Below are 116,592 nucleotides of genomic sequence, written 5' to 3'. Positions count from 1 at the left end.
TAATTATGTGTTTCGATCAGGTGGCATTTGTCAGTGCATGAGCTCATCAGATTACTTTGACCCAGAAAGCTGGACATGGTCTATGTAACGGAGTACAGACTTTTTTAAAAAATCGAGAGCTGCTCTAATATGGTAGTTGGTAACCACGTGAGGCTATTGGGGATTTAATGTGGCTGCCTGGTCTGAATTGAGATGTGCTAGAAGTATAAAACATACATTAGATTCTGAAGACTTCATATGAAAAATAATGTAAAAGATCTCAATAATTTTTATATTGATTATATGTTGAAATACTAATACATTGGAAATCTGTATCAAATAAGTTATTAAAATCAATTCCACCATTTTCTTTTTACTTATTCAAACATGGCTACTAGAAAATTTGAAATTACATGCAGGGTTTCATTTGTGGCTTGCATTATGGTTCATGTTATTCACGAAGAAAAGGCCCTTATGAGCAGAACTTTTTTGTCCTTTGGTTTTGGATAGGTCCTCATATCGTTGCCTTTGTAACACTACAGTTAGACCATAGTGTGTCATTAGGCACATTTTGATATTCTGTTGGGGCTTAGCAAAACCTGCCTTTCCTCTTGGTGTGTAGTCCTCTGGGGAGAGGTTAGGCTTATTTGCTTAAAGAGTTCAGAGACTCCCCACTCACCCAACCTGCCCCCTAAAATTTAAAATTAAGAGGAGACTGTGGATGAACCAGGGTCAGGGTAGGGCAAGAAGGTGACTGAAATAAAACGATTTTGAGGACAGTGGTGATCTGTATTGGTCACCCATTCTTAAGAGAGAATCTAGGAGTTCAGAGAGAGAAAGCTGGTGTTTAGCACAGAGCATGGCTAGTGCTAAGTCCTCTAGGCTCACCTACAGTGGTGCAGTGATTCTGTTGTGGGATGTAACGTCTGAGTGTAGGAGTTACTGTTACAAATAAAATGAGGTGCTGGCACTTGGTGTCAGGCACAAGGCAGCCTGTAGTGGTGCCTGGGCCAGCGCAGGTACTTAGGGGCGGTGGGTAAGTTCATGAAGCCTGAGACAGACCCTTCATATCCTCTTCAGGTAATCATGCCAGTCCCCAGGGAGGTCGTATTTGCATTAAAGTAAGTCAGGGTGCCTGGGTGGCTCAGTTGGTGGGCATCTGTCTTTGGCTCAGGTCATGATCCCAGGATGCTGGGATCCAGTGCCACGTCTGGCTCCTTGCTCAGCGGGGAGTCTGCTTCTCCCTCTGCCCCTCCCTCCCTGCTCATGCTCACTCTCTCTCTTGCAAAAATAAATAAATAAATAAATAACCTCAGACCTGATATATACTTAGTGTAGTTAAGATATTGAAAAATAGGTGTAACTACCTTCCTAAAAGCAGCAGAGAAACAGCTGCAAAAATTGCCAAAGCCATTTTTACAAAAGGTGGTTTTCTACTCCTTTTCTACAGGATCACTGTTATTACCACCACCAGCAGCAGCAGGCAGTAGCTAGCTGTAATTTACCTGTGCTTGTCAGGGAGGAGTAATTTATCTATTCTCTAAAGCATAGCAGTTCTGATCCTAGATAAAGTTAAAAGGTAGGCACAAAAATGGTTTGTTTTGGGTGCCTGGGGGGCTCAGTTGGTTAAGCCTGCCTTAGGCTCAGGTATGATCCCTGGGTCCTGGGACTGAGCCCATCAGAGTCATCTGGCTCCCTGCTCAGTGTGGAGTCTGCTTCTCCCTCTGCTGCCTCCCACCGCTAGTGATCTCTCTCATTCTCTCTCTCTCAAATAAACAAATAACATCTTAAAACAACAACAAAAAGATGGTTTGTTTTATTCCGAGGCTCTCTCACCTTCCCTTCTTAGTCCGGGTATGTTCTGCTCCTAGCCAACATTGCCTTCTTCTTCCCTTCTCCCTAGAAAATTTGTTCATTTATTCCTTCATCCATCAGACAACTATAGAGCACCTTCTATGCCATGCATCAGGAATAGAAAAATGAATAAGATATAGTTCTTGCTGTCCAGGATGGTCTAGCAAAATGGGAAGATTAGGAGAATAAGGGCAAAAATCACAAGAGAGAAATCTTTGCCAAAGGCATTCCATCTTTGAGTGGTTATAATACCAATATTCTGGATAACAGCTGAAGGTGGTAATTAATTTCCCTAGAGAGGCAATCAATTTCCGGATCATAAGAACTTAGGATGTTACTCAACTTTATAGTACTTACACCACTAGATTTTGAAAAGAAAGTAAGGAAATAATATATACTGAGTTCCTATTATCTCACTGCTTTCACGGACATTATTACCATTTAAAGAATGTGGAATTAAGGGTTCACAAAACAAGTGACTTGCTGAAGGTCCAAAGTACGCAGAAGAGCTGAGACTTGAACTCAGGTCTGCCTGACATACAAGTCCAAGCTCTGTCTACTTTCTCACACTGTCTACATAGGAAGAATTCTCCAACTATAGAAACTCAGATTCTGTAACAAGCTAGGGGCCTGTATTTTTGGATAGGGAGCTCTCTGATATCCATTTTGTCATCTAAGCAGGTCAATGTATGTAAGGCTGGCCTTGGGTAGTTGACAGCTGAAGTACATTCATGTCCTTCTTTGCTAGGAAAGCAAACCAGAGGATCAGCAGATGCAGTGGACAGGTTCAGGAGGTCTGGCTTCTGATAGACTTTGTCATTCCATGGGGGCTGAAAAGAGTGAGTTAGATCCAGTGCCTTTCCTTATGGTTCTCTGCCCAATCGCCACACCACCATTCTCAGATCCCACACTTACCAGAGGATCATCCAAAAGCTCTTTCAGGGCAGTAGGCATGCATTGTACTAATTTTGTACCCCCTTCAGTACCTGACACACTGCATTTGTATAATAGGTACAACAGATTAACAAGTGGCTTTGTTTTGATAAAGCGAATCGTTGGAATATCAAAATTTAAATTCTTCAAAAATCTTTTGGTCAACTCTGTACATGGTAATCTCCCAGAATGCTGCTTGACTGCATTAAAGAGTTGAAAACTGGTATTTCATGACTAAAACAGGTTTTCTCACGAACTCCACCCTGAATGCACTCTTGAGTCGACAGGAAGTGCTGTTGTGATCATGGAGAAACACATGACTCACGGGAAAGCCTGCCTTGATCCCTGCTCTGCTTCTGTGTGTTTTGAGATGCTTGAACATTTAGGGGAGTTTCCAGTCTTGTTTTGATTCCTCTTCCGTGAATCTCCCTCCTAGCTCAGGCTCTCCTCCCTGAAAATGTCACGTTTTCCACGTAGTTAAAAAACAAAACCAAAAAATGACAACAAGACAACCCATCACAAAACCAGAAACTCTTCGGTAGCCCACAGTGATCTTTGTGTCCGTGTGTATGTGTTCAATTCAGATTTTACTCTTAAACTGAGAACACATTAAATCTTCTTAGCCTATGCTTTCCAACTCGAGTTCCTGCACCCAGCCCGCCGCCTGCACGCCGCCCGCCCCGCATGGCCCTGTCTCCTTGATGGCCGCGTCCCCACGGCTCCCGGGCACAGCAAGAAGGTGCCACACAGCCAGTGCGATCTCCCGCACCACCGGCCTCGACTTCTCGGTCCACAAGTTCATTCTGCAGCTCTGGAGCCCCGAAGCCCACATTGCCCCTTTGCGGCACGATGATGTCACGGTCCGTGAGCTTCTCCTTGTTCCTGGGGTCCAGCATGTCCTTCCAAGTCAGCTTCTGCATGCCCTAGAGCGTGACTCCGGCTCCAGACGGCCGCAGCACAAAGCGGGACGCGTCGGGGCGCATGCTCCGGTGGCTCGCCGCGCCGCTCTCGCTGTGCCGGAAGTGCCGCGTGGTCCCGGAGCCCGGCGGAGGCGTGAGGCGCTTGCGCGTAGGCTCCGACATGCGCAGTGGCTTCCCCGACGGGCAGCAGGTCAGCGCACGCGATGGCTTCTCCAGTTTGGGGACCTCAGCCTCGAGGGACGGGCACTGGATCCAGGAGCGGGGCAGCGCCTTGTCCTTGTCCTAGTCCTTGCTTGCGGAGCCTGCAGTGATCCTGGGTCGGGCATCCTCTGGGCGGTTGGGCGAGAAGGGCTGGAGGGGGCTGGCTCACGGGGACTACCTCCTTCTCCAGGAAGCCCGGCCCCGGCTGCTGCCCCGCGGGTGCCGCAGCTCTTCCTGCTGCTCACACCCAGGGAACCATCCTGCTTCTCAGCTGCCTTCGTCTGTGGGGCCATCTCCTTCTCCTGGCACGAGGAGTATCCAGGATTGCTTCACGCTCATACAGTAGCCATGTGTGGAGACTACGGGGCTGCAGCCGGGCTGCAGACAGAGGCAGCAGCCGTCGGAGCCCTTGACATCATCCCCGGCTCAGCTGGATGTCCTGGGTCCTGTGGCCTGAGGCCTTGCTGTATCTTCTTGCAGTAAGTATAGACGCCTCGCCTTGCAATTCTTGCGGAAATGTGTCATCCTCGCAAACGCCTCCTCATTTCTTCGTTGCCTCTGCAGCTGTGCTCCAGCAGGGATCCTTTAACAAACACATGTGCGCACCTGCCCCCGGGTTGCATTCCTTCATTGCCTTGGACAGGTTGAAGCTCAAGGCTACCAACATGAATTTCAAAAAGTTACTTTTGGTAGGCAGACGTTAAACCTATATTTTCCAGTCCTTATAGAAAAAACAAACTTTTTTTTTTTTTTTTTTTTTGCTGAGAGTTATTGGGGTTATTTTTTTCGTTTTCACCAGTAATTGCTGCAGAAATTTTTCTCAGCCCTGGTTCCCGGACAGGTTCTGTCTTTGGTCCAAAGTTACGGGCTGTGAAGGCAGTAGTTTGCAGAATGTCATTCAAGTTTGCTTGCTTTTCCCAAAATATCGTTCTCCCTTTTTATCTGTTAAAAAGCCTGTACTCACCAGAATTCTGGTTAGTAATGTCGGAGACAGAAAGCCACCACGACGGCGGCAGTATAAGCCTTTAATTCGTGCCTACGTGTGATTGACTGGCAAGTTGGCTAATACAAAAAGCTATATCCTAAGGTGTAAAGATAACGGACAGTAGTGGAAGAAACAACAAATTTCAGGTGACTGCAGGTGCCTGAAATTGAGTCAAAGAAAAGGAAGGCATCCAGAGGAAGAGGATGAGTGGAAGAAGCTTACAACTTTGTTTTGGCTTTTCCTATTTTGTGGCGTGAACTTGAGTCTCTGGTTCTATAAATGGAGATGAGAAAAATTAGAAAGAGGAAATAAAAAACAGAAACCATAGAGCAATGTCAAAAATAATTTATCTAAAAATGTTATGAGAAGGCAGTAAATCAGTGTTGATTTGTAAATATCCATAAACAGATTTTCCTTCCAATAATGGAACTCAGCTGTTGAATTGTTTTTAGATGTCATGTTTCTTTAGAACTGACAAGCCTCAGAGAGGCAAGGCCGCTATTATTCTCATTTTGCAGGTGAAGAAATAGGCTGACAGAGGTTAGCTACTTGCACAGTAATATGGCTGGTTGGTGACAGAGGTGTTACTTGAACATGGAGGGTTTTTTTTGTTTGTTTTTTTAAAGATTTTATTTATTTGTTTGACAGACAGATCACAAGTAGGCAGAGAGGCAGGCAGAGAGAGAGAGGAGGAAGCAGGCTCCCCGCTGAGCAAGGAGCCCGATGTGGGACTCAATCCCAGGACCCAGGGATCATGACCTGAGCTGAAGACAGAGGCCCTAACCCACTGAGCCACCCAGGCACCCTGAACACAGAGGTTTTAAGTTCAGTTCTCATGCACTGAATCAACTGCCTTCTGTGCCTGAGAGAGGCTTTTGGGAATAGCTCAGAGTAGATCTTTTGTTTTCTACTGGGGTGAAAATATCATAGTCACTTGGGAGGAAAGTAAAACAGAATGAGAACATATTTGAACACTATTCCCTTATGAAATATAGATGGGTTTGGGAAGAATTGATTATATCAGAATAATTCTCCATTGACTTAAAGTGAAATTAAAGAAAAATTGGAAGAATAACTGGTTTGGCCAGTCTCACCAGCTATCACCTTGAGAGGTGAGTTCTCAAGGTGGAAAATTCCAAGTCAAGGTAGAAGAGAACTGTTTTCTGTTTTTTGCCCCTTGAACAGACCAACATGGCACCTAATTGCAAAGTCTCCTTTTTGAAATTTCAAAGGCTGAAATTCCCTTTTCAAACTACAGGAATAGGTAGGACCAACTTGTCTTTTGAGGGGAATTTATTAATAGAGAACTTGCTGTAGTTTTTTTATTCAGGTTGGATTTCCTGTGATATACAAAAACTTATTAGCCAAAACTTTGAGTTATGACTTGTTGGGTTGTGAGTGGAATTTCGGTTATTCCTCAAAATGTCATTTGGAACAAACCAGATCATGATCGGGTAGCAACCAACCCCCAAATCTCAGTGGTTTAAAACAACAAAGATCTATTTCTTTGTCATGCACTGTATCCTAGCAGGTTGGCAGAGGGACTTTGGTCTTAGTGGTTATTCAGATAATCAGGTTGACTGGGAACCTCTCTGGCTAGAGAAGGAAAAAGAAGAACCCTGGAAGATCTCACACTAAATCAAATGCTCCAGAAAAGAAGTCACATTGCCCCAAATCCACTGGCTGGGTTAGTCATATGCCCGCCCCCCCCTTACTAGGAAGTATAGTTCTACCTTATGCCCAGAAGACAGAGAACTGGAAGTATTTGGTAAATTACACTAAAGGCTACCAAAATTCATATATACAGAGGAGACACTGGTAAATAAAATCCTGTAAATCAAATCTTTTTTCCTAGTAATGTTGATGATATAATTTAAAGGATGAAGTATTCCAAAATGCCTATTCACAGGAATAGTCACAAAATGAGAAGTATGGTTCAAGGTTGAGAGAAAAACAGAATTCTAATGTAGTCATTATTATATTGGTCATGAATATAGGGATAAAGAAGCTCTTCTTTTTTACCAGGAGTATAGTAAATCAAGTATTTTTTGTCTATTGTTTTTCTGTTTTGAGTGGAAGATGCAGTATATTAGAGAAATTCTAGAATAGTGATAGCAATCAGATTTTATCTCCTATAACAATTCCAATTTTTTGTAAAATAGTGGACTCTAACCTTCTTTGATTTCTTCTATTGATAAAACATACAATTTTTTTGCTTTAATCTCCATTTATATATATTTATTTGATTATCAATTACTATCATAATTTATTGCATATACTGGAAAACTTTTACAAACATAGAAATTAGAACTGCAAATAAGCAGTCTGTACTTTCTTCCCACCCCACAAAGAACTGTATTATTTGTTCGTTTGGAGATAAATATCCTTGAGCACTTGTTGAACTGGATTTTCAGGCCAGGTCAAGGCTCTGTTCTTAGTGAGTAGCTATGTCGTCCAAGCAAAGAGAGAAGGATGTCCTATGTCCTAGATGGTTAAAGTCTCTGATTCAAGTTGGCAAGGGTTGGATACTCTACATCCACTCTTGCTTCTTTTCTATTGCTACAAGACATCCTGTCCGAGGTTTCCTTTTTTAGATCATGGGACGTTATAGCCCTGACAAGTCTTCCAGTAACTCTTTCAAATGAGTCCTTCCTAAGCTAAATTAAGTGGATAATTGAACAGAGGAAACTATAGTGCATCTGAAAGTTCACAACCGGAAGTAGTTAGCAGTGGTTGGCAAGCTGGATCCAGAAACTGCATAGCAGTTCAGGAGGCTTTCATATGGTATGCTCCGTTAATATGAAAGATGCCAACTTCTTTGTGGTGTATGAACTTTGACTCTCCTACAAGATTTTTTTTTTCAAAACTAATTATAAATTTAGTACTCATAAATTCGAAAGACAGGAGTTACTAGTTTTGAAAGTGCTACATGCTAGACATATTTTAAAAAATACCTTGTTTTGAATGGTAGATGCTATCTTCCAAGGAAGGACTGGAGAACTTTCTGTGCCCATAAAAACGCATGTTTTATCTGTGTTAGCACAGAAAATGATTTTCGATGCATTGAGTTTTTAGGAAACTTGAAAGGTTGAGGAAGAATACATTATACCTATTGAACTTTAGTAGGAGTACCAGATATTCTAATACTTTGGTGTTTATGCATTGTAATAGGGTAAGAATTTTATTCAGAACACAAAATAAATATAACATCTTTTCCAAGGATTGGTATTACAATGGGGTTGTCTACTTATTTATGTTTTATTTGTTTTGGATAGGGGATTTTAATATACAAAATCTATAGACAGTTCTTTCAAACCTGGTAATGGTCTGTTGGAGGATAATAATTACCAGGATCAGAAACTTCCAGGAAGTCATAAGAACAGATTTCTGTGCGGCTATGTGTCGTTTCAGAGGTTAAAGTAGTGGCAGGGAGTAAAGGTGGTGACATTTGAACGGTATCTATAGGGCTGCAAACATTAACGCAGATTTTTGTATTTTGTATTTAACGTATATCTATGAAATCATATAAATTTCTTGTGTGTGTGTATAACAGCCCAACCCCCAAAAAACCTGTGGAGATAACGATGAATAAACATAATTTGGTACTTGTTCCAGTGAACTTGCAGCTTCTAATTCTAACAAGATTCCTTATCAAGCACTTTGGAAAGACGTAAACATTTTTTTCTTGTATCAAAAATGTTTTATTGGTGATTGACATTTCTTCTTTCCAACAGATGGTGCTGTCTTACGGCCAACTATCCCATGACAGACCCTCCAGATAGGTCCCTTTCTCCAGTTATCAGCTACTGGTTTTGGTACATCCTTCCTGTGAGCCAGCTGGGTATCATAATATTGTAAAAACGAAATCCTAAAAATTTTAATAATAAAAGTGTTTAATTTCTCAGTAATTTTTCTTCCTTAACCACTTTTTATTAAAAGCTAGACATATAATTAATGCATAACTTATTTCTGGCTTTTTAATATTCTTTGTTTGACTTGGCCATCAACGTATTGAGGGAAGATGTTCATTAAAACAGATTGTGTTGACCTAAAATACCAAAGGGATTTTGATTTTGATTCTCCTGTGTACATCTGTAAATATTTGAAAAGGAAAAGATAGCTTTATTGAGTGAGACACTTTCAGAAGCAGAGGTCATCTGGTGACCTAAGTTTCTTTTAGCTATATGACTTCTTGAAACCATGATTTTTGAGTTGTTAGGCCTATTAAAGTTGTTGGACGTAACATGTAAATACACGTAAATACAGATCTAGATAAAATGGCTGTCATTTGCATCTTCTTGGCCAGTTTCTGTTGAATACTGCCACATTTAATGTAATGGCTTAAAAATTAAATGTAGATATAATAATTGAGTTATATCAAAGATTTAGTAGAGTGTGGCTTCATAAAACTATTTTAATCTCTCATTACCTTATTAAAACTTTTTATTGTTAAAAATTTCAAACATACATAAAAGTAGAAGAAATGGTGTAATGAAATTCCATTATCCATCATCCACCTTCAATAATTATCAGTATATTGTCAAACTTGTATCTGTATATCCCCAACTGATCCCATGTTGGGGTATTTTTAAAAAAGTTTTATTGAGGTATAATTTTTAAAGCCACCCTTGTAATTGAATGCACTCTTCTACTGATTTGTAATTTAGTGATATTAAGTTAATTTATAGAGTTGTGAAACTATCATGGTCTACTTTTAGAATATTTCTCTCATCTCAGGTTTCCCTGTGCCTGTTTGCAGTCAGTTCTCACTCTCACACTTGTCCCCAGGTAATTGCTATTCTACAAATCTATATATTTCTACTTTCTGGACATTTCATATAATTGGACTCGTATAATGTATAATCTTTTGCATCTCACTTTCTTTCTTAGTGTTTTTGATACAATGTTCACCAATACAATATCGTGTTGTTGTATTTCATTCCTTTTTTTGCTGAATTGTATTTCACTGTATGGACCTATTACAATTTTCATTACCATTCATCAGTTGATCAACATTAAGATTGTTTCTAGTTTTGGGCTATTATGTATAATGCTGTTATGAACGTTCATGTGACAGTCATATGAACATGTGTTTTGATCTCTCCTGGGTAGGATTCTAGTTGTGGAATTGCTGGGTTGATTAATATTTATCTTTTTAAGAAATTGCCAAGCTGTTCCCCAAATGGCTGTACCATTTGATGTTCCCAGCAGCAATGTGAGGGCTCCCTGATTCTCCACATCCTCACCAACACTTGGTATTATCTTTTTTTTTTTTTTTTTAAAGATTTTATTTATTTGACAGACAAAGATCACAAGTAGGCAGAGAGGCAGGCAGAGAGAGAGGAGGAAGCAGGCTCCCCGCCGAGCAGAGAGCCCGATGTGGAGCTCGATCCCAGGACCCTGAGATCATGACCTGAGGCGAAGGCAGAGGCTTTTTTTTTTTTTTTTTTAAAGATTTTATTTATTTATCTGACAGAGAGAGATCACAAGCAGGCAGAGAGGCAGGCAGAGAGAGGAGGAAGCAGGCTCCCTGCTGAGCAGAGAGCCCGATTCGGGGCTCGATCCCAGGATCCTGAGATCATGACCTGAGCCGAAGGCAGCGGCTTAACCCACTGAGCCACCCAGGCGCCCCTTATCTGTCTTATTTAATGATAGCCTTTAAAATGGGTGCATAGTGGTATCTCATTGTCCTTTTTTTTTTTTTTAAGATTTTATTTATTTTTTTGAGAGAGTGTGATTGCATGAGTGCATAAAGGGGGTGGGGTGAGGCAGGGGGAGGGACAGAAGAAGAGAGAGAGAGAGAGAATGAATCCTCAAGCAGGTTCTATCCTAGGATCCTGAGATCATGACCTGAGCCGAAACCATGAGTCGCCCAGGTGCCCCTCATTGTCCTTTTAAATTATCTTTTAAATCTGTTATGTTGATTGAATGAGATGAGTTCTTTCTCTGCCTCAGATGACTTTTCCAGTTGCTCTTAGGTATTATAAAGAATCTTGATTTAGTCAAAATATCTAACTGATTTCAAGGTGAGGCACCTAGTTCCCATCCTGCCCTAAAGCCCAAGGTGAGGAGATGGTAGGGGGAAGCAATAGTTGGCTTTCCTCTTTTGCCTTCTTACTCTTTGAGCTTTCCCCCTTATTTTGCTGCCAAGGAACAGGATGGGGGAGAGATGGGAAGCAGAGAAGTCTTTTCTGGTGCCATAGTGAGGGAGCCTAACATTTTCTTGGCCTGCAGGTGTTTGAGGCTGCCTTTTGACTTTCTGGGTGAGCACTTGATACCCCCACCTTACTGGCTCCCTCACATGCAGTGAATACCTTTTCAATATAGCTGGTTGCTTCCCTGAACATCTAGAACTTGAATGATTAACTTCTACTTTTCTTTGCTCTGAGGTCTTTTTACCCCTATACGTTGCTGCTTTTCTAAGGACCTAAAATAACCTCTTCTTACAAGGCCCTTGTCTGGTCCTTAGGCAACATTAATTCATCTCTGTCCCCATAAATTTTGCAATTGCTTATAGCCTAACCCTGCCATCACTCTTCTGGTTCATCTGTTGATAACTAGCCATCCCTTCTCTTTCATTTGAGGTTTCCCTACTTAGAACCAGAGAACAGAGAGTTCACTGCCACCCCAAACTGAGAGATTCCATTGGGCCCCTTTTGGTAGACTTGAAGAGAGGGTCAGGCATCTCCAAGGCCTCCATGTGGCAGAGGAGATACAGAACACTAACATCTAAAAATCTTCCTTTCTGCTCTCTTCCTACCCTTTCATGTCCTCAGTGAGGTGAGGGATTCAAGAGTTATATGCCTGTTTATTTGTGAGATCCTTTGAAAATTTGCATCTTGTTTGATACTCCACTCTGGGATATTGAGACAGTTCTGGGTGATAGGTCTGGATCAGAGATAGGCCTCCATGATATATTTATATATTCCTCTACTGAGAAAAAAAAAATTTTTTTTCAGTTAAGTAAAGGGCAAGTGACTGAAGGTATAATAATTGTTTTACAACTCTAGGAAGGCAGAAGAACGAAGCAGCAGGGTTCATGATGTCTAGTTCTATATGACATATGTCTATCCTCCCTTCCCTCCCTTCCTCCCTCCCTCCCTAGTTTCCTTCCTTCCATCCTTCCTTCTTTTCTTTTCTTTTTCTTTTTCTTCTCTTCCCTTTTGGTTTCTTGCCTTGTCTTACAGATGGCCATCTTCTTTCTGTGTCTTCACATAATTTTCCCTCTGTGTGACCTTGTGTCCTAATCTTCTTTTCTCATAAATAGTCATACTAGATTAGGGTCCACCCTAATGACCTCATTACCTTTGTTTTTGTTTTTTGAATTTCACTTAGTTACCTTTGTTTTTGTTTTTTGAAGATTTTATTCATTTATTTGACATGGGGAGAGATAGAGTACAGAGAGAGCAGCAGGCAAAGAGAGAGGGAGGAACAGACTCCCCGCTGAGCAGGAAGCCCAATGAGGGACTCAATCCCAGGACCCTGGGATTATGACCTGAGCCGAAGGCAGATGCTTAACCAACTGAGCCACCCAGGCACCCACTTAATTACCTTTTTAAAGGCTCAGTTTGCAAATATGGTCACATTCTGAGGTTGAGGTTAGGACTTTAAGATATGAATTTTGGAAGGACACAACTCAGCTCATAACAATGACTTAAAAGGAAGAAACAAAACTCTTGCTTTTATGGTTGATGTGCTTGCTTATATAACAGATCAAAAGACTCTATGGCTGAACTATTGGAATTAATAAATGAATTTATTAAGTTGCTAGATCTAAGGTCAATACACAAAAATGTTTCTGTAGAATGGTAAAAAACAATTAGAAAATAAAAATGAAAAATAAGACTTACATTTAGTATGAAAACCACCAAATGCCTGGTAACAAATCTAATATGTGATGTACAAGACCTTCTCACCAAAAGAAAAAAAAGGTTACAAAATGTTGTTTAGAAAATTGAAAGAAATGAAAGAAGACCAAGTATACCATGTGAATGGATTAGAGGGCTAAATATCGTAGAAACATCAGTTTTCTCGAATGGATTTATAGACCAAATAAAATACCAGTCGAATTCAACTGCAGATCGAGTTTTGTGAACATTGAGTAAATCTTAAGACTATGAAAGTTTAAGCGGTAAAGAATAGGATAATCTTAAGGAATAACAAATTTGGGAAACTTCTGTTACCAGATAGCATGACTATAATGTTAGAGTAATTAAGACAGTTGGTATTGGTGCTATATTAAGGGTCCCCAAGACTATCCTTAGGCTTGATGAGGACTTAGGACCTTAGGACTCCCAGGACTCAGGGTATAGTCATATTCATGGATATTATTTATTACAGTGAAATGATACAAAGCAAAATGAGAGAACAGAAGAGACACATGAGGTGAACTCTGGAGGAAATCAAGTGCAAACCTCCAAAAGTCTCCCAATGGAGACACATTTAATTTCCCCAGCAAGTTATAACAATACATGATGTGAAATGTTGTCTGTCAGAGAAGCTCATTAGAGACTCAGGGCCCAGTGTTTTTATTGGGAGCTTGTCATGTACACATACTCTGTCAAGTACACCCCCAACTTCCAAACTCTAGAAGGAAAACAAGTGTCCAGCGTAATGGCCATTGTTTGTACAAAAAGTTTAGGCACAGTGAGAAATTCCTGTCAGTTCTGGGAATGGCAGAAACCCTCCACAGATCTAGGTTTCTGCATTCCAGCCAAGGGCTAATCTTATATGCAAGTCTGTCAAAGGATAACATTCTCAGGCCTGTTTTATTAACTCTTTTCTGAACAGGGGCAAAGATGGATAAATAGAGCAATAGAATAGAAACAAGTCCAGAAGTAAATCTACACATATATAGTTACCTGATATATGACAAAAATGTCATTCCAATATAATGGGGGGAAGGATGGCATTTTTTTTTTTAAGACTTTACCTATTTATTTGACAGAGAGAAAGATCACAAGTAGGCAGAGAGGCAGGCAGAGAGAGAGGGGGGAAGCAGGCTCCCTGTCAAGCAGAGAGCCCGATCGAGCAGGGCTCAATCCCAGGACCCTGAGATCATGACCCGAGCCGAAGACAGAGGCTTAACCCACTGAGCCACCCAGGTGCCCCGAAAGATGGCATTTTTAATAAATGATGCTGGATCACTTGGTTATCTAAGTGGGAGAAAGTAGACCTTGATGCCTACTTTGCACAATAGCCAAATACCAATTCCATGATCTTCTAGGCAAGGCGTCCTCAAAAGCTCACAAAAAGCACCAACTGGAAAGGCAAAGATAGATACATTGGACAAGATTAAAGTTGGGAACTTTGTCAAAAGGTGGCTCCGTCAGTTAAGCGTCTGCCTTCGGCTCAGGTCATGATCCCAGGGTCCTGGGAATGGAGCCCAGCATCTGCTCAGGATGGAGTCTGCTTCTCCCTCTCTCTCTGCCCCTCCCCCCACTTGTATGTATGCTAGCTCTCTTTTCTCAAATAAATAAAGCTTTTAAAAAAGGGATAACACTGAGTAAAATAAATTAAGCCATGGAGTGGGAGAATGCATGCTAAATATTATCTACAAAGGACTTGAGTACAGAGGATATAAGGAAATCCACTCCCAGCCCTGAAGACAATGTAATATTAAAAGTGTGCAAAAGACTTAACCAGACAGGCACTTCATGAAAAAGGATATCCATATGACCAATAAACATATGAAAAGGGGAAAGGGTGATTATATGAGTTTCCTATTGCTGCTATAACAAGTTGCCACAGACTTAGTGACCTATGACTGACTCCTTGGAAGATACTCAGCAGAAACATGTACCAGTACTCATCAAGAGGCATATTATTAGAATTCACAGTCACACTTTTCATAATAGTTCCAAGCTGGCAACTACTGCCGTTTCCAATAGCAGTAAAATGAATAAGTAAGTTGTGGCGTATTCATGCAGTGGAATACTGAATGAAGAAACCACCACTATTACTGTGTGTAACAGCATGGGTGAAACTCCCAAATGTCAGCAGAGCAAAAGCATCCAGGCACACAGAAGTACGTACGGTGTGATTGTACTTATGTAAAGCTCAGAGCCAGTGCATGGTGTTAGAAGCCAGAATAGTGATCCCTTTGGGGATGATAACGCAGAGGAGGGGGCAATGGGAAGTTTTGTCAGTGTTGGCGATGTTCTATATCCTGATTTGGGTTGGCTATGCAGATGTGTTCATTCTAAAATGATTCATCAAGGCCTTACTCACGATGCACTTTCCTACACGTTTGCTAAATTTAGTAAAAAGTTAACTTATAAAATAAGTAAATAATGTGCATGAAGTCTTTTTGAGAAATATTTGAAAAATTATCTTGTAAACCTTTCCCTTTCTCACCCCACCCTGAAGTCTTTTACTTCAAAACATTTGTTTCCTTTTTGGGATCCTCACACTCTCCAGTTGAAGGCTGGTTCCAATTTTAAGTTAGCAGAGTCTCTGGAAAGTTGAGAATATCTTTTCAGGAAATGGGTCCTTAATTGTGTGGATGTGTTTCACAGGTTACAAAAACAGGCTTGGTGGGAATTTTAGCTTCAGCATTTCATCCAGTGCCAACTACACTTGACATAGAAACTCCAGTGACTCATCATCTCAGGTTGTGACAATGAGATTAGGAGGAGTTTGGAAGAGATCAGTTACTAGTAAGCCAGTTTGTGTTTTGTCTTTTCAATAATGTACATATTCTTAGTGGGTTTCAACCCTGTGTGTGACTGGAGATGTTCTCCAAGTGTGAGATTTCATACAGTCCTTTAAAAGTTCCTTTTATCTCACTGAACTTATTTGGTTGCTTGTTATTTATTTATAAACTTGCTTTACGAAATCCTGTAGTGATATTATGCCTCCATCAGAAAGGATAAATACCCAACTTTTGTATCACCGTGGACTGGGCTGGAGGAGATTATGCTGAGTGAATAAGTCAAGCAGAGAGAGAGCCAATTATCATATGGTTTCACTTACTTGTGGAGCATAAGGAATAACATGGAGGACATTGGGAGATGGAGAGGAGAAGTGAGTTGGGGGAAATCAGAGGGGGAGATGGACCATCAGAGACCGTGGACTCTGAGAAACAAACTGAGGGTTTTGGAGGGGAGGGGAGTGGGGGGTTGGGTGAGTCTGATGGTGGGTATTAAGGAAGGCAGGTATTGCATGGAGCACTGGGTGTGGTGCATAGTCAATGAATCTTGGAACACTGAAAAAATAAATATAAAAAATTAAAAAAAACCCAAAACCCTGTAGTAAAAGGTACAGAAGAAATGGAAGACGGAACTCCTTTTCTGGAATTACAGAATCTGGATTTATGGAATCCTTAAGGATATTCAGTCAACCGTGTATCCGGAGTGTTGGGGGAGACCATTTTTCTGAATCCTCATGTTTGCGTGAAAGGAGCCTTCCACTCAATTTCCTTAGGGGAGAATTTCCACCCTTTTCTCATCTCCCTCTGCTTGGTGACTTATCTACTTGGTGAGATTAGTAGAGAACACCTGAGCATTCAGTGGCTTGATTCCCTATCTTTCTTAAAGCGGTGGGTCCTGAAGCTGTAGGCCTTTATCTGTCGAATAGTTTTTGAAGAGGCTGCTGTCTCTGCAGTGATTGGGTTTTTGGATCTGTAAGCTGAACTCATGGTCATAGGTAATAGAAGGTTGAGTGTACCTACAGATCTAAGCTGCCTTCTTCAGTATGCCTTTATCAGTAATCAGGCTTTTATTTTTATTTCTTATCTGTGTGTGTCTCTTTCTCTTTTTTAAGATTTTATTATTTTATTTGAGAGAGAGCGAGAGAGCATGAGCAAAGGAAGGAGCAGAAGCAGACTCCCTGCTGAGCAGGGAGCCCCACAAAGTGCTTGATCTCAGGACCCGGGGATCATGACCTGAGCCGAAGGCAGACACAGCGTACTGAGCCACTGAGGTGCCCCTTTGTGTCTCTTTCTTGATGGGCTCATTCCACTTTGATTTCAGTTGGCCACATGTCTTAGTCTGTTCAGGCTGCTGTAATATACCACAGACTGGGTGACTTATAAACAACAAAAATTTATTTCTCACAATTCTGGAAATCCAAGGTCAAGTTTTGGGCAGATTCAGTGTCTGGTTAGGGCTGTCTTTTCATGTGGGAGAAAGGGCATGGTGACTTTCTAGGGTCTCTGTTATGAGGGCACTAATTTCATTCATGAAGGTTCTGCCCTCATGACCTAAATACCTCCCAAAGTCCCCACCTCCAAATGCTGTTATGTTGGGCGTTAGAATTTAACAGACGAATTTTGGAGGACACGGTCTGTAGCACCACACATGCCTGGGAGTATGCCGTACTTCCTATGAGGCTCAGAAAACATGGACATACAACCGTCTTGCACAGTTGGACAGATTAAACTGTTAGAAGGAAAAGAAAGCTTTGCTAAGTTTTAAGGAGAAAAAAAAGGAAAGCAAGAAATATACAAAGAAAACCAAGATCAATAAGAAATATTGAAAGCTACCTAAATGCCCAAATCAGGAGTTTGGGTACCTCCAGTTCGTTTCCTTGAGATCAGCTCATTAGCACCTCTGCTGCTCAACAGGTCAACAAGGAAAATGACATTCTTATTTTTCTGACTGTATAAGGAAAACTAATGTAGAAAATCTAGCAACAAAATGGTAAGAAGAATCACTTAAAATCTCTCCAGTAGGCTACCCAGTGAATATTTTAGAAACGATTCTTCACAGAATGTGCGTGTGAGAACCTTTGGAGTCCTGGAACTGTCTTATATATTTATGTGGTTGGTAGTCACATGGATGTATACAAAGTAAAAATTCAAGTTGTACAAGATTTCTGCATCCTACTGTATGTATATTATGTATCAGTTTAAAAATCTAGATGTTTCTTTCTCTCTACAGTTTCACAGAAGCAATCTTATTATCCATGTGGTTTTGATACATCTTTCCTCCAGGGGTCATATATTATAAACTTTTTCCGTAACAATACACTTACCTATATATCTCTGTCTTAGGGCACATTGTGGCAAGATTTAGAATCTTATGGAAGCTGGTTTAGGGAAAACAGAAGTTATAGGCATTCTCACGGCATCTTAGACCAATTATATTTCTTTTTTTTTTTTAAGATTTTATTTATTTATTTGACAGAGATTACAAGTAGGTAGAGAGGCAGGCAGAGAGAGAGAGAGAGAGGAGGAAGCAGGCTCCCTGCGAGTAGAGAGCCTGGTGTGGGGTTCGATCCCAGGATCCTGAGATCATGACCTGAGCCGAAGGCAGAGGTTTTAACCCACTGAGCCACCCAGGTGCCCCAGACCAATTATATTTCTTGTTTTTTAATTTATTTGTTATCTTTGAGCCAATCTTCTGATCCTTCTCTAATTTATCTTACTTTCTGTATATTTGGTCATCTTAAAATTTTATCACAGTCTTAGGGAGTAGCTTCGTAGTTTCCATCAGACAGTTTTCTCACATAAAGGGCCATTTCATTAGGTCTATGTCTTAGGACATAGATGATCCATGGAGTTCACTATGTGAGTATTCTGTCTACCCGATGTAGCTATGCCTGCAAAGCAGGGAAGTAAGTATCAGAGAAGCTAGTCTGCATCTTGTCAACAAATCAAAATCGTTGTTTAACTGTGTGGAAAGATGGGCAGAAATAGCTTTCATTACCATTTTAGGAATTCATTCAGTAGACATTTGTCATTCAAAACTTTAATGTGTGTGACATTGCATTGGATGCTGGGGATACAGCAGTGGATATGACATACGTACTGGACTTCAGTGAACACAGACCAGTGGAAAGTGGAGCCTGGAGGGTCCCTGTTGAAGCAAGTTTCTGAGACAGACGTTTCCTGACTCTGTGCTTGCCCAAGGGTGAAAGCTGCACTGGGGCATTCTCCTCGGGCACAGTGGTGGACGCTAAAAATGAAGAATTTGTATTGTTAGAGTGAAAAAAGAATCAGAGGTCTGAAAACCTGGAGAAATATTTGTAGGTTCATAAAAGGTAAAGAAAGCCAGTAGGAGATATTGAAGCCAAGGTTTGAAGCCAGAAATCTGAGGCCTGGTTTGCAAAAAGAAGAGAATCTGGAGTTGAAGGTGATGGGTGAATTAAAATCATGAAAGAGTAAAGAGGGTTAAGTGAAGCACAGGTGACCACAGGCCTTGAGGTGAGTGCATTGGGCTAAGTGGCCAGCTGGAGAAAACAGAGAGCAGACGCTCAGGATGAGAAGAACGCACACAATAAATGTGACGTAACTTTGGAACCCACAAGAACCTGTGATTAGGTCTAGATTTGTTGTGATAGCAGACTGAAAGTCTGTTTTAAGTGCCAGATTTATTGATATGATTATAAAAGGTTTGCCTGCTCTGGATGCATAAACAAACTTAGTGATCTTTTCCAAAGAGCATACATCTATCTTCTGGTATTTTCTTGGGTTCCCAGCCCTGTCTACTTGGGCTATGTAGTGAATAGAAACAGCTACAAGAATCTTTTCATTAACATCATCTTCTGAAGATGGATTGAGAACACAACATAAAATACAACAGAATATGCCATTTGGCAGCTGGTGGGTGGTCTGGTTTGTTAGTTGTTCTAGAATAAGCCTCTTACTGTCAAACTGGAAAAATGTGAAAACCAAACAACAGGCATGGTCCAAGATAGGATACTTAATATGATAATTAAGAAGGAGAAAGGACATTCGAAGGAGTAAAACACAAGTTAATGACTCTTTGGTGAATGTTCCTGCTTAATATAATGGCTAATGGAGTCCCCTCTCCTTACCCAAACCTGACATCTGAGCCAAATATTTAGCATGAAAGAAATGCTAATCAGCTGCGTTGAATTTGATCCCAGTGGAAATTTCATTTCTATTGTTTCTTAGAATCAGTGGATTTATTTTGGCTTCCATTGTTTAAGGAAATGCTTTGATTCCTTCGTACTTTCCAGCCAAAGGCACATGGAAGACGTCCAGAGTAGGAAGCAAGCTGTGTGTGTGTGTCTCTGTTGCAAACTTGGGCAATTATTAGAATTTTCAAATCAGAACTGATGTGGGAAAATGGAGGAAACTTTGTGATGAAAGAAACAAGGAAAACCCAGAAGTTTCCTGCTGTAATCTGCTGAAATTTTAGTTCTGTTACTTTCACTGTTCCATATATAAAGTACATGCATTTTTAGTTAAATTTCTTGTTTATAATAGCTTATCAGAGAGAGATAAAGATAGATAGAAAGCTCTTATTACATTTCTATGGCATGGAAGTAATTTTGGTATTATTAAATATTGACATTTCCTTATATTTGCTTTGTAATCAACTTGTTATTATCATATATGTGTGTGTGTATATATATATATACACATATGTGTATATGTATGTGTTTACACACACACACACACAGAGTAGTTGGCCATATCCAGTGCTTTAGGTCTATAAGGAGGATATCATGCTCATTGGATAAATACTTGACCAAAACAAAGGAAAAGGGTACATTCTATACCTGGGAATGTACTGGCAAGATCACTGGAAGTTGGTGTCAATGCCTGTCATTAAAGTGCTTAAAAGATCCATGGTCATGAAATGTCCGTGGTTAAGATCCCCATTTTCAAATAGAAGGAGAAGGAAGAAGAAGGGGGAAGAGAAAGCAGCAGTAGCAGCAGCAGCAGAAGGGAAAAAATAGGGGTTTGTGTGTGGAGAGGGAAAGAGAGAGAGAGAAAGAAAGAAAGAAAGAAAGAAAGAAAGAAAGAAAAGGAAGGAAGGAAGGAAGGAAGAGGAAAAAAGAAAAACAGTTGACTCCTACTAATCCGATTCCTGGCACAGGCAGGCTGGCCCCCACACCTTTGTACTCTCACTTCTGGGTGGAATACTGGCTCACCAAGCCAGCTCAGAAGTGTTTCTGTTCTGTCTCCAAAAGTTTCACTCTACTTGTGTTGTTCCCCATTTACCCAATTCCCCTCTTTATCTTTATTTTATTTTTTAAAAGGATTTATTTATTTATTTGAGAGAGAGAGAGAGAGAGCTTGTGTGTGCAGATGTGCCCTTGAGTAAGTGGGATTAGGGAAGGGCAGAGAGAGAGAATCTCATGCAGATTCCCCACTGAACGCAGAGACCTACGTGGGGCGATCTTATGACCCTAAGATCATGACCTGAGCAGATACCAAGAATAGGATGCTCAACTGACTGAGCCGTCCACGCGCACCCCAGTTATTACCCTCTTTAGAGGGTAGTTTCTTGATGTCTTTCCTTAATGTCCTACCAGTTTCTTGATTGTCTTTCCAGGGATAATCTCTGCATATTCAAGTGATTACGTGTATGGTTCCCCTGTCCCCAGTTTTACCCAAATGATGTTCTGCATTTTGCTTTTTTTTTTTTTTTAAAGATTTTATTTATTTATTTGTCAGAGAGAGAGAGGGAGAGAGAGCAAGCACAGGCAGACAGAATGGCAGGCAGAGGCAGAGGGAGAAGCAGGCTCCCTGATGAGCAAGGAGCCCGATGTGGGACTCGATCCCAGGACGCTGGGATCATGACCTGAGCCGAAGGCAGCTGCTTAACCAACTGAGCCACCCAGGCGTCCCTTGCTTTTTTTTAACTTGAAAACATATCTTGATTTTTGTTGCACAGCAGAACACAAGGAACTTCCTCATCCTCTCTTTAGAAAGCTTTTTAGCATTCTATTCCAATGTATAGAGTGTCCTAATTTTTTAAATCCGCTAACTCTTGATGACTTTTAAGCTGCTCTTGTTATTTTGCTGCTTTGAATTTTAACATAGTTAATCAATAGACTTAAGAATATGTCATTTAAAAAAAAAAGAATATGTCATTTCACAGAGTTGTGAGTATGTATATAGGAAGTGTTTGTGTGTGTGTGTGTATGTGTGTGTGTAATTGGCTAGGTTAGAGATATGCCTATTTTAAATGTTCGTAGTTATTACCAAATTCCCTTCCTAGAGGCATCAACTATATTCCAATCAGTAATGTATGAGAATGCACAAACATGTCACCTCATTAAATTTTTCATTTTTACAAATCTGACCTTTGAAAAAAAGTATCTTGGTAAAATTTGAACTAGCATTTCCTTTATTTCAAGTGGAGTAGAATATCTTTTCATATCTTAAAAAGCTATTTGTATTTTCCTTTCTCTGGTCTGTCTGGTAATATCCTTTACCCATTTTTTTCTACTTCTTTTATTCCTTTTGTTATTGATTCTAGGAGATTTTTATATATGAAGGAAATGAGCCCTTTGTCAGTGTTCAGAATTGCAAGTATTTCCCAATTTAATATTGCTTTTATGTGACTGAGTCCAGAAATTCTTTATTTCATTATTTCTATATTTTGAGTTGTACTTTCAAAGTATTTCTTTACTGTGAGGGTTTTTTTTTTTTTTTAAGGCTTTCTCTGTTCCTTCTCTTCATTGACTTTTAACTCTCTTCCACCTAGAATTTATTTTGGTATAATATGCGAGATCCTTTAATATAAATATGTTGCAGTATTAGATGACTGCTGTGCATTGTCATAAAAAGTTATTTACCCTATAAATGATGTGTATAGAAGCAACAATGTCTGTTAAAAGGAACGAAACTTATATCTAATAACAAAAATAAATCAGGGTGCCTAAGTAGGGCATTAAACCCTTAAAGTACTACCTAAGAGATTATTAACTGTATAAACATTGTTTTACATAGTGTAAGATCTCCATTATATCATTAAAAGAAATCTTAATATTGCCACTTGAAATACTCGTTTTCCATAATTTGAGTCTGAATTTAATTACACCTCTTCAGAAAAACACTTTTTTTTTTCTTTTTCTTTTTTTTTTTTTTTTTTGGCAAAAGAATCTGTGTTTGATATATTGGGTGAAGTAATTCTTATTGATATATTTCTGGATTTTTTTTCCATGTGAAAGAGGTCATTTTGTAAGTTCAGACCATACAGGAGCTTTCTGTAAATTTTACCTTCGCCAGCATGAGAACACTGAAAGAATGCCACAGAGGCAAGATAGGGAGCCTCAACATGCTGATTTTGGGGCCAAAGGCAGAAGGAAAACTAACTTTACCCTTTTGGCAACTTTTACTGAACCTAATTAAGGAATTTGAAGTAAAAACAGATAATTCAACTGAGTAAAACATTTTGGACTTATGTCCACTTACAAGTGAGCACAATGTTGACTGTGTTTCTGTGGAATCATTGAGCAAGACTGAAGTGGAGACCATACCGGGACATTTCACCCAAGGTTCAGCTTAATTGCAGGAAGTTATTTTAGAGATCATCTCTATCCAGTCTTCTCATTTTGCTGATTAAGTAATAAGGATCGATAAGACCTGATAGCATGTCTGCAGATTTAATATTCATAGCGAATATCTTTAAAATGAAGATTAGTCTTCCCTTGAATAACATGGCTTTGAAGTGCACAGGTCCCCTTAGATGTGGCTTTCTTATAATACAGTACTGTGAATGTATTTTTTCTTATGATTTTCTTTAACAAAATCTTTTCTGTAGTTTATCTTACTGTAGGAATACAGTATATAATATATCTATCATACAAAATATATGTTAATCGACTGTTTATATTTTTCACAATGTTTCCAGTCAATAGTAGGCTATTGGTAGTTATGTTTTTGGGGAGTTAAAATTATATGTGAGTTTTCAGCTGGAGGGGGTGTTGGCATCCCTAACCCCCATGTTGTTCAAGGTCCCACTGTATTTGATAGGAGTACATAAAAATAGAGAAAGTAGGGAGAGAACATAAAAATCATTTAATCCATTGTTCTTCCTAACAGAAGGTAAAAGGTGTTCCTTATAAAGAAAATATTTGAAATAAATTTTCAAATATCAGAGATTTAGAAGCAGCCTTGAATGCTCAAGAAACTTATTTTGGAACAAACAAGAATGACTTTACTAAGTGAGGAGTAAGTACATATTTCCTTGGAAAGTTCCCTCTGTTAAACTACGAAGAGATTAAGTTTATGGTTGATTATAATTATTAAGAAAAACTAAGGTTTTTATTTTTTCTTTTGAACTATTTTTTTTAAAGATTTTATTTATTTATTTGACAGAGAGATTGAGATTGAGAGAGAGCACAAGTAGGAAGAATGACAGGCAGAGGGAGAGGCTGAGAAGAGAGGCCGATGCCAGACTCAATCCCAGGACCCTGAGATCATGACCTAAGCCAAAGGCAGCCACTTAACTGACTGAGCTACCCAGGCTCCCAAAGCTAAGGTTTTTCTGAGTACATACTTGACATTTTGAGTTTAACTTCATGGAAAGTGATCATGGCTTTCCAGAATACATCCCTGTCAGGGACAGAATAATAGGCTGATTTAATTTAGTACGAAGTTTTCTTAATGAAAGTCAGTTTAAATAGGAATAACATTGTGTCTCTTCCAGTCACCAAAAACTTCCTTTCAGAGTATTTATCCTTACAAATGAAAAACAAGTTTTAGGAACAGTCAGAGATGAATGAGATTCCTTTGCCCTAAGTGCCCATGTTATTAGAAAAACAATAATGTCAGTTGCCCATTTTGGCTATTGGAAAGCTGTCAAGAAGCAAATTCAGGAATTATAAAAGAAATGGTATTTTGAGAGTCAGAGTCCCATAGTGAAAACCAAAACCAGTAGAAATGTTTAAATGCAGAAAGGTTTATGTTTAGAATTAGCTGCAAATTCTTATCATTCATATGGTTGTATGAAGAAAGGAAACAGGAACTTCTCGATGTCATTGTCTTTAGGCTTTAAATCCAAATGGCCTTTAGAGCTAACTGTGGGGTTTAAAAACAAATCAAATGAAGATTGTTGGCCACTGACTTCATGTCTTGAGCTTTCTTTATCATTTGTTTATTAAATGGAAAGTGATGACATTTCAGGAAATTGAGGATAGATTGTGTGCAAAATATGAAAAAGGAAATACGAGAGCAGAATTTGTCTATGAGATGTTTTATTCTCTTGTTCCTGACTTAGCTGAGCCAGCTCCTGCGGCACGTGTCCTTTAAAATTCACATTCTGAATTCTTCCAGGCCAGAGTTTTCTTCTGAAGCAAAAATATTTATATACTTCAGATCCTTGGTTACATACTTCTGTCAAAGAAGATCTTAGAGTTTCCCTCAAAATTTTGTTCTTAGGATTTAAAGTCGACAGTGAATAGAATAGGGCTCTGTTTCTAAGGAGTTTAAAATTTCGCTTTAACCCGCTTTTGTTTCCTTCCCTGCAAAATACATCAGCCTTGTATATATTGTAGTGGTTATTGGATATTGGTTACACAAATCCAAGAGGTAATTTGGCAGTAGCACAATTTCTTTTTCTCTGTATTTGGGAGCAAAATAATAAATTCTAGTCACTCTTCCCTAGAGTGGATCATCATGAACATTGACAATAGGGTTTTCTCTGTACTACTTTTGGAGTATAAGCTGAGATAAGACCATACATTCAGTGCAGAGTGCTAAGAAGAGATACAAAGATGGGTCTGGGCACAACTACTTATTTATATCCCTTAGAAAGAAAGATGTCCTCAACTTGGCTAGTTTAATTTTGCATCCTTAAAATGGTCATATTTTTCCTTCCACTCCATATCCAGACTTCTTTTGTTTTGGTTTGATTTGGTTTTCCTTTTTTTGTGTTTAATAAAACCCTCTCTGAGTTCAGGCTTGAGTATATGATTTCTGGGAAATTACGTAGATATTGAGAAGTAGGATGAAATAAGGACATTTTTATCTCCACTGATCTGAGGACTGACATTAGGCAAGCTGTCTTTTATCAGAGCAGTCTTGGCATAATTTAAAGAGAGCAAAAGGGAAAATACAAATGCTTGACCTTAATTTGTCTTCCCATAAACTATAACAAAATACTGAGTTTTTCCTAAGCTGAAACAAACATTCAGAATATGGCTGAATATAGGAAGTTATACCCTGAGCATAATTAGAATGTTTCTTCCCACGTTTTGATCTTACACTTGTTTTATTTCTTTCCTGTCTTTCTTTGTAGTCTTTGAAGTGGAATTTGTAAATTTTTCCTTGCCAGGTCTGAACTCTCTTCCCATGTTAGAGAATTGCCATGTGAGAGTTTGGGAAGCCAAAAAGGTCATATATATATGCTTTTCCTGATGGTTGGGATCTAGGCCATTGGCTCAGGAACTCAGAGGCTTCTACCTAGACTTTGAGAGGCAGATAATGTGGTAGAGCTGGGTTGCTCCAGTGTGAGTGCCAGTCCCTTATGTACCAGCTCTATAACCTTAGGCCCACCACTCAGTCTCTGTGAGCCTCAATACTTTTACCTGTGAAGTGGGATAATTACTTTCTTTAGGGTGTTATCCTGAGGATTAAATGAGATAGAGTTAACTTGCTTAGAACGGGGCCTCACAGGTAGTGAACTCACGGTAGATGTGAGCAAGGGGCCAGCAGTACAATAAAATGACAATTCGGAACTCATCTGGCAGGAACTGTGTCTTATACCTGGAGTGTGGAGGTGGCTTCACAGTCAAGAAATTCCTTTTATGTGACCCTGGTTGTGGATTCCTTTGATTTTCCCAGTTTCCAATCTTAGGCCTCCAGCCTTTGAGTCAGTTTTGTGAGCCATTAAATAACTGTTGAGAAAATTCTTTTTCAGTTTTGGCTTTGCCCGTAAGAGTTTACACCCAGGTAGATATAGTCTGTGACAATCAAGTGACTGCCTGACTGTTGTGGTCAGACTGTTTTACTTTGATTTCATTTATATAGGTCTTTTCTCAATAAAGAGGGAGTTCGTGTCCTAACTACAAAGACCTTCCCTTGTGTTCTGTTTGTATCAGCCGTAGAGCCTTGCATGGTAGTGGGCCCAGGACCAGCATGTGCCACTCTCTCCAGCATATGTGCTGGCACAGAGGAGGCCAATGGAACATTTCAAGGCACGTTGGAGAGAAGAGTTAACGGATGGAGGACTCAGCAGATGTTATTGACTCAGAGTTCTGACATGGTTGAGCTGTGCCATCAGTGCATTAACAGGCTTCTGGTTTAAGCGAAATATATTTTTTTTAATATGTTATTTCTGATTTTTGATCTGGTATTCTGTAATTGTAACCAAATACATCCTAACATTAAGATTGAATTTTTTCTTCCCCTAGATGCTACCTTTTTTTGTTGTTATCCATCTGCTACCAAAGAATTACTTCTTGCCACTTTTCTGGAGAAGTACTAAGGAGGCTGTACAGAGTTCTGCTGGAAACAAATTTTACTTTGGAAAGATCCTGTATGGCTCATCAAACCAACACTGTTTCCTTCTCTAAATCAGGAGACTGTCTTTGGTAGAACATCAGAACAGATGGGATGCGAGGAGACAAAATTCAAGATGGAGGCAAATGCTGTTATTTCAAAATGAAGTTTTTAATAAGGTTTTTGCATTACGTTTGGTAGAGTTCACATTATTTGTCATTAAGGCATAATGAAGTTATTTGGATTATACATGTTCAGAAAATGAAAAACAAATGAAATGATTATTTTTCTACTTAGTTCTGAACTGCCTCAATGGCGTGTCTTTACAGAGGTATTTTATAAAACAGCTTGAGTCAACATAGAACAAAGAATTTGAGCATGCACAACAAATCCTTGGAAAGAGTTCTGTTAGAGCTTTCATCTGACCACCAACCTGAAATGCTGATGACCAGCCAGAAAATCTCTCCACATTGTCTGTCTTCAAGAGGTGTTAAATTGCAGTGCAGTCAGGATGAAAAAAAAAAAAAAAAAGTCAGATTTTTAATAATATCCAGTCTTAGATGTCATCAGCAAGAAGACATTTCCTGGAAAGAACTATGTTATTACAGTATTATTATTTGTAATGATTTGCTTGATATGATCAACAAAGAAAAAGTAAATGATCCAAATGGGACTTCTGGCAGGGAACTGCATTCTCATTAAAAGAAGTATTAGTGGGCCAAACACATTTGAGTGAACACTGAAGATGAACTTGATTTAGAAAGGAGGAGCTGTCTGTGGAGACCACAAGAATTTGTAAGGCCAAGGAATTCCAGTTTCACCCACCAACAGAGAATGAAACCAGGCTGACCTTTGCCAAACCTCTGGGCAGCCTTAGCCACGATTTATATTTAAGGAAAACTTAAAAGTCAAAATAACATAGTTTACATGATGTCATGTGCTTTATCATTCCCATCTTTTGGATACTCAGACAATGGCATAAACCTTGGAGCTCTAGCATCTCAGAAAAATACCAGGAAGAGTGGGGGTGGTGGAGAAGACTTCAGATTCATTGCTACAAGGTCACCAGCTTGAAAGATAATCCATCTATCAGGCGACTGGCTGTGAAAGTGTTGCCAGCTCAGTTCGCCAGTGAGAAAAATGCAACACAAAAATGTGAACAATGATGTTGATGGTGTAGTTATGAAAGAGACTAGAGATAATTCAACCAAACATATTCATTTCTGCATTTTGGACATTTGCTTTTTTAAGAATATGAACTGGAAGCTCCTAGGTGGCTCAGTTGATTGGGCATCTGACTCTTGATTTTTGGCTCAGGTCATGATCTCATGGTTGTGTGACCAAGCCCCATGTTGGGCTCCATGCTCAGTGGGGAGTCTGCTTGAGATTCTCTCTCTCCCTCTGCCCCTCCCCACCTTGTGTGATCTCACTCTCGCTCTCAAATAAATAATTAAGTCTTCAAAAATATATATATATAAGGGACGCCTGGGTGGCTCAGTTTGTTAAGTGGCTGTCTTCGGCTCGGGTCATGATCCCAGCGTCCTGGGATTAAGTCCCACATTGGGCTCCTTGCTTGGCAGGGAGCCTGCTTCTCCCTCTGCCTCTGCTGCCACTCTGCCTGCCTGTGCTCGCTCACTCGCTCTCTCTCTCTCTGGCAAATAAATAAATAAAATCTTAAAAATATATATATATATATAAGATGAAAAACAAAGAAAATTTGAGTTGGGTAAATGATATCTGGAGATAGTCTGATAGGTCCCTTCCAATTCCTGCAGTAACATATACCAATCTTAGTTTCTAAAGATCCTTGTATAAATATAACATTTTCAGTTTTCTGATGTTCAGCAATCTCATTCAAATCATAAATGGAAGACATTAAACAATTTAGAATTATGTGTAATAGGGTATGAGCAATATTATTATTAAATAACTATGAAAGTACTGAAATATAAGTTGGCTGTTAATTGTTCTATTAAGAAATTATTTTTTTAATGGATAAAAATAGGATGTGTTCTTTCCTGCCCTAATTTTAAATATAAGGATAAATTCTGCTGTAGGAGATGAGTCAGACTTCAGTGGTACTCTGTTCATCTGCAGAAAAGCAGTAGGTTCACTCAGAGGCTTGCACCAATGGTTGAACTTTATGCAACAATGCTTCCAAATCAGTTGAGGAGATGGATTCAAAAGTCATATTCTTATATAGGGGATATGGTATGGATTCCCAAATTAGATCCATAGGCTGGTGGGGTAGAGAGGGTATGAGATGCAAAAAAACTTAGGACCACTTTTTTAGTGTCTTTAAAGTTTATGATTGATGGATTACAGTGGATTACCAGAAGGTGGGCTTATCTACACTTCTGTGCAAATTTCTTTTTAGGGAAGTCCAAGACACTCAGAAAATTAGACTGTTTTACAGATGTAAACCTCCTTCCTCTCTCTCTCTCTCACCCCTCCCTCCCAGTTCATATTCCCTTCATGCCGTGCACAGAATGGAGTGGATGCCAAATTTGAGTATCTTTCTCATCCTTGAGAGCAAAACACAATGCACCTGGTCCCATTTTAAACAATACCTTGCACCTAGTCCAGATCCTTTGACTAATATTTGCTGAATTGGAATATAAATTACAAAGGGGATCTCGGCCTTGGAGGCCTACTGACCCATTTTTATTTATTAGTACTATTTGCAGAGTATTTTGGCTCTGGTACTGTTAGAGGAAGACCAGCTGGCCCAGGTGAGGGTAATTATGGTTGCAGTCCAAACCTGGAGCTACCAGAAACCCATAAGGCAACTTGGAAAGAGAAGTTTGGGAGTTCATCCCTCTTGGGTGGTTGTTTCATTTTTGACAGGAACAGTGTACTCTTTCCACAGATGGAAAAATACTTCTGAATTTCAGAATTCACTTGGATAGTTTTTAACACCTGCATTAGGAACTCAAAACTTTCCACATTCTTCTGCATTTTCTTCACCTCATATAAAACATGGTCTTCCCTCAGGGGCTTTCCCCTTCTCACTATGCCAAACTCAAAGCTCATTTGTCACCTTTGTCACACAGCATCTTGGGAAGGTTTCCCTTTTCAGTGTTGGGACTCCACCCAGAAGAGGACAGCTAGATGTCCCCTTAGAAACTTCTGTTACCATATTTCATTGATTCTTAGGCACACATTTTTTTCAATTAGTATCTCTGAAACAGATGCATGTTTCAATCTGTGGTATTTTATATTCAACAAAATACAAACATAACAGCCAACACTTTCTGGTAATAGCAATAACACTATGTCTTCGGAGGTTCCTAGAATTACTTTGGGATCTATCGTTATGGTACTCTAAAAATGCCTCCCAAGGATTATCTGTGTCCTGTGTATTCAGAGTCCTGTCAGTCACTGCATGGCTCTTGATCCTTTTAAGAGTCTTTGATTTAGATTAGGAGAGTATAGTGGCTGAATCAGTAAAGGGCTATTTTTTTTTTAAGGCTAGCTCCTTATTATTTGCCTATTATAGCTACCACACAAAATAATTGTACCTAATATTTATTTAGTGTTGACGGTGCAGCAGGTGCTGTTCTAAGAACTGGAAATGTGATATTTAATCTGTACAACCAAATGAGGAAGGTACAGTTAGTCTATTTAGCAGATGATGATGTTGAAGCCCAGAGAGATTATTAACTAGCCTTAATATGAAGTATTGAAACAGGGACTTGAACTCAAGCAGCCTGACTCCGAGGTCTGTGCTCTTATCATTCATCACTGCCACAGAAATATTTATGGTAATGTAACTGATGAGCAGATAGGCTACAAGGAGTCCATCTTCAAGCCAATGCCACTGAGAGATTACTGCTGAGAATATTGTTATTATATGATTCAACTTGTGTCCTGAGATCTGAACTTCAGGATTATAAGAAAAGCTCCACAGATTTTGGTGTCCACCTGAAAAACACACTGTGGTGACTGCCATCCAGAGATAGACACCCAGGGCAGGATGTAAAAGACCAGAATATAGCAGCCGCCTTCATTTTAACTTCTTTTATGCTTCAGTGTTCTTGTCAACTACCACACATCTGTAATTGCCTTAACAGTCCAACCTTATTATTCAGTTTTCCTTAGCTTGTCTGAAAATAGGTGCTGGCTGTTTTTGAAGGTCAAATCCAACTTCAAAGGGCAAAGATTTTCACCACTGAAAATTTTCGAAAGAATATGCTATATTCTGTGAAGGTAATTCTAAAAGAAGCTCCCCTGAATTGTTTAAACAACAACAACCTTGCTAGAAAAAATACGTATTCTCTTGGACTGATCATTTAAATATAGACATGCTCTTCAGATGTTCAGGTCATGGATAATTATTTTAAAATACGATTTGCTTTATGGTTGGAGCTCCTGGAGCACTGAAAGTAGGATTAACTTCTTTATATATTATAGACATGATTAAACTACATTTCTATCATTTGCTTGAGTTCTTCACAGAAAGTGATGTAGTATAGTTTCCTTTTGGTCTTCAGCATTATGACTGAAGCCACCATTGTTAAGGATATAACTTGTTTTTATATCTTAAAATTCTGTTTGCATGTAATTATTCTGGATCAAGATCATACTATAAAACAGATTCTTCTGAACAAAGGGAAATTCCAACTTACCCTATGAATTACAGATAGATTCTATTTGAATAATCGACCAGTATGCCAGTTTTTTCTATTTATTTCTTGTTTCACTTTATTAATCTATTAACCTATCAGCTAAGATTTCAAAAAGCTCCATTAAGACATTAATACATTAATACATTTCTTGGTGTATTTTTATTATTATTTCATAGAGCTGTTAGTCCTACTTTCCAGGTGCATTCAGAGGTACAAAGGATTCTTTTGGGACCCACAGGCTCCACCCTTTCCCCTGGGCCACGGGACAGGGTAATAGAGTCAAGATCACATTGGAATTTGCAACAGCTGCTTGAACATTGGAGCGTGGCCCAAACTCCGTTTTTCTATTCCCCCAAATCTGTATAGTTACCCCTATATGTTAAGCGGGTCTTCTGGGACCCCCCCAAAATAACATAAAAGTCTTAAGAACATTTTTATAAACGTGCTGTTGTCAAAATCATTCTTGAATTGGGCATTATTTCCAATCAAGTAAATATTGGCAAAAAATTATTCAGTTGTCAACTGTGTATTAAGCACTCACCACAGACTTTGCACTGGGATGAGGAACCTGCTCAAGATTCTCTTTCTCCCTCCCCTGCCCTCCAGCCCTCCCTTGCAGGTGTACTCTCTCTCTCCAAAACAACAACAGCAAAACCCCACCGCATATGCCACACATAATAAGTGCATTTTATTGTGATTTCTGTGCTTCAGAGATTTGGATCTTGCTGTTAATCTGAATGTCAGTTTGGATTTCATCCTACCTGAATATGGGGAGTGGTGAGCTGGTTGTTTCTTTGTATTAATTTATAAGTTTTAAAAAATGTAGGTCTCACTCTACTAGAAACTATATGAAATTTATATGAAGGCGTTATATAAGTTGTATAAATTTATATATTAGCTATAAATGTATTTATAATTATATAAATATTCCTTATTAGAGTCTACCAAAACACTGTTTTGGGCCTGAAACGGGAATGATTTTCTTATCCAGTGCAAATAGCTTACTAAGAGGAACTAAAAAAATGGCAAGAAAATCTGGCAAAGACATGGCTTTCAGTGGAGCCTAAGGGTAACTCTGGAGTGTGAATGGTACTCCAAGATTATCTCACCTTGCAGCAAGAGAACTAGGCTTTTTCAGCTCAGCTAGTGGCTGTGTGCCTTGCCCCTTGAGGAGTGGGAGGAGAAACTGAACCCTTAGGCAATTCTTGGTGAGGACAGTTCTCCAGAGAAGGGAGCAGCTGTGAGCCACCAACAGCCAACATTCACTCACTGGGGGCACCTGCCTTGTAAAGGGATGAGATGGGTACCAACACTGTCCACTACAGGCATCCAGGAAAGCTCTATAGGGAGCAATCAACAGTAATCTCAGAAAGATGAGAAACTTTGATTTGGCTGCCCTTTGAGATGTGGAATTATTTTTCAGCTTACTCAGTCATTAATTGCCTATTAATCAGAGAAAGTGAATCTGCACATAGTTATAGCTATAAATCAAAAGAAAAGAAGGAACTGAATAGTCTTACCATCAAACTTTTGAGAATTTGAAGTTTTTTGCTAATTTAGTAAATCCGAGCTCAAACTGTCCCCACATTTCCTAAACTGTTTTTGGTTTTTGGGAAGTAAAGGCTATTTGGGAATGAAAATAACAACAACCGACACTCATTTTATTAAAAACTAAAAGGCATACATTTAAGAAAAGGAATTATTTTCTTTATTTTATAAAATGGAGAAACAACTACTTACTCATTGGTACAATTGGAAATAGGAGAGGTATTTAGAGAATGAGACAGTCATTTCACCTCTGCCCATTGCTGAACCCAGCCTTCTGAGATTCCTGTTTTGGAAGGCTTAGTATTATTCCACTCATTTAACTGTGTGAATATAAACACAAAAAACATGGAGCATACTTAGGGCTTCCTTTCCTGTTTTATAATAAAAGGGAGTCCTTTTTCTAAAAAATAGATATATGACATATTCTGGCTCTGGTTCAGTGAGCAGGCTCTGTGCTTAGCTTAGCTTTGGAACGATAAAAAGTTGAATTCCATGCATAAGGGCCCAGAGGTAAGGGTTATAGGGTATCATATCTGGTCAAGAAGGAAGTGTGGCCTTTGGACGGGGTAAGAGGACAAAAATAGCTGCATTGGGAGGTTGATGCCCTTGACCGTAAGGTCAGGCTTTAGAGTTTTGAACTCTTCAAGAGTATTTTGAAGTCATTTTGGCAGAGAGCTAAAGTTTTTAATTTTTATGTTTTGGACTAGCTCTTTGGAAAGCTATCTGTTGTTTTTCCTTCGGACTCCATGCAGAGGCAGCATAAATGTTTCCCTTCTTGAAAACCAGCTGGTGTTCTACTTTAGTAGACATCACCCCAGATCCCAGAAGGAAGGAATTGTTTAGAACTGAGAGCGGGCCATACAGATACAGCGTATCCTCTCTAGGCCATGCAGCATAGGGTGATTATCCTTATCCACACAGCAGGCTGTGGTGGGGGTTGATTTTCTCAATGGCTGGTCCAACCTTCTGGCACTCCTCTGGGCCCCACTTACGTTTAGTCCTATTTTACTGATGAGGAAATTGAGCCTCAGAGAGTTCTATAAATCGCCCAAGGTCAAACAGAGTGTGATAGAACCCTATGAGTCGAGTTTAGCTCCACATGCCATGTTTTCCATTGTGTCACACCGACTCTCATAACCCTGTGCCAGGACTTTACCAGCTGGTGGGAATTTTAAGTCTTTATCCCACATGAAGAAAACTCTAACCAGATATAGAGTGACTCAGAACAGAATAAGGTGAGTAAATATTGAAGTGGGAATGGTGTAAAGGGGTAGGATTACAAGTCCAAGCAGCTCAGATTCTGGGGTGGCTGTTTGGTCTTCGATAAGTCACCTAACCTAATTAGCCTCAGTAACCCCCCACCCCACTTGTTAATTAAAGCTGTGATTAATAGTAATAGAATATACTAACATTTTCTGATTCTTACCAAGAAAATTTGGAGGGAATAATCACATGAACTTGAAGGAGGAAGTGATAGAATGGGGGAAGAACATTTCAGATTAGCGGAATAACTTAAGCTCAGAGATGAGTTCAGATAAGCTGCATTTTGGGGGCAGTAATAGACCACCACACAGTCACTCATAAAGCGAGGCACAGTGCTTGGACAGCAAGTGAGAGAAATGCTGATGTAAAAAGTATTTGGAGACCACACTTAGCCCGCTCACTGTTCTAGGTCACTGTTTTGTTTTGTTTTGTTTTGTTTTGTTTTTTTAAGATGTCAATAGTAAGGGGCGCCTGGGTGGCTCAGTGGGTTGGGCCGCTGCCTTCGGCTCAGGTCATGATCCCAGGTCCTGGGTTCGAGCCCCGCATCGGGCTTTCTGCTCAGCGGGGAGCCTGCTTCCTCCTCTCTCTCTGCCTGCCTCTGTGCCTACTTGTGATTTCTCTCTGTCAAATAAATAAATAAAATCTTAAAAAAAAAAAAAGATGTCAATAGTAAGTCTGTATCTATCAGTAATTAATATAGATGTAAATAGATTACATTTTCCAATCAAGAGGCACAAAGTGGGTTTCTGGATAAACAAGGCCTACAAGAGACTCACTTCAGCTTCAAAGACACACACAGGTTCAAAATAAAGGGATGGGGAAAATATTCAACACAAATTAAAACTAATAAGAACAGGGAAAGAGAAAGAAAAGGAAGGAAGGAAGGAAGAAAGAAAAAGAAAGAAAGAAAAAAAGAATAAATGCTCTCTGGCTTCAGCTTCTCAGATATTAGCCAGTCTCCATCAGTTGACCAGAATCCACTGGCTGTGAACAGAGGGCCAGCCCTCCTTCAGAATAATTCTCTTTTCTTTCTCTGCCAAACCAGCTCCACCAAAATCTCTGCCATTTTCCTGAGCTCCTTGGCCTTCTCTTCGGCCTTTTCAGACCTTTAGGTCAGTCTGTCCTTGAATCCATCATCTGGATTCTGATCATGATTCAGGGTCCTCTTCTCCTCTTTTTGTCCAGTTAAAAGCTTCCTTATTATCAGTTTGAGAAGGTGAAGTGGAAGTTTAGTAATTCTTTTTTTTTTTTTTTAAAGATTTTATTTATTTATTTGACAGAGATCACAAGTAGGCAGAGAGGCAGGCAGAGAGAGACGGGAGGAAGCAGGCTCCCTGCTGAGCAGAGAGCCCGATGCGGGGCTCGATCCCAGGACCCTGGGATCATGACCTGAGCCGAAGGCAGAGGCCTTAACCCACTGAGCCACCCAGGCGCCCCGGAAGTTTAGTAAATCTTAAGGTATAATGACATAGTTGGGAATACATGCTAAATGCTACAGAGAAGGCTTTTCTTACTGACAAGAGATCAAATGTGTGCTAGGAATTTGGGGAAACTCCTGCACATGAGCTGGGTTATGAGGTTTGAGGTTCTCTCTCCTAGTATCTTTGTTGCTCATTCAGTTCTATTCAAGCACAATTATGAAGGGCTGATTATACATCTGATATTATGGATAAAAGCAGCCCACAACCTCATGACTAATGAAGTAAAGGATACGCAACTCCTAGAGAAGCAGTATGGATAGAGAAACATGTGTAGAGAAACATGGACGGGCCTATGGGATGTGAGTGATTATAGAAGGCTGGAGGGACTGGGGAAGACTTCCTACCAGATGGGATAGTTGAACTCTACCTTGAAAGAAAAGAAGAGGAGGGAGGGAAGACAGCAAGCCAGATGAAGCGAATAGAATGAGGAAAATCATACAAGCATGACATACACAAGGTGATCTGGGAATGACAAGACCCAGTGGACAAGGCAGAGCAGTCCATGGAGAGTTGCAGAAGAACAGAGCTGAACATGAAATAAGGTCTCATAATGGCTCTGCATGTTCTGAGAAAAAAAGTTTCTGAATTTAAAAAACATGTTAATTACTATACCATCTCCTGAGACTTAGTGTGGGGTTCTGGGAATGTGTCTGGGTTTGTTGGAACAGTTACACGTCAGAAAAAATGGAATGAAGTGACTGATTGAAATCAAATGGATAACTGAATTCATTTATTGAAGTGAATTCATTTACTGAAAACTTTGAAATAAAATTATATTTAAAAAAATGAGTTCAGGTTTAGTCAGAATGATCAGAGACTGATTTGGTAGTTCAGGAAATAAGAAGTTGGCTTTTATCTTGTTCTGTGTTGAAATCTTGTTAATTAGACTTAAATTAAAACTAATTAAATGGACATGCCCTACTTAAAGAAAGACACACTTAAGTGATGGGTGTTTCTTAGAATGAAGTTGGGTTAGTACTATTGTTCTTGGACTTGCAAGGTTGAAGTCTGTCCCCTTAGAAAAATAACTCAATAAACATCTAAAAGGTGATTCATTGTTTAAGAGTTGACATGTGCATTTTTTTTAATTTTTTTATTTTTTTCAGCATAACAATATTCATTATTTTTGCACCACACCCAGTGCTCCATGCAATCCGTGCCCTCTACAATACCCACCACCTGGTGCCCCCAACCTCCCACCCCCCACCCCTTCAAAATTCTCAGATCGTTTTTCAGAGTCCATAGTCTCTCATGGTTCACCTCCCCTTCCAATTTCCCTCAACTCCCTTCTCCTCTCCATCTCCCCTTGTCCTCCATGCTATTTGTTATGCTCCGACATGTGCATTTTTATGTTTATCTGAGGGCTCAAAAATTATTTACTTGACTTGGTTAATTCACTCAATGACTATTCATTCATCAAGCATTTATACCGAGTCCTTAGTAGGTACTGTTGGTAAGAGGAAGAAATTCATAGACTCTCTATAGTTAGGATATCATGAATTTGCTTAGAAATCTCAACAGAAAGATAAAAAAAATTAAGGGACACTTGGAAAGAGTTACTCATAGTATAGTTGACATACAATATTACATTAGTGTCAGGTATACAATATAGTGATTCAACATTCATATATGTCACAAAATAACATGGTAACTGTAGTTAACCATCTGTCACTGTATAGATTTCCTAGGCTGTTCTTTTTAATCCCTGTGACTTATTTTATAACTGGAAGTTTATACCTCTTAATCCAAAATTAAGGGACACTTAAATATATGTGAGTGTATACAAATTTTATTTTATCAACCACATATATAAATGTGAGAGGGACTGGGAGAAAGAATCACCATCCCACATCATATTCCAAGATAAAAATCTGAATCATTCTTAGTTTTTTTTTCTCCTTCATTTGTCTCCAAAACACCATATTCAACCCAGCATTCATTCAGTCTGTCACCAAGATATCCTTAGTCTACTGCTGAAGTATAATCTGTGTGTGTGTGTGTGTGTGTCCGCGTGTGCATGTGTGTGTGTTTCTTTCCTGTCATCTCTGCCTTTGGCTTCTTACCCAGATCAGTGGTTCTCAAAGTATGTTCTTGAGATCCCTGGGGTCCCTGAAACCATTTTGGGGGGGTGGTCTGTGAGATCAAAATATTTTCATTGTAATAGTGAAACTTTATTTTCTTCATACACTCTTTTTCTTTCTTAATGTTTTCTTAACACTTCTTTCTTTCTTTTTTTTTTTTTTTGGATTTTATTTATTTGTTTGTCAGAGAGAGAGCACAAGCAGGGGGAGCAGCAGGGCAGAGGGAGAAGCAGGCTCTTTGCTGAGCAAGGAGCCAGATGTGAGACTCAATCCCAGGACCCTGGGATCATGACCTGAGCTAAAGGCAGATGCTTAACTGTCTGAGCCACCCAGGCATTCCCATGCACTCTTATTCTTTAAGGAGTACAAAGTAGTGTTTTTCAGAAGCTACAGAAACTATGATGATGCCACATTTTTGATGGCTAGTGGAATATATGCTTATGTGTTCTTGTGTTTTAGAATTTCTCAGTTTTAATTTGCACCACAGTAAAAATAGATACATATAACCCACGTAAATGAAAGCTCCTTACTGTCCTCAGTAATTTTTAAGAGGGTCATGGGGTCTTGAGACCAGTAATGTGAGAATCGCTGGCTTGATGAATGCCTCACCTAAGAGATCTTCCCACTTCTCATGCTTCTCTAGTCTCATCCCTTCCCCTGAGCATCTCACTGTATCCTCCATGCAGGCCATGGAGTCACCTTTCTGAAACATAGGTCTTATACTTGCCTTGAACTCAGAAATTTCCAAAGGCTTCACATCTGACACCACAGACTAGTAGTAGAAGGCTGTCACAATCTGGGCTAAATCTTCCTTGCCACGTTATACAATACCACCATTCCTTCCCACCATATACCATACTGCACCCTCACCATTTAGCACTAAAGATGGCTAAAGACAACAATTCAATGAGAATGCCTTTTTAATTTTTTGTTTATTTATTTTTTAAGCAGGCTCCACACCCAGCATGGGGCCCAATGCGGGGCTCAGTCTCAAAACCCTGAGATCATGACCTGAGCCAAGATCAAGAGTCAGATACTTAACTGCGCGAACCATCCAGGCACCCTGAGAATGCTTTTTTAATACCTTCTTAAACAAAATGAGCCATTTCCTTGTTTATTACAGCTCTACTCATAATAGCCAAGATGTGGCAACAACCTAAACGTCCATTGACAGATGAATGGATAAAGAAAATTTGGTATAAATACAATGTTATATTATTCAGCCTTAAAAAAGAAAAAAACTTCAATATGTGATAATATGGAAGAACTTTTTGTAAATGAAATACTCTATTAAGATTTTATTTTTAAGTAATTTCTATACTCAGCATGGGGTTTGAATTTACAATCATGAGATCAAGAGTTGCACACTCTACTGACTGAGCCTGCCAGGCACCCCAACATGATTGAACTTTGAGGACATTGTGCTAAATGAAAGAAGCCAATCAGAGAAGGGTAAATACTGCATGATTTCACTTATATGAGTTATCTGAAATCAAATGTATGGAATCAAAGAGTGGAAGGGGACTTGTCATAGGCTGGAGGAAGAGGGAAATGGGGAGTTACTAATCGACAGGCATACGTTTCAGTTAAGCAAGATGAGTAAGTCCTAGAGATCTTCGGTACAACTTTAAACCTGTAGCCAACAATACAGCACTGTACACTGAAAAAATGTGTTAAGAGGTTTTAGATCTCATGTTAAGTATTCTTACCACAACAAAATAAAATAATAAGGGACACCTGGGTGGCTCAGTTGGTTAAGCAGCTGCCTTCGGCTCAGGTCATGATCCCAGCGTCCTGGGATCGAGTCCCACATCGGGCTCCTTGTTCTGTGGGGAGCCTGCTTCTCCCTCTGCCTCTGCCTGCCACTCTGTCTGCCTGTGCTCGCTCACTCTCTCTCTCTCTGACAAATAAATAAATAAAATCTTTAAAAATAAAATAAAATAAAATAAAATAATAAAATCTTAAGTTATTGCCAAATAAAAAAAGACCAGCTTCAGAATCTATATTCCCAAAGTATAGTGATTACACTTTTGTCATTTATCATAGTTTGACTTGTCTAGTGACAGGGTAGACATGTCCTCACAGATGCTTAGTACATTTTCTTGAAAGTACTTTGTTGAATAATGAAGGGATAAATCCTTGCAATAACTAGATTCTGTTATCTGCTTATGAAAGCATTTTGTAGTAGGCACAGATTCTGTGATAAGGTTATTAAGACTGATTATTGAACCTATTTACCTTATGAGACATAGAAGGACATTAATCTCATTATTTATAAACATGTCTTTGTTTAAAACAGCATTACTCAGTCTGATTACTCACTTTGTTTATCAAATTAGGTCCTAAATGTCTTTGATCTTTTTTCAGTACATTCATCCTGAAAGCATTAAGATTTGCCACCACTAAGGTTGTTAAAAGGAATTGTGTCATATGGCTCTGGACTTAATTACAGCTCTGTTCCGTTCCATTCAGTAGGTGCTTATTGAGTTAGCAGCTCTGTAGGTAGCTGCAATGGAGACAAGTGAAACAAGGCTCCTGTCTGTGAGAAGCTCACAGGATAATATGGAAAACATAGATAAACACATAAATACCACTCATCATGATAAGGGCAATAATAAGGGAAAGCCGTAGGACACCCCCCAAAATGAAATAATTCTCTCTTGGGTTGCTAGTGACGAGATGATAAGGAAAAGTTTTTCAGGGAATGTGTTCCTCAAGCTAGGCTCTTGGGGATTTGGAACTTTTTCAATGGATGGGTGAAGGTTTCAGGGAGAAGGACACTTGTCTTAAGGGAAGTGGTTTAGAAGAAATTGTTGGAAGGGAATGAATAGCAATGAGTGTTGAGAGCTTGGCAGGGCCTGGATGGTGAAGGTCTCATTATTCATGTTTGGACTTGATTCTGTGAGTGCTAAAGGATTCCGAGTGAAGAATTCTAAAATTATTTGGAATAATAACAGCAGGATTGAATTAAGTGTGTGCCTGCCAAGGGTACTACTTTGGAGGGCCCACAGTCATTTGAGTATTTAAGTTTTGGTATATTTATTTTGGAAAATCAACTACAGCACTTTAGATCTTATTTCATATAATACATGTTTTTAAATAGGGTAATTTCTTACCCTAAGGCTTTCATTCATTTTGCAAATATTTGTTGACCTCTTACCATGTATCAGACACTCTTCCATGAACTTGGGAAACATCAGTGAACAAAACAGATAAAGATGTCTGTCCTCATGCATTGCCTATTCTAGTTTTCTCAATCCATGGTCTGTCTTGAGGATTTGTGTGAACACACTATGCAAATATTTGGATGGGAAGGGGATGGTGTCCCTTTTTCCTAAGGAACTCCTTCCTGAGAGTATGCTTTCAGGTGGGTGGTGGGTGAAAAAGACAGTGTGGCAAGCCAGGAGGTCAATGGGCTACAACAGGCATTTGCTTTTTCTCCTAATCCCTTCACCAGTGATTTCAAATATAAAAAATAGTTCTTGTTGTTGTTAGAACAGTTTGAGATTTGCAGAATAATTGAGAAGATAGTATAGAGAATTCTCATGTAACCTTACCCAGCTTCCCTTATTATTAACATCTTACTTTATGAGTGTGGTGTATTTTACAATTAATGAACCAATATCAATACTATTACTATTCATTTAAGTTCTTTATTCAGATCTCATTAGTTTTTATGTAATGTCTTTTTTCCTATTCTAGGATTCCACCCAGAGTGCCTCATTAAATTTAGGGGGGCGCCTGGGGGGGCTTAGTTGGTTAAGCATCTGCCTTCGGCCCAGGTCATGATCCCAGGGTCCTGGAATGGAGACCTGAATCTAGGCTCCCTGATCGGGGGGAATCTGCTTGTCCCCCTCTCTCTGCTGCTCCCATTGCTTTGCTCTCTCTCTAAGTAAAGAAATAAAATCTTAAAAGAAAAAAAATGAATGCCTCCTTTCATTTAGTAGCCATCTCTTAGGCTCCCCCTAGCTGGACAGTTTTTCAGCTTTCCTAGTTTTGGAGAGTTTTGAGTAGTACTAGTGAGGTGTTTTGTAGAATGTCCTTCCGTTGGGATTTGCTTTATGTTTATCTCATTATTAGATTGGGTTATATTTTTTTGGAAGGAAGACCACAGATGTGAAGTACTGTTCTTACGAGATCATATTGAGGGTACATGCTGCCATCATGACTTAACCACCGTTGGTGTTGACCTTGGTCATCTTGCTGAGCTAGTGTTTGTCAGAGTCTTCGCAGTGGAGTTACTCTTTCTCCTCCACCTGTCCACACTGTCCCCTTTGTAAGGGAGGTCAGTATGAGCAGCCCACACTGAAGGAGTAGAGAGTTATGCTTCACTTTCTTGAGGGTAGGGTATGTACATAAATTACTTGGAATTCCTCACAGGAGATTTGTCTCTTCTCCCGCATTTATTTATTTATCATCAGTGATTTTTTTACAATTATCATAAATCACATACTCCGCAAACAGATACTTACTGGATGCCTGCTCTATGCAAGGCATTAATGAGACATTTAAAAAAAAGATTTATTTAAGAGAGAAAGAGCATGGCCATGTGTGTGTATGAGTGGTGGGGAGAGGCAGAGAGAAGGGGGGAAGGAAAGAATCTTAAGGACTCCCTGCTGAGCACAGAGCCCCTCTAGGAGATCCCACAACCCTGAGATCACTGCCATGACCATGATCATGCTCTTGGTCAAAATCAAGAGTTAGTCACTTGGGCACCTGGGTGGCTCAGTTGGCTAAGTGCCTGACTTTGGCTCAGGTCATGATCCCACGGTCTTGGGATTGAGCCCCATATCAGGCTCCCTACAGGGAGCCTGCTTCTCCCTCTCCCTCTGCCTGCCACTCTCCCTGCTTATACTCTTTCAAATGAATAAAAAAAAAAAAGTTTTGGTCACTTAACCAACTGGGCCATCCAGGCGCCCATAATAACATATTTTTACTGAACAATATTTATTTTGGTTTTCTCAGAAATAACTCCTTAGACATGGAGAAATCTGATTTCCTGCTTTGCCTCTGACGTTCCCTTCCTAGGAGGCTTCATGCAAGTCATTTCACATCCAAGCCTCCGTGTCTTCTTTTGGAAAATTAGATGGTTGAAAAGGATGAATTTGAACATTTTTTTTCCAGGTTAAAAAAAAATCATAGGATTATATAATATAATCATAGAAACAGGCTTCAAATTGTATACAAAAGGGAATTATTAATATCTGTAGTGGGCTGGCCCACCTCAAATGAAGTCTCTGTGTAAAATCTTCCTTGTCTCTTGCCTCAGGGAATGTATCTTTTGTCTGGTATCTTATTTTCTTATGACTCAGAGTTAAAATATATTTACACAATGAAAATATCAAATGGATGAAGTTAACTTTGTTACTAGTATATTGTATGACCAAAAAAAAAAAAAAAGACCATTAGCAAATGACTGATTTATGGATTTAATAGAAACCACTGCCTATGGAAAAAGTAACATGGAATAAAAACAAAGCAAAGGAGTTTGGAATTTATTCTAATCCCAGATTGAGGTTGTACAGTCAAGGAAAGGCTCATGTGGACTCTTCCTTGCTATAATCTCTGTTGGGAATAAGATACACAGGAAAAAAAAAGGTGAGAAAAGCTGATGAAACTTGAGGATGGGAAGCACTGTTTAGGTTTGAGAGAAAAATATAAACATGCATTACTTGCTTCTTACAATGTTCCTCTTTGGCTGAAAGAAAGGAAGCTCTAGGGGCTTCGTTTTAGAGAAAAGGGGAAGTCACTTTTTTTCTACTCCTGCCCTTTGCAAACTTAATCAGGCATTTCTGGGCAGCTGGAGCCTTTCTTTTCACTGATTAATGTCTTTTAATGCATTTCTTGCAAATGCTATTATGGATGTTCTTTCCAGCATTTTCTGGGAGGATTTATTCTTGTAAATTCAATAGTTGTCAAGGTAAATTGTAGTTTAATGTAATTTGAAGGCCCAAGAACTCCAGGCCAGGCCTTACCCCATGCTCCCCTCCTATTGCTGGAACACAAGGAACATTGTACCTGCCTATTCCTGAATGACAGAGATGTCCTCTTGAGGACTCTTCCAAGCCTGCATTTCCTGCGGTGGCAGATCCAAAGCTCTTAAGGTCAGCACTGAGGTGACGCAATCAGTGTCAAGTTTTCCGAGTGCGTAGGACATGCAGAGTGCTATACTGAGCATTACGGAGGAGAGCTGAGTAAACTAGAGTCCCCAGGAACTTAACAGTTTTGTACAGGAAGCAGACATTTAGAACAAGTTTAATTCAAAGCAGCCTAGGTGGAGGCTCAGTGAGAGCCTACTACAGCTTCCCTGCAGACTCAGGGGCCCTCCTGTGCCTGGAAGCAGCCATCGAAAGAGGTGGGGAAGGGAGAGGAGGAGATACTGAAAGGAGCGCTGACTGATGCATGTTTTTCCATTTGGCAATAGTTGTGGGGACACAGAAAGGTGACTCCAACCCCTTAACACCAGCACAGGCCCTTTTCAGCTTTGTTTTTCTGTCCTGTAGCCTCCAGGCTCAGAACCAGCAGCTGCTGGAGGAGGACTGAAGATAAGGGGCTGCCACCGTCAGACCAGGGAAAGTCCCTGGCATGTCTGTGTGTGAGGAGCACGTCAGTGTCTTTCAGACAGAGTCGGCAACTGGGTGGTGCCCCCGTTTTGGCCTGTGAAGAAGAGGCCGTCTGTGCTGAAGAGCAGTAAATTGGCCCCTGACTTTGCATGGGAGGGGTGGGTGTGAATGATTGGGAGAAGCAGGCTGTCAGCTAAGGGCTCCTGAGGCGGGGCACCTGTTTTTTTTTTTTTTTAGGGAGCCTGGGTGAGAGGAAGGGGCTGGCATCAGGCTCAGGGCTAGGTGATTTGCATGACAGCTAATGTATTGAGATTGGTGTTAATATTCCCATTGTACTGATGTAAAAACAGGAGGTTCTGAGGCCTTAAATAAGTTACCTTAGTTCCCAGAGTTAAGGACAAAGACAGGATTAAAAGCAGAACCTGTCTAAAGCCATAACCCCGTGCTTTTTCTGTTGCCTGCATTGCTTTCAGTGCTGACTATTCTGTATTATTCAAGTGTTGCTTAAACAGCCCTCTCAGTCCTGGAACGGGAAGGCCAGTGGGGGAGTTTCTTCCATTTATCTACCTGATGTGCAGTAGCAGTTTGTTTATGGGACATTCATTTTTTTAAGGTTAATAGGAATGATCTCTCTTCAGCCTGTCCCCTAAAGGAGTGCCATGTCAATATGATCACTCACTTCATTTGAATATCAGCATGTCCTCCCACCCTGCCATTAACTAGTCAAGAGCTGTGATGATCTGAAGTTCATCCTCCTTCCAAGTTAATGTTAGCCTGTTAGGGTTTTGTGGCTAATGGTAGAAGACATGAAGCCCCATTACAATTCGTGCAAGGGAGTTTAGACTGACCTACTGACCTTTAGTATCATTGACAATAGCTGCAGATGGCAACAGATGGGCTAAGAAGCAAGCCATATTCTCAGTGAAGGGGTATCCTGTGATGTCAGGCCCCGTAGAATAGTTCAGGAACAGCCATGTCCACATGAGTCTTTCTGTTTCTATAGCCCATGGATGGGTGGAAGTCAAGGTCTGACATAGTCAATTTGCCAAGAGCAGAGGACGGTAATACCAATACAGTATGGCTTCTTTTACTATAAGACAAATGGACCACTTTTGGCAGGAGTTACAAATCACAGTGTTAGCTTCCGCATTATTTTTTTTGTTGTTGCATGGATGGTGCATTTTGTTGTACGAATGTGGATGCATGGCCATGGCCATTGTAGTGATAGATCCAAGTGGCCATGGTGGCAATCTGAAGGGTGTAGCCTTGATCAGCAGCTTGATTCTATTTGGTCTCATCAGAAAATGGGCCCCTGTGGCTATTGTAAATAATGCTGCAATAAATATAGGGGTCCATATATCTTTTCAAATTAGTGTTTTCATTTTCTTTGGATAAATACCCAATAGATTTACCCAATAGATCCACAGTTGCACCAATCTGCATTCTCACCAGTAATGCACAAGGTTCCTTTTTCTGCACAGCCTCACCAGCATTTGTTGTGTCTTATCTTTTTGATTTTAGCTATTCTGGCAGGTGTAAAATTATATCTAATTGTGATTTGCATTTCCCTGATTATTAGTGTATGTTGTGATGTTGGGCATCTCTTGCCATCTGTATGTCTTCTTCTTTTTTTTTTTTTTTTTTAAAGATTTTATTTATTTATTTGACAGAGAGAGATCACAAGCAGGCAGAGAGGCAGGTAGAGAGAGAGGAGGAAGCAGGCTCCCTGCCGAGCAGAGAGCCCGATGTGGGGCTCGATCCCAGGACCCTGAGATCATGACCTGAGCCGAAGGCAGCGGCTTAACCCACTGAGCCACCCAGGCGCCCCATCTGTATGTCTTCTTAAGAAAAATGCCTATTCAAAAAAAAAAAAAAAAAAAAGAAAAGAAAAATGCCTATTCAGATCCTCTGCACATTTTTAATCAGTTTTTTTTTTTTTTCTTTTTTGGTGTTGAGTTGAAAGTTCTTTATGCATTTTGGGTATTAACCCATTATTGGATGAATGATTTGCAAATATTTTCTCCCATTCAGTAGGTTGCCTTTTTGTTTTGGTGATGGTTTCCTTTGCTGTGAAAAAGCTTTTATATGTTGATATAGTCTCAATAGTTTATTTTTGCTTTTTTCCCCCCTTACCTTGGGAAGCACCTAGAAGAATGTTGCTATGCCAATGTTAGAGAAATTACTGCCTGTGTTCTTTTCCAGATTTTTATGGTTTCAGGTCTCACATTTAGTTCTTTAGCCCATTTTGTGTTTATTTTGTGTTAGGAAGTGGCCCAGTTTCATTCTGCATGTGGCTGTCCAGTTTTCCTAACACTATTTACTGAAGACTGTCTTTCCCCCATTGGATAGTTTAGCCTCCTTTGTCATAGATTAATTGACCATGTAATCATGGCTTATTTTGGGTTTTCTGTTCTGTTCTGTTGATCTATGTGTCTCTTTTTTATGGCAGTACCATACTGTTTTGACTACTATAGCTTTTTAGTATATTCTTGAAATCTGAAATTATAATACCTTCAGCTTTGTTCTTCTTTCTCAAGACTACTTTGGGTATTCACTCTTTTGTGATTTTATACTTATTTTAGTATTCTCTGTTCTGGTTCTGCGAAACATACTGCTGTTATTTTGATGGGAATTGTACTGAATCTGTAGATTGCTTTGGGTAGTATGGACATTATAACAATGTTGATTATTCTAAACCATGAACACAGAATATTTTTCCATTTGTTGGTGTCATCTTTAATATCTTTCATCAGTGTTTTATAGTTTTCAGATGGCTTTTCTTTTTTAGAGTTATACCAGCTGGCTGCCCAGTACAGATGGTGATGATGCACTTGGGAAATGGCATGACTAAGCCCTAACTTCCTTTTCCCCTTGTAGAATTTTATAGTGTTTTTACTGGACCACCCAAAAAGCAGGTTGTTGTGGCGGGGCGGGGGGATGATGTTTCAATAGCACCTTTCTGTGTTCCCCACCCCTTGAATAGGAGAATCGCTCTTATACTTAAGGAGCAGGGGAATGCAAATGTGTAACACACCATCTCCAAACACATTCAGATGTGCAAGCTATAACAATACATTGAATCAGTCCAGAGGTTGTCACCCACAAAATCCTCTAATTTCACTTCCCCAGTGTCCAAAATCCATAAGTTGAAATTGGGACTGTTTCCCATTCTGGGAATGTGGACAAAAGAGTCTAAGGTGTGTGTGAGTTAGGGGCTCTGGCAACAGCAGCCCGGAGATCACTGCCATCCCCCTGAGAATAAAAGGATTAGAGAATGGATAGGAGGCCAGCCTGTGGGCAAAGTGGGGTGGCTTTTTCCTCCCATGACTCTTGCTCCAACTCCAGTGCATGGGTTCTGGTGCTGCCTCCTTCCTCAAGTACCTCCCGGCAGTGGGTGGGTGTCTGGGTCCACACGCCCCATTTTTTCTGTGCCCGTGCCTGTGCATGTTGCCATGGTCTGTGGTACCTTTGGCTACCATCACACCGGGTACTCCATCCTTGCCGAGGGCCACCTGGGGCTGCAGCAGGGTCTGGGCATCTGAGCCTGGCTAGCTTTGCTCTGTGGGGCCAAGATCTGTATCCACTTCTAGTTTTGAGCAGCTGCTTGCTTCTGGCTCAGAAAGGACAAACTTCTGATGTTTTGATTCACCCAAAACTATATGATGAATGGCAAGGTCCTCATTGCTACCATCATTTTTTATAGTTTGGGAATTTCTTCACTCAGAAGCTACAACCATATATCGTCTCAGCCATGGGTTTGCTGCCTCGTCATCGTATATCTCTTCCTCGATTTGCTTGAGGAGAGTGAGTGAACAACAACCAAGGGGGGCGTTTGGGTGGCTTGGGTCAATTCTGCTTCTCACTGCTTAGCCTCGTTAGCATGTAGGATATTTGGGAAACCTTACTTCCTTGCTTGCCTGTGCTTGGGAGCATTGACTATTTTGCAGAGTGTTCTCATATCCCAAACCCAGCCCACAGGGCCTTTGTCCTCTTCTTCCAGCACGTCCTGTTCTGTTAGCATCCCATCCTCCTCACCAACCGGCTGTCACTGGGCCAGTGGGTCCATGCAGAGTGCTGACGGGGAAACTAAAGAGAAGAAAGCCCCTCAGGAAGGTCAGGTACTTTAGAGGTGGTATGACGGTCAGCCCTGCTTTGAGCTGTGCAAAGACACTGATATAAGGGCGTAGGACTGACACATTGCACAGGGAGGTGAGAATCAGGACTAGTCATGTATTATAATTTTGTCCTGGCACCATTCTCTTTCATCCTTCCTTGATCAAAACTGACCTTTTCCCTGGCAGAGGCCACCCTAAATTATTCTGTTGGGTTCCTTACGTGTGTTAATAACTGGTAACTTTTTGGCAAACACAGCAGGTGGTAGAAAAACTATTTGGGGATGATTTTTTGGGAGTCATTTATTTAACAAAAAGTGTCAGTATCCTAGTAGGTACTCAGTACTATGGCAGATGTTGGGGATACAGGGGTGAGTAAGGGGTGGACCTTGCCCTCAAAGAGCTTAGAGCCCATGAGGAGAGATTCTGGTGAAGATGGAGAGTTGACTCAGGCTGTCAGAGGCTCTACCCGTACCCACTCTGTGCTCCCCAAAATAGCCAGAGACAGACCAGTCCCTGGGATGGAATTGGAGTGTCAGGCACATCGTCATTCTCTCAGTCACATCTTACTTCATGGAGATGTATTGGACAGTGTTTACAACAACCTCAAAAATGTCGTCCATTATGATGAAATGGGTAAGAGTCATTACTATTTATCTTCTTATTCGGGAAGTCCAGGAAGTCAAAGGAAGTGTTTACTGTTTGAATGGAAAAACAGGGAGGTATCCTCAACGACAGCCAAGACAAGAAGCAATTATAGAAGTCCTGCGCCCGTGAAATAAAAACATTCCACCACTGCCTTGTTTCTCTTCCACACTGAGAAATTAAGTTTGAAAACTGACGTAAATATTGGTAATGCCGCTTTGATGAACCTGAATTCCTCACAGTGAGGTTAATGAGGCAGTGATGAAAAACAAACATTCTCTAGGCTGCCAGCAAAGGGAGGGTGATGGGATTCCTTCATCTGGCAGTGTTCCCATGTTCGCAGACTCGGACTGGTCACGGAGGAGGTGGTATATTCGGTCCAGAATGAAAACTTCCAGAAGAAACCAGGAAGTGATCCAGATGACACGCAGTCTTTTACCTTATCCTTTGTCCAGCTGCACTGGCCTACTTACTGGTCCTTCCGCATCTTCCTCCGAGAAGTCTCCATATACGCTGTTCCTACTGCTCCGGATGCCCTCTTACCCACACTCTAGTTCTGCCTGGTAAAGGTCTTTTCATCTTTCAATAGTTGAGGAAAGTTTCATCTCTTCACTGAAGCCATGCCCTAATACCCCAGGTAACAGACTCGTGAGTCAGAGGCAACTCGATTAAAATCCTGCTTCTGCTGCTTGCTAGCATGAAAGCAGAACAGGTCACAGTGGGAACAAATACTTAAATTCCTCAAGTTTCTTTTTTAAAACTTGGAAAGCAGATAGAACACCTCCTGCAGAGGGCTGTTGTAAGAATTAGTGAGATGCCTTCTGAAAAGCTCCTCACACAGAGCAGGCGCTCAGTAAAAGCAAGCTCCTGGCCTCGTGTGACGTGAGATCGTAGCAGCTCCCTGACTTCTCTGTGTTAGCATAGGTCTCATTCCACAGTGATGCTGACTGTCTCTTTTCCCCAACTGAGGGCAGTATCCTTGAAGATACGCAATGTGTCTTATTTTTGTCTTTGAATTTTCTGCAATATGTAGGAAAATATTTGCAGGAGTAGGGACTCAGTAAATGTTTAACGAATGAAGAAAGAGTAAGTTAATAATTTAATAAATGAGTAATTAACCAATATTCCTTAATTCGGTAATCTTTAAGCTGTTGTTTTCCAGGGAAGTATTAAACTCTTGCCCTTAGGAGCCACATGGTGGTGTGTGTATGTGTGTGTGCGTGTGTGTGTACACATGTGTGTGTGTACATAAGTACACATGCACATATATGGGTGCTAAGGATTGCACCTTTAGAAAATGAGGATAAAGGCTGTTGGTGGATTGGACAGTTAACATTTATTAGGGATACAGATGTAAGGAAAGGCACATGTGTTTTTATGGTTGGGCTGGCGTTGCTTGAAGGTGATGGTTTTCAATCCGATTCTTACGACATGTATTTATTATTAGGAGAGGTGTTTGGTTCTCACAGATATTGGGGGAGTGAGCCATGACAATGAGCCCAGGCTTTCCATGACTAAAATTTAATTGCCTTGTATATCGAGTAGGAATACTTTAGACTGTTGATGTCTACAATGGGTTGGCGACTCGTGGTCTCTTATTTATTTACTACACTAGATCAAGATTAGCTGGGGCATGTAGTCTAGGATGATTTTTTTTTTTTTTTTTTTTTTTTTTTTTTTTTTTTTAAAGATTTTATTTATTTATTTGACAGACAGAGATTACAAGTAGACAGAGAGGCAGGCAGAGAGAGAGAGGGAAGCAGGCTCCCCGCTGAGCAGAGAGCCCGATGTGGGACTCGATCCCAGGACCCTGAGATCATGACCTGAGCCGAAGGCAGCGGCTTAACCCACTGAGCCACCCAGGCGCCCTAGTCTAGGATGATTTAATGGTTATTTCATACTCACCTTTAATGAAGTATCCCCATCCTTCCCATACTCACTTGACAGTGAATAAAATATATCACAATAATTTAATTCCTTTAACCTACTAGAGGGAAAACTCAGGTTCTCCAACACCTAGAGAGGGTCTGGCACATTGGCAAGCATCCGTTCACTAGTTCATTCATTCCCATTAATTTAGTAAGCATTGATCGAGTCTACTGTGTGTCAGTCACTTTTTAAGGTAGTAAGCATATAACTGAACAAAGCAGCTAAGTTTAGAGTTAAATATATTTTACTGAGAACATACTGGGTTCCAAGCATTATGCTACACTCTGGAGATCTACCAAGAGAAAATGAGAAAGTCCTGGCTGCACAGAGTATACATGACTGAAGAAATATATCCACAGGCGGATGGAATGTGAGTTTTGTAGAAGAGGGTGTTCTAGTTCCTAAGTGTTATACTTAAGAATCATTGCCCAGCCTTGTATGGTTGCTTTAAGTTTCCACTTTCATCCCTAAGTCATGCACTAGGTGCCACATAAAAGAGTTTTCCATCTGCTTACAACTTTAATTTTCAAACAGTTGCCTTGAACTCTTCCATACATTGCATTCTTTTGTCCCTTTGGATTGCCATTTTTTAGATTACCTTGGAATTTTGAACTTGGTGTTCTGGCTGTGGGTTCTTCTGGACCACAGTCAGAGTTTTTCTCTCATCTGCTTTTGTCCAGACTGTCCCTGTTCAGCCAGACCCAAGACTGGGATGCCCCAGTTGACAGCCATTTTATGGGGTCACCCCAAATCCAAGAGTAGGATTCAAACGACCCACTTTATTTCAAACCTTGTTTCTCAAAATCTTTCTCAAATATATGTATCCATTTCAGCCTTATGTATATGCAATATATTGAGTTGAATCTTTCTTTAATACTAAAGGTCTCATATTGCTTTGGAGCTTATCAGTGGGATGATGATAGATATCAGAGCTTCAGGGAGACTAAATAGAATGCGAAAGCTGACTTCATAGGAAATGAGCAACATCACGTAATACATGACAGATGCCAAAGTAGTGACTTGGGTAGTAGGTACTGTCAGAATTCAGAGCTGTGAGAAAGATCACTGCCCAATGGGGAGGAATTTGAGCTGGGCCTTGAAGAAAAGTTGGGATTTCAGTGGGAAGCCAGGAGGGGCAAAGCCACAGGGCAGGGTTGACGGTATGAACAAAGACCCAGTGATGAGAGGCACTTGCATCTGGATAAGATCAAAGAGCTTCACTTGTATCAGGTGGTCCTTGTGTTACAGTAAAATTTGAGTTCCCAGATAAGAATAACCGGCACCTTTCTGAAGACCTAAGTTGAAAAGCAGAAAAAGAAATAATGGTTCTTGCAGGCAGTTTGTTGAACTCTGTAAAGCTTGAATCAGTTTTTGTACTGCTAAGGAGAGGCGTGCCCTTCGTTAGAGATTGGATATTTTATGGTTAGCTTCTCTTCCAGGAAAAAGAATTCTCTTTGATTGCTTTACTCAGGTCCTGTGAGGCCTCCTCTGGAGAATGCGTCTTTGTGGATAATTTCACTCACTGCCCGGTCAGATTAAGACCTTCTACTGTACATAATGACATTTTCCCTGGACTGTTGCTTCTGTGAACTCCGTTGTGACAGCTTATATTTAAAAGGTGAATTTATGTAAACTGTGTGTCTGATGGGATTTTGAAGTTTGGTGCGAAACGGGTTCAGTCCAGCTGTGACTCACAGGGTTTTGATTCTCTACAGTTTTGCAGTAATTAATTTATTATATTAATGCCAAATGATTTCCAGTTATGTGCCTATGAAGTGTGAAGTCTGGTGGTTGGTACCTGTTTTCTGGTCTGCAGGGTACACTTCTACCACGGAGGGACAGGAAAGGATCACTACTGAGATGGGGGTTTGCCTGGGGTGTTCAGAGGAGAGTAGGTGATGCGAACCCCAATTATGGGTATTGAGAGGCCAAGGATGTGTCCAGGAGGATAGTGCTTGGTGTTTAAGTGCTGAAACAGGGCATACATCAAAAGGATAGGAGTTTGCAGGGGGAGGAATGGTTGTTATGGGCAGTTCTTCTATAAGTGGCTAGTGCCATGGTGCTTGATGCCTGGTATATGAGGTAGCGAGGCCCAAAGGAACCACACTAGGACTGGACTCCATTCTCTCTTAGGGTGGTCTGGTATGGGTACGAGGGGGGGGCTCTGTGTAAGAAACTTAGTTTAGAGGTGTAGAAGACGTTTCAGGGAAAGTCAGGGTTGGAAGGTAGGTGACTCAGCCATCCTCTGAGCAAGGAGCATGGGGCCAGAGGTTCTCAGGGGAATATGCGGTTCGTGATCCCGCATGGTTGTGGAACCTGGGTGACAGATGTCAGGCATATTTATTTGTGTGAATGGGGTGTTAAAGAGTGATCTTGAACTGCAAGATCTTGAACTTCACTCAAGTTTCTTTTGGCTTCATGCTAGACACAGGCAAGTGGGCTCAAGTGACATCAGGTGTTTTTACTTGTTTTTGTTTTTGTCTTCATAGTGTGTTTAAGGTAACAGAAGTCCCATTGGCCCCTTGTGCAGGAAGAAAATTTAATTTCAGTGAAAGTTATTGCCACCACATTGAAGCCCGGAGAGCCACCAGGAACCCGAAACCGCTCCCTCAGTCTCTCAGGGGATGCCCTGTCTCTTGCTTCTATTTCTATGTATCAGATGCATTCTCCTCGTCAGTGGACTTTCTCTGCTTTTTCATCTTGTAACCAGCCAACTTGGCTGCCAGCCCTGATGCTGTATCAGGTCATCGCTGGCTGAGGCTGCCTGTTAGTTCACATTTTTCCAAGGGAGAAATCACTTGGCTGCTGGGAAGCCATTGAATTGGCTGGCTTGGGATCAAGTGCCCAGCCTCAATCCAGTCATACACGGGGTGACATAGATGTAGCACTGTACCTCCCAGAGGCTAGAATCAATGGTGAAACTGTGTAGTCACAGAGCTCTGCGTCTGGTATGCTGTGGAGGGTTAGGCTTGGATTCTGATTGTCCCCCTGGGAAACAGAGTGACAGAGGCTGGTGCTAGCATGGTAGGTCTGACTGAGAAAAATACAGTGTCTTAGCTGTAGGATGAGGAAGGGACTCATGTGGAAATCTGTGGCTTCAGGATCGCTGGCAGGAGCAACACTGCTGCCCCCTCATGTTGTCCCACCCTGTCTTTGGTCCTGGTGAGTGCCCTTCCCATTTCCTTATACTCTGAGGTAACTCTCGTGTTGTGGATGGCACTCCCAGAGCCTGACAGGAGATAGAATTGGTCTTATGGAATCAGAAGGCTTGAACCCTATCCCAGTTAGCAGAGGCGTGGGGTGGCTCAGTCTCTGTGGTTTTTCAGTTCTGAGTGGGGCTAATGGTCTCTAGGTTCTGTGTCGAGGAAGCTCTGAAAGGCCATGTGATATAGATAATGACATAGATGATCTTGCTTTGAGAGCGGGTGATGGCCTGGCTGTCTTGACTTTTGAGTAGGTGAAGAAGACAGACAGGGACAAGAACACAGATAGCGTCCCTCTACCACCACTCTTCTCTTCCCACCCTGATTCTCTCCTTCCCTGTAGGGGCCTCACAAATCAGTGCACATCTTCCAGCCGCCATGTTCCAGTCACATATGTGCTCCTCTCAACGAGTCACCCACTGGCCATCCTTCAGTGCTGAGCATGTGCACCCAATGGTGCAGTGTTTCCTCCCTTAGCAAAAAACTTGCATTGGTCCTAGAAGTGGTCATTTGGGTAGGTCGTTCTGAGTCCTGGATGCACAGAGCATAGTCTAGAAGGGGTGAATGGTATGTGCCCAGAGTGGGGAATCAGGTGAGCCTGAGTGGTCCCTCCATCACCTCGCCTGAAGAGGAGAAGTGTGGCCAGATCAGGGGCAGAATGGACCCTGTAAAGCAGAGACACCTGTACCTGGGCTTCTGGGTAATACTACTTATGGTATACAGCACGGAATTACTCCCGTGAAAGAAGGGGCTCACTGGATTTGGTGTTGCTGTTTTGAGTGGCTCCAGGGAGGCAAACAGATCACACAATTATCAAGCTCTATGGAAATCCTGTTTCTAAGCCCAAGTCCTCTTCTCCCTGTTCTATGGCACAATTGTTCTTGGCAAGGTCCATTGAAATAAATTTGTGTACCAGATTTATTGGTTTTTGGTGGCTCTTCTCAACCCTTACCCCTTCCTTTTCCTCCCAACCCCTGCCTGCATCTGTTCGGGTGAATTCCCCAATTTGGCAGGACCTGCTTCTTATTACAGAAGTAAAAGGTAAAAATTAGTATTTGTTTTCCTAGCCTCCTGCAGCTGGGGAATATAACCTACGCTGCGTCAGCCAAGTAGACACAAGTGCCCCGAGTGGAGTCTCCCAACCAGTGTGCTGTGACATAGCAGAAGACCAGGCCTAGGTGATAGGAGTGTTGAGATATGACTCTTCAGTCCTTGGGAATGGCTGGTAGGGACTGGAGTAGGCAAAGCTCCTGGACATGCAACCCCTAACTTTTAGCATCCTCCTGTACCTCAGTGTAGTCTCAAAACCCTCATTTTCTGTAGTACCGTGGCATGCAAAAGACCGGGAAACGCAAGATTAGGAAACTGAACCAGGAGCTGGTGACACAGTGATGGAGACCTTGGCAGCTTTCTTCTCTGGCATAATGGTGGTGGCCACAAGATGCCATGTCACGAGCTGCCCTAGGCTCAGCGTTTTCTCCTTGGACCGTGTCTGTGACATCGTTCTTTATTCCTTCAGTTAATGGTTTTTGATTTTTAATGAGGTTATTTTCTGGTTGAGTCCATCAAAGTTATATAGTAGCTATACAACCCTAGCCAGTCTAACAGCTACAGCACAGGAGTGCTATGGAGGGGGAGCTGGTTTTTCTCTTCGTTCCATGCCGGGGTGAATGTGAACCACTTGGACCCTTCGTTGGACACAGATATTCCTGGAAAGGTCACGCAGTATTAAAATTTAGAGCTTGAAGGGGCTTTGAAGATGCTTTGTCATGCCACAAGAGGCCCAAATGAAATGACTTGAAGGCTCCTGTAGTTACTTCCTGGAAGAATCTAAGAACTGTGCTTTTCCACAGTTTCCCATCATTAAAAGGAAAAGTTGGTTGTTTGCTTTCTTCCCCCCCAGAGCCAGTGCAATCCAAACCAAGGGTCAACTTTGAGCATTTTTTTTTGTTTCCAAAGTTAGAGTTATCATTCAGTTAGATAAAGTATTGATGGGGGTTACTCAATAATGGACAGCTTTGTGGAAACGAGGCATTCCACTTGGAGATAGTTTGATTTATTTCTATTATCTGAGCGGGTCTTTCCTTTAGCGATGCCATGTCTCACTTTTTAATAAAAACTTGGACCATTTCAGGGTCTAGCTGTTCCTGGCATTCGCTTTTCCATAGGAAAGAATGCTTTTAATGGCCTTAAACTAAAGCAAATGCTTCTTCTCCTTATGCTTGTTAAACAGGCCAAATATGTTCTTTGCTCTCTTGGAATTTTCTTTTCTTTTATTTATTTATTTTTTAATTTGAAAAGTGTGCCAGACAACTAAGCAGATTGCTGTGTATGTTTCACATGGATTAGCAAGAAACCTGAGTGCTTCAGGCCTTTTAAATTAAGCAATTAAAAAAAAAAATACTTGAGAAGGATCACTTCTTAAAAGTTTTCTTTGTTTCTTCTGTTTTGTTTTAAACCACATGAAAAATGCCTGGGGAGGGGAGTTGTGGAGCTGGAGGGGCTGACGGGAGATAATTACCGGGGGCGGGGGCGGGGTGGGGGGGATCTTTTGGGGGTCATGGGTAGGTTCATTTTCGTGATAGGAGCCAAAGGATGTCAAAACTGATTAAAATGTACACTTTAAGCTTGTGCAGTTTATTCTGTGTTAATACCTCAACAGAGTTGTTTCTTCAAAATAAAACAAATGCAGCAGCAGTTCAGAATCCTCTGTAAAAGACCCAGAGCTGGGAAGGCGGGGAGCCAGGGGTTAGAAGCTCTGCGGAGTGTGCTATTCACTGGCCAGAGGGGATGAGGGAAGCGCTATTAGGAGGAGGCTGCCCACGCCACCGCCACCAAGCAAACACTCTGTTCTCCTGAACAGCGTTTCCTGAGGCCCCTCCAGGATCTGCTCTCAGGAAGCTCTTAGCCCTGCACTTCCCGAGTGCCTTCACCATCTCCACTTGAGGTTGTAGAGGGGCCTTCCTTATGTTTTTAAAAAATTAATTATGTTCCAGAGCAATGCAGCCGGGATTTATGTTTATTAAATGTAGTCCTGGAATTTTTCTGAGTGTTCCCGGAACTTATAAATTTTAGCTCCAACTCGTACCTCTAATTTCCAAGACACTGCTCAAATTGTTATGTTTCACAGGAATTCACTGGAATTCCACAGGATCAGCTGCTTGTGCAGAGTCAATGGAAGAGCCTCGAAGCAGACGGTGAATTCCTGCTGCAACCGGTTGGAGGTAGGGTGACCGTATAATTTATTAGCTAAACAGAGACATTTTTTAGAGTGAAAAAAGCCACTATAGGTATTTGGGTTGACAGCACAGACATAAACAGGGATTGTGCCTGGTAAAGCAGGATATCTGGTCACCCTAGTTGTAAGACTCCTTGACCTTTATTATTACATTTTTTTAAAGATTTTTTTTCCCCGAGAAAGAGAAAGAGAGAGAGAGGGAGTGAGGAAAGTGAGAGTTCGTGCAGGCAGGGGAGGGGCAGAGGTTAGAGGAAGAGAGAGAATTTTAAGCAGGCTCCATGCACAGCGCGGTACCCCAAAGATTTTTTTTTTTTATTCTTAAGTAATCTCCACAAACAGTGTGGGGCTCGAACTCACAACCCCAAGATCAAGAGTCGCATGCTCCACTGACTGAGCCAACTGAGCCAGGTGTCCCAGACCCCTTGACCTTTATAAAAGTAGACATCAGTGTGTGCTAGGGAGCATAAGAAATGTTCACAGGGACAAAGGGGCCAAATGAGAGTTTGCCCATTGGACTCAACTCACTTGGAGCTGGAGAGAGAATTGGGGGTGGGGATTCCTCACTCCAAAGGATTCTGAGAATGCAGTTTGGCTCCTGGTGACTCTGATCCGTTGCTCCTCATGAGCCCTTTCTATTTTTCTTTGACCCTAGAAGCATCTGAGTGATACTTGGGCCAGTATCTGCACAATGGCAACATATCAGCCCCTCATCTTTGAAGAAAACATTGGTTAGGACAAACAACTTTTTTTTCAGGTTAGCTTCCTGCATCTGTCATGATCTTTGCAGCTTAGAAAGCAGCAGTTAAGCAGACTCTTTTGATTATTTGGGTTTTTTTTTAATGACTTTTTTTTATAGTTTGCATTTCCTTTTTCTGCACTCTTAAAGAATTGCCATTAGACCTAAATAGCTAGAATTTTGAAAATGAAAGCATAGACCATAGTGTCAGAGATGGGAGAATTAGTGAAAGGTTCTCAGTATGAAAAAATCTTTAATATCCTGCCTGGGTATTCAAGTGACGGGATGTTTCTTGGATAAGCTCTCATGAGTCTACAATAATTAGTTTTTTGTTTTTTTTTTTTTTACATCATATTGAACCCAGCAACCTTTTCCCAACATGGTGGTGTGCAAGGCTCTATATACAGTTTAGTCTTGCTTGTCTTGTTAGCCTCATCTTTCATTCCTTGCTTAATTTACACCTTATGTTCAGAATATTAACCTCCTTATAGTATGTCCAGCACCCCACACAGAAGACTTCAAAGATTTTAAGAAGAGTTCTTTATCTCCAAGTCCTTTTTATTTCTATGTTCTCTCTGGAGAATGTATTTCCTTCTCTTTCCTCACTCAGTGGTCAGTGCTTCCAGGAAGCCCCCTGTGACTCGTTACTCCTCGCCAGGCTGCATTAGGATTCCTTTTCTTTTGTTCCTTAATATGGTTGCAACTCCCTTTCATAAGTGATATATTATTTTGTAACGATAAGTTTACGTATTTGTGTCTGACATACAGTGAACAAGCACGTACAAAAAACTGAACCTGGTGTATAATATTCTCTCTCTCTCTTTCTCCCCTTCTAACGGCCAGCACAGTTGACACAGTGAAGGTGTTTCCAGGGCCTAATGAAATTGTACATGAACCTGAGAAAACAACCAGCTGAAACATTTCCAAGAAAGACAGGTGTGCAAACGATTCCTGCTGAGCGTAGGTGCAATGCTGTTTACATTACTGCTCTTGGGCTGAGCTTTGCTTTCCCCGTTCCTCAGAGTCAATATGTGTGCATACGAGATAGAGACAGATGCACAGAATTTAAGTGCGGTGGTGCTATCATCAGATCAGAAGAATACAGGCTCTGTTGACCCCACCGTATTGGATCTATTTTTAACTCTGTTTATTTTATGTCAGCTTTGGTTTTCTTGGAACTGAGAAATACCACATATTTAACTGAATATTTTTAAGGAAAATAGTGGTAATATAATGAGTAGGAAATGTTACTTCCAAACTCCTATTAATGAGTGTGCAAGATCATTTTTTCCAATATCCTTTTTAACTGAGCAAACGTTGGACACTTCTGGATAGCGTTTTTATTCCTGAAGGAGTAACTCACTGCCATTAGGAAGAGTCTCAAAAGACTGAGGGAGAAAATAATTAGGAAGGTTTAAATATATTTTGTTTTTATTCTTTCTGGAATCTTGGTGATTATTATTTGTTCAGATGGTAAATTTAAAATCATTATGATTCCAAAAGCTGAGAGTCAGGACTTGAAGTTTGTAGAATCTGTTCCCTAAATTAATGTCACTAGAAAGTTAGCAAAAAGTTAATCTACCCCTCAAATTTCTGAATGGAAGAGAGAATGTTAAGCAGTCTAATCTATTTATTAAATGCTCATGAATATAATTATTTTTTAACCAATGGAATTTGAGATGGCTAGAGCATTTAACCCAAAATTCCAGGTGAATTGTTCAAAACACAAATGAGTAACCGGACAATTGAAGGCGGCCCTGGATATAGCATTCAAAGCAAAACAGAGTTGAGTTTTGCCAAAGTTCTGTAAAAGCTCAAAGCTTAGGAATTACCAGTGCAGTGTGCAAAAAGGAGAAAGCATCGGGCTTTTGCGAGATCTTTTCTTAGCTAAGCAAGAGGCTCATGTACCTTCTGATTATACAAGTATTGGGCAGATTAATTAGGGTACCTACTACCATGAGTTTTTGTTTTATTTTTGTTTTTAGTAGCAGAAACCACCCCAGCCAGTGCTTGGTGAAGTAGTATCTCACTGTATCTGTGCAGGGCCACCTGCGATGGGTTCAACATTAAGCACCCAACCCAAGCCAGATGTGAAGGACTTTGCCCTATAGTAGGAGAACAATTAGTGAAGCCAACCAGACTAGTTCCCTCCAAAATTATTTCTAGGGAATGCAGAGTAAATTCACAAAAAGATGGAGTAGTCCCATAGATGGAAGCAGTGGTACTTTGCAAGAAAGACCACATGAGCTATGAGAGAGGTAGAGAGGACAGTTGACTCCAGACCCACCTAATGGTCAGATAGCTTTTAAGATCTGGCACTCACCTATCTTTTTATGTTCCCACTTTTCTCAACGTGGCCTGAGCAAATCTCTGTTCTTGATAATCAAGGGTCTAATGAGCCCACTCAAAGTATAAAAGATAGCTGCATAAAATCTTATGGCTAATGAAGAGAGAGCAGTTGCTAACCAAAGACTTTAAAAGAGTGGAGAGAGAAGACACAAGCTGAAAATGTCAACTTATTCATTCATTCATTCATTCATTCATTCATTTATTTAAATTTTCCATAACCCAGCCACCCTATCCCTCCCTTCCCCCACCTCTGCCCCAGCAACCCTCAGTTTGTTTGTTGAGATTAAGAGTCGCTTATGGTTTGTCTCCCTCCCTGGTCCCATCAAAAAGTTGAAAATAGAGCTACCCTATGACCCAGCAATTGCACTACTGAGTATTTACCCTAAAGTTACAAATATAGTGATCTGAAGGGGCACCTGCACCTGAATGCTTATAGCAGCAATGTCCACAATAGCCAAACTATGTAAAGAGCCTAAATGTCCATTAAAAAGATGAGTGGATAAAGAAGGTGTGGTACATATATGCAATGGAATATTATGCAGCCATCAAGAAAAGAAATCTTGCCATTTGCAATGACGTGGATGGAACTAGAGGGTATTATGCTAAGTGAAATAAGTCATTCAGAGAAAGACAATTATCATATGATCTCTCTGATATGAGGAATTTGAGAGGCAGGGTGGGGGGTCATGGGGGGAAGGGAGGGAAAAATGCCAAGTTCTTAAAAGCTCCACAAACAAATGCTAGAGACTTCTCCCCAGCCAATCCTTGATGGCCCCATGCGACAATGATCATGTCAAGATTGACTGAAATCATTGAAGAGCATGTGCCTAAGATAAAGACATAGAAGTTCTAGTAATTATTTGATTCTATTACATTGTTAAGAAGTCATCTTTTGGCCAGCAGATAGGAAGTCCTTTCCCCATGTTACATATGTGGTCAAAAAGCTCTGGGCTTCTTGGAACTGCTATTTAAAATTTCAAGTACTGTATCTGGGTATAAATTAGAGGCATTAAAGATTTGGCTAATGTTGACAAGTTCAGGCAGATAATAAATATATATTCCACTTAAGGTATTATTTTCTAGATGGAAGTATATATGCATTTGTGAAGTCTTTTTTTATGGAATGAACAGAGAAATATTTAATCAGTCATTTGCCTTATAGTGGTGGTGGTGGTAGTTGAGCATTACAATGAGAGTGCAGGTAATTATGAAGAAGAAGGTAATTTCTCTCTTTTAAGTAGAGAACCAATTTGGCTGTCTTAACTGGAGCTATTGCCTAATCAGTCAAACCAAGAGCCAGATTGGCCACGGATGGATATTTTATTAAGGGTGTCAGAGATGTGTACTAATCTTACAAATGCCCTTAGTAATAGGCTTTTGGATTTCACATAACTTAGAGAAGTATAGCATTAGAAAAAGAGATCAAAAAGATCACACAAAACTAATTGTGCACAGATTTGTAAATTAAATAGTAGCCCCATGCATTTCAATTACATTGGCAAAGTCAATTACATATAATTCTAGCTCATGTGCTTGCATAATGCAAATTTTATTAAAGCTTTACTTCATGGAGCAAGTTTCAGCACATGGAAATACTTTTCAAGTAAATCTCTAATCATATCATGCAATAGAAGTTTTTAAACTGCTTTTACATTTTGATACAAATTCATCTGCCTCCAAAGTAGAAAGCCTGTTCAACTGTCTTTATAGTAAACAAGGTGGTAAATGTTCCCTAAAACAGCCAGAAATGTATACTGTTTAATCATCAATGACTCATAGATCAAGATGAAATACTTGCTTGGTTTTTCTAACCTTTTTCTTAAATTTTTAATTTAGATTTCAGTTAACATAGAGTGTAATGTTAGTTTCAGGTGTAGAATGTAGTGATTCAACACTTTTGTACCCCACCAGGTGCACATCATGACAAATGCACTCCTAATCCCCATCACTATTTAATGCATCCCTCCACCTGTATTCCCTCTGGTAGCCATCAGTTTGTTCTCTGTAATTAAGAGTCTGTTTCTTGGTTTGCCCCTCTCTCTTTCCCCCACTCCTTTGCTTATTTGTTTTGCTTCTTAAATTCCACATGTAAGTAAAATCATAGGAGATTTGTCTTTCTCTGATTGATTTATTTCACTTAGTATTATATTCTGTAGCTCCATCTACATTTGCAATGGCAAGATTTCATTCCTTTTTTGTGGCTGAGTAATATTCCATTGCATATATACACCACATCTTCTTTATCTATTCATCAATGAATGGACACTTGGACTCTTTCCATAATATGGCTATTGTAGATAATGCTGCTATAAACATCTGGATGCATGTATCCCTTTGAATTAGTAATTTTGTATTCTTTGGGTTAATATCTAGGAAGGTGATTGCTGCATTGTAGGGTAGTTCTATTTTTAACTTCTCAAGGACCCTCCATATTGTTTTCCGCATTGGCTGCACCAGTTTGCATTTCCGTCAAGAGTGCAAGAGGGTTGCCCTTTCTCTACATCCTTGCCAACACCTGTTGTTTCTTGTGTTGTTGATTTTAGCCATTCTGACAGGGGCGAGGTGATATCTCATTGTGGTTTTGATTTGCACTTTCCTGATGATCAATGATATTGAGCATCTTTTTTTTTTTTTAAGATTTTATTTATTTATTTGACTGAGAGAGATCACAAGTAGGCAGAGAGGCAGGCAGATAGAGAGGAGGAAGCAGGCTCCCTGCTCCCTGCTGAGCAGAGAGCTGGATGCGGGGCTCAATCCCAGGACCCTGGAATCATGACCTGAGCCGAAGGCAGAGGCTTTAACCCACTGAGCCACCCAGGTGCCCTGATATTGAGCATCTTTTCATGGCCATGTGTCAGTTGGCCATCTCTGTGTCTTCTTTGGAAAAATGTCTATTCATGTCTTCTGACCATTTTTTAGTTCGATTATTCATTTTTTGGGTGTTGAGTTTTGTGAGTTTTTTATATATTTTGGATACTAACTCTTTATCAGATATGTCATTTGCAAAGAGCTTCTCCCATTCTGTAGGTTGTTGATTGTTTCCTTTGCTATGCAGAAGCTTTTTATTTTGATGTAGTCCCAGTAGTTAATTTTTTTTTGTTTTCCTTGCCTCAGGAGACATAGCTAGGAAGAAATTACTATAGTTGAGGTCAAAGAAGTTACTGCCTGTGTTCTCTTCTAGGATTTTTATGGTTTCAGGATTCACATTTAGGTCTTTCATCCATTTCAAATTTATTTTTGTGTATGGTGTAAGGAAGTGGTCCAGCTTCATTCTTTTGCATGTTGTTGTCCAGTTTTCCCAACACCATTTGTTGAAGAGACTGTCTTTTTCCCATTGGATATTCCTTCTTGCTTTGTTGAAGATTAATTGTTTCATTTCTGGGTTTTCTATTCTGTCCCATTGACCCATGTGTCTATTTTTGTGTTAGTACCATACTGTTTTGATCACCACAGCTTTGTAATATAACTTGAAGTCTGGAATTGTGATGTCTCCAGCTTTTTCTTTTTCAAGATTTCTTTGGGTATTCGGGGTCTTTTGTGGTTCCATACAAATTTTAGGATTGTTTGTTATGACTCTGTGAAAAATGCTGGTGGTATTTTGATAGGGATTGCATCAAATATATATATTGATTTGGGTAGTGTAAACATTTTAACAATATTTGTTCTTTCAGTCCTTGAGCATGAATGTCTTTCCATTTCTTTGTGTCATCTTCAGTTTCTTTTATCAAACCTTCAGCCAGGTTTGAAGTTTTGAATCCTTTAGACCCGGGCGCTGCTAAATCTGGGATCCTGTGAACCTCAGTCATCGCAGATTCTGTTCTAGGTGGGTTCACCACTCACCAGCTGTGTGCCTTGGGTGGCAATCTGTGTCTCTTTGGGTCTCAGTTCCTTACCTGTAAGTTGAGCAGTTGAGTACATCATTAGTTTTCCAGTTGTTCTCTATAAAACCTTGGTGTAACTGCGGCTACTCCTCGGGAGTGCTGGGTGGGGTGGAGGCAGTGGGCAAAAGCTGCTGGGGGTCTGGCCTCCCACACTACCTGCTCCAAGGGACTTGGACTTACTGGACTTGTGTGTGAACTTTCATTCGATGAAAGAGCTGTAAGGCCAGAAAAGAAAAAGAAAAGAGAAAAGATTTGCAAATCACTAAACTAGATAAAAATTAAGGTTACTGTTTTGTTCAAGAATTAAATTATTCCACTGCAAGTACCTGAATGGGTCTGGCATGAAATGACTATCAGTAATTACCCGTTGAATGAATAAACAGAGTTTTCGGCCTTAAGGGATGTGTAATCAAATGAAAAAGCTTCATCTTACAAAACACTGCAGTTAAAAATGCTTCTTTTTAACCTCTTGCCATTTTAATTGTTTCTTAATCTTTGAATTTTGTAAGCAGAAAAAGAGAATGTTTGTTCTCCATGTTTGAATGTGCCCACACTAAAATTATCTCATTTAGATGAATATCAGATAATAAATTGCAGGCCACAGGATTGTTAATAGTTTCATTATTAATTTGTGTAGCACCTGTAATAGCGGTAGGCTAGAAATACTGACCTTACTCTATAAACATGGAATATTTTTGGCAGGATTAATGAAAATCTTTCTTTTCAGATGGAAACCTCTTCCAATGGTGTTGGCATGAGTATCAATGAACGTATCTTAGTATATTTTCTAAAAACTTCTGCAAAGCTTTCTATGAGTTGGCATCAGAACAAGTGTAGAAAACCCATGGGGTTGAACAGTGTTGCAGTTCGTGAAAGGAAGGGGCTCCTTGGTCAGTAGGTGATTGTCCCCTTGTTAACTGTGTACATCTGTGAGTTCTAGTTATTCAGAACATAGCATTTTCCCAAGTTTTATGGTAGTTGATTGCTACACCTGTTGCAAAGACCTAGAATGCCCTTCCCACTTTCTTCGTCCATGTCTGTCTTATTTAACCTTCATATTGTTCTACATGAGAAATGAGGATGGAGTATTGCCTACTAGTAGGCAATACTCCATCCTCTTTTCCCATGTCTACCATTTTGGTTTAGATATTTCTTCTCCATGCCCTGAATCCTACACATATTTCTAATTTAATATGTATCCAATGGCTGCAACCATTTATTTACTTTTCTCTCTTGCTGACCATGCTAAGATCTCTTTTAGGGTAGGGATCAGATCTTATTTATTTGACTTCGTGTTTCCAGTGCTTAACAAAAGTACCTGGCATTTTGTAATTGTCCAATGAATGATTTTTTTTTCTGAAAAACTGTTGGTTTTGAGAATATTGTCCAAAAGTCACTATATCAATCGGTCTAAACAGAAAAGCAGAGACCACTCTAGATTTTTCAAATAGAGCAAATTTTAATACAGAAAGTTGGTCTCAAATGTATTGGAAGATGTGGCGCTTGGGTGCTTCAGTCAGTTGGGTGTCCAGCTCTTGATTTCAGCTTGGGTTGTGACCTCAGGTCGTGGGATGGAGCCCCACATGGGGCTCTGTGCTGGGCCTGGAGACTGCTTGGGATTCTCTCCCTCTCCCACTGCCCCCCGTCCATTCACATGCACTCTCTCTCTCTCTCTCTCTCTGTCTTTAAAAAATAAAATAAAATGTGTTGGAAGAGCAGAAGAATGAGAAGGAATAAGGAGTGATAGTCACAGATCAAAAGTAGAAAACATCCCTGGGCGGAACTAAGCCCAGAATCTTGAGAGAGCTTCTGGATTTACTGGAGAGGTCTTCACTACCAGAAAGTGGCCACCTCCTGGGCTGCTGCAGTACCCTCCACCCTAACCATGGTCAAAACCCACCAGCAGCTGCCATCAAACACAAGACTTCTCTCTGCCTCAGATTAGTGCTTCTTTCTGATAGATGTAGCAGAGGAGAGCTGACAAGAGTTTGGCAAATGTGGTTTCCAGACTTCCAGCCTCAGCGGTACCGGGAGTGGGTACAGAGCTGAGAGTCAACAGTCACTGAGACTTCCAGGAGTGTCAGTGTTGGAATCCATAGTGCTAAATATATTGGAGCTTTTCAGCAAAATAGTACTCCTTGATTAAAAAGTATGAATGGGAATATGTCAAAGACATCTTACCTCCTGCTTAAAGGCATCCTATCAAATGTACCCCTGCCATAAAAATGGGGGCTAGGAGACAACTTTATGAAGTGCATCAGAATTAATATTCCAAATTTTCTCAGTAGACTAGAACTAGGATCACAAGTCAATGAGATAAAATCTAACAGGAATATGTAATGCAAGGTTTTCATTTGCATTAAAAAAACTCCCAAGTCTTTTCATTCATTTTACAGATGGGAAGCTGTGAACCGTAAATGTGATATGAACCATATGATGAGGCTTCTAAAAAATTACCTACTGCAGTTGGCCGCATTAATAAGAGTATGATTTCCACATCTAGGAGGGTAATAAACCACTGTACTCTATTTTGTTTAGAGTATTTGTTAGTAGTATTCATAATTCCTTTTCAACTGTGACTTTACAACATACAAAATACAAATTTATAGAGCTGTACCTGAGTATATCATTTTGGCAAGAGGAAGCAACTGTAAACTGTATATATGAGACATTCCACTTCACTGCTGTTTTTCTTCAGACTACTGGTGAAGACAAGAGGGGCAGCAATACTTTCTCATTTTCACTCCAGATGGATGATTCTATATTCCATTGTGCCAGGTGCCACTTTTAATAACTTCTTTGTAATACTTATTTATCTTCATGAATGAAATTTATTGATAACTTACACAGATAATTTCTTGCAATTCAGTGATACCTTATAAATAATATATAAAAAAAAGCAATTCAATATAGAAACTCAGTTGCTATAAAAGAAGACATAAGTAGTTAAATGCTTGCTTCTTGTTATAATGAATACATTCAGATTTATAAATAAAAATAGTATTCAATTGAATATTTTCCATACTTTGTCTTCATATTTATATTTTGAAATAAGGGCTAAATAAGGTTTTTATATTTGTATTTGTTTTATGGCCCAGAATATAATTTATGTTTGTGAATGCTCTATGGTGTTTGGAGTGTTCTATAAATGATAATTAGTCAACTTTGTTTATACTGTTGTTCAAATCTTCTGTTTTCTTGCTGACTTCCTGTTTACTTGTCCTATCAATTACTGAGAAAATAGTTTTGAAATCTCAAATTATTTTACTTCTTTTAGCTATATCAGTTATCATTTATTATGATGCTCTGTTATTAGAAGTATAAACATTTAAGTTTTTACATCATCTTGATGAATTGACATCTTTGTCACTCAGAAATGTACCCTTTTTATTTCTGGGAATATTTTTTGTCCCGAAGTTTACTTTGATATTAATATAGCCCCTTCAACTTTCTTTTGCTTAATGTTTTCATAGTATATCTATTTTCCATCCTTTTTCTTTTAATTTATTGGTTTCTTTATATTTAAGGTGCTTTTCTCATAAACAGCACTGTAGTTAGGTCTTGCTTTTTTTATTGGATAGTCTCTGTCTTATAATTGAAGTGTTTAGTTTATTTGCATTTAATGTAAATATTGATATGGTTGGGGTTGAATATACCATCTTGCTATTTGTTTTCTATTCAATTTAATTTTTGTTCCTCTTTTTTCTTGCTTTCTGTTTTCTTTTGGATTAATCAGTTATTGTTTTTTATTATTTTATTTTTCTTCACTGTTGGCAGATCTGTGATGTTTTATGTTATTTTTTATTTTTTTGTATGTTTTATTTTTTTAAGGTTGCTTTGAGGTTTACAGTATACATTTTTAACTTATCACAGTCTACCTTCGAATACTATTACACTCCACACTGAATGTAAGCACCTTAAAACAGAGTGCTTCTGTTTTCCTCCCATCCTTTGCACTGTTATTTTGTACACAGTATCATCATACATTGTGCTATTTTTGCTGTACGTTCCCCACAATACATACTGTTATTGTGACTTCAGATCATCAATTGCGTCTTAAAAGATTTAAAATGAGGAAAAGAAAAGGTCTTTTGATATGTTCCCACGTATTTATTTTTTCCATGCTCTTCCTTTGTATAGATCCAGATTGTCATTTGGCATTATTTTCCTTCTGTTTAAATGACTTCCTTTCATGTTGCTTGTAGTACATTCTTCTGCTGATTAATCTTTTCAACTTCAGTATGCCTGAAAAAGTCTTATCTTGCTCTCATTTTTAATGGCTATTTTCTCTGGGTATAGAATTCTAGATAGAAAGTTTTGTCTTCAGTACAGAAAGATGTCACTCTATTGCCCTCTGGCCTGCAAAGTTTCTGATGAGAAGTCTGCTTTTAATTTTATCTTTGTTCATCTGTATGTAGTGTGTCCTACCATTTGTCCTCCAGAGTTTTGAGATTTTCTGTTTATCCCTGATTTTATGATGTTTCGTAGTTTGGTTTCTTTATGTTTACTCTTCTTTGGGTTCCTTGAAAATCCTAAACTTGAGAGTTTAATAGATTTCATCAGATTTTGACTCTTCTGGCCATTATTTCTTTAAATATTTTCTGTTTCTCCCACCAAGTCTATTTGGTACTATAGTTATAAGTGCTTTAGACTGCTTGATGTTGTTCCATAAGTCGCTGATGCTCTATTTTTTTTCTAGTTTTTCTTCTTTTTGTGCTTCATTTTAGAGATACTATTGTTTCAAGTTGATGGATCTTTTTTCTGCAATGTCTATCTAATGTCAATCCCATTTAGTGTTTTTTTCCCTATAAATAATCATATTCATCATCGGTATTTAGTCAAAGGTTTGAGACAACTCTTTTGCAGATCTTGGAAGTTCTCTCTCTTCTCCCTCCTTGCCAGCCCTATGCCTCACAAATTCTAGCCACCCTGGCCTCCTTGACCCTGATCTCTGTCTCCGTAACTCATTTTGACTGCCAGGTTCTGAGCTGTGGCTTGGAAATAGCTCCAGAGAGTGAGTTGGGGCAACTGTAACCCTAACCTCATTTGATTTCCCCTTTTTGGAATCACAGTCTGACCTGTATTGCCAGTTGTCCAATGCATGAGAACAGTTGTTTCATATAGTTTGTTTAGTTTTCAATTTGTTCATGGTGGGAAGAGAATTACTGTAGCCACTAATATTTTGAAATGGAAGTGAAAGTCTAAATAAGTAAGTTTGAATGTTAATTTAGTATCACTGCTAATGCAGCAGTTACAAGAACATACCGATATAGGTGGTCTCTTATTGGTGCCTCCAATACTAGAAGCATTTGTTGATGTAGATTTTCTTCAGCAGTTGGTTACTTTTGATACATTTCCAAAGTCTGTTTTTCCTCAAGTCACATGATTTTTGCATTCCTAGAGAATCCCATATATGTTAAGCTGGAGAAAAATACTATGTGTTTAAATGTAAAATGGAGTTAGGTTCTGGGCTCAGATAATATAAACAGGTTTTCCCTTTTCAGAAGAGTCACATAGGGTATGAGCCAACAATCCCTTGTGTAGGCCTGTGGTGTTTCATCCTTGACCCTTATTGGAAACCATTCCCTACGTAATGAGTACCTTTCACACTTCACATATTTTATCTATTGTATGGATGACTATATAGTAATTTTGAGACCTACATGCTATTAGAAAAGCAGTATATACATTCTATCTTGGCAGTAGTTCCTGTTATCAGGGAAAGGGGGAGATACTTAATGTTGTTTTACCAAGGTAATCATGGTACTTTATAATGAGGGAATCTGCTTCTGATTCTCCTTCCAAACACATGACTCTTTCTCCAAAATGCAATGTAAAATGCCCCACATCATCACAATTCATTCATTAATTCATTCAGCAACTATTTATTGAGCTTCCAATATGCGCCAGCATTGAGGCTATGTAACTGATCCAAATAGACGAGAACCCCTGCCCTCCTGGAGCTTACGTGTTTGTTAAGATTCATGGCAGAGAAACTGTGGCTACCAAAGGAAATACTTCACATTTCTCGCAGACTATAATGACAGAGTTTCCCCATCACACATTTCTGTCAGCTAGTAAAACAGGTCACAAGAATGTTAGAATTTACAAAATGGGAGCAAAAGCCTTCGTTTAAATTGCTTTTTTTTCTTAAAGATTTTATTTATTCATTTGACAGAGAGAGAAATCACAAGTAGGCAGAGAGGCAGAGAGAGAGAAGGGGGGAAGCAGGCTCCCTGCTGAGCAGAGAGCCTGATATGGGACTCAATCCCAGGACCCTGAGATCATGACCTGAGCCGAAGGCAGAGGCTTAACCCACTGAGCCACCCAGGCACCCGTTTAAATTGTTTGATCAAGATTCCATACTTAAAGACTTTACTCAGAAGAATGCATAACCAAAGTTGGAGGCCAGACCTTTAGGCAATGTTTGGATGATTTGCTTCGATTCTATTAATAGGTTCAAAGAGATTCTCAAATTATACTGTTCAACCCACACCTTAGGCTTACTGAGGGAGTGGAAGAAGCCTGCTCTTTCATTGAGTTCATTTGCCCAGGGTCACCTTGGCTTTTGAGAAACTACTGGTTTGGCTGAGATCTCACTTTCAGAACACACTTCCTTAGACCTAGCCACTAGAATTCTGGATTGATGACGAGTTGGCTCATTTGGATTGATTCTCTGGGCTACCTGCTCTCTGGTGTGGCCTCAGCCAGAGCCATTGATAAAAATGCATGCTGTTCCACTGTCCCCAGTCTGCTGTAATGCCACTGTGGGATCACATTGGGAAATTAGGGATCGAAAATTCAGTGGAATGTGCAGCCACAAAGATAAAACTTGGTATCCGGTGCCCCAGGTTCAAATCCCTGACTCCACATCTAGTTCATATGGGTCCTGGGTTGAACCAGTTAATGTTTTTCTGTGATCAGTGACTCCAACTCTAAAACAAGAACAATAATAACCATTTCATGGCATTGCTGTCAGGATTATAATGAAATCATGTGCATCAGAATGCTTTGAAAGCTACACAGTATGATATACTGCATATATACATTGCTGTTATGGTAAGTGAGTTTAAATGTGATTAAGTTTGGAGCCCAAGAGACAGTGAAGAATTTGCACCCAGCACCCAGCTTCCCTTCATTAGTGTGACAGCTGCTGCCTGGGGCTGACTTCTTCGGGGTTGGGGGAAGTCCCTGTGTCGCTGTCTCAAACTGACCATCCTCAACTAGACCCAGGCACAGCTGTGAATTACTTACCTTGCAGGATGGTGCCTGTCCTGGGGCTAACAGGGCATGCTTGCTCCTGTGATCTTTGTAGCCCAGTAAAGCATGATTATGGCTCTGCCTGCTGTGTGGGAGTCAGTGATACGATTATAGGCTCCCTGACAGATGGCAGGCATGTGTTCCTGCATTCGCGAGAAGTTCTTGCTGGATCATCAAAATGCGTTTCTCATTTGGAGCTTGGACCTCGTAGAATCTCATTCCTAGGCTTGAGGCCCCAGCATCTGCATCTCATTGTCAGTCTGACCTCTCTTAAATGAGATCTGGAAAGACACTTTTCCAGGAAGTCACCCATATGCTGTTGACTTTTACTTTCTACCGGATCCCCTTCTCACTGCCCCAACAGTCACTTGCAAATACTATCTACCTTGTCTTGGGCTAATTGGCCTAAACTGGTTTATCAGCTCTCTTGACAAACTCCTTTCACTTGTTTACTTAGCTTCAACTCTGCGAGTGCTGTTTTAATACTTTTTGTAGTTTATTTTTTTTATTTTTATTTTTTTTCTTTTTAAAGATTTTATTTATTTATTTGTCATAGAGAGAGAAGCGAGAATGAGCACAGGCAGACAGAGTGGCAGGCAGAGGCAGAGGGAGAAGCAGGCTCGCTGCCAAGCAAGGAGCCTGATGTGGGACTCGATCCCAGGACGCTGGGATCATGACCTGAGCCGAAGGCAGCTGCTCAACCAACTGAGCCACCCAGGCGTCCCAACTTTTTGTAGTTTAGACAGAAACATGTAAATCATAGTGTTTCCATCATATGATCGATATAATAATAGTAATCTATTTTCCAGGCTCTGTTATGAATCAAATGTTTTGTATACATGATCTTATTTAATCCCCATTTTTCTCAGAGTAGGCATTATTATTCTCCTTTTTTATGTGAGGCTAAGAGGATATAATAACTTGTTTAAAGCTACAGAGTAAGTGATCATTAGAGCTGGAACTGGAACCTAGGTAAGTTTGAATCCCGGTCTGTGTTCTTTCCACCAAACCACACTGGCTCTTGAATCTTCAGTCAGTCTTTGGCATGCCATTGGAAATCAGTTCTATCTCTGAGTTTCAGGTTAGGTTCCCTTTAGCTTTTCCACTCAGGGATAGGGGATAGGTTGCAGGTGGTTCTTATTTTCACAAACTAAGATGTTTCTAAAAAGCACACTATGGAGAAGAAAGTCATGGAGCATACGAAGCTCCCAGAGCTGTGTTCAGTTTACAGATGGTGAGAAGTAAAGCGTACTGCAATAAATAGGCCTTAGATGGACCCTAAGCTCTGACCCCCTTCAGTCTTTGTTACGGTAGCCAAACTAATCGTTTGAAAACACAAATCCAATTTTGTGTTTACCACAATGTATAAATTTGTATTCATTTGTGTGATTGTTTTTCAAGTTAATAGTAGTTTCTGATAGACTCTTAGCTTGACACAGCCAGGAGCATCTCTCTCGCTCATTTGGTACTGGATTCCTTGTGTAACAGAGCACCTGTCTGTGGTCCCGTAAACACCAGGGTAGTTCCTGATTCTAGACCTTTGTGCCGACCATTTCCCGGGATGCCTGCAGGCCACTCTCGCTTCATGTAAGGTCTGCTCAGACCATCCCTCATCCAAGAGCAACTCCCTGACCACCATTCTAAATAATCACCTCCCAGTCATTTGCCTTTTTTATTGAAATAAAAAAAACTTTTTTGCACGGATCGCTGACTGATATTATACTATCAGTTCTAAAAATAATCTGTCTTCCTCCACTACATTATAAGCTTACTGAGAGCCAGGACTTTATTTTATTTAGTGCTGTGTCCCCAGCCTTAAAACAGTGCCTGGATTGTAGGTGCCTTGTCAATATTTGATGATCTAATCAGTTAATAATAATAATGGAGTGGAGATTTATGGAATTAATGAGCAGTTCTCAAAGAGTGTCCCTCAGTCCTGTCTGTGGCAGGTGCCACGAGGGCCCTGGGCCACACCCTTCGGTCTGTCTCTGCCTGCAGCTTTGAAATGCTGTCCGCACAGCCCCATTTCTGTGTGTGTCACTGTTGGTTCACCTCCCGCACCTTTGCTGCAACAAGCTTTCTCAGAAGCTGTTCACAGAGTTGCCCCACAGCCTGGAAATGCTGGGGGGTTATCATCTCCAGCGGCAGCCTTCTACCTCCAGAAGAAGGGAGTCAGTGGATAAATGCTAAGGATGTACTTCTTTGATGATTCTGTGTCTTTCACAGAGTTAGTGTCCAGGGACCTGAGGCCACAGTAGTCCACAGCCTGCAGACCCGCTTCAGGATGCTCTGTCCTCCCTCACTCTGCCTCCTGCTTTGCAATCTGGCTTCCTTTGGTCCCCTCGTAAGCCATCTGCCTCCACATCTTTGCCCCTGGGAGATCTGAGTGTCCTCTTTAGCACTGTATCCGTGATCCAGATGTGAGTATTGATGGCATTATTTGTCAGCTTTGCATGAAAATACCACTCATATTTTGTATTTCTGTGGCGTTTTATAGTTACAAGTGCTTTTACTCAGGTCAAACAACAAATTCCCTCAAAGAATCATGATCCAAATAAAATAAAGTATCTTGAAAAATTGGTTAAATTCAAGACATAAAATCAAATAGGAAAAACTGGAAGAGACAGCATTAGGTTGAAAAAAAAAATTCCCCCAAATCACATGTATAAAAGGGAAAGAAAGAACCCACCCCTCACTGTGGTGGTTTTTCTTCAGCAAACAGTTTTGATATTCCAACACAAAGGTGTTGATTGCCGAATGTTTAGTGCCCTTAGTTCTTTGCCCATCACCTTGTGGCCGCCCTCTAGGCAGCCTCGTTGAGGTCAACATACCTCCCATGGCATCAGCTTCACAAAGGAGGCCTAGAACCAGGCTGTGTCCGTAATGCTCAACATTCAGCTGTCTAGAGGAATAGCAGCATACGCCTATTTCCATGGTGTAAATACTTTCCCAGTAACTGATTTTGGGCTCCCGGTGTGCAGGCACTGAATGTGGAGCTGGAGCCAGAGACACACACATGATCTCATGAGCAGATGGGGCCAGGTGCACTCTCCACTGCTAGCAGCACCTTCTAAAAGTAGAGAGGGTCACTTTCTTATTGAGTGTAGCTCCAAGGAGTTGGGTGGTAATGCTGGGAACTTTTCATCAATCCAATCAGTGAAAAACTAACAACATATATGGATATACAAAATATCGAGTGAGTATTGGTCTATATTTGCTTTCTAGCTTTAGGAGCTTTGTAGTTTTATGGATCCCCCACCCCCAAAATCCTTGGCTTCTGTGAGATACTATAGATCTTAAAAAATAAGAGGATTTCACTCATTAGTCCAATGTGGGAAGACCAGATTAACACAAACAAAACAGTAGAGACTCTCACTTTACTTCTCATACAAGTGTTCCACGGAAGAGAGATGTCAACAGGAAGTCAATGCTAACTAATTGGAATTTCCCCGAAATGCACATCCCTCAAAGGGCCGAAGTTCACTTTAACAAGAGCCCCCAGTGTGACATTGATGAAGTACCAAAAGCTCTGTCCTAGCAATAGGCTAGCTGCTTGTTACTCACAGACACTTTCCCTGGAACCTCTGGGGACATTTCCGCTCGGACCACACCTCTGTATGTTCTCTGCTCATGACACAAGTGTTCCCCTGAGGATGTGGCCGTGGATGTCACTGGACACGTGTGCATGGGCGCGTCCCTGCTGGGGAGCTATCTGTGTGCACCCATGCGTGCCATGCCCTTGCAGTAAACCACCTGTCAGTGATGAAAACCCCAAAGACAGATGTTTCCTACTGAACACAGCATGCCATAGAAAGTTCCACGAGAAATGTAAATAAACAGATTTTGAAACAATATTCAGTGTATGAAAGGTTTCTCCAGAATAATAACGTCTCATTATTAAAATCAGAACATAAAAGGACAACTGTTGTGGCACATGTTCTAATTTAGAAGTTTCCCCCACTTATTCCAGATTGAGAACAAGAGATTGTATAAAACAACAAAAGCGGCCAATGGAAAGACCACCCAAATATTGAGTCAATGATTAAAAGAAGCCTTAGGAAGAAGCCTGTGAATATTCTTAATTATTATCAGGTCTCTAGGACTTTGTGTACTTTCACTGAACTTGACAATGAACAAGAAGCTGATTGTTTGCAATACAGAGCTCTCTTGACAAAGCTAACGTTGATGCCCCTCTTCTTTTAATAAAACACTTTTCTTCACATTTGGAACAATAATCCTTCTCTAACACCCTGTTTGATTTTTTTCCTGAAAAATAATCCCCCAGTGCAAAGCCCATTAATAAGTTTGAGAACAATAACTCCTCAGACATACTGAGTGCTTGCCTTTATGTTGTGATTTATTTAATGTACATACACTCACAGCCCTCTAAGATGGATATTACTACTTGCACACTCCTGTTTATGGGTAAGGAGACTGACCTGTGCACCATCAACTGGATAAGAATTGGAATGAGGAAGGTGGGGGTCAAATTCACGCAGTTTTTTCTTTACTAGAGCACGTCTTCCTAAGAGGGTCAAAAGAACTACCCTCCCACTTCCCGCCTCCCCAGCTCAGTAGCACTGTGGGGGAGATCCCTTGTCCATTTCTGACATTTTTATCCCTGCAAAGATTATTTGTTCAAATCAAAGGTAGCTATAGTGGGGGAAGGCGGCAGAGAGAAAGTGATGGGAGGCTGAGTTGTTAAAAGAGAAAGGGAGAGCTAGTTTGTGTGCAGACGGTTCTACTTGTTATTAATACTTTACTACATTGATTTGGTCACCTCCTGATCTCCTTTCCCCAACCCAAGGTGAGCTATGGCTTCAGCTGCTGGCCTTTCCCTGGAGGGCATGGGTCCTTTAATTCAGGGGGCCACTGGGGTTCCCTCTGAGGCTCTAACCTTCTGGAGTGGGACTAACTCACACATGACTCCAGCAGCCGACACAGAGTATAACAATGCCATTATTTCTTTCATTTCCTAAAGAACGTTCCCAAGGGGCCAGTTTACTCAATGAAATAATTCTGCCATTGTGGAAGGCGTCACATTTTAGTCCTCAAAAGCCAAAGAGCATTAAATGTAATTCTTCCTTGACTATGACTGTATTTGATAAAGCAAATCTTTTCTGTGTTTCTGTAAAATTTGAGTTCCATTTTCTAGTGCCTGATTCAAAACTGCATAGCTGTGTCTCCTCGCCTGTGTAGGCCCTCACCTGATATCCTGCTACCACGTCTGTTGTTCACTCCTGCACTCTTCGCTCACATGACTCAGGAACCTAAACCGTCTGCAGATGAAAATCACCTCAGTGGGGCTCAGTCGTTAAGCGGCTGCCTTCGGCTCAGGTCATGATCCCAGGGTTCTGGGATGGAGCCCCACATCGGGCTCCCTGCTCAGCAGGAAGCCTGCTTCTCCCTCTCCCACTCCCCCTGCTTGTGTTCCCTCTCTTGCTGTGTCTCTCTCTGTGTCAAATAAATAAATAAGATCTTTACAAAAAAATAGAAAATGAAAATCACCTCAGTTCCTCATGCCCGTGAAGGTGCTGCATAGGTAGAGTCAGGCAATTCAGAACTGGGCAAATACGATTACGTTCTGTGGTGTTTTCCGTAAGCTGACTTGCTTGTTGTGGCCATGGTTGAATTCTCTCCAGATATCAGCAGGTGCTTTTTTGTGGGCTCTGAAGCAGCCTGCATTCAGGAAACCATTTCAGTGCATCTGAAACAGAGTGGGAGAGTCACTGGGGACTGGTAATTAGTATGGAAACCAGCCATCAAGAGAGTTTCCCTGGTGGGCACTCTCCAAGGATCTCTTTTATCTTAAAATTGTTTGAATTGGAGGTGAGACTTTCCTTTCTTGGCCAGGGTCCACTTCTTATTTCTTCTTCTTCTTCTTTTTCTCCTATATCTTTCTGTCTACTTAAGATGATAATTCACATTGCCAGTGCTTTGTATTTGAGAGACGACATTCACATGCATGATCCTATTGTTCCTCGGCCTCATCCTGGAAGTCAGATTGGCATAAGTGAGGAAACTAAAGGTCAGAGGTCTGGTGACCACACGAAGTTCATGTGATGTAGTGTATGTGCCACCAGCTGGAAGCAGGTCATGTGAGTCTCCCTTAGCTTGCTTTCTGCTCGCCTCAGGGCCAGTGGGTCTGCCCAGTGCTGGGTTTGGGAGTTTTTTGTTTTGTTTCTTGGGGAGTGAGGTTTTGACCCACAACGTAAGAACATAGTTATTAGCTAGTCATAAAAACACAAACTAAAAAATAAATATCACTTTCCGCAGTGTTAGGAGAGCAAATGTTCCATGCCACACAATACAATACTGTGTCCAACTTTTTTTGGCGTTTCAACGGAAACGTATTTTTAAATGACGGTATCATCATTCTCATGACATTTAACTGACCAGGTCTGGACTAATAATGTGTTTAACAAATCCAGATGTTATTCTTCTGGTGGGTCATTTCCCCTCATTGTATCCACAGAGTGGTTCCTGAAACACAAAGCTATCCCTGTAGATTTCTGGTACCTCGTTGAAATTTTCCTGGATACTTTTCTACTCCCTGGGAACAATTTAATTGGTGGAGAAATATGAACTGAATATGCCTCCTGCTTTTGACATGTTCTCAAGTAACTACATGCCTTCCCCCCAAACCTAACAGCTGGCATATACAGAAAGATCCGAAAATATCATTCAATAAAGTCTGTTAGAAAAAGTGTTCACCACAAAATGCTATTTTGACAGCCATTTAAGATATAAGCAGCCAAAATGAGCCTACTCCAGCACCTTAAATTTTATATTTTTGAATCAGTGGATCGTATGAAATTGCCTCACCTGATTTCATTCATTGTTTGTGAGTTCACTTTTTCAAACCGAAATATTTATCTTGTATTATAATCACAAAAGTCTATAGATATGCTTAGTCATGCTTTTCTTGGGAGTTGTGATGGATGGTAGAAGAGATGCTGAATTATAATTCTCTTTTTGCTGATTCATTAAGCTGGCCACTCAGTTCTGACCCATGTTTGAGCTTGGTATATAGAGCTCCACTCCTTCTATTGTTAAGGATTTCAGCTCCTTGGGCAGTTTTTTTTTTTTTTTTTTAAGATTTTATTTATTTATTTGACAGAGATCACAAGTAGGCAGAGAGAGAAGGGGAGGCAGGCTCCCAGCTAAGCAGAGAGCCCGATGCGGGGTTCGATCCCAAGACCCTTGGGATCATGACCTGAGCCGAAGGCAGAGGCTTAACCCACTGAGCCACCCAGGTGCCCCTAGTTTTTTTTTTAAATATGTAATAACTTTATTGATATGTAATTTGAATATACAGTTCACCTCTTTAAACTGTAGCATTCAGTAGTGTTTAGTAAGTTCCCAGAACTGTGCAACCATAAAAACAATCAATTTTAGAATATTTCATCACTCCCTGAAGAAACCACACACCCATTAGTAACCCATAGGCAGTCTTTTGCATATGATGATTATAACCCTGGAAATTCTGCTTAAATCCAGTAGATCAATACATGTATGTATCTCTGAAAAAAAGCCAAAACAAAATCATAAAACCCAAAGACAAACATAAGAAGAGGGGAGATGGCAGCAAGTGATTCAAAGTGATTTTGGAAACCAAACAGTAAATGGGTGAAATGTTACTGACTTAGATTAGGGGATGTTGAAAGCTAACCAGTTCACAACAAGCTAACTTGTACCGCAGAACCCCGGAAAGGCTCAGAAATTGGAGGCACCTGAAGATGTGTAGGGGTATTAAATGGGCTGCCAAGTAGACTCTAATTTGGGGGGAGCTGGCGAAAAACTTGAGAGGAGGAAGTCACGTTTCAGGTTCAGTTTAAAAGCAGGAAAAGACCCAGTGTTCTTGCTCAAAAGCAGTTAGGTAGGATAAATCCCTCTTATTCAAGAAAGAACCAGCAGTTTTGCTCAATTTGGGTCTTCAACTGATTGGTTGAAGCCCACTCACATTAGGGAGAATGATCTGCTTTACTTAGTCTACCATTTAAATGTTAATATCATCTAAAAAACACCCTCACAGAAACATACAGGATAATGACTAAATTTTTGGGCATGCCATGACCCAGTCAAGCTGATATATAGAACTAACCACCACTGTCTCCTTAGGAAGTTTTCTTCTTTGCATTAACACTGCCTTTGAATGTAGGGAATGTATTTTATTTTTCCAGCCCTTTATAGAATTGTTACATAGTGGTAAAATATAGAAAACATTTTAATGAGCAGTAATTAGAACTTTTTTTAACTTTGATTTGCTAACCTTATATATGGTCAGAATATGTGTAGAGCATTTTTTGCCAATGTGAAACAAAGACAAATTAAAAAAAAAACACCTTTCTCTTTCCTAGAAAAAAAAAAAAGTGATAATTGTAGAAATAGTGGTCAATTTAAACTCTAGAAGAAATTTCGTAAGGATAACCAGCTCCTCTCTTTTCCTAGAAAAGCACTTTTGGTATAGTGCCAAGTCTAGGGATAGAATGGGTTTCCCAGAGTGTTCCAGCTGAGGCTGAAGAATTCAGGAGTGTTAGATACTCTGAGTTACCAAAACACGAAGCCTATAGGCAAAACCTATGCTTTGGAATTTCTCCCTGACACATCTGACTTCTCTCCCCCACAGTAGCAAAGCAACGTTCATGCTTGCCATGGATATTCTAGCTCTTCAGGATTACACGTTAATCCATACAACATAATTGCCTTGCTACAACTGAGTTCCCTTAATTGTGCTGAAGCATCTGAGGAATTTGACGGTGCTGGTGGTTAAGGCTGGCGTTTGTTTATACCAACCACATACATCATTAAGAAGCTTAACTTAGCAAAAGCCCTAATGCTGTAGAAATGTCATGGTAAAGATGAAATCATATCACCAGGCATATCCTAACCCAGGTAGAAAGCTGTGACTTTTTTAATGAGTCAGGGAGTCATTCCCCTGGGGCTAGGGCATGGTTGAGTTGAACGCAGAAATGACATCATCCTGACTATGTTTGGGCATTTGAGCACATGTGATCTGTACGTTGCATCCTTCATAATGGCGACAGTGATTTTGTGTCTCTCACCATAAGAAGAAAAAGACATCAGGTTTAAACTGAATTAAGTGCAGATCATTTTCAAAGCCTTAAAAAACTGGGGCTTTTAGAATTGAACTCAAAGAAGTAACAGCCTGTATCTGAACAGGCTAGGGGAAGACTGGAAGTTGTTCACATTCTTGCATTCTCTGCCTGCACGTAATGCTCTTGACACCACAAAATATGGGGGTTCTGGGGAGCCTGGGTGGCTCAGTGGGTTAAGCCTCTGTCTTTGGCTCAGGTCATGATCCCTGGGTCCTGGGATTGAGCCCCGCATCTGGCTCCCTGCTCGGTGGGGAGCCTGCTTCTCCCTCTCCGTCTGCCTCTCCCCACTGCTTGTGCTGTCTCTCAAATAAATAAAATATTAAGGAAAAAAAAGCTTTAAAAAACGTGGGGGTCCTGTAACACAGAGGGATGCTGACACCCAGAAACCCGGAGTCTCTGCAGACAGTTGGCATTGTGATACAGCGTTAGTGGAGGAGGTTAGAGATATACTTATGGCTATAAGGGTAAAATGTTGAGCCTCCATGGGTGACAGAGAAAAAGCAATTTCAATTTTTTTCTGATCAGGCACTTTGCTCAGGAAGGGAAAGGCATGGGATGTGGAAAGAAACTTGATGATGAGGCAGAACCCCAGATCCAATCCTGGCTCACTATTCACTGGCTCTGTGACTTTACACATAAAATAGAAGAATTTTGGAAGTTGTCAAACATATACAAACTTGCAGGTTTTAAAAATAAGTTGCATTCTTTTCAGAGAGATCCAGGATAGTAGGAAGATAAGTGATTTTGGCAACAGAGAGCTCAGGATCTGATTCTTGGCTCTGTGATTGAATTTCAGAATTGTCCAGGCAAGTTACTTATCTCTTAGGGATTCCATCGCCTCACTCTTAAATAATTACAGCTATTTCACAGAGTTAGGTGTGAAATAATGATTGATATTTATAGTGCAGCTAGATTGTTGCCTAAAAGATGGAAGGTAAACAGTAAGGATTCTTATCTGTAAAACGAGCAGCTTGACCAACATGATCTCTACGGTCTTATATGACTTGGAAAAATTCTAAGTAATATTATCAGCAACTCCTCTGCCCCATAGTAATGTCTTTCTTACTTCAGACTTTGCAAGAACATCAATCTTTCCCCCACTACTTTGGAAACTCCTTCTAATCTCTGTGAATTGGCACCACGTTTTACCAAGCTGTCCAATCAAATATAACATCCTTCTTCTATCTGGTTGGTATCCCTCAAACCCATTCCCATCTCTGCAAATCCATTGCTGGGCACTTTTTAGATAGTTACTGTCTCTTCTATGAATTATTGCGGTTGCCTTTTACCTGGCTTCCTGCCTTCCAGATTCCCACTGTATCAGTGGCTCAATGGAATCCAGGTTTATGTGTCCCCTCAGTCCTCATGCAGCTGGGCAGGACCTGGGGCCACCACTTTCTGTTCCGTTGTTATGCTTTATAGTATTATAGTATTACCATTTTCCATGGAGGTTGTGGATGAAGAGTCTGGGAAGCACCATTGTCTAATCCACTGTCTACACAGCAGCCAGGTTGATTTTTCTTTTCTTTTCTTTTCTTTTTTTTTTTTTTTTTTTGAGGGAGAGGAAGTGTGTAGGGGCAGAGGGAGAGGGAGAGAGAGAATCTGAAGAAGGCTCCATGCCCAGTGTGAGGCTGATGTGGGGCTCAGTCTCAAAACCCTGAAATCATGACTTGATCCAAAATCAAGTGTCAGACACTTGGGGCACCCGGGTGGCTCAGCTGGTTAAGCATCTGACTCTTGATCTCATCTCAGGGTTGTGAGATGGAGCCTGCATCAGGCTCTATGGTGGGTCTGGAACCTGCTCCACATTCTCTCTCCCTCTCACTGTTCCCCTCTTCCCTACTCCCCACCTCCACTTGCCCACTTGTGCTCTCTCTCAAAAAAAGAAAAGTCAGATGCTCAGCCAACTGAGCCACCTGGGTGCCACCAAATTGGTCTTTGAAAGAAAACATGTAATCATGTTTATAATCAGCAGTGGTTCCTCATGTTGCCCTTAGGATGGATTAAAATTCCTTAGCCCGCCAGATAAAGGTCACTTCATCAGATTTAATTTATATCAGACTTGCCAGACGTTATCTTGAGAAAATATTATCCAAATTCTTTTAATTCCTTTTTTGGCATACTGACAAGTTAGCTTGGAGAAGTGAGCTTATAGAATTCTCTCACAGTAGAGAGGAGAGACTCCTGCCCCCAGTTGTAGATGGAGTCAGAAGGGAAAAGGACAGGATGTGCAGGAGGGAAAGGAAAGGCCACCAATTCCTGACGCTAGTGATGGTGGGGAAGAGAAGGGAGACAGTGTGTGAGGAGGAGGGAAGTTAAGTATAGAGAGCCACCGGTCAGTCCAAGTCTCTGAGAGGGTGAGAGCCCATTCAGTCAGTGGGTATTACCAAGAGTAAGGAAGGGAGATACTGCCCAGCCATTGTAGAGCCTCAGAAAAAAATGGCTGTGTGGGTACTTTCTGAGGTTCAGCCTCAGTTCCTGTGTGGAAATGAAGCTAATGCTGAGGTATGGCAGGGTAACCTGGGCATGGCTCGATGGAACCCCGCACCATGGCTCAGGGAAGGGAGCTGGTGGGAGCCCAAGTGAGGTGTAAGGAGCCACAGAGACTTTCTGGTCCAGACCAGGCCGAGAGGACCCCATCACATGTTCTTCCAATACCTACGATGACAAGGAGCTCTGGAATCATGCTGTGAACCACAGTGTCTCCCCCAGACCTCAAAGGCATATCTGTCTCATAACTTTGTTCTTATATACCTGGATAGCATTTCAAGAAAGAAGCAGAAGACAGGGAAGCTTCTTGAGAAACTAGGTATTTTTTTCCCAAGAAAGACTTGGCATTCCCTAAATTATTAGGTTGAACTATGTTTTTATTATTATTATTTATTATTATTATTATTATTATTTTTTTTTTTTGAGAGAGAGCACACAGGTAAATGGGCAGTAGGAGCGCATCAGAGGCAGAGGGGGAGAGAGAGAGAATCTTACGAAGGCTCCATACCAAGCATAGAGCCTGACGCAGGGCTCGATCTCACCACCCTGAGATCATGACCTGAGCCGAAATCAAGAGTTGGACCCTTAACTGACTGAGCCACTGGATCAGACTGTGTTTTAATTTGTTTTTCTATTTACTAGACTTAGGAAAAAGACAAACTAAAGAAAGTACATATTTTCTGCACATCTCAGTTGGAGTCTGTGAAATCTTTTGCACACCTGCTCAAGGAACAGTGGTGGGAATAAGTCAGAACGGAAAACCCTCAGTCCCTCTTTCCCAGGTTTCCCCTCTTCTCCTACATCTAATGGTTTACAAAGTCAGCAGAGAATTGAAGGCATTGCTTTGAGGTTCTGGTTTGGGCCGCAGATTGATGTTGTTGTTAACACACGCAAGATGAGTGGATTTAGATCCAGGACCAGGATTGTGAACTGTCCTTGCGACAAGTTTAACTTGATGTAATACTGCATTATCAATGTCAAAATATATTTTGGAAGTTGGTGGGGGGCTGTCTGGTTAAGAAAGGGATTGGGACAGGGGGTATGGACTGGAGAGCTCCCAATATAGGAGTGATAAGAGAAGTTATTGGGGTGGATGAGATCTCCCTGGAACACAGTAGGAAGAACATACATTGATGGCGGAGGAAAGGGTCAGTGTAGGAAATCGAGAAAGACAACTTGTGTGGAAGATGGTCAGTTGGGAGAAGCAAGACGTTTTGAAACGCTAAAGAGGAGAGACTTTCCAGAAAGACTTTGTGATAAGTTGGGTTAAATGACTTCATTATTGATTCATTCAACAGATACTAAGTGCTTATCATATGCCTGGTATGGTATCAGGCTCTGGGGAGGCAAAGAGGAAAAGACAAGACGACAGGTGCAAGGTGGTTGGGTGGGATGTGAACCTGGAAGGAGGGCGGGGATGTTTCACTTCATTTTTCATTTCATTTCATTAATTTTTATTTTTTCAGCTTTTATTGAGATATAATTGACAAATGACAGAGAAAATTGTAAAATATTTGAAGTGGACAAATGGTGATTTGATATATACACACTGTAAAGGGCTCCCCCAGGTTGAGTCACTTAATAGATCATATCCATCACCTCACATGTTTACATTTTTTTTCCTGACAAGAACATTTAAGTTCTATTTTCTTAGCAAACTTCAATGATACATCACAGTGTCATCAACTCTGGGTTGCTTCTTTTTAGACATAGAAGGCCGATATATAAATGAAGACATGTTCTGTGATGCTGGTAAATATCAGAACCTCTTTGAGCCATTATTGTAAAACAGAGAATTACTGTTCGGATTAAACCAGCTCCTACTGCTAAAGGCCTCAAGGCAGCTGAAGGGATTCCCTCCCAGTAGCAGTAGTGGAGAAGTAGTGGAGAAAATTCTCTGAGAGTGAGGTCCTGGGCTGGAAGAAGAGAGAGGACATTTGGAAGCTGCTGCTAAGGAGGCCAAGGGAAGTCGGGGACCACGACTTCTAAGGTCCTCACTAACTCCGTGGTTCAATGATATTTCTTCCCCCTGAAGTATTTTTTTAAGCCAGCAGTTTCATCCAAAACTGAAGTCTCTTTGTACTCTGCCCAAGAACAACAGAAGTCCTAGTATAATTATAAGCCTTGACAGGAAAACAGTACCCAAGGGAACCTTCCCTGGGATGGGAGGAGGCTTTCTTCAGTGGTGTTGTCCCTTCCCTGACACCCCCCAGATTGGGTCTGGTCCAGCCTGAAGATCCTGGACTGACCTTACCTTGGAAAGAGATGCCACTAGGGGGTGGGGGTTGGGGTGGGGAGATAGTGCTGATGCCAGTTTACTTCCAGGTCCAGTCCATATGTGGGTTTCCTTTACAGCGGGCATGGGATTTGGTTACATCCAGTAAGAGGGACTAAGGGATAGGGATGATACATGTATATTTTGATACACAGTGTATATATATTGTTTTTTTATGGGGGGGGAGGGAGAGGGAGAGAGTGACTTCCAATGTGGGACTTCATCTCATGACCCTGAGATCATGACCTGAACTGAGATCGAGTCAGACGCTTAACCAACTGAGCCACCCAGGCACCCACCAGTTAGGGTATATTTTAATGGATTTTATGGTATATATTTAATGGATTTTAAATAAGTACTCAGTTCATTCCTTTGTTTTTCCATTTAAGAAACATATTTCAGAAGCATACATATAATATTCCTATCCTAAAAAATTCCTTACTTAAATTTTCTGCCATTTTCTTTCTAGTTAGTTTTCTTTGCCTAACTAATATATGTAATGTCACCATTAAAATATTGTGCTTTTATTTCCTTAATGTCCACTGTCTTTGGATGAAGTCACTAAGTGAATTAAGCCCCTTTTGTACTTCTTGTTTTCTTTCTTTATAGAAAATAAAATGTAGAAGTAGTTTCATGTGGTTATTAACAAAAGAAGTTAATTTAATCCTTAGTGATACTGATTTCACAGTTTTTCTTCTCTATAAATTGCTGTAGCTTGTTTTAATGAAACAACTTGTGAAATTTCCTGAAGTAATGTTATTTTTTCTTCTCTTCCTTTTTCTCACATACTTTCAAATTTAATTTAGGAGCTCAAAATATCTCTATTTCTGTGTCTAACTGTTAAGGTTCTTATCCTTAAAAAAAGCATTCTTCCACAGAAATTAAAAACCCAGAATGAATGTATGACTTGAGACTCATGTCAAAGTTAGGAGACAATGACTTGCTGATGGGTAGAAAGAAGATCTTCATTAGGCAGCTCTCTCTTCGGTCTTTTCGTGGAAAGTGCCCTTTTCCTATTAAATAGCAATACTTAGGAGAATCCTAAGGAGAGATGGAAAGACACTGTATGGGATTTATTAATGATGCTGTCTCCTTGATAGGAAGTCTGAGAAATACACCAGCCCTCCAGATGTCAATGTCCTACACAGAATCTTGGTTTGAAAGTCTGATCAGAGCTTGATGTAACTGCAGTCTGGGACCACATACTCTCTTTCACTGGTGCTATGACTTTTTGGCAGTCTCGGTGGGTTCACCTTCTGGACTGTTCCACTGCAATTTCAGTGAAGTTGCAAACTGTTTTACATAGGTGTATAATGGCACTGATGTACTAAAAGCCATGTCTTATATGGCGTCTCACGGGCAAACTGAAAAGTAACTGCCTTGCCAATGTTTTAACCTATGTTATAATACTTTTTACTTTAAGTATTTAAAAAAATGTTCTTGCTGTTTTTGAACTATGGTCAATTCACAAAGCAAACTATGCAAATATTACTACAGACAGAACTTCTATGCATGTTAAGTTTCCTATTCTTGGGACAGTTAAAATATCCAGTGTTGTTGGTCAGTCTTTTTCTTTTGTTTGGTTTTGTGGTTCTTTCTTTAAATTCTGCTTTGATGACCACAACAAAATCATAGTTTGGCATTTGAGCAATGGTAGCACGTTAGCTATTTTAAAGAACCTAAGTCTGACTTAGGATGGAGGAACAGTGAAAACAAACGTTGGGAATTTGATTTTCTGATCAGTCACCGGAGAATGGATTTTTTCCATCTGGCATGGTGACAATGAGGACATTTATTTAGAAGGCATGGTCAGAGGAGTGCCTGGCTGGCGTGGGAGTCTTGATCTCAGCGTTGTGAGTTCAAGCCCCATATTGGGTGTAGAGGTAAATTAAAAAAAAAAAAAAAGGAGGACAAAACGAAACTCATGGTCAGAGAATCTTGAAATTTCTGAGCTATAGGGAGTCTTAAATTCTTATACAATTTTATACGGACAACTGTCTTGCTTTTATAGAGATGCAAGCAGAAGAGAAGGGAAGTGATTCGTCTAAGGGCACTTAGCTGTTACTGGTAGAAACAACTAGACCTGAATTCTCTAGTGTCCCAGTTCAATACTCTGTTTACTATACAACAAATTATGAAAGCTGAGGTATGGAGAAAGTTGAGGTATGAATACAGGGAATTGGGGTGGGATTTTGAAAACAATTATCACAGGGCTCCATTTCCTAAACCAGCTTTGTTTGGAACCTGTTAACTAGATTCAGCTAACCATGTAGTTGTTAAGGGCGAAAGGAGTTGAGATTTGCCTTGATGGGTTTCATGCCTTTGAAGTCTGCAAGAGATTTGGAATCTAATTCTAATTTTGACACTTACAGTTTTAGGCTTAGATGCCTCAATTATAAAATCAGTGGCTTGGAGGGAATCTGTGTTTATCAAACTTTAGCCTGGATGAGAATTACCTGGAGGGCTTGTTACAACTAATTGTCTGGGCTCAATCCTCAGGTTTCTGGTTCAATAGATCCAGGTGGGGATTTGCATTTCTAATAAATTTGCAGGTTGTCGGAGGACCACATTTTGAGAACTCATGGCCTAGAGATCACCTTAAAGGTCTTTTACTGTGCAAAAAATTCTTAACTGTCTTATCTTAACGTCCTTGGCAAACGAAAGTTACTACTTTGTTCTTCAGCTGGCTCTCGGAAGGGATGGGGCAGGGAGGTGTTGTACTAATGAAACCAAGTTTTGTGAGATCCTCAAATGAAAGATACAAGTTCTTTCCAGAATGATTTTAAAAGAGTATTATGTTGAAAGTCACAAATGTTGGAACAAGAAGGTGAGATTCTCGTACAAAAAGGAACTGAGAGAACTCTGCTGTACTGAGTGGATTATAAGCGTCTCAGCAGTGCCTTCCCATGGAAGCCAACTCAAAACAAACCTTATTTATTTAAATTGGAGTCAGTGGGAGTTCCCAATGAGAGAAAATAGAAGATCAAAGCAGTAAATGAAAAACCATGCAACGAGAGTTTTACAAAACTACTATCTAAAGAATTCTAAAGAAAAATGGGGAAGTCCACATGCATAGTGGATTCCTTGTTCCTAGGCAGATCGCTGGTTTTGCCTGTGGCAGTGTTTAGGAATGGATATTGGCTGAGGTGGCTCTGCTGGGGTTTGCTACAGTTAACATTTTGTTCTGTATGTAACCTGATTGCTACAGGAATGCAACACTTACTTTTTACAGTTTATTTGTTTTAGGCCACGTTTTAAAAAGAAATATTCGTAAGATTTGGAATATGTCTTTTAAAAAGTAAAAATTGCATTTAAGATGTAAAAATATACCCCCAATAGAAAAAACATTATTTTACATTTAATTTAAAAGTGACCCCCAAATTGATTTAAGTCACTTAAAGAGAACTTTTTTTTTTTTTCTGGTAAAGATCTGATATGCTGGTGATCTACTTTTGTCTTAATGAGATATGACCCTTGTAAAGTGTAAATTTGGAGAGAAGAAAGAAAATAAACACATACCTCTCAGTTGGTTTTCTGTTGACTGCGTAACAGTGTTTTACCTGTGTTTTCACGGACACAGCAGGGAGGAAGATATGTGTCTTGCAATGAAAAGAAGCCTGACTGATCACTGAAAGACCATCTGGGAAACTTCCTCCAGATAGCTGGAGGTTGTCCTGGACACTGAGGGCCTGGGTGGCCATTTTTCCCATGGAGCCACGGAGGAGCTCTGCTGCTGGTGTCTAAATTAATTGGGGCCCACCCTTCCTTCCTCCTCCTTTCCTCCCTCCCTCCCTTCCTTTCTCCCTTCTTTCCTTCTTTCCTTCCTTCTTCTTTCTTTCCTTCTCTCTTTTTCTTCCTTCCTTCCCCCTCTTTCCCTCCCCCCTTGTTCTCTCTTTCCTTCCTTCCTCCCTTCCTTCCTCTCTTTCTTTCCTTCTTTCAAGATTTTATTTATTTATTTATTTGAGAGAGGGAGAGAGAGAGCACACAAGTGTTGAGTGGGGGTGGGGGTGGTGTGCAGACCTCCCCACTGATCAGGGAGCCAGATGCAGAGCTCCATCTCAGGACTCTGGGATCACGACCTGGGCCAAAGGTAGACACTTAACCCACCGAGTCACCCTGGCGCCACTCTTTTTTACTTCATCTGGTTGATTTGTGACATCATCCAAAGTTGTTTTTTAGAAGCTCGTTATGTCAGAAACCGCTATAATAAAAACAAAAGTCAGACGGTGACCATTGTGGAGGATGCAGAGAAGCTGCATCTTACTTACTTACTTACTTATTTACTTACTGTGTTGGTACATTGCAGAATGGCCCAGCTGCTTTGGAAAACCGTGGTGTTTCCTGAAACTGTTACACCTAGAGTTAAGGAGTGAGTAGGCATTTCTCTCCTCTTTTTCTTTCTCCTTCTCTCCTTACCCCTTCTCCACGTATACTTTCAGACTTGCTGCAGTGGAATGTAAGCCCTGTGAGAGCCCAGGCCTGGTTTGTCTGGTTGCTGCTGTATCTCCAATATCTGGAATGGAGCTTGGCACCCAGCAGGTGCTCAACATACTCTTAATTTAACAAACCAGTAAGACACAGGCATATAGTAAAGTTAGTAAGAGTACAGGCTCTGGAGTTACCCTGCCTCTGTGTGAATTCTGGCTCAACTCTTACTATGGGGTCTTGCATTAGTTACTCAGCTTCTTTGGGCCTCAGTTTCCCTATCTGTGAAATGGGATAGTGATAGCACAGAAGATTTTTGAAGACAAGCACTCAAAACAACTTACTAAAAATAAACAAAATTCATCTAACAAAATTTTTTTTTTTAATTGTGTAACACTTTGCACCATGTAATATGGCCATCATCTCTGTAGATGCATAAGATGTGGCCCCTGGCTTCCAGATCATAAGGAACTTTTCCCCTATTAGGGAAGAGATCTGTCTGGAAGAATACACCAAGGTGATTGTACCACATTAGGCAAATGCGGTAGGAATCACAGATTAGCCAAACTATCTTTTCTCCTCTTCTAGCTTAAATAAATTCATTTTACTTTGTAAGAAAAGAGGTCCCAAGAGTGGTTTGTTTTCCCCTCTCTGTTCCTTCATCCACGTGCTCAGTGCCTTTCTGGCTCATCACCCAGACCTGTTGACACTGTTCCCTTAGGTTCCAGGATGGCCCTACCAGGTGCAGGCCTCGATGCTCACCATGGGAAAGTTCAGAGAAACCTTCACTTAAGACGTTTGATGGAGGAACGCCTGGGTGGCTAAGTCGTTAAGCATCTGCCTTTGGTTCAGGTCATGATCACAGAGTCCTGGGATTGAGTCTAGGCTCTCTGCTCAGCAGAGAGCCAGCTTCTCCCTCTGCCTGCCCTGCTTGTGCTCTCTCTCTCTGAAAAATAAATAGATAAGATCTTTAAAAAGAAAAAAAGTTAAAAAACATGTTTGATAGAATCAAGCACATCTCAGTTTCCCAAACCCCCACCTCACTGCTACCAGCACACAACATTGCATAGTCTCAGCTCTGTCCGTAGTAACCACTTGTGAGTGTGTCTGCATCTCTGTGGCGCGCAGCTGCTGTACTGGTCTGTGTTCCCAAATGCTGTCACATTACTTTCATGATCTGTACAAAGCTTTATTACAAAAACCCCAGCCGCTGCTTCACCTCGTTTTTCCTATTCCTAACTCACAGTATCTACTTTTCTAATTATTTACAAAAGAACGTTCTTTAATTTATGTGTACTGTGCTGATTTGTTGCTGTCATCTAAATGTCATATTAAAGTAAATCCACTGTACTAGAAAATGGCATCAGGAAACTTATGGCTGAGAAAAGAATTTCGTATTTCAAAACTAAAAACACATTAGCAAATAGATGCACACAATGAAACAAAAAGTCTTGTTTCGCAGATAAACTTCTTAATGTAGGATTTGCTCGTTAAAAAATGATCACTGGGGACACCTGGGTGGCTCAGTCATTAAGCTTCTGCCTTCTGTTCAGGTCATAATCCCAGGGTCCTGGAACTGAGCCCCACATGGGCCTCCCTGCTCTGCGGGAAGCCTGCTTCTCCCTCTGCCCCTCCCCTGCTTGTGTCTCTGTCAAATAAATAAAATCTAAAATCTTTAAAAAAAGATCATTGATTATTATTAACTCTGTTCAGCAAATTTTGATAACATAGTGTAATATAAGCATGCCTTGCCTTCCTCTTCTGTTTTTTAACCTAAAACCTTAATGAAAATATAAAACCCAAAACTTTTTGTTCTTCAGCTTCTCCTAGTGCATTGTTACGTAGGCAAAGACCGTACGTCTCTTTACGTCACATTGCAGTGCCCACGGCCGCCTAACCCTTGTCCTATGTTGTAATGCCTTTGAAATCAGGACTGGATTTTATTTATTTTTTGTATTTCCCCCTGGCTCTTAACTTGTCACGTAAATTATTAGGGGGAAAATCTTTCTCCTCACTGCTTTCTTTTTCCCCCCCTGGAAGATGATTTACAAAAAGTAAATAGGGTCATTGTCAGCATGTACCCTCCAAAAAGAAATAAAGTTTAACTTGTGCCAATTAGTCATTTATTTCAATAACATGAAAGACTGGGAAAAAATAAGAGATGTAGTATCGGGACAGCCTCTCTGGATTCCTTTTTAGCTAAAAATCACACAAGGAGCTTTTTGTTTGAATGTTTTAGTTTGCTGCTGCCATTAAAATAACTCTTTTAAATCGTGACTTTAGACCTAGTTGCTGTGAGCAAGTTTTCAAGACTCACCAACCTTTGCTCTTCTTTAAAACAAAGCAGGTCAATTAAGGGAGAGATGGAATTCACAGAGAGGGTAAACACACACACACACATGCACACGCACACACACACACACACACACACACACACACACACACACACACACACACACAAGTTAAAAGGGGCTGCATCTGGGTCCGCTCTGCAGGCTCAGCTGGTGTTTTATGGCCTTTGTGGGTCTCGTTCTGGACAGGGAATTGATGACCATGTCTCATGGTAACTCCTGAACACCGGAGCAGATGTGGGCGGTATTGTCAGAGAAAACAATAAAGGTGAGCACACACAGCCAGCATGTAAACAATTGTCACAGAGGTGCATCGTAATTAAGCCTAAATATTTAGCATTTTACATAAACTGCTTTAATTATTATTGCATTTTTACAGAAAGACAGGCTTTTGATTTCTCACTTCAGTGTACTTGTAATCAGTCCGGAATGTTCCCTGTAAAGCCTGTCATTTCTTTCTGTCATCATCATTACCAAATCTAACTGCATTTACTCACCAAGTATTTGGGATTCCTTTGCCTTCTATGGCATTCGCCTATATCCTCAAGCCAAAATCTTGCTTATGTGTTTGGACCCCACCCTGTCTCCTCCATCCTCCCCCACGTGCTCTGGCCCTGAAGACCAAGGTGACAAGCATGAGGTTGGAGGGCTGTACATCCCAATGGAGGTTGGATAAGAAACAATCCAATGTTGTAAAAGGGAAGGGAGGCCAAACTTCAGAGACAGTCATGTAAGAATAAGAGGATCCACTGATGTTAAGGGTTGGTTTCCCTTAATCATGAGTTGTGATCAGGTGTGTTGAAGGAGAGGCAAGAGGAAGAAGGGAGAGGGGGTCTGTCACCAGCATCATATTAATCCACCTGCTGACCCAAAGTTATGGACTTCTAATGTGGCTCACTTTCAGGACACGCAGGGTATCATGGCCATTTCTAACACCCCCATCTAGTCTGGGGAATGCCTATTTTTAGGGGGTTAATAATAATAATATGCCCATTTTGTTCGGAGCTGTATGATTTATGAAGAGGGTTATACCTAATAACCCTGTGAGGTAGGCATTATCATCATCCCCATTTTTAAATAAATAATTTTTTAAAAATCTCAGCTTTACTGGGGTATAATTGACATCTAAGACTGTAAGATAGCTAAAGTGCACATCATGGTAATTTGATGTATGTGTACTTTGTGAAAGGATCTAGTGAATTCACACAACCACCGCTTCATATATGGATCCTTTTTTCCCTTGGTGAGAACACTTAAGTTTTACTCTCCTACCACATTTTTAAAAAATAATTTTTAAAAATTTTTATAAACATATAATGTATTATTAGACCCAGAGGTACAGATCTGTGAATCGCCAGGTTTACACACTTCACAGCACTCACCATAGCACATATCTTCCCCAATGTCCATAACCCCACCCCCCTCTCCCTACCCACCTCCCCCCCACCCCCACCCCCACAACCCTCAGTTTGTTTTGTGAGATTCAGAGTCTCTTATGGTTGGTCCCCTCCCGATCCCATCTTATTTCATTTATTCTTTTCCTACCCCCCAATCCCCCACGTTGCATCTCTACTTCCTCATATCAGGGAGATCATATGATAGTTGTCTTTCTCCTCTTACCACATTTTAATCCTACTTGTTTTTAACAGGGTATATTGAGGCTCAGACAGGAGATGACCCACAAGCCCCTGGTGGTCAAGACAGAGCCCCGATTCATGTCAGGAAAGCCAAGAGCACTGAGAGAGCGGTGAGGTGAACTCTGGGTAGAAAGGAAAAGGGGGTGAGGAAGGTGGTGAAGGTGGAGGAAGAGAGGGGAAGATGGGAGCCCGAGAAGACAAACTCGTGTCCTCCCTGTTTTGTGGTGCTCGCTTCAGTTCATCTCTTGTCTTCGTGCAGTTAGTTGAATACCAGTGCACAAATTTGTTCACCAACCCGACCCTTTGAGGGTGTCCTTCATCTTAGCAAGAATTCATAGCTGCAGTTTTGAAAACCTGCAAAAAAAAAAAAAAAATCCATCTTATTTTTGGAAATAATTTCCTACAGTTTTCATTCTTATCATATTATCAAATTCTGTTTATAATGAATTTGAAGAGACTGTAAAAATCCTTCCGCTGTGCTGACATATGGCATCAAATGTTGCTTCTCTGAGAAACCTTTGGAGGCTTTCTCTCCTCAGGATAGCGGAGTTCTGTGGTTTTATCTCTGTGTCACCTATAAAATATTTTACCAGAGATTGTTAAATACTGAACTGCTTCCTTGCTAATCCTATTCCTTTCTAATTTTAAAATAAGAAAACAAAGTTCATTTAGTTTTTAAGTGGCTTAAAAATATCTATTTTTAGATAACAATATATTCTTGGTCCACTCTTAGCAGTTAGGGGACTGTTTCTGCTCTTATGACTTCCCTCTTGCTTTTTACTCTTGCCTTGTAACTTCCACCTTCAGATCATTTTTCTATAAGTAGAGTCAGGTTTGTATGTTATTTATAAGATCCGAAGCAGGTCTCTAAATTACCAAACCAATGGCTGTTAATGTTAGGGTCTCTTTATACTCTTAAAAAGTATCAAAAGCCCCCGAAAATTCTTATGTGGGTTTCTGTTTGATATATCTACCAGCATTTACCCCAAATAGAAATTAAAACTAAGAAACTTGTGAAATGGGGCGCCTGGTTGGCTCAGTTGGTTAAGTGTCTGCCTTTGGCTCAGGTCATGATCCTGGGGCCCTGAGATCAAGCCCCACTTTGGGCTCTCTGCTCTGTGGGAGCCTGCTCCTCCCTCTCCTCTCTGCTTGTGCTGTCTCTCGCTATCTCTGTCACTATCTGTTGTGCTCTCTCAAATGAATAAATAAAAATAAAATCTTAAAAAAAAGAAGCTTGTGAAATATTTACTTATAATTCATTAAAAGTAGCAATAATGTTAACTGAAATAATGTTTTTGAATAAAAACAACTACACCAAACAAAAAGAATGGATGAGAACAATGGTATTGTTTTACGTTTTGGCAAATGTCTTCAATATCTGAATTAATAGAAGACAGCAGAGTCCTCGTACCTACTTCTGCATTCAAAGTGTTGCAGTATCACACATCACACAGTCTCTGGAAAACTCCAATGTGAAAAAGACAGATAACATCTCAGTTTTATTATGAACATAATTTTGACTTTGTAGCGTGCCTGAGAAAGTCTTAGGGACCATAATGGGTCCCCCAACCACACTTTGATAACTACTACATTGAATCATCATGATAAGGCTTAAAGGAACCAAAGAGATCATTGTTAACAATCATGGCCATACTTAACCCATTCCAAAATATTGGTTATCTTGTAGACTACCTTTTCTTGACAACGTTCTTTACATGTGATTTTTTTTTTTTTTTTTCAGGAAGAGGAAGGTAAATTCATTCAGCTACTTATCATCAGAAGAGCTTAACATTTGGAAATAAGCAATATAGTGTAGTGGTAAAGAAAAGTAGCTTTATGAAGTACAGAATATTGTGTGCTTGGTGCTGCCATTTCTATTAGAAATAAAAAGAGTGAGCAAGGGTTGCCGTATGGACTTTCTAGAAGAATATATAAAAAAACGGTACTAGTGGTTCTCTTTGAAGCGAGAACTGGGGAAAAAACAGCTCTCACCCATTTATAGCTCATGAGTTCTTTTTTATAGTATGTATTAGTTTCTCAAAATATGTAGTTAATGGGGAGTCTGGGTGGCTCAGTGGGTTAAGCCTCTGCCTTCGGCTCAGGTTATGATCTCAGGGTCCTGGGATCGAATCCCGCATTGGGCTCTCTGCTCAGCGGGGAGCCTGCTCCCCCCACCCCGCCCCTGCCGCCTGCATCTCTGCCTGCTTGTGATCTCTCTCTGTCGAATAAATAAAATCTAAAAAAAAAAAAAAAAATGTAGTTAATGACAAAAGGAGAAAACAACCAAACTGTAGAGTCAGAAAGATGTAGGTTAGAACCTTTGTCTGCTGCTTATTACCTCCAGAACCTTGGCCTAATTTCTGGACCTGTTTAATACCCATTTTTTTTTTAACCTGTAAACTGGAGTTATTGATAGTTCCTACCTTGTAAGATTAGTATGAGGGCTAAATGAGGAAATAAAACAATGTCTTGTTCCTGAAGAAGGATATGTTTTACTTATTCTTCTAACTACTTGTAATTATCATCACTTTATAAATCAAAAGCTTATTTTGAAAGTCAATCTTTCTTTAATTTCCCTGATTCTGAAGCTTCATTTGATGAATATGGTAATGCAATTACGATCATGATCTGCTCATTAGGGGTCCTTAAAAAGTCTAGGTTATTTGATCATTTTTGACTGCATCTTCTTATCTTTTTGCTCAAAATCATTTGTGTTGGACTTCTTCCATGATCGCATTTCTATGCCTCACACCTGTGCTTGGAAACTTTTTTTTTTTTTTTTAAGATTTTATTTATTTATTTGACATACAGAGATCACAAGTAGGCAGAGAAGCAGACAGGGAGAGAGTTGGGGGAAGAAGGTTCCCCGCTGAGCAGAGTGCCCGATGTGCCCCTCTGCTTGGCAACCTTAACCGGGGCCTGGTGCCTAAGTCCATGGTTCTTTTACCCCAGGCCTGAATCCCTGGCTCCAGAGTAGCCAGTCTGAGTCAGTGTCCTGCTCTTTTTATTCTTGAATGTACTTCATCCTGCCCTGTCATTTCTATATTGGATTTGGAATCATCTATTTTTAGTAACCTTTTAATTTCTTGGTGATTCTGTTCAGCTAGGATGAATTTATAAGTTCCGTCTCCTCTGGTTTTGTTTCCGTGTGTTCCTGTACAAAATGCATTACTCACTTCCTACTTGACTTAATACCCATATGATTATTTCCTGCATGTTTTTCATCCCATCCCATTGGGGTCTGATCCTTGATGGTCACTTCACAAGTGTTTGTCTGAGCTTCAACTGCTAATTCTTGGTGCCTGATAAATCTAAAGACTCCTTTATCAATAATATACAGGTTGATATGAGAAGTAAATTACTTAGCTTGATGAACGATGGAAGACATAGAAATATCATTCTCTAATGCCTATTAGATACATAGTGTACTCTAGCAGAGACGGGGCTGGGTGAGACAGCATTCTATAAGGGGTGCTGTTTATTAGAGTTTGCCAGGATCTTGAGAGCAATTGTCACAAATTCACCTAGACCAGATATTGGTACAAAATGATGGCTACAAAATTATCTGTTAGGAAGACAGAAGGATCTATTGAGTATGAAATGGGAAATATACACATTTTTTTTTCTGTAGGCCTATTGTAAATAAATTGTAATGGATTTACAGTGGGTTGAGATATCAGCCCTCAGGTCCTTTCTAATAAAGAATCGGTGATAAATTTAAGGGGCATAGCCAAGAAAATAACCTCTATTCTAGTCTAGCTCAGTTTCTCAGCCTGGACGCTGTTGGGATTTTGAGTGGATAGCTCTGTGCTCAGGGCTGTCCTGTGAATTGTAGGGTGTTAAGTCACATGTCTGGCCCAGCCTCCTAGGTGCCTATAGCATCCCCTTAGTCATGACAATCACAGATGTCTCCAGACTTTGCCAAATGGCCTCTGGTGGTGGGGGTGTAGTCTAGTATTTAAAGTTTATAACAGGGCATCTAACTTTTGATTTATTAGTAAAACAAGTGGAAGACTATTGGACTTTGCTTCATTTTGGTGAAAATATTTTATTATTGTAACTTTCTGTTTTCATTCTTTATTGTTTTGTTCCCCTTGACCAGAATATTAAATTATTACGTTTTCCACGTATTCTTGTGAAATTGTTTTATTATCATTAGTACTGCTATGATTAGTAGTTATTATCCATTTTCCCTAGTAGGGTTTAAGTACCCATGAGGAAAAAACTTTTTCTGGACCAGTGTATATTCTTGTCTATATTAATGACTGCCACTTGGTACATGTTTAATAAATATTTGTGGAGTGAGTGAATGAATGAATTCTCATGCTTGAATTGAGAAGCAGTATATTCTTGGAGGACTAGAAAAAGTCAAAAGATCTGCCTTCTGGTCTTGGTTGCTCTGCGGTATCTTTGGCCGATCTTTTTATTTCACTAGCTTTTGATTTCCTCATAGGGTAAATGACCCTTGAAAGATCTTGTGCTAGTTTCCTAGGGCTGCCATCACAAAGTTCCAAGCACTAGGTGGCTTAACACACAGAAATGTATTGACCTAGCCTGGAAGTCTGAAATCAAAGTGTCTGCAGGGCTGTGCTGTCTCTGAAACCTGTAGGGGAGAATCCTTCTTGGCCTCTTCTAAATTCTGATGTTTGCCGGCAGTCCTTGTCATTCTTCACTTCCGGACACATCCATCATTCCAATCTCTGCCTTTGTTGTCACATGGTCTTCTTCCCCATGTGCGTCTCTGCCTCTGTGTCTCTTTTTGTCTTACAAGGACACTAGTCATATTGAATTAGGACCCAACCATGACCTCATGGTAACTTGATTTTAGCTGTAGAGACCCTATTCCCAAATAACGTCACATTCACAGGTAGCAGGAGGGGAGAGCGGTTAGGATGTCAGTGTATCTTCTGGGGTGATACAAGGGAACCCATAACAGACCCCCTTTAATCTGTATGTTGTTATAATTTCTGACTTTGCCTGTTGCTCTTAAGTTACAGATCACAATCCAGGTTGAGAACAGAATTATACTTTGAATCCAATTTAGAATTTAAACTCTTTCAAAAGAAATGGCTGAAATGTAATAGTGCTAGAGGAATCTCTGGGGATTGGTTTTGTTGAACTGTAACCTACAGTATAATGCTGAGCCCACCACACTGCTTTGCTTCTGTGTTTACACAGCACCAAGCCGTGACCATCAATAAAACCTCATCTAACAGTGACAATGGCCTGTGGTAATTCTATGCTCATTGCCTGACTGCACTATAGTCTGTAATAAGTTTACCTAAAAATTAATTATAGAAAAGTATATATTTTAAAAACTCCAGAGAAGTGTATAATAGAATATTATTGGACATGGTTAAGAACTGTAAATGTATAGATAGACATACTTTTGTTAATGGAGAGCTATTATGGTGATTAAGAGGTCAAACTTTGTTTTTTTTTTGTTTTGTTTTGTTTTTAAAGATTTTATTTATTTATTTGACAGAGAGAAATCACAAGTAGGCAGAGAGGCAGGCAGAGAGAGAGGAGGAAGCAGGCTCCCTGCTGAGCAGAAAGCCCGATGTGGGGCTCGAACCCAGGACCTGGGATCATGACCTGAGCTGAAGGCAGCGGCTTAACCCACTCAGCCACCCAGGCGCCCAAGAGGTCAAACTTTGTAAACAGATTGCCTGGATATGAATTCCAACTCCATCATTTACCTAGTGGCCTTGGGCAAATTATTTAACAGCACTAAATACACTTGTAAAATAGGGATAATAAATACTATCTACATCATAGAATTGCTTTGAGGATTAAATGACATGGACATGATGTCAAAAAGACTCACTGAGCCCATTTAAAAATTTCTCTGATCAAAGGTAGAAAAATTTGAGTTTCAATGAGGATAAGAACTGAAATGGATTGAAACCTATCAAATAGATTAAAGTCTATGGTTTTGAAATTGGATATGATTAAAAGAAATAAATCAGTCATCTTCTAAAGTTGACCAAAACTAAACAAAACAGCAACTTTATCTTGAAAACTGCTTAAGGAGAAAAAAATCATGGATCTATCCTGCCTTACCCATACGAAATATACCACTAGGTAACTATAAAATCAATGAGTAGAAGAATCATCTTACAGATAATTTCATTTAATAAGTAAAAAATAATGAATAAAAAGTAAACTGCCACTATTTTGTAATTCCAATTATTGAACAAATCTAGGCATTGAGCTTCAGTAGCTCCTAACATAAAAAAGAATGAAAACTGGATAGTCTCCTTGATGAAAAAAAGCATAAGAACACTTACTAGACTTTCCAAAAATGTCACACTTGAATCTGAGTTTAATGAAGTTTCTGCGTCCAGCTGCCCATGTGTAGGAAATGCGGAGGACAGAGAAATGTATTAAAGTGTACCACGAAAATGCAACCACCAACATTGAGACTGTGGGAAACTCCATGTCTAATAAGCTGGAAAGTTGAACAGATACATTTTAAAGAAAAGGAATAGAAAGAAGAGAAAACTAGATTGGAGATGAAAAGATTTATCAGGTTCAAAACATAAGAGTATCAAGCGATGAATGCTTGGGTGATAAAACCAACAGAGGAAATCATTATTCTATAAGTCAAGATAGTGCTTGCTTTGGGGGGTGGGCATGATTAGGGTAGGGCACAAAGAAGGGGCTTCTGGGACCACTGGCGAAGTTCTTTTTCTTGGATAGTTTCAAAGTTTTTGTCTTATAAAAATTGACTGCCCTTCACACTTATTTAGAGTGGTTTCTGGTTGCTGTTTTATTGTAAAAAGTTAAATACCTCTCCAACACTGAAATATCATTCTAACAACCTGGGAGACCAGGTTTGGATGTAGAAGTCCTTGACTCCCCAGAGTTCCACCCTGGTACAAAGGGGTCATGGAAGGTTTGCCCTATCTTCCGACTGAGCTCACTCCTCTCCCGCTCCTAGTCCCATCCCATACTTGGAGAGATATCATGCAAACATGTGTGCATGCAAGCTTCATCTACACCTCCCTACAAATGGCTACACCTTAAAACCAGGGAGGGCACTCTGGTGGCCCATAAAGACATGGGTAGATGGACTTGAGAGAGAGCCCTGCACAGACGCTGACCAAGTTTTGGGGCTATGTGGGCAGAGTACTCATTTCTCAAACTAAGGGCTACCGTAACAAATACCACAACTGTGTGGCTTAAACAACACACATTTATTGTCTCATAGTTCTGGCAGCTAGAAGTCCAACTCAGGATGTCAATGGGGTCGTTCCTTCTGAGGAAACTGAGGCCTCTCCTTTTGGCTTATAGCTGTCTATCTCCTCCTTGTATCTCTTTACATCATCTTCTTTCCACCTGCCTTGTGTCCAGATTTTCCTTTTTATAAGGATACTAGTCATAGCAGAATAGAGCCAACTCTAATGACATCATTTTAACTGGGTATCTATGTAAAGACCTAGTTTCTAAATAAGGTCCCATTCTGAGGTACTGAGGGTTAGGACTACAATGTTTTTTTAGTTAGGGGACACGGTTCTACTCTTATGAGGCAGGAATTCTGGGATACCATGGAGCATGGTCTAGAAGGGGTTCCATGGGTTCCAAATGGCCATGTCCTCTTAGCTCCATGGACACCTTCCTCTGTAGGGAGGTCCATAGGCAGAGGAGAGCCGTAGGGATCCAGTTGGTAGTGTGCCTGTTAGGAGTGTGTCCTATAATGTAGCATATATAATTATAAACTGTAGCAAACTCTGCTCCACCCTTTTCTTTCAGCCTTACCATTTCAGAGCAAGCTGGACCTATGACCTACTACCGGCATCTGCATCCCTTTGCCTGAAGGTTTTCTCTGGTCCAGGGAGCCTGCTCTGTGCCAAGAAATTAGCACTGCCCTGGAAGCAGACCTTAACCCATGACTGAAATGAGCTGGGACATGGTTCACCTCCCTAGCTCCTTGGGAAGGATAAATCTGAGGAAAGGGTAAATATCAATGTCAAAGACTTTCCCCATCATTAAAAAATTTCGTGAAAAGATATTAACATCGAATTGTCATATATATGTATATTTTCCCTTGTGTATTTTATTTATTGTTTGAATCCTCCACATTAAAGGGCAAACTCCAAGAAGATGGGGGTCTTTATCTATTTGGTTGGCGGCTGTATGCCCAAGCCAGCACAGGGTCTGGTGCATGCGCATGTGGGCAATGCCCTTGGGGATGTGGATCCTGGGAGAGTGGAGAATGGTGGCACTCATGGAGCGGGGAAGGGAGATCAGGAGGCAAAGTTCAGAGCACTTATGATACTGCATTTTGTCATCTTGTTTTATTTTTACCATGATTTTCTTCCCTCTTCCCCAATATTATGATTATTTGAGAGCTATTTGTACTGGGCTCATGATGTTTTTCTGTATTTAAATTTCCAAAATAATCGATCAAAGGAGAAATGTGGTTGGTGCCTGACTGGGGCATCACAGTAACCCAGTCTGGCTAGAAATACACCCCTCAGTTTCCTCCCTGAAGTTTCCTCTTCCAAACATTTCTTCCTTTCTTTTTTTTTTAAATGGCGATAGAGTTAGCTTCAGGTCTACAAAATAATGATTCAATATTTGTATATATTGCAAAGTGATCACCACAATGTCTAGTGAACACCTGTCACTGTACATAATTAGAAAACTTCTTTTTTCTTGTGATGAGCACTTTTAAAACTTACTCTCAGCAACTTTCAAGTATGTAACATAGTATTCCTAGCTCTAGCCACCCTGCTGAAGGTTCTATCCCTAATCCTTACTTCTTTTATAACTGGAAATTCATACTTTTTGTGTATCTTCTGACCCCCTTCTTCCATTTTGCCCACCCCTCCCCCCTACTGGCAATCACTGGTCTGTTCTTTGTATCAGTGAGCTTGTTATTGTTTTTTTTAATTCCACATATAAGTGAGATCACATAGTATTTGTCTTTCTCTGTTTGACTTACTTAGCTTAGCATAATACCCTCAGGGTCCATTCATGTTCCTGCAAATGGCAAGATTTCATTCTTTTTAAAAAAAGATTTATTTATTTGTGAGAAAGAGGGGGAGGGGCAGAGGGAGAGGAGAGGGAGGATCCCAATCAGATGAACCGCTGCTCACAGAGCCTAACACCAGGCTCAATCCCACAACCCTGAGATCGTGACCTGAGCTGAAACCAAGAGATAGTTGCTTGACTGACTGAGCCACTCAGGCAACCTAAGATGTCATTCTTTTTTTTTTTTTTTTTTTAAGATTTTATTTATTTGTGAGAGAGAGAGAGGGAGAGTGAGCACATGTGTGGGGAGGAGGTTGGACAGGTAGAGGGGGAGAGAGAGAAGCAGACTCTCTGCTAAGTAGGGAGACAGATGCAGGCTGATCCCAGGACCCTGAGATCACAGCCTGAGCTGAAGGCAGATGTTTAACTGACTGAGCCACCCAGGTGCCCTAAGATTTCATTCTTTTTAATGGTTGAATAATATTCCTGTGTGTGTGTGTGTGTGTGTGCGCGCGCGCACATGTGTGTGTGTGTGTGTGTGTGTGTGTGCGTGTGTGATTTTCTTTATCTATTCACCCACTGATGGACACTTAGGTTGTGTTTCCATATCTTGGCTTTTACAAATAAGGCTGCAATGACCATGACGATGCATATATCTTTTTGAGTTAGTGTTTAAATTTTTTTTGGATAAATGTTGAGAAATGGAATTGCTGGATCATATGGTAGTTCTATTTTTAAATTTTTGAGGAACCTCCATCCTGTTTCCCATTGTGGCTGCATCAATTTACATTCCTAACAACAGTGCACAAGGGTTTCTTTTTCTCTATATCCTTTTCAAATCTTATTATTTGTTGTCTTTTTGATAATAGCCATTTTAACAGGTGTGAGAAGATATTTCATTGTGGTTTTGATTTGCATTTCTCTGATGACTAGGGATGTTGAGCATCTTTTCATGTACCTATTGGCCATCTGTCTGTTTTCTTTGCAAAAATGTCTATTTAGTTCTTCTGCCCATTTTTAAATCAGATTGTTTTTTGCTATTGAGTTGTATGAGTTCTTTATGTATTTTGGATATTAACCCCTTATCAGATTTATCAGATATGTGATTTGCAATGTTTCTTTTTTTCCCATTCAGTAGGCTGTTCTCAATTTGCTGATGGTTTCCTTTGCTTTGCAGAAGTGTTTCAGTTTGATGTAGTTCCACTTACTCATTATGTTTTGTGGCCTTTGCTTTTTAAGTCAGATCCTAAGTATCATTGTTAAGACCACTACCAAGGAGCTTACTGCCTATGTTTTCTTCTAGGAGTTCTACCATTTCAGGTCTTATATCGAAGTCTTTAATCCATTTTGAATTAATTTTTGTGTATGGTGTAAGGTAGTGGCCCAGCTTCGTTTTTTTGCACGTGGGCTGCCTAGTTTTCCCGACATCATTTATTGAAGAGGCTGTCCTTTCCTCACCGTGTATTGTTGGCTCCTTTGTCATAAGTGAGCTATATGCACTGGTTTATTTCTGGCTCTTTATTCTGTTCCATTGATCGATGCATTTGTTTTAATGCCAATACCATACATACTGTTTTGATCGCTATAGCTTTGAAGTGTAGTTTGAAATCAGGAAGCCTGATGCCTCTAGCTTGGTTCTTTTCTCTTCTGATTGCTTTGATGATCTTTCAGCAATTCTGATTCTTTCCCAAAGCAGCAATGACTCATAAAGAATCAATTGTTATTTTTCTATGGAAGGCAGAACTCCATTATTAAGTCAGTTTTGTGTCTGGTTTATTTACGCATTATCACTTTTTTCTGTTCATTCTTTTTCTCTGTTTATTTTCTAGAGTTGTTTGCTTCAGGACAGATGTAAGCCACACAACCATATAAGAACTTTTCTTGTAGCTCACACAACCCATACAAGAACTTTTCTCCTTCTGAAATGTTTACCTATTTCTGATTTCACTGACCTAGTATAGCTTCCATCTCCATGACACAACTCAGCCAGGAGGTTGAATTATCCTATTATTCCTCCAGTTGCCTAACACAAGACTGGTGTGGTGATATTGTCTACTGCTGTAACGTTTTTTGGGGTGTGGATTATATTATGTTTTAGAAAACATTATCTAATTTTTAAAAATATTATTTTATTTATAAGCCTAGAACAGTAGGAGCTTATGGTAGATACTCAGCTCCTTATTGAACTGATAACAAGATACTTATAGACTTTTTAAAGTTGTCTTAGATCTGAATGGTTAAAATGCAGGATAGTTACCATTTCTCTTATGTCCAGTGAGTACAAAGGAAGGAAAATGACACAATGACTACCAGGGAAGAGCACAGAGGAATTGTATAACTTGAATGAATAATCAACTTAGTAGAGAAGGATTTAGTGGGACACAGGGGAAAAATAATTACTTGAGTAGATGGGTCTTTAGATACAAATAGGAAAGCTGCTGAAAACAAAACCAACAGTCCTATCTGGCTCCGTAGTATACACAGGAAAGCAACAGCTTAGCAAGTGTTGAAAATGAACACTGTATTGTTTATTTTGGCTCTTAGAAGACTGACCACATTGTACTCATGTTACTGTCTCTCAGCATTTTCAAGTTATCAATAGAGTTCATCGTATCCATTCTCCCACACTCGATTCAGGGGTTGTGTGTGTGTGTGTGTGTGTGTGTGTGTGTGTGTGTACGTGTGTTTGGTTATTGTTTTGATTTTTGTTTTTCTTCTTTCTTTCTTTTTTTTCTTTTGCTTGTTTTTCTATAGAACTCTTTCTTCTCATATTGTTCATTGGTTAGCACTATGTGGAGAGATTATAGAATTTTATCTCCAGTTCAGTCTTTTCCTTTTGTCAACAAATAGTTTCACAGATACCCTATGTAATAAAATTATCTTAACATTAGAAAAGTCATCCCATCTTTACTATAAATATTATTATCATTTAACCACTTTGCTGAAGTTTAGCTTACTACTGATAAAATACTTGTTTTTTTTAATCCTCCACTCTTCATCTGATAGAGATTATGATGAATTCCTCACATGATTTATACACTCAAGAAATATTTATTGTGCACCTACTCAGTGTCATGCATTGTTTTTCACTGCAAGTGCACAGCACTAAACAAAAAAAGGGAAGTGTTTTGCTTTCATGCAGTATACATTCTAAAGGGATGGGACCAACAGTGGAGACATCAATAATTTGAGATAGTAACATACCGTTTATCTATGTGATTGAAATCTTATGGTAGAAATGGTTCAGATATTCTATATTAGTTATCTATTATTGCATAACTTACCACAAAACTTAACAGCATAAATATGAGGCAGGAATCCATCAAAATCCTTGAGAAGAACACAGGCAGCAACCTCTTCGACCTCAGTCACAACAATTTCTTTCTAGAAATATTGCCAAAGGCAAGGGAAGCAGGAGCAAAAATGAACTGTTGGGACTTCATCAAGATCAAAAGCTTTTGCACAGCAAAGGAAATAATCAACAAAACCAAAAGACAATGGACAGAATGGGAGAAGATATTCGCAAATGACATATCTGGTAAAGGACTAGTATCCAAAATCTATAGAGAACTTAAATACTTAAACTCAACACCCAAAGAACAAATAATCCAAACAAGAACTGGACAGAAGACATGAAGAGACATTTCTGTAAAGAAGATATCCAAATGGCCAATGACACATGAAAAAGTGGTCAACATCATTTGGCATCAGGGAAATACATATCAAAACCACAATGAAATACCACCTCACACCAGTCAGAATGGCTGAAATTAATAAGTTAGGAAATGACAGATGCTGGCGAGGATGCAGAGATAGGGGAACCCTCCTACACTGTTGGTGGGAATGCAAGCTGGAGCAACCACTCTGGAAAACAGCATGAAGGTTCCTCAAAAAGTTGAAAATAGAGCTACCTTATGACCCAGTAGTTGCACTACTGGGTATTTACCCTAAAGATACAAATGTAGTGATCCGAAGGGGCATGTGCACCCGAATGTTTATAGCAGCAGTGTCCACAATATTCCTCTTCCCAAACTATGGGAAGAGCCCAGATGTCCATCAACAGATGAATGGATAAAGAAGATGAGGTACATATATGCAATGGAATACTATGCAGCCATCAAAAGAAAAAGAAATCTTGTCATTTGCAATGACGTGGGTGGAACTAGCTCTTATGCTAAACAAAATAAGTCAATCAGAGAAAGACAAGTATCATATGGTCTCACTGATATGAGGAATTTGAGAAACAAGACAGAGGATCATAGGGGAAGGGAGGAAAAAAATGAAACAAGATGAAACCAGAGACGGAGACAAACCATAAGAAACTCTTAATCTCAGGAAACAAACTGAGGGTTGCTAGGTGGAGGGGGGTGATAGGGATGGGGGGGCTGGGTGATGGACTTTGGGGAGGTTATGTGCTATGGTGAGTGCTGTGAAATGTGTAAGACTGATGATTCGCAGACCTGTACCCCTGAAACAAACAACATATTATATGTTAATAATAAAAGAACTTAGCAGCATAAAGCAATAAATGTTCATGTCTCACTTACTTTCCATGAGTCAGTCATCTGGAGTTGGCTTCGCTAGGGGTTCTGCTTAGGGCCTCTCAATCAAGATCTTGACCAAGGCTGCAGATATTTGAAGGCTCAACTGGGATTGAAGGATTACTTCCGAGGCAGCTGACTTCCGCGGCTGGCAGGTTAGTGCTGGTTGTGGCAGGAAGCCCCAGTTCTGGGCCACACGGACCTCTCTGCAGGGCCTCCTAGGGTTCCTCACAGCATGGAAGCTGGCTTCTCCCACAGGGACTGATCCAACAGTCTGATAGGCAGAAGCCACATGCTCTTTAAGACATAGTCTCCAAGTCACTGTCTTCACTTCTGCCATGTTCTATGGGAAGCAAGTCACTCACTCAAGAGGAAGGGAATCAACCTCTTCCTCTTGAACGGGAGATGTCAAAGAATTTGCAAACGTATTTTAAAACCTGCAGAATTAGTTTGACACTATTTCAAAATTAATTTTGCTTTATTTTATATCCAGTATAAAGTATGTTAGTATATTGTACCTTATTTTACAGCTGTTTTTTTATTGTTTATTACTAATTTTGGGCAAAGCATCATTTGGCTTGAGGTTCATTCTTTTCTTACTGTTTTGGGTTGTTTTGCCACTATGTGTCAGTGGTGTTTAGGGTTTCATTATTGCAAACATTTGATATTTCTTTTTTCAACTATGGGGTTAGCTGATGGATTTAAGGTCGCTTATTATCACTTCACGTTTGTATGGAACAGGATTATCTAAATGACTGGAGACTGGACTTTCATGGCCCAGGGTTCAAATAAAAGCCCCTCTGGTTCTCAAGTAAGTTACTTCTGATGGACCTTCTTTTGTCTATAGAAACAAAGCTCCTGTGTGGAAGCCTTAGGCTTGTCTGTACATAAATGCCGTACCAGGGGATGAACATTTAAAATTGTGGTCGGCTACCCTTTAGTTCAGAAGCTTGGTGAGAGATTGTGTATCCTTACTTAGAGGCTGTAAACAGCATATAGGGAAATGAAGGCAAAAGAATAAATCTTGGGCCATTTGTCTATAATATCTGAATATTTGGTTGGAGCAGATGAGAGGCTCCCCTTTGTGGCCCGTGTCTGATGATGGTTCCTCTTAAGGACTGAAATGTCAAATTTGGAATTCATCAGGCTCAACTTTTCTCCATGACCAGACTTCCCCTTTGGGCAGTCTTCCATGGGAAGCCTTTAGGGAGTCTTTAAGAGTATGGCAGCTCTCCTGGAGGTGGACAATGATTTAGCCTCTACACTTTTGGGCATAAAGGACTCTTGTCAACTTTATAAGACCCCCTTTTCCCAGAAGGGAATGCTTTTAAGTTTCTTGGTGGATTATTTAGTAACTGAAGATAACACCATTCTTTGAATTGTTCCAATTTTTTACAACAAGTAACCACAGAGACAAGTGCTATCAGAAGAAATAGGAAAAAAAAAATTGTATAAAAGATAATCAGTCAGACTTCAGACCTTGTCAGTTATGTGAAGATTTCATTTCTATTCCTAGATCCTGCCCTAAATAGAAGAAGCTGGTGACGGAGTCAGATATTAAAGAGAAAAGGGGAAGTAGGAGAGACATTTTTTCTCTCTTTGCATTGGTGGAAGAGTTTAGTGTCTTAAATATCTCAGAATATCTCAGACATTTCTTGTTGTACAGAGACACGGACTGAGGAAGATGGAAGCTCATTCTGTCAGAAAGACCTAATATTTTACACAATGAATGTGGAATAAAAAAAAAAATCAAGTGCTGATTAAAGCCATACTTGTATCTGGGAATTCCTTTGTAGGAGGGGGCAAAACTCAGATGTATTTATGTGGATTTTTAAACAATGGTAGGGAGTGCAGCGGTGGTTAAAAATATGATGATATATCTATAGCTATATCTATAAATCTATAAATCCATAGAGCTGAGAGAGACTTTATAGATGGGTTGATTCTCTCTGGCCTCTGAGTCCAGAGAGATCAGAGAGGTGAAATGATTTAGTGAATCATGACTTGGTGAAAGGATATGGGCACCGCTCATATTAGAACATTCTGGTACATGGTTTTGTTTTGTTTTCTAGGAAAACAAAATGGCTGAATTTAGGTTTTCACTCTTTATAAAATAGTAATTTAATTAGAGATCTTTTTATGGATATGTTTTCATCTGAAGGGGGAGAAAGGAAAAAGCCACAGAATTAAATAAAATTTAAATTGTTAAACAAACTAGTGAAATTAAACAGTGTGTGCCCTTAAGATCTCCTGAATAGGGGGAGCCCAAAGTGAAGGGGGCTAGAAATGCGAAAGCCGTTTGGGTCCTAAATGAAATTGGGGCACCTTACTTCACACCAGGTAACATTTCTTTCCTGGGCAGCCAGACTGTCAAGGAGGAGCCAGAGTTAGCACTGGTGCCTAGTCGTAGTAATGTGTTTTTCTGTGCATTTAGTATTTTTACTTATTTTATTTTAATACTGGCAGAAACGAAACCTTTAGCTTGACAACCCAAGTATGATCTGCTATGATTACAGTATTGACAGCTTTTGGCAAACTGTATAACTTCATTTTGACAAATTGCTTATGTTCATTCTATGGTTAAAATCTATAAATAATATACAGAAGCCCGAGCCTCCTCCTTTTTCTCCCCTTATCACTATTCTATTTCCTATTTTCAAAGGCAGTGTCGCCAACTGATTTTACAGCCCTGTGGACTCACTGCAGACAGGAAGGAATCGGTCAGGTCTCGAGGCAAAACCGCCTTCCTCTCATTCGCCCCCAACAACTGACACTTGGTTATTTGAAAAAGAGAAATTTGAAGTTAGAAGGATTCTTAAAGTCCCTATAGACCTAAATCCTCCATATATAGTCCCAAAGAGGCTGGCTTGCTTAACGTTATACAGCTGGCTGTAGACTCATTAAGAGATTGAGATAATAAAGTTAGTTGGGACCTCAAAGAGTTTCCTTTCAAAAGGTGAATGATCTGAGAAAGGACATTCTTTTTAGGCCAGTGTTGCAGCCCAGCCTCTTGGTGTTGTCTGGGGCCCAGCCAGTGAGACCAGCATCAGAATTACTCTGGTACCCTGCTTGCCCTGGCTGGCCACTGTGTAGCATCCGCTGGCGTCATTCTAATGAGCAGGACAGAAGTGAGGCCTGCTGGTTACATCTGTGGGATTCTGCAGGTACCCCCCTTTGTTTGGTTCTACCCAGCAACAGGGGATTTCCTGGGACTCGAGTACCTGGAGTTTAACCACCAAAGGGCTTTCTGTCGACCTCTAAACAGGGGTTCCTCCAGTTCTTGGAATCTCTTCTACTCCCACCCTACAGCTGTTTCTCTGGGAGAAAGCTCAGGAGAAGGAGGAAAAAGTGAAAAAAGAATGAATTTAACTCCATTCCTCTGTAACTAAAAGCAAAACTTCAGGGGAGCTCAGATGGAAAAAAGAGATTTGATCTGGGCTTTTTTTTTTTTTTCCCCCTGGGGGCAGTACATATTTTATTTTATTTTATTTTTATTTTTATTTATTTATTTTTTTAAAAAGATTTTATTTATTTATTTGACAGACAGAGATCGTAAGTAGGCAGAGAGGCAGGCAGAGAGAGAGGAGGAAGCAGGCTCCCCGCCGAGCAGAGAGTCTGATGTGGGGCTCGATCCCAGGACCCCGGGATCATGACTTGAGCTGAAGGCAGAAGCCTTAACCCACTGAGCCACCCAGGTGCCCCTGTGCATATTTTAAAACAGTTACTGTTGCTATCACTTGTGAGCTGGTAGTGGGTTTCAGGAACCATTTTGCTGACTTTTTGGCAACAGGTGTGAGTTTTCGTGTTCAATTAGACCTCTGGGAGTGTTCTTAAAATCCTATGGAATCATTTGACTCTCTACAGGAAAACACTGATTGGTATTAATTTTCATCCTTTTCTTTTTGATTTTGAAGTAGACTGAAGCACTTCCTGCTCTTCTGCTGTGTTCTTTTTCTTCCCACCTTCCCCCATCCCAAATGATTATAGTATTTCCAAATACAAGGGGCTAGTGGTAGAAAATTAAGGAGTAGGGAGGGTCCTGTTCCAGGCTCGAATGACTAAGGATTCAAGTAGGAGGAATAAAAGTGCTGTTAGTGAAAATCTGGTTCTGTTCTTAATGGTGGCTGCATAATTTACATACCTTTGGTGGGTCAAAACCATGAAGAAATGGCCCTCCTCTGAACACAATTGTGACTCTGTAATAAAAGCAAACATCCTGTAGACTGAACTCCAAGTTCATTAAGGTTGCTAATTAGAGTCTGGAGCATTTGGATATGTATTTCAATTTGATTTGAAATGTCATTGTGAGTATTTTTGTTAGACAAAACTCACATTAGAAAAATAGAAAATACTAAATAAACAATTATTTTTACGTTCTTATTGACCTTTTAAGGAATCTGGTAAAATGTTGGGTTAGAATGTTGAGTTGCATTTACGAAACTCAGACCTGTGTTTTATTTCTAATGTTAAATACTCAGTTGGCCCATTTAAATTATAGTTTTATTTTTAGGTTTAGGAGACTTTAAAAAATTAGTCTTTTTTTTTTACACCCCCAATTTTTGTCTGTCATTATCAACATGGAGTTTATATTTGAAACAAAAATCAGGTTTCATTGTGTAATGGTTAGCACTCTGGACTCTAAATCAAAAATCATTGAGTCTGAAACTCTTGGTAGAGTATGTACTGTCTTGGAGATTATGAGTCCTACAAAGTTAAAACGAAACTATAAGAACAACTGGGGCAAATGGCATTCTGTTCTTTCTGGACACTCTGCAACTTGATAGCTGGAATGAAAAGGAGCATAAATCCACGGGGGAAATGCAGGATTGATGGTTCCTTCTTTGTGTATAGCATACTGCTTTGTTAGCGGCGTTAGCCCTTGTGGGTCAGGAAGCTCAACTCTTCTGTGGGTATTTCTTCATATAACAACTCTTCAAAACTACAGCTATAAATCCTGGAAAATAGATTTAACAGTGTCACTGTTTCTCTTTTTTGTTAGAAAAGTCTAATCAGCATCTCCAAGTCTGATTTAAAATAGGTGAGGTTTTTGAACATTTATCCAATTGATGTTGATCTCAGAGTTACAGATGGGGCTCAGGAAAAAGAAAGCCAACTATCGGCTTTCCTACTGCAGGATGACTTAATTAATGTAACCGAATGATCAAAAGAATTACAATAAGTAGGGCAGCACTTGTGAGACTTAAGAACAACAACAACAACAAAAAACAACACAGTAAAAAAAGTTTGAGGACTCGACTACCTGAATTTTCTGATGGGGAACCTGGTATTTAGGAAGATAACTATTACCATGGTGTGAAGAATTCAGACCAAATGGAATTGAGTGGAAGACAACATCAGCAGCAGCCTGGATAATTTAGTTAACCGCTGGTTTTGCAGTGAGGTAATGTCGTAGATAAGAATGCGTCGCTCTAACTGCAGGAAGCCTCACAGGCAGCATTTTGCAGAATTGTGTGGGATTGCTCGAGATAAAAGATAACTTAAGAGACATACACAAGACAATTATATGTGAAGAAAACATTAAATAGTCTGGAATGTTCTGAAAATAGGAAAGGCAACGTGATGGGAAGAAAAGGATAATTAAGAGGACCTCAGATTGTAAGATAAAGCTGAATTTTTGGAGTAGCTTGCCTTATTTATTTTTTTCTTTCATTCCAGAAAAAAGCCATGAAACAGTGCTGTGGAGTGGGGAAGGAGATTGGGTCTTTACAGATTAATAATCTGCTTAAAAGTTTCCTTATTTTGCTATTCCCGTATTTGTCAAATAAATTATACTAATAACCACTAATCCAAAATGTTCCATCCTTAGTTCTCCAATTAAAAAATTAATAAAATATGGACTGGTTCAAAATGTTAATATCACATTGACCATTAAAACTTACTGGGCCTATCAGGGTACTGTTCTCTGATAAGGGCTATGGATAAAATCCACCCCTCAGAAAATCACATAATGCCTTTGATCTATAAATATTACTGGCATTAGGGGCACCTGGGTGACTCAGTCGGTTAAGTGTCCTACTCCTGATCTCAGCTTAGGTCTTGATCTCAGGGTCATGAGTTCAAGCCCTGTTTGGGCTACTACATTTTATATATATAAATATTTATATATATAACTGTATATATATTTTATATATGTATATATATTTCTATATAAATCTGTGTGTGTGTATACACACACACACACACACACACACATACACATACACATATACTGGCATTTGTTTCTGAATCTTCCTTGGGCCTCGTTAAATGCCTTACAAGTACTGAATGAATTATTTCATTGGTTGAATAAATGACCTCTATATTCGAGGAGACCCAAAGTCAGGAAAATGAAGGAGCTGGAGGAGAAATCTAGATGTGAGTTCTAGTATCAGTTCTACAAATTTAGTTCCGTTTAGAAGAGGATTTCTTCAGCTTCTTGCTGTGGATCATGAATTGTGGTAGACATCAAGGTCCAAATGAGTAATTCTGCTTCTGAAGAAGACGGCACCGCGGTGGTTGGGTTCTGTGCATGCACACCTGTACCGTGTAATAGAGCTACAGATTACAGCTAGCAGAGAAGAAAACTTAGCAAATTTACAAACGATCTTTTTGTATATACACTTTCATTTCCAAAGCTATTTACCTAAGATTCTGCCTTTATTATGTGCCTTTATTATGTGACTCGGATGTCTTCAGGTTTGCCTTTCAGACAGGAAGGGAGGCCTCCCTAAAACTTTCACATGCTAACAACTGTAATTAAAGTAGAAGGCCTTATTTAAATAGTAATTAGCCTTCAGGATTTGAAGTGTAAACAGAACGCTAATTCATTTAGATGGTTAATTGGTCTTCTGGGTTAGAGATCTTAGCATGGCCTTCCTCTTTAGCTATGATGTATTTATGTACTGAGTACAGACAGTGTTGACTCATTGGGATGAAATTTTGCAAAATCTTGCTTGACTCTCAGAATTTTAGCTTTTAAACTCCCCAGGAATGACTAATGCAAGTGAATTTTAAGGTGTTGTGAAAAACTTCAAGTAAAATTCTATGGCAAAATTGTTAACACTTCACTTTTCTTCATAATCACAGGGACCATATGGCCCAATTTATTCATGCTATTCCCATGCCTTAGCATTAGATATTCAGGAATATCTTGGTTTGGAGATTGTGTGGTCATCCTCAGCATAATTAAAAATGACAATATACAGTGATTGCTGTAACAAAAGGTGTGGTTATATTTTCTAGTGAACCCAATGACAAATGTCAGAGTCCCTTTCCCTACTCTCTGCCATAAAGATGGCTATCACGTGATATTATTAAGGTTAAAATGTCATCTTTTTTGAAGGTCATTTACTCTACCAGGAAGTTTGTCATTGCCTTTGCCAAGTTTGCTAGTCTACCAATAACTCTTGCTCCAAAAAAAAAAAGTATTTGATAACTGCATATCTGTGATGTGTTTGCTCAGTCCTAGAGATAAGTTGCATGGAAGGTGGGTCTGATGTTGTTTCACTTTTTTTTTTTTATTTATTTTTTATTTTTTTTTAAAGATTTTATTTATTTATTTGACAGAGAGAAATCACAAGTAGGCAGAGAGGCAGGCAGAGAGAGAGAGGAGGAAGCAGGCTTCCTGCTGAGCAGAAAGCCCGATGTGGGGCTTGAACCCAGGACCTGGGATCATGACCTGAGCCGAAGGCAGCGGCTTAACCCACTGAGCCACCCAGGCGCCCCTGTTTCACTTTTTAAAGTGTTTTTTCTTCTTACTTCAGCTCATCAGAGTGTACAACAGATGCTTAGGCCTGCTGCTAGCCATCTTCTCAGCATAAACATCCCACCAGACTTGTATAAATAGTACCTAACACACTAATTCAACAAATATTTAGTGTCTGCAGTGGCTGGCACATAGGAGACATTCACAGGTATTAATTGAGTGAATAAATACTCCCACACCTTTGGCTTGGGTGTGAGGTGCTACCAGGGAGGAGGTAGGAAGAGGGAAGGGAGAGAAAGCTCCACATGATATCAGGTAGGCTCCGCCTTCAAGTCTCCAAGGGGAAGGTGTGAATAAGTAATCCTAATTGAAGGTAAGACTCGTTCAGTGCCGGAAGAATCTGTGAGTGGGTGTTAGAGCTCACTCTGGCTGGGACGGGTGTTCAGCGGAGGCTTTGAAGGTGGAGAGGTATTCAAATTTAGGATTTTTTCCTCTGTTCAGGGTTCATTTTGGCCCCAGATTGAGTCTCATGAAATGTGGAAGGACCCTCCTGCCGTCGGTTTCTGCAATTACGTACTTGATGTTTGTTGTTTTGCTGTTTTTTGTTTTGGCTGGCTAGCAACTTTCCCTTCAAGATTGATGACTAATCCGAATGAGCATCAGCTCACTTCGCAAATATGACTATTACAATACAGCAATAAATAATGCTAAAAGCTACCAATTTATTGTGATTCACTTGAGCTACCAAGTTGAAATATCATTGCAGTAGCATGACTAAAAGAAGAGAGCTGAGTCCTGCAGGGTAACCATTACCATACTAACTCCAGCCTGCCAAGCACCTTCTACTCAGTAAGAGGAGGACAGCCTTTCCCAGGGCATGTCAGAAAGTGATTGCTTTCCATTAGTGCAGGGATGGAGTGTGAGCTGGTCTTCAATCCCTGGGTGCTTGCTGTGACAGCCTCCTTGCCCCTGACTGCCACCCAAGACCTAAGTAGGAAAACAGAAGGGGATGGGAGTAGATACACAAGGGGCCAAAGTTTTCATGTAAGACAAGAGTGCGATAAAGCTGAGAATGAAGTGACTGGCTCCATTTCCTCTTGCCTCAGAAATCAGGCTATTTCCTCCCCAACTCCT

The 116,592-nt window shown here is 40.2% G+C and overlaps 1 protein-coding gene across 1 annotated transcript; it reads left to right on the top strand.

Annotated features, from left to right (window-relative positions):
* The first annotated feature begins 3,386 nt into the window (after positions 1–3,386).
* On the top strand, positions 3,387–92,142 carry LOC125101693 (uncharacterized). The gene is made up of 5 exons (XM_047732028.1): positions 3,387–3,672; positions 4,078–4,366; positions 57,603–57,696; positions 84,844–84,964; positions 92,066–92,142. Exons 1-5 carry the CDS (start codon positions 3,393–3,395, stop codon positions 92,140–92,142), a joined length of 861 nt encoding a protein of 286 aa, XP_047587984.1. The 5' UTR covers positions 3,387–3,392.
* The last annotated feature ends 24,450 nt before the right edge of the window (positions 92,143–116,592 follow it).

The sequence above is a fragment of the Lutra lutra genome, chromosome 6 (assembly GCF_902655055.1).
Source record: "Lutra lutra chromosome 6, mLutLut1.2, whole genome shotgun sequence".
Classification (NCBI taxonomy): Eukaryota; Metazoa; Chordata; class Mammalia; order Carnivora; family Mustelidae; genus Lutra; species Lutra lutra.
This window is presented reverse-complemented; position numbering and strand designations above follow the sequence as displayed.

Excerpts from the sequence above, each read along its gene's own strand:
- LOC125101693 (XM_047732028.1), top strand. The coding sequence starts at position 3,393 with ATGCTTTCCAACTCGAGTTCCTGCACCCAGCCCGCCGCCTGCACGCCG. Across the intron at positions 57,697-84,843 it reads CCTGCTGCAACCGGTTGGAG|ATACTAAGTGCTTATCATAT; the intron begins GTAGGGTGACCG and ends TTCATTCAACAG. Across the intron at positions 84,965-92,065 it reads CCTGGAAGGAGGGCGGGGAT|CTTCTCCTAGTGCATTGTTA; the intron begins GTTTCACTTCAT and ends TTTGTTCTTCAG.